Here is a 120,236-nt window from a genome sequence, read left to right as displayed (position 1 = left end):
TTGTCAATGTCCTCCCCATGAGGAGCACAGAGCTCATCCCACACAGTGCAGCTGAACCCGTCTTCAGTCTCCTTAGACCATCCTCTCACTGTGCGCCTCACAGCTGGCTCTCTGCATACAAGGGGTCTGTACACAGACTGAAGATAAACCAGATTGTGGTCTGAGCCCCCCAGGGGAGGGAGAGGTGAGGAGCTGTATGCCTGTTTAGTATTAGCATACAGTAGGTCCAGCGTTCTATTGTCTCTGGTGTGGCAGTTAACATACTGGGTGAAGGTGGGAAGAGTGGAAGACAGGGACGCGTGATTAAAGTCTCCAGAGATCAAAAACAGAGCCTGGGGGTGTTTTGTCTGGAGTCCGCTGGTCACAGTGTGAATAATGGCAGCTAAAGCATTGGCAGAGGGGGGCACGTAGACTGCTAACACAATAACCTCACGTGGTAGATAGTGAGGTCTCATGCTAACAGCTAGCAGCTCAATGTCTTCACAGCAAAGCGTCTCTTTGATAGTTAGATGCCCTGAGTTACACCATCTATCATTCACAAACACAGTCAGACCTCCTCCTCTCTTCTTACCGCTCTCTTTGCTTCTGTCAGCCCGAAGCAGATGAAACCATTCCATGTATACATGCATGTCCGGGGTTAATACTGTCAGCCATGTTTCAGTCAGAATGAGTAAACTACTCTCTATAGACGCGCTGATGCTTCGTTAGCGCCGCAAGTTCATCCGCTTTGTTTTGGAGCGATCTCACATTTCCCATGATGATGGAAGGGATGGCAGGTCTGTTCCTTTTTATCCGGTCTCAACGTCCTCTTCCAGTATTTGCATACTGAGCGGGGAAAATACCGGGGGGCACAGCGCGGCGTAGGATTAGGATCGCTATTTTAACAAAACAGGCAAGGTGGCAGCATCAGCCGGGGGTACCCCGCAAGTACAATTAATAAAATCCAGTGAAAGGTCCTCTTTAAGTAATCAATATTTTCATGATGTATCACTTTCTGTTTTAAAAGTAGAGAAATTTTAATTTGGAAAATTGCTAATTTTTCAAAATGTTTGGTAAATTTGAGATTTTTTCATAAATAAAGGTGAAATATATTGACTCAAATTTATGACTATCGTGAAGTACGATGTGTCACAAGAAAACAGTCTCAGGATGGCTTGGATAAATAAAAGTGTTCCAAAGCTATTACCAAATAAAGTGACACATTACAGATTTGCAAAAAAATGGCCTGGGCAGAGGGATGAAAACTGGCCCGGGGTAGAAGGGGTTAAAGGCTTCCGTTTTGACTTCCGTCTTATGGATTCCGTTATTTTCCGTTATAACCATGTGATAACGGAAGATAATAACGGAATCCATAACGGTGATTCGAACTTACCCTAAAGTGAACACAACTGATGCTCAAAATAAGGAATCAATTTTTAGTTTTTTTTCTATTCTAGTGGATCAGAAGAATGGAAAACTAAACAGTGATGTGACCCCAGCCTCACCATTGCCCTAGACCACCAGATATTCTGACATTAACCTCTACACTTCCCTAGAATGTCAGTGTTAATGCAAATATTTTCAATATTCTAGAGTTAGGATAACTTCATTGTCTGTAGGTGTCAAATTAAGGTTAAAATCTCCTTCAAGGAACTTGAGAGTTAGCGCCGGGAGAAGACAAAACACGCACATGAATGGTGTTCAATAGAGTCTCCTGACTCCTGTGTCTCAGGATGGTTTATTTATGCCAACAAAGCATGGGTTTACCTCTTTACAGTCTAAATTTACTATTCAACACTTTACCATATGTGTCATAAGAATGGCATGTCTTAGCAGAGTCCAAGCTGTATACAGAGAATGACCTAAAGAGGTCTATATTTAAAATAAGGTTACTCGTCCAAAAAATGACATAACACAGCTGAAAGCAGCAAAACTTGTGTTCATACATCTTCAAAATCAATCAAAATCAATTTATTTTCACATCAGAAATGGTGACATTAACTCTTTCACTGCTCTAGACCACCTAGGATGCTGACACTAACACCTTTACTGCCATAGAACATCAAGCATGCACACATTAATGAACCTCTTCACTGCCCAGGGCCACCAGGGATAGGACATTAACCCTACACTTCTCTAAACCACCAGGGATGTAGACAATAATTTCCACTTTGCTAGACCTGGCAGCTTTAGGGTGCCTTCACATGACATGGATTTTGTTGCACAAATTTCTGCAACCATAAAAGCAGTTCCATTTATTGGAATGGGGTTGTTTTAGCGAGATGAAAATCAGATAGACAGTTTGAAAGTCAGGAGATTCTTGAAACATAAGCTAGTCACCAGGAGACACCACAGTAAGTTCCTCCATACATACAGTGGCGTAGCTACAGGGGTCGCAGCGGTCGCAATTGCGACCGGGCCCCTGAGCCAGGGGGGCCCACGGCCCCCCACCGCCTCCTATTCAAAATGTACTGCCGGGGCCCGGGGCAGTGCGCACGGCGCAGCGCAGGCTCTAGTAGGCAGGCACCTGGCAGCTCAGCTCACCACGTGAGTCAGAGGGGGCGGCGCCGGCAGCGGAAGCAGTGTGAGGTCTGACCGTCTGAGTGACTGGGAGCTGGAGGCGTGGTTTCCGCGCATCTCCGGCTCCCAGTCAGATACTGTCAGGTTTCAGGAGAAGCAGCAGGCGGCAGTGGCAGTGAGTGACTGTGCGGCGCGACTCGCGAGGTGAGTTTTAGCCTCGGCTCGGCTCTACTCTCTCTGACTCGGCTCTCTACTCTCTCTAGTCTCAACTAGTCACAGTGACAGGCGGCGGCAGCGCAGTGAGAAGAGGCGCTGCCGCGCTAGCTAGCCCAGCTTGATGATGGCCTGGGATTCGGTATGATTCCCCCCGTTCCTCATGGCCACTGGCTCAATATCCCAGACCACACTGTCCAGATCTAATGCATAGTAACAGCATACTGGTTTTCCTGCTATCAGTTGACTTGGTAGCCCTGCTCCTGTGGGCATTTCACTATTACACCACCATGCAGGCCAAAAATCAGCCTTCAATAAGCTATGTGATTGAAAGGAGAATATGATTATGGGATGTTCATTCTCTGAATGAAGCGCTGTCATATGAGTCAGCGAAATCAGCTGTTTCTGTCGAGGGAGTTTTTAAAAGAGATGGCAAAATAGTTCTGAAAATGATTACAAATTCATTTCTAAAGATGTCCATGCACATTAAATAGAAGTTGGTTGATGGTTGAAGAAAATATCATCTGGAGAACAATTGCACCTACACATTTCAGTCCATACTGGCCATTACAGCTGTTCATACATGTTGTTCCGGGTGAAGGACATAAAATCTTTCTCTCTCTCTCTCTCTTCTTTTTTATAGAAATATCTTTGGAGACTAACAACTATTGGGTGAAAACACAATTTCTTTCCAGAAGATGAAGGCTTGTCATTGGTGTGCTAAAACAATGATTCATTAAAATTCACCCAATGAACAACCATTTTGTCTGGAATTGCTTGTTTGATTAACTTTAGACTATAGTAAAAGGGTTGTACCAAGATGTAAACTTGTCCCCTAACCACAAAATACGGGGTAAGTGTCTGATTGGTAGGGGTCTGACTGATGGGACCTTCATCGATCATGAGAATGGAAGGAGAGAGTACCTGACCCCGGTTCTCCTGATGAGTGGGCATTGGACACTCACTGACGTTTATCCCCTATCCACATGTTTAAAGCCCCTTTAAAGGGGTTATCCGAGACTAAAAAATGCCCCCCATATGCCAGGGCCCCTCACACTGAATATACTTTCCCCGCTCCCTGCTGCTTTTCCCCGCGCTTGGATGAAAACATCAGGTGTAGGGGGGGAGTCTCCCTAGCGCATCAGACTCCCACTAATTACAGCACACACCCTGCACCCTGGCCTGTAGTGTCCACCATCAGACAGGGGACGGAAGAAACCCCAGAACTAGAGTGTGGTCCCCAACACATTGGGGGGCACACTGACACTCTATTTCTGGGGTTTCTTTTCTTCCCTCCCCTGTCTGATGGTGGACACTACAGGGGTGTGTGCTGTAATTAATAAGTGAGAGTCTGATGTTAAAAAGAGATGCCAGCTGTGATAAGGAGGGCACCCCTTCCTTCTTTTGGGGGGCACACTCTTATATGACAGACATAAAGGTACTTTTACACTTGCGGCAGGACGGATCCGGCAGGCTGTTCAGCCTGTCGGATCCGTCCGGCTGCTATTTCGCTGGAACGCTGCTCCGTCCCCATTGACTCTAATAGGGATGGGGCGGAGCTCTGGCGCAGCACGGCACTGCGCGGTGAGAGGCCACCGGACGAAAAAGTCGGACTTGCAGTACTTTTCGGCCGCCAGCCTTTCACCGCACACTGACACGCTGCACCGGAGCTCCGTCCCCGTTTCCATTATAGTCAATGGGGATGGAGTGGCAGCAAGGCGAAATAGCGGCAGGACGGATCCAACAAGCTGAACAGCCTGTCGGATCCGTCCTGCCGCAAGTGTGAAACTGCTCATGGCGGTGGGAGATCTAGGATGGGTGTTTGGGTGGGAGCTCTGGAAGGGGTGGTGGGAGGCCCGATAGATATGTGGGGGCTGCGGGGGGGCCCATACATTTTGTTTGCTATGGGGCCCATGCATTTCTAGCTACGCCCCTGCATACATATAACATCTCTTGATATTGTTCCAATGTAAGTGGGACATGTGTACTGCACCAATGTCTTGGTATTACTGACCTTGCCATTGTTATGCAAAAACATAGTATGCTTTTCTTTTGGACAGAGATTGAGCCTGGGAGAACAGAGAAGAGCACTACCTAAGAAGATTTGCTCATAGATCTCTGAGAAATGGTGCGATAAGCTGCAAAATCCATGGCAAAGAATGCATGTAGCTCGATGGGATACCTGTACCAATGAGACACTTTTGTTTCTTGGTCAAAACGTCATAGAAAGGAAAAAACTGAAATGCCTTTTGCCAATCCTAAGACTCTGCAGTTATGTCCAACTCACAAAATACTGTTCCCTTGAGTTGCCTATATTCCAACCTTGGGGGTCGCAATGAGGCATTCTTGGTAACAGGGTCTCCAATTGAAGGCAATGGGGATCCCGGCAGGAGGTGGTATAAGTGGAGGTCATAAGAGGCCTTAAAGCCAAAGAAGTTGTCCCATCGTAGACTAGGGGTGAACACTGGGTTTTGAAAAATGAGTGTGAGGGAACTGTCCCTCCATGAACCAATACACTTATGTGATAAAGAGTCCAAGGGCCTAAGGGTTCCTTCACATGCAGTAGATTTTGATGCAGAAAATTATACAACTGAGAATCAGTTCCATTTATTTGAATGGGGCAGGAAGCACCTGGATTTTGGCAAGCCCCATTAAGGTGAACGAAGCTTAGTCTCAGTCGCAAAATTTTCTGCATCAAAATCTTCCGCGTGTGAAGGCACCCTAAGGCCTCTTTTTACACGGGTGTCATGTTTTTGGCCCGAATAAGATGCGTTGCTGGAAAATGCGCAATTTTTCTGCACAAGTGCAAAACATTGTAATGCGTTTTGCACGCGCGTGCGTGAGAATAATCGGCATGTTTGTTACCCAGACCCGAACCCGGACTTCTTCACAGAAGTTCGGGTTTGGGTTAGGTGTTGTGTAGATTTTATTATTTTCCCTTATAACATGGTTATAAGGAAAAATAATAGCATTCTTAATACAGAGTGCATAGTACAATAGGGCTGGAGGGGTTAATTTTTTTTTAACTCACCTTAATCCACTTGTTCGCGCAGCCCGGCTTCTCTTCTGTCTTCGTCTCACATTTACAGTGAGGTTTTAAAGGCCGTCCCTACATCTGCTTCCAAGAAATCCACCTTCTGGTCCTTCCTAGCATGTGTGGGTATAGTAGGTAAAACCTACTAATATATATAATATACTAGCTTCACATGGGTATATTTTGACTATTTAATTTAATGTTTGTGGTTAAAAGATATCCACAGTGTACCCCCATAACACTGACCTCCACAGCAGCCTGATCCCTTAACAGTAACCTCCACAGCACACCGCCCCCTTAACAGTGACCTGCACAGCACCCAACCCCCTTAACAGTGACCTGCACAGCACCCCACCCCCTTAACAGTGACATCCACAGCACCTGCCCCCTTAACTGTGACCACAGCGCCCACCCCCTTAACAGTGAACTCCACAATGTCCCACCCCCTTACATGTGACCTCCACAGTGCCTCGCCTCCTTAACAGTGACCTCCACAGCACCCGCCCCGTCAACAGTGACCTCCAAGGCAGCTTTCCCCCTGAGCAGTGACCTCTACAGTGGCCCATCTGCTTAACAGTGACCTCCACAGCACCCTGTCCCCTTAACAGTGACCTCCACAGCACTACACCCCCTTAACAGTAACCTGTAACTAATAAGTGAAGAAAAATGGCTGAGTTGTTATGGAAACCTGGTGTAAAACTGTGTGTATGTCAAGACAGAAGGACCTGGGAGCTTCTATTGGCTAATAAGGGTCATGTGACCATTGTATGGCAGTTATGATATGAGTGAAGCACCTGCAAGCTTCTATTGGCAAATAAGGGTCATGTGACTGTGTGTATGGCAGTTAGGATATGAGTAAAGCCTGCCAGCTCCTATTGGTTAATACATTATTTGGAAATATGTCATGAATGGTGCTTCCTAGAGAGTTAAGACCTTTACGAAAACCTTCCCGGACATCTGCTGTATCTATGTGCCAAATTTGGTGCAAATCGGTCCAGTTATTTAGCCGTGCATAAAGAACAGAAAGAAAGATATATATATATAACAGACTAGCAGGATGACCCGGCTTTGCATGGTTATATTTAGACTATTTCATTTAATGTTTGTGTATGTGGTTCAAAGATATCCACAGTGTCCCCCATAACAGTGACATCCACAGTGCCCTGCTCCCTTTCAAGTGACCACTACAGAGGCCCCCCCCTTAACAGTAACATTGACAGTGACCTGCCCCCTTACCAATGATTGCTACAGTGCTACGCCCCTTTTACTGTGACCTCCACAGCACCCTGCCCCCTTAAGTGTGACATGCACAGCGCCCATCCCCTTTACAGTGACCTCTGCAGCAGCCCACCCCCTTAACAGTGACCTCCACAGCAACCCACCCCCTTAACAGTGACCTCCACAGTGCTCTGCCCCCTTAAAAGTGAGCACTGCAGTGCCCCTCATCCTTAACTGTGACCTTCACATCAGCTCGTCCCCTTAACAGTGATATCTACAGAGGTGCACCTCCTTATTAACAGTGACAGTCACAGCACCATCGCCTGGAGATCTAGTTATTGTCGTCTCATATCGGGATGGCTTTAACATGTGCATGGAGACCCCATAATTCTAAAAGGGCAGGGGTTTCTTAGATAGGGCATGGAGGAGCACGCTCTTCAGGAGAAGGGGTACCTGGTAGTGAAGTCAAGAGTAGCATGGGGGAGAACTGAGTACTGGTGCACAGAGTTACACAAAGAGGAACCCCCCAGGCCCCTTCACCCTACTCACTTGTCTCCAGTGGTGTTTCCATGTTTAACATGGTCTGGGCCATGTGCGGCACACAAAAGCCGAGACTCTCGCATCTGCCACTCCGCCACTCCCGTTGAGTGCCAGTGAGCCCAAGCGGAGAGAAGTCTCTGATTTAGCCCAGTCACTGTGGGGATGAATCACAATGTGTGCTAAAACAGTATTTTCAGTCACGGTAACTTATGTACAAGGTATGGCTGCCATTGGAGATAAAACCCATGGCGAACACTGAGTGAGGAAGCACCCAATGCCTTGTGAGTTTGAGATCTCCATCTGGCTGACAGGTATCTGGACACTCCTTTTCCTTTGCCACTTATGTTCTTTTTCAGTTGTGATGTGGTAAAGGGCCTCTGTTTGGGTCCAGGGACAGGAGCGGAGTTGAAGTGCATCTCTACTCCTCCATAACCAGGCTACACCCCCATTAGATTGATTGATTTATATAGGGTTTGTGAGGTTTCAGTTTTTGTACCAGATGAAATAATGCACCTGAATGATCTGTCCAAGGGAAGCTTCCAGAATCTGTGCCAAAACCCATGTGAAATCCTCAATATGTGAACATACCATTATATTACTTCACTGTATAGTTTCCCAACAATACATAATTCACACTTCTACCACTTCATGATACTCCAGATCCCCCTTCATTATAACAGATGGGTGGAGGGGGAGTCAGAGTGGGAGTAATTTAAAAGAAGTGCTATAAGGAGCAGAACATTAGTGCCAAAGGGAGAGCCAGGGTCAGACAGACCGCAGAAGATAAGTGAAAGGAGGTAGATAAAAGTGAAAAGAGGGGATGGTAAGCAGTATGCAGTGTTAAGAACAGAGGCTCACATACGAGGGAGAAGACGAAAGAGAGCGGAGTTCAATATATACTCATATGATCAGCAAATGGGATCTATGGAAAAGTACATGCTCTTCATCTGGTTAATGCCTCTTGGAATCCTGTGGTCTCCAGTTTACTCAGACAATACAGCTAAAACCAAGCGTTTTCATGAGACCCAAGCGGACACTGTAATGGGCACTCTGCAACGAAGAATCTCCTCTGGCACACGTCCATACAGCCTCTCCCGGTCACCACTGGATTACCACTATTCTCCAAAACCCAAGCACTTGAAGATCCCCCGTCTTCTGCGAATACTGGGATCCTCCTTTGATCCATTCTGGATGTCTGTTGAGAAACCTGTAGAAAATGACACCACCAGCCACTCATCTGCATTCAGCCAGGATCTTTTTGATGGTGCCAGTCGCTACCGCAAGAAACTTACCCAGGAGGCCCAAAACATTGACTTTGCTTCACTGAAACTGCCTGCAGAACTGCCAGCTAACAGTAGCCATGTCGTGCTTCGTGAACTTCGTCAGTGGTTGGTGCAGCGTGCTAGCTGTAAGCTAACGTCCACATGGGTGGATCTGGGTCCTGTCTTTTGGCCACGATGGGTGAGGCACACTGACTGTGATGAGCGTAATACTGCATGCTCCTGGCCACCAGGGATGGAGTGCCGCCAGGCGCAGCTTACTCAGATTAAGTTATTGGCATGGCACTGCTGGATGCAGGATGCTGGCAAAGGCTGGGCATCACAGAACTGCATGTGGAGACTGGTACCTTACCCAGTGGTGGCTGCTTGTAAGTGTGCCTGTAGGTAGTAAAGTATTAATGTACTGGTTGTAATGCTGACCTCCATGTGAGATCACCAGACAATAAAGCTGCTTTCCACTAAGGACGTTTTGGTGACTTCATTTAATCAGATTTTTTTATATGGGCAGTGCATTGCAGTGAAAGGGTTAAACGGACGCCGTGTGCCCGTTGGTGTTGATTATTAGAAGTTTGCTGAGACAGCTTGTCTGGGATAAGAGTGAAGGTCACAGGGTAGCCTAAACACAGCTGGCAGTACACAGGGTGCAAGCAACCAGTGCATGTAAGCATGGGTGTCATACATCCCTGCAACAAGTCCATTAAACAGGTGTATTGTGCTGATGGCAGCAGTCTGCACTCTGCACTACAGTATCCCTGGAAACCTGGGGGGGACAAAACTCTGTAGGGCCTCCCAGGCACATTGGGGGTCCTTTCTCAACACTTTTACACCAGTTTTTAAGTGTCAGTTTTTCCGCAGTGTAATACAGTACCAGCAAAGTGTAGATTAGACAAATCTCATGTACACTTTGCTTTTTTCGTCTGTGAAGATTTTGAAATCCGCAGCATGTGAATAGTTTGCGTGGTTCTTCATCCTTTGCAATAAAAAGGTAAGATCTGCGGCAAAATCGCATCAAATCTGCAAGGACTTTGATGTGGATGTTGAGTGGAAAGGTACAGAAATCCCCATGGAATTTCTGCAAGTCTACCTGCACCCATGTGGCGGTGTCCTAACGGTCCTCACATCTGTGAATATTCTCAACTTTTTTCACTTTTTTGGAGCTTTTTTATTGTCACTTGTGTCCTTACCACTAGTGTTTTCTTCACTGCAGTTTTTCCACCATTAGAGAAGAAGATGTGAAAATGCCAGAAAAAAACGGTAAGAGCTCCAACATGCTGCGCATTTGAAAAACCAAAGAAACACAAAGAAAAAAAACACAATGTAACAGCACACTGCAAACCAATAATGCAATAATGCCATAGTAATAGAAAATATTCTGGTGCTAAGGCTACGCTTATTTAGTATATTTGAGATTCTTCGCAAATACATTTTGTACAAAAATATTTGGGCCCGTCTGCCAAACATTAAGGCGATCTCTGCAAGACGGAAACCTAACACTAAATACTACCTGTTATGTGCCATACTGGCAGTGGCGTAGCATGGGGGGACCGGGAGGGCCATTGCCCTGGGCACCAGACTGCAGGGGGCTGGTGGCCACCGGCACCAATGTGAACTAACTTTTAATGCTGATAACCGCAGACTGCACTGCACAGCCAGTCAGCTGGAGTGAGGAGCGGTTTCAGCCAAAGGGTTGTGCGCGCCCCGATGAATCACCCACTTATGCCTAATCAGCTACTAACCACTCTTGTCCCAGTCTGGTGTTTGTTATAGTAAAAACCCTTCCCAGACAGGGTCCTCTGCAGGAATTATTGATGAATCACCAGGGCACACACGGCAGTGCCGGCACTCCAGTCCTAACTAGTCACTGGCTCCGGCACCACCCACCTTCTAGGCAGGAAAGACACTGCGGAGCAAGAAGAAGATGGCTGCCAATTGGCAAAGACTCCCATTTTCCCCATAAAAATTATCCCTCTGGGCAGCAAGCCCGGGTCGTAACTGAAGAAATACCTCTCTGAGCAGTACTAGCAGTGCACGCCACTCCCTAACTGGTCTGAGCGGTGCAGGTACTGTTTACTTCACTTCAGGCCTCATGCACACGGCCGTGCCGTGGATCCGCAAAAAACGGAAGCCGCCCGTGTTGCCTTCTGCAATTTGCGGAACGGGCGCCGGCAATATAAATGCCTATTCTTGATTGCAAAGCGCAGACAAGAATAGGACATGTTATATTTTTTTGAACGGGGCCGCGGAACGGAGCCACGGATGCGGACAGCACACGGAGTGCTGTCCGCATCTTTTGCGGCCCCATTGAAGTGAACGGGTCCGCATCCGAGCCGCTAAAACGGTGGCTCGGATGAGGACCCAAACAACGGCCGTGTGCATGAGGCCTAAAGTGAAGTAAACAGTGCCTGCAGCGCTCAGACCAGTTAGGGAGTGGAGTGCTCTGCTAGTACTGCTCAGAGAGGTATTTCTTCAGTAAGACCCGGGCTTGCTGCCCTGAGGGGTAATTTTTGTGGGGAAAATGGGAGTCTTTGCCAATTGCCTCCAGGTTAGGCTACTTTCACACTTGTGGCAGAGTGATCCGGCAAGCAGTTCCGTCGCCGGAACTGCCTGCAGGATCTGGCAAAATGTATGCCAACTGATGGCATTAGTGAGACTGATCAGGGTCCTGATCAGTCTTAAAAATGCCTGATCAGTCAGAAAAATGCATTGAAATGCTGGATCCGTCTTTCCGGTGTCATCCGGCAAAACGGATCCAGCATTTATTTTATTCGCCTTTTTTTCGGTCTGCGCATTCTGGTATTTTGAATGCCGGATCCGGCACTAATACATTCCTTTGGAAAAAAAATGCTGACTCCGGCATTCAGGCAAGTCTTCATTTTTTTTCGCCAGAGATAAAACTCTAGCATGCTATGGTTTCATCTTTTGACTGATCAGTCAAAATGACTGAAGACATCCTGATGCATCCTGAACGGATTACTCTCCATTCAGAATGCATGGGGATATACCTGATCAGTTATTTTCCGGTATAGAGCCCTTTTGACGGAACTCAGTGCCGGAAAAGAAAAACGCTAGTGTGAAAGTTCCCTTAGGCCCCTTTCACACGGGCGAGTTTTCCGTGCGGGTGCGATGCGTGCGGTGAACGCATCGCACCCGCACTGAATCCTGACCCATTCATTTCTATGGGGCTGTGCACACGAGCGGTGATTTTCACGCATCACTTATGCGTTGCGTGAAAATCGCAGCATGCTCCTCTTTGTGCGTTTTTCACGTAATGCAGGCCCTATAGAAATGAATGGGGTTGCGTGAAAATCGCATGCATCCGCAAGCAAGTGCGGATGCGGTGCGATTTTCACGCATGGGTTCTAGGTGACAGTCTATTCACTGTATTATTTTCCCTTATAACATGGTTATAAGGGAAAATAATAGCATTCTGAATACAGAATGCTTAGTATAATAGTGCTGGAAGGGTTAAAAATAATAAAAAAGTTAACTCACCTTCTCCTCCTGTTCGCGTAGAGGCCGGTCTGTTCTTTAGCTGTGGCTGAAGGACCTTTGATGACGTCAGATCACATGCTCCATCACCATGGTGATGGACCATGTGATTGGAGCATGTGATCTGACGTCACCTCAGGTCATTCAGTCCACAGCTAAAGAACAGACCGGGATCTACGCTAACAAGAGGAGAAGGTGAGTTAACTTTTTTATTATTTTTAACCCTTCCAGCACTATTATACTAAGCATTCTGTAGTCAGAATGCTATTATTTTCCCTTATAACCATGTTATAAGGGAAAATAATACAATCTTCAGAACATCAATCCCAAGAAGTTCGGGTCTGGGTACCAAACATGCGTGATTTTTCTCACGCGAGTGCAAAACGCATGACAATGTTTTGCACTCGCGCGGAAAAATCGCGCATTTTCCCGCAACGCACCCGCCTCTTATCCGGGCAAAAAACATGACGCCCGTGTGAAAGAGGCCTTAGAGAGTAACGGGGAGCCCAAATAGGTGGTGGACTAGGACAAACAGGTCAACTTAGCCTCAGGTGTCATGACTGAACCAGGATTAATAATGGAGGATCATTGCGGGTGCCTAGGTGGAATATGCACAGTGAGCAGTACTAGTAATATTCTTTCCCATAGGCCTATTGTGCAGCAGATTCCACTTAGGCCCCCACAGTAATAATCCTTTGTATTAATCCATTGCCAGTCCTCATTTAGGCCCCATGCCCCAGCCAGGCCTCACTGAGAATCTCAGAGGGCAATTTGATTGTATTACTTTCCATAGTGCTGGTTAGGTTGAGGCATGCATGGAGCCAAAATGGGAATTAGCAATAGATTAATTAACCCCCTTGCACCCGTGACAGGGCCTGACGTAATAGTGAAATATAGCCACGCCAGCAACCCGACGGTAATTTAACCCCTCAGATGCTTTGGCCAATAGCGACTACGGCATCTGAGCAGTTACACAGGTTTTTGTTTTGCCACATGTGAAAATGTCCGAACAATTAAAGTTTTAAATAAAAAATGTCTTTCCTGCTTGCTGAATGCTATAACAAAAAAATAATAATCTAGAAAAATGTGGGCCAATATACTACTAATACAGAGGGGAGCATTATAATAACAATACAGAGGGGGCTATTATATATAATAATAACAGAGGGGGCCAATATACTAATACTACACAGGGGGATATTATATATAATAATAATAGAGGGGGCTATTATATATAATAATAATAATAATAATACAGAGGGGGACATTATATATTTTAATAATACAGAGGGGACACTGAGACGGGTCTTCATAAATACTGGGGGTTACTACAGGGGTCTTTTTAAATACTTGGACCACTGTATGAGGTATTATAACTACTGCAGACACTATAAGGGACTTTATTACTATTGCGGGCTCTTATAAGGATACCTTATAGAGGGGCCTTGTTACTGCTGGGGGCACTATAGGAGGCCTTATCTCTACTAGGAGCCGTATGGGGGCATTATTAATACTGGGGTGCTGAGTTTTTTTTATAATTCAGCACAATATGGAGGACATTACTACTAATGGGATTGCTATTAGGGGTGCTGCAGGAAACACTATTACCATTGAGGACAGTTTGGGATTGTATTATTATAGGGGACTGTCTGTATGGTACTAGCACAGTATTGGGAGTAGCAGCAGGATGACAGTGTTGAGGCACCAGGAGAGAGAGGATGATAGTAAAGTGAGGAATCAAAAAAAAAAATATATTCTGTAATAAACTATGCAGAGACGAGACGCAACTGAAATCTCCGAATGAAGACGTTGAGGAAAGAGTCTACCTCAGACGAGACGTGACTTGATGTAAGAGGTATGTGCTGCTGTATTTTGGGTGTGTACTCCTGCTCTGTACAGTATTAGAACAACGTTTTATGCAAATCGACTTCGGATGTTTCATCAGAAGTCGATTCGCTCATCCCTAGTGATAGGGTTGGGGGGAGGACTTCAGGCCACACTGTGCGTGTTCTGAATTCTAGGGCCTCCCATCCATCTAAATCTCAGAGAAAGTTAGATACATCACAGTCAGGTGTCCGTAGAGTGAGTATTATGTTTAGAGTATTGGACCCTTTTAAAATATAGCTTTCATTAATTCTTATTAAAAGGAGAGTAAATCACCCTGCGATATCTGGGTGACCTCAAATATATAAAAGACAGGATGTCGCCCAGCTACCACCGTGAAATGGTGACTTTTATGCTGTATAGACAGTACAGATTCCAAAAGGGCACTTATGACATTGGCGATAAGTATAAGTTAGGGGAAGGCCAGGGTACTTGAATAGGTGCTGGAGATAACTCTCTCCCTGCACCAGCCCTAGGTTAGCCTTTGCCCAGGGATAATCCTTATGGTGGAATCTCCCTGTCCCTGTACCTGCCCTGTAAAACCCTATATATTGGGAATGATGTCAATAGTATTTTTACCCCGACGCGTTTCCCCACTAGGGTACATCAGGGGGTCGGTTAAAAATAGATAGTTCATATAAATAACATCTTAAATCAAAAGGATAAAAGACTGTACTATGTCCTGGATGAGACAATGAGGCAGACCATGCTTAGGGCTGGATGTATCACACAGGCTCTCCTGTTGTGAGAGAGAAATGTCACTGGTGATGTGACCCATCGATGTCTGGACTGCCCCCTGCCAAGTTGTGTAAGGCAATCCATCCATCTACTAGATTAGGGGTGCACAACGTTTCCTGGTTGGGGGCCACATTGCCAGACTGAACCAATTACGAGGGCCGAAATTAAAATTTCAAGGTGTGTTAACAACTGAAATATTGTACTTATGGCATATTGAACACACATTATATACCATTAATGTCTAGTTACATTTCCAGGACTCCCATCTAATGGGAGAAATACATAAGAAATACATGTGAGCAGCCACAAGACATAGGCATACATGTCTGTTACCAGATGGTTGGGGGCCTCACAGAATGGTATCAAGGGCCACATGTGGCCCCCGGGCCGCAGGTTGTGCACCCCTGTACTAGATTATCTGATATACTAAGAGAGTTATCACTGTGTTACGTGTGGTGTTACATAGGACTGCAGGCGACATCTACTACATTATCTGTAAAAAAATAAAATAAAATAAAAAGGCACAATAACTGCCTTGCACCGGGTGCTGGCTATCCACAGTACGCCACTGCATACTGGCCTCCATAAAATTTAAGGAGTGAAGGTTCCACATGCATGTTGGGTCCACACTTCCTTTCACAATTTTTTGTGCCATAATGACCTCCATTAAAGACTCCATTTAGTCTTGCACTCCTGACTAGCCTGTCTGCCCTATAGGCCGATTTTGATTAGTGTAAGTATAAAGCTGTAGTCTGCTCTCATTATATTCATTGGAAGCCGTTTGGCACCAGGAGGAGAAGTATAGAGTGGGCTCAGCATGCATTTTGGTACTTGCATTCCCTGGATCTAATGGAGGCAATTATGGCACAAAAAAATGGTTAAAGGCAGAGTGGACCCACCATGCATGTGGAATCTGCATTCCCTGTATTTTATGGTACATAACAGGTAGTATTTAGTGTTAGGTTCCCGTCTTATAGAGATCGCCTTGACGCAGGCAGACGGGCCCAAATAATTTTGTACAAAATGTATTTGCCAAGAATCTCAAATTTACAAAATAGGTGCAGCATTAGCACCAGAATATTTTCTATAACTATGGCATTATTGTACTATATTTGGTTTCCAGAGTGCTGTTGCATTGCGATTGTTTTTTCTTTGAAAAAACAAAAAGACAAAAAAAACTATAGCTAATGAACAAAAAACACGTGTGTCCTGCGTTTCACATTTCCCATAGGCCTTCAGCTAACATCCGGAGCTGGCTTTTTTTTTTAACCAAAAACACGCAAAAGTGCAAAACATGCCACTAAAAAATCTGCTTGTAAAAGAAGCCTCAGATAATGATTGCATCTCAAATACATCTGTTACAGGGCGCAGCAATCATTTGCAGTAACATCAAGGGGCACAACTCTTCCATGGCAACTCATTGTTAAGGGATGCCAACTGTGCTCCTAGAGGAGTAAACAGAAGTAATTGCAGTTCTGTAGGATTGGCTGACTGTACAGTGATATGAACTTGGTGGAAGAAATTATATACGGTACCTTTATGTAGGACAATAGCACTGAAAACTGGACAATATGGCGTTTGCACGGACTATATTAGGTGTATTTCTGGAGCAGATTGGTCCTTTGTGCTGCAGTCTGTGACTTTTTCCTGCTTACGGCAGGTCTATAAAAGCAGGCGTGGCATGAGCGAGGAAGGAGACGGGCTATGAGGCCCATCTCATTTTCCATTCTCTATGCCGGTTTAAGGCGTAGAAAATTGTCTAAATGTAAGACGGCAAGAAAGCGGTCTTACATTTACAATTGGAGGTGGATGCGGCGAAGTTTTAAAGGTCGGCGCCTCTCCACTTTGGCGGATCGACAGCCAGCGCAGGGCCTTATTTAGACACCAGTCTTAAAAAGTGTGCCCCATTATGTTTAATAGCTGCTGTGTTGTCCAGTTGATGGAACCTGGTCATATTTCGGATTGCAATCTACTGTGTGTAAAGCAGTGTATTGACTTGTCTGCAGAATACCTGAGTGGGGTACCTGCTGCAGTTGCTGCCCAGTGGGTGGAAATATTGCTAGGAGTCCCAGCTGGCAAGGGTGGCGTCCCATTAAATGGAGTACAGAGGTGTAATGTGCAATGACACATCTTGTCCCCCAAGGCCTCATTCACACATACATGGACCACGGTCCGTGGAAACCCGTCCTGCTGAGTGCATGGCGTCATTGGTTGCTATGACGCGGTGCGCTTCATGCCGCCGCCGCTGTACAGTAATACACTCATATGATCTATACAAGTGTATTACTGTACAGCGGCATGAAGCACACAGCGTCATAGCAACCAATGACTTTGGCTTTTCACAGACCGTGGTCCACGTATGTGTGAATGAGGCCTAAAACTAACATTTTCTTCTGAATTCATCTTGAGAGACAAGATGGACTGCTAGTTCATTGAAGGATCAGACTACATGCCACCTACAGAAGTCTATGGAGGGAAGGAGAAAGAGGAGGCAAGTGCAGAGAGGCACATACAGACATGCTGCCCATAGAAGTCTATGGAGTAAGTAGGAGTGAGCTGCTAGAGGAAGAATGGTGTATTTCTCTCTGAGATGCGTGATTACAATGTAGTGAATTACTAGATCCAAACCCTCCTGACATAATATACTTATCAGGTATCATAATTCTTTTCTGAAAACATTACTTTCTTTCCAAATATACCATTCCTAACTGAAAAACCCTGAAAAATTCACTGTGCCAACGCAGACTAGACAAGCAGTCTGTGTACCACGAGTAAGAGGACACACCCTAATAAATAGAAAAAGGTAAAGAAATTACTGTACAAGCGACTAGCGAGAACATAACAATACACATATAACCCTGCACATCATAGAACTGATCAGCTTTTATTGAGGACAGAATGATAGGAGTCGTAGTTCAAGTCATCTCCAGTTCAAATTGCTAGAAATAGCTGTGGATGCAGGAAAACAAACAATATTCACATGTAATCCACATTCTTGGTTGTTCTAGTAATATAATAAATGTAACAATTTGCTGTAGAGAGATTTAGTCGTCCATACAATGTTTGCGTTGCATATCGTCCCCAAATGGCCTTTCAAGCTCTTCCTTCAGATCTAGTTCTTGCGTTGCAGTGACTATGCTCCAGAGAGAAAGGTTACAGCTGCCATAGCTAGGCATCTCCTTTGGAATTTCTGGTATCTTAGGGCACCACACCATGCTTACGGCCCACCTCTGTAAATGCCCGCACACAGTTGTCAATGTCCTCATCACTGTGAGCTGCGGAAATCTGCACCCGGATACGAGCTTTGCCCTTTGGGACCACTGGGAAGCTAAATCCAATGACGTAAATGCCTGAAAGGAAAAAGACAATCACTGCAGTAGATATACAGAGTATAATGGAGGTGAGGTATGCCAGGGTGGTGACACAAGGTGCCCTAGCAGGCCAGTTTACAGACTGAACACCAGCACTTACGGCTGGACCTTTGGCACAATTGGTATTAAAACTGCATATAGCAGGCAATGTCTGAGGAAGGAGCCTTTCCTCCATCATTTTTGATTCAGTCAGTGTTTCAATTATTTTCTACCTTTTTTCCCTGCCCGCTTTCCAAGAGCTGTAAGGCTTGTTTCACATTTGCATTGGACAGAGCCGGTAGGCTGTTCTGGCCGGGAACAGCCTGCCAGATCCGATACCCGCCGGCCTGATTAACTACATGGGGACTGGCGGAGATCCGGCTGTAACCCGACAAACGCGCTGAGAATCTGTGCCAGTGGGCATCAAGTAGCACTCGACAACGCCTGATCCAGACATCTCCATCAGGCTGCTCCCTGTCGGAATAGCCTGCCAAGAATGCCTAACACATGTAAAACAAGCCTAACTTTTTTACTTTTCTGATCACATAGGCAGATGAGGGCTGTTTGTTTTTTTGGGGGGGGGACAACTTATCTATTTGATTTACCTTATCTTGTATTGACAACTTATTAGTGATGTGAAACTTGGAAAACAAAAACGCAATTCTGCCATTCATTTTTGGGTTTTGTTTTTCACGGCATTCACTAAAAATGACATGACGACATTATGGTGTGCCTCAGTACAATTACAGCAATAAAAAAAATGTACAGGTATATAGTTTATTATGTGAGGGGACCGCGCACAATAAATAATTCTCTCATAGTTTGGACATGTTTCAGACGCAACAATACCAATAATGTTTATATGGGAAAGAGGGCGATTTGAACTTTTCTCTCATTTTTTTACTGTACTTTTTATTCCTCTTAGGGAACTGATCACATAATTCATAGACTGCAAAAAGTATACTATTGCAGTCTATGGGATTTTCACTGGTTGCCGCACGCGGGGTGTAACAGCCAGCTTACAATGGCAGGCCTGGGAGCCTTGGAGGCCACCGTGGGGCTCTGATCGCTTGAGCGCAGCCTTCCCTTCATTGTTTACCTGCTCGTCAGCGACATTGCAGAGAAGAGCAGGTGTAATTACATCTAAGCCGTCCCATTCACTTCTATGGGACAGCTCGTTCCTATGCACTTTAATAGGAAGGAGCCATCCCATTGAAATGAATGCGATGGCTTCTTGTAATTACACCTGCTCTTCTCTGCAATGAAGGGAAGGCGGCTCTCTTCAAACAACTAATTGGCGGAGGTGTCGGGTGTTGGACCCCGCTCATCTGATATTGATGAACTATCCTGAGAATAGGTCATCAATATTAAAATCCTGAAAACCCCCTTTAACCCCTTAAGGACTCAGCCCTATTTCACCTTAAGGACTTGGCCATTTTTTGCAAATCTGACCAGTGTCCCTTTAAGTGCTCATAACTTTAAAACGCTTTGACTTACCCAGGCCGTTCTGAGATTGTTTTTTCGTCACATATTGTACTTCATGACACTGCTAAAATTGGGTCAAAAAAGTAATTTTTTTTGCACAAAAAAATACAATTTTTACCAATTTTTTTGAAAAATTAGCAAATTTCAAAGTTTCAGTTTCTCTACTTCTGTAATACATAGTAATACCCCCCAAAATTGTGATGGCTTTACATTCCCCATATGTCTACTTCATGTGTGTAGCATTTTGGGAATGATATTTTATTTTTTGGGGATGTTACAAGGCTTAGAAGTTTAGAAGCAAATTTTGAAATTTTTCAGAAATCTTCAAAATCCCACTTTTTATGGACCAGTTCAGGTTTGCAGTCATATTGTGAGGCTTAGATAATAGAAACCTCCCAAAAATGACCCCATTCTAGAAACTACACCCCTCAAGGTATTCAAAACTGTTTTTTCAAACTTTATTAACCCTTTAGGTCTTCCACAAGAGTTAATGGCAGATGGAGAAACAATTTAGAAATTTCTATTTTTTGGAAATTTTTTCAATATAATCAATTTTTTCCAGGAGTAAAACAAGGGTTAACTGCCAAACAAAACTCAAAATGGGTTGCCCTGATTCTGTAGTTTGCAGAAACACCCCATATGTGGTCGTAAACTACTGTTTGGCCAAACGGCAGGACATAGAAGGAGGGGAACACCATATGGGTTTTGGAAGGCAGATTTTGCAGGACTGGTTTTGTTTATACCATGTCCCATTTGAAGCCCCCTGTTGCACCCCTAGAATAGAAATTTCAAAAAAGTGACTCCATCTAAGAAAGTACACCCCTCAAGGTATTCAAAACTGGGTTTACAAACTTTGTTAACCCTTTAGGTGTTCCACAAGAGTTAATGGCAGATGGAGAAACAATTTAGAAATTTCTATTTTTTGGAAATTTTTTCAATATAATCAATTTTTTCCAGGAGTAAAACAAGGGTTAACTGCCAAACAAAACTCAAAATGGGTTGCCCTGATTCTGTAGTTTGCAGAAACACCCCATATGTGGTCGTAAACTACTGTTTGGCCAAACGGCAGGACATAGAAGGAGGGGAACACCATATGGGTTTTGGAAGGCAGATTTTGCAGGACTGGTTTTGTTTATACCATGTCCCATTTGAAGCCCCCTGTTGCACCCCTAGAATAGAAATTTCAAAAAAGTGACTCCATCTAAGAAAGTACACCCCTCAAGGTATTCAAAACTGGGTTTACAAACTTTGTTAACCCTTTAGGTGTTCCACAAGAGTTAATGGCAGATGGAGAAACAATTTAGAAATTTCTATTTCTTGGAAAATTTTCCAATATAATCAATTTTTTCCAGGAGTAAAACAAGGGTTAACTGCCAAACAAAACTCAAAATGGGTTGCCCTGATTCTGTAGTTTGCAGAAACACCCCATATGTGGTCGTAAACTACTGTTTGGCCAAACGGCAGGACATAGAAGGAGGGGAACGTCATATGGTTTTTGGAAGGCAGATTTTGCTGGACTGGTTTATTTACACCATGTACCCTTTCAAGCCCCCTGATGCCCCCCTAGAGTAGAAACTCCATAAAAGTGACCCCATCTAGGAAACTACAGGATAAGGTGGTTGTTGTTTTGGGACTATTTTAGGGGTAAATATGATTTTTGGTTGCTCTATATTACTCTTTTTTGAGGCAATGTAACAAAAAAATTAAATTCTAAAAATGTTTCTACATTCGCTATTTAGTTTTGTGCAACACCTAAAGGGTTAACATAGTTTGTAAAGTAACTTTTGAATACCTTGAGGGGTGTAGTTTCTTAGATGGGGTCACTTTTTTGGAGTTTCTAGTCTAGGCTACATCAGGGGGGCTTCTAATGGGACATGGTGTAAAAAAAAAAAAAACTGTCCATCAAAATCTGCCTTCCAGAAACCGTATGGAGTTCCCTTCGTTCTATGCCCTGCCGTGCGGCTATATAGCCATTTACGACCACATATGGGGTGTTTCTGCAAACTACAGAATCAGGGCCATAAATATTGAGTTTTGTTTGGCTGTTAACCCTTGCTTTATTACCGGCAAAAGGGATTCAAATTGAAATTTTGCCCAAAAATGGGTGTTTTGGCACCGTTTTTGTTTTATATTTTTAACACCGTTCATTCGAGGCGTTTGGTCAAATGTTATTTTTATAGCGACGACTTTTACGCACGCGACGATGCCCAATATGTATGGCTCTCAGACTTTGGAGACACTAAGCAGGCATCCTAAAAAACTGCGGCCCTCCAGATGTTGTAAAACTACAATTCCCACCATGCCCTGCTGATGGCTGTAGGTTGTCTGGGCATGCTGGGAGTTATAGTTTTACAACATCTGGAGGGCCGCAGTTTGAGGATGCCTGCTCTAAAACTAATATTTTTTTGGGGAAAAAAAATTGTTTCTGTGTCTCCAAAGTCTAAGAGCCATAGTGTTTTATGTTCTCTAGTGGACTGTTGGGGATTATAAAAATTTAGTACTCCATGGAAGTGTGATACTCCCTGAAGCAATCGATAACGCAGAGGCCCGGATGATCGGGGCACGTGTCACATTGAGTGGTGGTGTCCTTCCGTATCCCCCTCTTGTGACACACTCTGCATCTTTTTTGGGTTCGTCCCTTCTTTCCAGTATGGGGGACCACACCTGGAAAGTGTTGGCCAGGGACGATCCGGGCGCCTCCAGTTCCCGAGGTACTCCGGCCTGCTCTTTCCCGGTCCGAAAAGATCAGGTCTTTGAGGACTGCCTCATAGAATTGGAGGAATGTCCCTGTGCTGCCAGCGCTTCGGGATAGTACAAAAGAGTTGTACATGGCAACCTGCACCATGTAGACCGCAACTTTTTTGTACCATGCCCGGGTTTTGCGCATGGCATTATATGGCGTGAGGACTTGATCAGAGAGATCAACTCCTCCCATATACCGATTGTAGTCGACGATACAATCGGGCTTGAGGACCGTTGCCGTGGTACCTCGCACAGGGACTGGGGTGGTGCTGTTACCGTGGATTGTGGACAGCATAAGGACATCCCTCTTGTCCTTATACCTGACCAGCAACAGGTTTCCACTGGTAAGTGCACGGGTCTCACCCCTGGGGATAGGTACCTGGAGGGGGTGGGCAGGGAGGCCGCGCTGATTTTTCCGCACGGTCCCACAAGCGAACGTGGATCTGGCAGCAAGGGACCTGAACAAGGGAATGCTGGTATAAAAGTTATCCACGTACAAGTGGTAACCCTTATCCAGCAGTGGGTGCATAAGGTCCCACACGAGTTTCCCGCTAACACCCAGAGTGGGGGGACATTCTGGGGGTTGAATACGGGAATCTCGCCCCTCGTACACATGAAATTTGTAAGTGTACCCTGAGGTACTCTCACAAATTTTGTATAGCTTCACGCCATACCTCGCCCGCTTTGTGGGAATGTATTGGCGGAAACTGAGTCTCCCCTTGAACGCAACGAGAGACTCATCAACCGCGTCCTCCCTTCCAGGTACGTAGGCCTGCTGAAATGTGGCCCCAAAGTGATCGATGACCGGCCGTATCTTATACAGCCGGTCATAGGCAGGATCACCTCGGGGTGGACATGCTGCATTATCGGAATAATGCAGACATTTCCGGATGGCCTCAAACCGGGGACGTGTCATGGCCATACTGTACAGTGGGGTCTGGTATAGGACGTCCCCACTCCAGTATTGCCTGACACTGGGTTTTTGGACTAGACCCATATGCAGCACGAGGCCCCAAAATGTCCTCATTTCGGCTGCACTGACCGGCGTCCAGCCACCGGGTCTAGCCAAAAATGAGCCTGGGTTTTGAGCGACGAACTGTTGGGCGTACAGATTCGTCTGCTCCACCATCAAATTCACCAGTGGGTTACTGAAAAAAAAACTAAAAAAGTATATTTCAGTAAACCCCACTGTGGGAATCTGGATTCCAGGATTGCCAGCGAAATCCGGAATCTCAGGCTCAAAGTCCACTGGGGGACACCAGCTAAGTTCATCGGCAGGGGGCTCCGGTGAACTTATTTGGTGGGCCGGGAAACCAGTACGAACCCCAGGGCGGCTCGTACTAGGGTGGGCCACAGGATCCCTAGCATGTGTGGCCCCTGGCTCCGCCTGGCGGCGTCTCCGCCGCCTTGGTGGCTCATCGTCATCCGATGATTATGAGGAGGATGCAGATGACAAAAGGAACGTGGGGTCATCCTCATCCTCACTGGGGCTCTCGGAGTCGGAGGCAATCTGGGCGTATGCCTCCTCGGCCGAGAACACCCGGCGGGCCATGGGTGTGTGTGCGTGTAGGTGTGCGTGTGTGGAAACCTTTATTATATGTGCGTGTGTGTGGGGGCAACGGGTGTTCGCGTACTAAAAAAAGGAAAATAAAGGGGCAAGTGTTAGAAAAAAAAAAAAAAAAAGTTCAAAGTTGCTGATCAGCGGTACAACGCTGATCAGCGGTGGGGCGGGCGGGCGATGCGCTAACAGTGGACGGACGCCAAAGTGCCGACCAGTCAGCGAACGCAGAAAAATAAAAAAAAAGTGGTGGTAAGGGGGCTAGTGGTGAGGGGGGGGGGGGGGCTGGGGGAGGGCTGGTGGTGGTGGGGGGCTGGTAGGGGGGGCAAGTGGCAGGAGGGGCTCTGGGGTCTGATAGATGGATCAAAAAAGTTTTGTGTAAAAGTTCTTTTTTTTTTTTTCCCCTAACTAACTTTTCCCTTCTTTCCCTTCCTAATGGTGCCTCTCCCTCACTGACCCTAACCTACCTGGGTGGCGATGGGTGCAGGAGGGTGATGGATGCCGATTAGGGGGACACAGGAGCTGGTGCTGGACGATGCTGCACGGTCAGGGTGCTGGACAGGAAGAGGAGGGGAGAGAGGAGCGCAGGAAGTTTGAATCTCGCGCCTCTCTCCCCTGCACCAATCAGCACCCTGGACAGCAGTGTTCAGCACCAGGGCCAGCACCGCCTCCTCAAATCCTCGGACTGCGATTGGTGGTGTAAAATTACGCCACCGATCGCAGTCTTTTTCCGGTTCATCGGGTCACAGGACACCCGAATGGACCGGAAACGCAGAAAACCGCAGGTCTGAATGGACCTGCGGTTTTCTGCGATCGTCTATACGGGGGGGTCAAATGACCCCCCCCCCTGCATTGTTACGGGATGCCGGCTGAATGATTTCAGCCGGCATCCTGTTCCGATTAACCCCCGCGGCGCCGGAATCGCGAATTAAAGCCATGACGTACCGGTACGTCATGGGTCCTTAAGGATTCGGGAAACCTGCCGTACCGATACGTCATGGGTCCCTAAGGGGTTAATGACTTTGGTGTATCTCACACTACTACAAACTAAATCAAGATGACAGATTCTGAAACTGAATATAACCAAGGCAATATTGACATATGCAGCACATTCTTCCTTTATTACTTTTCTTTCCTTTTGGGTACACTCCTCACTATGGCTAAAGAATGCAAACTGCCCTGTGTAAACCTGACGTAAAGCTTATGGCAAATGAACCTCACCCGCTTACGTGGCCATATTTCTCCCTAGGCACTGGAGGTCCTATTTTCTGTTTGTTTCTGGCTATTTAGTGCAGTCCAATGAAAAACCCAGAAACAAATGGAAAACAGGTCAAATGGAGTCAAAACATGACCCTATCGACTCTGTCTGCCTCATTAAAGTCAATATACCCATCGTGGTATATGTTAGAATACTGCTTTAAGGTATTCAAACATATACCCCTGATGAAAAGCCCAGCAGTAGGCATAAAGCAGTGTGAACCCAGCCTTAAATAAGGAAAAACGTTACCCATTTTATCATTGATCTCCATTTTTAACACTGACTAATTATTACGATTGCTCACAAATAAGCAAACCATGGTGATAATTGGCTGGTGTAAATGGTCTGTTAATTTGGGTGAATTAGGGCAGCATGAGATGTACATACAGCCCTGCCCGTCTACACACCTGGTCGGTTTATGCCGCTGAAATCACAGATACTCACCTCTTTCTAACATATCATCCGCCATTGTTGATGCCAGTCTGGCATCTCCAAGCATCACTGGGCAGATTGGATGATCCATCCCGCCAATAGTGAAGCCTGCAGCGGTCATCTTGTTCCGGAATCTGAAAAGTAGGATTAGTTACTGACAGTTTCATATTGTAATAAAAGTAAATACTGTAATGTTAGATGTATATCAAAGCCAAAACCAGACCGGGGACACCCCCACCTCCTCATGTGTCCAGGTAGAAGAAATTTTGGAAACTGGGATTGAGCAGCTGTACAAGATTTAGCTTCTGGGAGCTTTTAGGCGAGTAGACCAAGCACTTTAGGTCAGATTCAGACGGCCATTCCTATTACTGTCCGCAAAACATGGATGAATGTGGACATTCATATCACTGGGTGCTTATTCCCAGAACCCATAGACTTGAATCAATCTCAGACAGAAAACAGACAAGAATGGTGCATGCTACCAGTTTTTCAGTACAGACAGACGGTCCAGTTATAAAAACTGACGTGTCACTTGCACCATTTGTTTGAATGGGTCTGTGTGCAATTTGGGTCCAGCCTGAATAGCACAAGGATAGAAAATAATGTCATCTGAATCAGACCTTACAGGGATTTTAAACCTACATTTATTCATAAGCCTATTACTAATAAAGACAAGGGTTCACTCCACACAATGAAATCAAACAACTGCATTTACTCATGAGAAGAAAGGAGTCCTATGATGTTGCAACTGGATCAATAAGAGACTGCTGTACTGTGCATTTGGATAAGTTATGGTCCATGGTAGCAGAATCCATAACAGAATTCTTAGATAACCCGAACCTTGTACGCCAAACTTGAGACACAAGTTCGCTCATGCCTATTCATAATCCGTGGTCCAGTCTGGGCCCTCAGCTGTGCAAGGGGTTGTCTACTATAGGCAGCTCTTCCCCATATATCTCATTAGGCTGTTGTGAGATAATGGACAGCCTTCAGTCAGAATGTCCCTCTACTGACCAGAGCAGAGACAGACTTCAGATAGCATCTTTCACTCTGGGGGACCACATTTGCCCAATTAAATCAAACAACACCCACGATTTTAATAGGCACCATGTGCTACTGGTTGTCAACGAAATAATGGCTAGTCCTTTGTCTGCCATTTCCCGTTCTTGAAAACCTAGTGCCATTGTTCCCAGTTCCTGAGGATTCACTTCCTATCCGATAACATGGCTAATTGCTCAGACATCGCACGATTCCTACAGTGACAGCTATGTTTTGGCGATGCGAAAAAGATCTGGGTTCCATGTTGCATACATGGTGGGGATGCCTAACTCGCACATTTTGGGATCAAATCCTTCACATCTACGCCAAATCCTCTGGGAAATGGATGACTAATACTGCTCAAATAGCCTTGTTATCCCTTCTTCTATGTTTTTCATGTATATTTTGCTGGTATTGTTGGTGTTATTTGGCACTATATTTTATTTGTAGGGTGTATGGATTTCTTTGGATGTATAGTTCTATATGATTAGCGATATGGAGGTAAATTTTTTAGTTGGTTCTTATTTATAATTTGAGAATATCCCACAGAATGAATACCTGTGGTAAATTATGATGCATGGACACTAATTATATCACTAGCTCAATACCACCTGCTGAAAACACCGGCGGGTGGGCCCTGAGGACTGGAGCTGAAGAACACTGATTTAGTCCACCTCTAGCAATAGATAATCTGGCACTCCACTCTCACCGTGCTGTCTTTGCAGACATAGATTGTGCAATTTCATTGCTTTCCATCAAGAGGTCCAATGCTTTGGAGGCGCTGCCAACCACAGCTGGAGGAAGGGTATTTGAGAACAGGTATGGTCGTGAGCGTTGCCGTAGCAGATCAATTAGAGGTTTTGGGCCTGTTGTATAACCACCTAGAAAAATACAGCAGTATATTAGAGAAGACTAGGCAAACATCATAGCCACAAACCCATGACTAACTACTTCTGTATATGAAATGAAAGGAACCTCTTTCCTTGAAGTTCTTGATGATCCTATAAATTGTTGATTGAGGTGCAATCTTAGTAGCCACAATATCCTTGGCTGTGAAGCCATTTTTATTCAACGCAATGATAGCTGCACACATTTCTTTGCAGGTCAGCATGGTTAAGGCCTCATGCACACGACAGTTTTTTTTCACGGTCCGAAAAAACGGGGTCCGTGATCCGTGACCGTTTTTTCGTCCGTGGGTCTTCCTTGATTTTTGGAGGATCCACGGACATGAAAAAAAAGTCGTTTTGGCGTCCGCCTGGCCGTGCGGAGCCAAACGGATCCGTCCTGAATTACAATGCAAGTCAATGGGGACGGATCCGTTTGAAAATTGAGCCACAGTGTGTCATCTTCAAACGGATCCGTCCCCATTGACTTACATTATAAGTCTGGACGGATCCGCTTGCCTCCGCACGGCCAGGCGGACACCCGAACATAACTTGAAGCGTCCCCATCACCATGGGAACGCCTCTACGTTAGAATATACTGTCGGATATGAGCTACTTCGTGAAACTCATTTCCGACAGTATATTCTAACACAGAGGCGTTCCCATGGTGATGGGGACGCTTCAGGTTAGAATACACTGCAAACTTGGTACAAGACTGCCCCCTGCTGCCTGGCACCACCCGATCTCTTACAGGGGGATATGATAGCACAATTAACCTCTTCAGGTGCGGCACCTAAAGGGGTTAATTGTACTATCATATTCTCCTGTAAGAGATCAGGGCTGCCAGGCAGCAGGGGGCAGACCCCCCCCTCCCCAGTTTGAATATCGTTGGTGGCACAGTGTGTGCCCATCGCCCCCCCCTTCCTCCCTCTATAGTTAAAAATCGTTGGTGGCACAGTGTGTGCCCATCGCCCCCCCCCCCCCTTCCTCCCTCTATAGTTAAAAATCATACTTACCTGCCTGCTGCTGCGATGTCTGTGACCGGCCGGGAGCTCCACCTACTGGTAAGTGAAAGGTCTGTGCGGTGCATTGCTAAAGAACTGTCACTTACCAGTAGGAGGAGCTCCCGGCCGGTCACAGACATCGCAGCAGCAAGCAGGTAAGTATGATTTTTAACTATAGAGGGAGGAAGGGGGGGGCGATGGGCACACACTGTGCCACCAACGAATATTAACTATAGAGGGAGGAAGGGGGGGGCGATGGGCACACACTGTGCCACCAACGATTTTTAACTATAGAGGGAGGAAGGGGGGGGGCGATGGGCACACACTGTGCCACCAACGATATTCAAACTAGGGAGGGGGGGGGGTCTGCCCCCAGCTGCCTGGCAGCCCTGATCTCTTACAGGAGAATATGATAGTACAATTAACCCCTTTAGGTGCCGCACCTGAAGAGGTTAATTGTGCTATCATATCCCCCTGTAAGAGATCGGGTGGTGCCAGGCAGCAGGGGGCAGTCTTGTACCAAGTTTGCAGTGTATTCTAACTAGAAGCGTCCCCATCACCATGGGAACGCTTCTGTGTTAGAATATACTGTCGGAAATGAGTTTTCACGAAGTGAAAACTTAGATCAGAAAAAGCTTTTATGCAGACGGATCTTCGGATCCGTCTGTATGAAAGCAACCTACGGCCACGGATCACGGACACGGATGCCAATCTAGTGTGCATCCGTGTTCTTTCACGGACCCATTGACTTGAATGGGTCCGTGAACCGTTGTCCGTCAAAAAAATAGGACAGGTCATATTTTTTTGACGGACAGGATACACGGATCACGGCCTCGGCTGCAAAACGGTGCATTTTCCGATTTTTCCACGGACCCATTGAAAGTCAATGGGTCCGCGAAAAAAAACTGAAAACGGCACAACGGCCACGGATGCACACAACGGTCGTGTGCATGAGGCCTAACAATGAAAGAACAATGATTTCAAGCATTACCCTCCTTTTAACAGGTCAAGTCTGCCATTTTGACCCAATCAGCCTGACCTAATGATCTCCAGCCTTGTGCTCGTCAACATTCTCACCTGAGTTAACAAGACTATTACTGAAATGATCTCAGCAGGTCCTTTAATGACAGCAATGAAATGCAGTGGAAAGTTTTTTGGGGGATTAAGTTAATTTTCATGGCAAAGAAGGACTATGCAATTCATCTGATCACTCTTCATAACATTCTGGAGTAAATGCAAATTGCTATTATAAAAACTTAAGCAGCAACTTTTCCAATTTCCAATATTTATGTAATTCTCAAAATTTTTGGACACAACTGTACACTAGGATGATATCTGACACTGGAAAAGCTGGGTAATTACTTGCAATCTACACTATTACACAGCTTTTCCAATGTCAGATATTATCACTGACTTACTACATAATTATTACATAATATTCGCTATATACAGTCATGATCAAAAGTTTAGGACCACTTGAAAAATGGCAAAAAAAATATCATATTTAGCATGGCTGGATCTTAACAAGGTACCAAGTAGAGCTTCAACATGCAACAAGAAGAAATGGGAGTGAGACAAAACATTTTTTGAGCATTCAATTAAATTTAATGAAAACAACGAATAAACTGAAACAGGCTGTTTTTCAGCTGATCAAAAGTTTAGGACCACATGCCTTTAATAGGCCAAATCTGTGAAAAGATGTGGATTCATTGTCATTTTCTGTCAGGTAGTCACACGTTGTGATGGCAAAGGCAAAAAAACTCTCCCTTTTTGAACATGGTCGGGTTTTTGAACTGCATAAGCAGGGTCTCTCACAGCGCGCCATCGCTGCTGCGGTGGGACGCAGTGAGACAGTCATTTGATATTTCTTAAAGGATCCTGAGGGTTATGGAACAAAAAAGTGGAAAAAATAAATGTCATCAGCACTGAGCCGGAGGATCCAATTGGCTGTCCGTCAAGACACTGGACGTTCCTCGACCCAAATTAAGGCCCTTACTGGTGCTGACTGCAGCCCCATAACCATCAGACTACATCCGAGACTGAAGGGCTTCAAAAACAAAAAATGTGTTCAAAGACCTCGTCTCCTTGAACGCCACAGAACTGCTTGTTTGGACTTTGCAAGAGAGCACCAAACGTGGGACATGCAAAGGTGGAAGAAAGTTTTATTCTCTGATGAGAAAAAAATGTAACCTTGATGGTCCTGATGGTTTCCAATGTTACTGGCATGACAAGCAGATCCCACCTGAGATGTTTTTTACGCGCTACAGTGGAGGGGGCACCATAATGGTCTGGGGTGCTTTTTCCTTCAGTGGAACAATGGAGCTTCAGGAAGTGCAGGGGCGTCTAACGGCCGCTGGCTATGTCCAGATATTGCAGAGAGCATTCCTCATGACTGAGGGCCCTCGCCTGTGTGGTAACGACTGGGTTTTTCAACAGGACAATGCTACAGTACACAATGCCCGCAGGACAAGGGACTTCTTCCAGGAGAATAACATCACTCTTTTGGCCCATCCTGCGTGTTCCCCTGATCTAAATCCAATTGAGAACTATTGGGCATGGATGGCAAGGGAAGTTTACAAAAATGGACAACAGTTCCAGACAGTAGATGGCCTTCGTGCGGCCGTATTCACCACTTGGAGAAATGTTCCCACTCACCTCATGGAAATGCTTGCATCAAGCATGCCGAAACGAATTTTGGAAGTGATAAATAATAACGGCGGAGCTACTCATTACTGAGTTCATGTTTGGAAGTTGGATTTCATTTTTTTTTTTTGGGGGGGGGGGGTGTTATTTTTTTTTGGGAGTTGTGGTCCTAAACTTTTGATCAGCTGAAAAACAGCCTGTTTCAGTTTATTTGTTGTTTTCATTAAATTGAATGCTCAAAAAATGTTTTGTCTCACTCCCATTTCTTCTTGTTGCATTTTGAAGCTCTACTTGGAACCTTGTTACGATCCAGCCATGCTAAATATGATTTTTTGACATTTTTCAAGTGGTCTTAAACTTTTGATCAGGACTGTATTTGTTTTTTAGAATATTTTAGAATATTATGAATATTAAAAAAACGAATATAGAGCAATATAGCGAATATCATCTCAGCGAATAGTCTTGTCATAACACTATTCAACTAATAGAGGGCGCTGTAATCATGACTCATGAACAGCGCCTTCTATTAGTTGCATAGTGTTATAACAAGACTATTCGCTGTTGTGAGTGAATAGTCTTGTCATAACACTATGCAACTAATAGAGGGCGCTATTCATGAGAGATTCTGCTCATTTGCATGTGTTTCCCAGTTTTTACATGACAAAACTGTATAGAAAGGTTATTAAATATTATGTTAGGACAATCGGAAAACTCTTTGTCGCCCTAATGATATTGATCTAGGTGTGCAGGTCCACCCAAGTTATCCAGCAGATGCAAAATAACTGAAGTTTACTTGTTCTTAGTCAGATAAGAGCTGGTTTGGAATATATCATGGTGCACAAGGCTGCCATTGTAATGTATGCTGGCGGCAGGGCCGTTTCTAGGGGCGGGCGGGACGGGCGGCCGCCCGGGGCGCTGTCAGCAGCAGGGGGCGCCCGTTGAGGTAAAAAAAAAAAAAAAAAAAAAAAAAGAAAATCGTTATGATGGTAAATGATCGGGCGGCCGGCCGGCGGCGCCCCTCATGCTGAGCCTCCTCAGCGGCCGGCTCAGTGCTGCGCAGCCTGCCTGCGCTGCAGACTGCTGAGTTATTAGTGTAGCGTGGCCGAGCTCTGTTCGGTCCGGGGTACAGGAGCATTTGTTTCTTGTACCCGGCCGGACTGAAAGGAAGTGCACACTAAGTGAGCACTTCCTGTCAGCCGGGTACAGGAAACAAAAGCTCCTGTACCCCGGACCGAACAGAGCTCGGCCACGCTACATTAGAGGTGACAAGGGGGAGGAAATGAGAGGAGGGGGGGGGGGGAGTAGAATGATACTAGTGACAAGGGAGGGGGGGAGTAGAATGATACTAGTGACAAGGGAGGGGGGGGGGGAGTAGAATGAGACTAGTGACAAGGGAGGGGGGGGGGGGTGAGTAGTAGAATGAGAGTGACAAGAGGGGGGGGGGGGTGAGTAGTAGAATGAGAGTGACAAGAGGGGGGGGAGTAGTAGAATGAGAGTGACAAGGGAGGGGGGGGGAGTAGTAGAATGAGAGTGACAAGGAGGGGGGGGGGAGAAGAGAGTGACAAGGGAGGGGGGGGAGAAGAGAGTGACAAGGGAGGGGGGGGGGAGAAGAGAGTGACAAGGGAGGGGGGGAGAAGAGAGTGACAAGGGAGGGGGGGGGGAGAAGAGAGTGACAAGGGAGGGGGGGGGGGGAAGAGAGTGACAAGGGAGGGGGGGGAGAAGAGAGTGACAAGGGAGGGGGGGGGAGAAGAGAGTGACAAGGGAGGGGGGGGGGGGAGAAGAGAGTGACAAGGGAGGGGGGGGGAGAAGAGAGTGACAAGGGAGGGGGGGGGGGAGTAGTAGAATGAGAGTGACAAGGAGGGGGAGAGAAGAGAGTGACAAGGGAGGGGGGGAGAAGAGAGTGACAAGGGAGGGGGGGGAGAAGAGAGTGACAAGGGAGGGGGGGGAGAAGAGAGTGACAAGGGAGGGGGGGGGAGAAGAGAGTGACAAGGGAGGGGGGGGAGAAGAGAGTGACAAGGGAGGGGGGGGAGAAGAGAGTGACAAGGGAGGGGGGGAGAAGAGAGTGACAAGGGAGTCCGCAGAGCCAGACTGCAGCCAGAGACCAGATCATCTAATTGTCCTGGTGGTAAGTAGACAATGCAATATGTGTATTATTTAATTGTTTAGTTATTAATACTACATTTTGCGGACCGCACATTGCCGGCACTAAGAGAATATGCCTATTCTTGTCCGTTATTGGGGACAAGAATAGGACATGTACTATTTTTTTTCAGGTTCGGAATTGCGGATCCGGGTCCGCAATTCCGGATCTGATAAAGGGGGGGGCGGGGGTGCCAATTTTTATCTTGCCTAGGGCGGCAAAAATCCTTGCACCGGCCCTGGTCAGACTTACTGACGTCACGCGCCTGCTCCTCCCACTAGGCGGCGCAGGCGCGTGACATACAGTGACTGAGTGAGCGCCGCACTGCCTGCCTGTTACCGCCCGCCCTGAGCCCCTGAGCAGTGCTGATGCCTGCTGTGAGGCGAGTGATGGTCTGGGGGGGCATTAATTACAATGGGGGGGGGGCATTAATTACAATGGGGGTAATTAATTACAATGGGGGGATGGGGGTTATTACAATGGGGGGGAATTAATTACAATGGGGGGAATTAATTACAATGGGGGGGCCACTGTGGGAGACATGAAAATGGGGGCCACTGTCACTGTGGGGGACATTAAGTTTAATAAGGATCACTATGGACATTATTTAGAATGGAGGCTGCTGTTGGTGTCATTACTCATTATAACTGTATAATGTCTGATAGGCCTAGTCCTGAGCTGAGTTATATTACCCTGCCCATGCCCTGTATAATAATGTACCCATCCCTGATACCCCTAAGGCTACTTTCACACTAGCGTTCGGGCGGATCCGTTCTGAACGGATCCGCTCATATTAATGCAGACGGAGGCTCCGTTCAGTACGGATCCGTCTGCATTAATAACTTTAAAAAAATTCGCAAGTGCGCAAGTAGCCTGCGCGGATCCGTTCAGACTTTCAATGTAAAGTCAATGGGGGACGGATCCGCTTGAAGATTGAGTCAATTGGTGACATCTTCAAGCGGATCCGTTCCCATTGACTTACATTGTAAGTCTGAACGGATCCGCACGGCCAGGCGGACACCCGAACGCTGCAAGCAGCGTTCAGCTGTCCGCCTGTCCGTGCGGAGGCGAGCGGAGCGGAGGCTGAACGCCGCCAGACTGATGCAGTCTGAGCGGATCCGCTCCATTCAGACTGCATCAGGGCTGGACGGCTGCGTTCGGGTCCGCTCGTGAGCTCCTTCAAACGGAGCTCACGAGCGGACCGACGAACGCTAGTGTGAAAGGAGCCTTAAGTTATATTACCCCGCTGGAGTAATATAACTAAGGGGTATCGGGGTACATTATTATACAGGGCAGGGTAATATAACTCAGGACTAGGCCTATCAGACATTATACAGTTATAATGACATCCACAGCAGCCTCCATTCTAAATAATGTCCATAGTGATCCTTATTAAAAATAATGTCCCCCCACAGGCAGGCAGTGCGGGCGGCGGCGCTCACTCACTGTACCTCACGCACTGCGTGACGTACAGTGAGTGAGGTCAGCACTGCCTGCCTGTCTGTTACCGGGGGGGGGGGGGGGGAGTTTTTTTGACACTCGCCCTGAGAGAAATTTTACCTAGAAACTGCACTGGCTGGCGGTTATCTGTCTCATAGATGGATGGCTTGTAAAGACCTGGCTTTTGGCATATAGCTTTTGTTTGGTTGTCTATTGTATGTCGTACATAATAGGAGTCTAAGATGCATCCAGCCATCCTCTGAATGCTGTTTCCAAACCATTCCTGGGGCTCTCCCTTTGACTTTCATTGTATTAAATTGTATTCGAGCACCCAAATTTTGAGCATGCTCGCTCATCACTAGTGTCTGCGTTTCGCTCATTGATCAGGTAATTGGCTGCACCTTTACAACAATAGATTATTGCTAGTGAGCGTTCATACCAGCTCTCACTAGCGATAATCTGCCGGAACATTGTGCTGTTTAAAGTGCACTTTAATGTAGCACTAGTAAAATTGGCATGAGCCTGTTGTGCAGACTCTATTTAGGCCCCCACATTAACAATCCTCCTTATTGACTCCATAACAACCAAGCATCCTACATGTACGGCACTTGGTGCTGGGTTTTAATTTGGAGCACTGTACATGTATGGAGCTAAAATTAAAGCTTCTGCAATCTCACCGAGATGAATACTGACCTGCAGCTCAATGCTTGTTTGTCTGCAGTTACGGATGATTGAGTGCTATGAGGAGCAGACAGAAGCGGTTTATTACTGCTTCTCCTTTGCTCAGTGCATAGTGCTTAACCCTCAATAAGCGCTGTGCAGGGAATACAGGAAGTGGCTATGCATGTCCACAGGTTAGTGGGTGCAATACTTGGCTTGCCCTGGGCACTGGCAACCTACACTACACCACTGCGCTTGGCTCAAGCATAAAAGCATGTTAATTTCAAGTTAATAAGCTACAGCTCGATGATCCTGCTAAATCCGCAGGCCCGCAGTGACTTTTGTGTATATGCCAGCCATAGGAAGAGTTCAGACGTCCAGTTAGTAAACTAAATATTGGTTTTGCTTTATGCAGGACTTACTCTAAACCTATATATGCCACCACCTTGGCGCTGCTAGGTTGGCACAGATGTGTTTTGATCAAAATATATTGGCTGAAAGCCTCAGATTTTAGAATATAAGAACAAGGGCTTAGTCCATATATAATGTTTTCATCTATTGTGTTAGTGCAATATTTTCTGTGATATTTATTTCAAAGAAACACTACCATAAAACATTTTATTCTCTGACATGTTAGAAAGTTGCATGATGTAATCTGTAGTGAAGGTAATCTTTTTACCAGTGACTGAATTTATGAGTTGTAACCTCCCTTCTGATCCTCAGCTGAATCATGTGACCAAAACTCATCTCCAACTGACACACAGGAAGTCAGTTACTTCTCTATTCATTCCTATGAGACCGACATTGAGGCTTCCATAGGAATGCATAGAGAAACTGTCTTCCTGTCTATACATAAGATGCTGTGTTATTTGGAGAGCCAGACTGTTGCTCACATGACGCATCTGAGAATCAGAAGTGAGGTTATAACTCACAAATACAAATCACTGGTAAGAACCTTAACTACAGTTTACATCATGTACCTTTCTAACAGGTCAGAGAATAAAATAAAATAAATTGTGGGAGAAGGCGTGGTCTGCCGTCCGAGAATGATGGCTGTGTGAAGCCTGTGCGCCTGCGCTTGTTTAGCAACTAAGGGAAAGCACGCAGTCCAACTGCACCTTGTACACTTCTACCTGCCTCCAACGCATTCTGGATGATGACCAGAGGCAAGCAGTCTATTCACAAGCAGGGGAAACTAGACTTCTTCTTAGAGAGAGGCAAAGATCATGATGACGCCGCTTCCCCAGCTTCCACGCGCTCCTCAAGCTCCGGCCCTCAAAATTCTCCACAGGGGACGGTGAGTCACATAGACTTCTCTTAGAACCTTCACCCCCCTCCTAAACTTACCTCTAATGAGCAAACCCCTCCCAAGAGGATCTCTGCTCTTCAGTTTTCGCAGAGCAGGTCTCCACCAGCGGCAAACCACCATGATTTTTCTCTGCGAGGCTCACCATCTGCAAGCCCCACGAAACAAAGGCTTAAGATACTGCCACAGAGGTGAGAGAACAGCACATTCCCTCCCTTGGGGATTTTGTTACTTCAGACCAACCTGCGTCTGGCAACCTCAAAGAAATGCTGGTTCTTTTCAGCAACTCTATGCGTAGAGAAATCAGAGCCTTATTATCTCCCTTACAATCCTCCATTACAGAGGTTGATAGGAGAGTGACGAATGTGGAGACAAAAATGGGAGACTTTGCGGAATCCCATAACCAGCTCATAGAGGCCCATAATAATCTAGCCTCAGAAATTGAGCACCTAAAATCCAAGGTTGTGGACCTAGAGGACCAGTCCCGGAGAAATAATGTGAAGTTTAGGGGAATCTCAGAGGACACGCATCGAAAAATATCTCCGCTCTTACATCCAAGACCTCATGAAAACCCTCTTACCGAGTATATCAGAGCAAGATCTCACTATTGATAGAATCCACAGGGTGGCTCGCCCAAAACATCTCCCTCATTCTACTCCTCGGGATGTCCTGGCCAGGGTGCACTTTTTACACACTAAAGAATCTTTGATGCTGGCAGCTAGGAAGAGAGGCGCCCTTCTGTCCCCCTTTGAAGGGGTGAAAATATTTGCTGACCTATCTGCACCTACCTTACACCAACGTCGTCTAATGGCCCCCTTTACCTCCACGCTGAGGGACCACAACATACCCTACAAGTGGGGATTCCCAATGAAAGTGCTAATATACCATCAAGGCACTCTACATGCCATCTGCTCCTTGGAAGAGGGAAAACGCCTTCTTCAATCCTGGAATATCTCCTTCCAGCACCTCAACACCCGGATGTGTCTCCTCAGACTGGCAGGTGGTGACAGCGAAACGCAAGCCTAACCGCTGATGGATTGTGTCCAGTTCAACAACAGCTGTACTTATTTGCGCAGGGCGGCCTTCTCTTAGGCCATAAACTGATAATTATGCCCACACTGAGTGACCAGCCAGCTGGTCAAGGTTTTCTCTCTTCTTGTTTTCTTTATCACTTGTTCCTTTTTTGGGGTTTCTAATGTTGTGGTTTTGCTCAGGGATGCAATATGGTTCTACCACTGGGGTCTCTTATACGATGCCACATGATCGGAGGCAGGGATGTGAGAGCAGACTCCCTCCTTTTAGTTACTTAGAGTATGATTCTCTAAACCTCTTTAATATTTTACAATGGTTTTCACATTGGCCTCCTTAAACATCAAGGGCTTGAACAGCCCCTTCAAGAGATCGATGATGTGCAGAGAGGCTAAGGCTTAAAAATGTGATCTTTTCTATGCCACTGAAACTCATCTCTTGAAGGCGGATGGTCGCAGAATCCATCACCCTAACTTCCCACTGATTCTACAGTCCCATCACCAAAAGAAACAGAGGGGTGTGCTGGTGGCTGTTAAAAATACAGTAGCTTTCGCTTTAAAAACCTTTATTATAGACCCTGGTATTCATGGTCATGGTTTCTACAGTAAACAATGTGGTTTATACCTTGGTGTTTGTTTATGTTCCAAACAGACACCAGGTCTCTTTTCTGCGCAAACTCATATCCATGGTAAATGGGGTGAAGTCGGGCAACGTTGTCTGGGGAGGGGACTTTAACTCCATCCTAGACCCCTCAACTGATACTACCGCTTGCTCAAGAGAGTGTGAACCAGACCTTACGTCCCTACTCCTACGGGAAGACCTTTATGATATATGGAGATTGCAGTACCGAGGGGAAAGAGATTACTCCTTCTCTGCAGCACACAAATCCTGCTCTAGAATAGATTTATTTTTAGTTAGCAGATCTGTAATAAACAATGCTCTATCCTCCACTATAGGGACCATTGCGTGATCCGACCACGCTCAAAGTCACTACTACAGGCACACATGAGCCAGCCATTCACCCCATGGCGTAATAATACTTTCCTGATAGAACACCCAGAGTTCTCCTCAGAATTGTCTGCCGCCTTAAAGGAGTATTTTCAGAGCAAGTGTCTGATCCTTTCTCACTTTTGGTGTGCACATAAAGCCTATATAAGAGGTATATTTATCAAATCAGGTAGTAGAAGTAAGAAAGAAAGAAAGAAACAAACAAACAAAAAAGAAGACTGTATTCTACAAAAAATAAAGGCCTTAGAAACATTAAATAAAAAAGGACATCTCTCAGTCACTTGCAGCCAGACTGAAAACCCTGCATTTTCAACTGCGGGAATGTCTGATGTATAACCACGAACGCCATTTGAAAGCCAATTACTACTCCCAAGATAATAAAGCGGGAAGATTACTAGCACAAAACAACGGGTAGTTAAGGCAAAAATTGCTCACTTGACAGATCCGGTCATTGGCTATAAAGTTTTCTCTTCACAAGATATAGCAAATACCTTTGGCGATTTCTATGCTTCCTTGTATATTTTAGCTCCCCAGCACAAAGTAACCCCCCCCTCCCTTCCTTCTCAAGAGGACATCACTAGTTTTCTGAGCAACCTTGGTCTAGCCAAAACCTCTGAATCCCATCTTCAGACTCTTAATGTTCCCTTCACAGTCAGAGAGATAGAATCTGTCATTAAATCACTTCCATGTCATAAAGCCCCTGGCCCGGATGGCCTTTCAAATATGTATTAAAAAACCTTTTCCCACCATCTCTCATAGCACATAGTACAGACCTTCCAATCTGCAAGGTCAACAGGAGCTTTCCCGAAGGAGATGCTGGAAGCAACTATTGTAACAATTCCCAAACCAAATAAATCCACAGACGGCCCAAAAAACTACCGCCCAATCTCCCTTCTAAACACAGATATTAAAATATTTACAAAGGTCCTAGCTAACAGAATGGCCCCATTGATCCCCCTTTTAATAGATAAAGATCAGGTATGCTTTGTAAAGTGTCGACAGATTCAAGAGAACCCGAGAAGAGCCCTAAGCATTCTGGCTCACCTGCAAAAGGTTAGGGTCCTGGCGGTGTTTGTAACCTTGGACGCAGAGAAGGCCTTCGATCACATCAACTTTTCGTTTGCCTTCTGAGTGCTCTCCTCTATCAAGGCACTATAAAGAGCCCGTCCACAAGGATGTGGGTGGATGGGGCCTTGTCCCAGCCCTTTCAGATAACAAACGGCACCTGACAGGGCCGCCCTTAATGTTTATCCTGTCAATAGAGCCCTTAGCCCAAGCGATTAGATTTAACGAAAAAATAACACGTGTTAGGATTGGAGACCAAACTCACTCTTTGAGCCTCTATGCTGATGATGTGTCCTCACACCAAACCCGAAAGACTCCTTAAGCACAGCGTTAAAAATAATCTCAAACTTTGCCTATTATCCTATTACAAACTAAATACTACCAAATCGCAAGCCCTACCTATTAATCTAGACTCCCAAAGAGTAATCATACTAAAGGAGTTGTTTAACCTGGATTGGCAAACTGAGGAGGTTAAATATTTAGGTGTGAATTTTACACCGTCAGTGACTCACCTGTAAAAGGCAAACTACCTTCCGCATCTGAAATCTCTTGAGGGGGAACTGGATAACTTAGCCAAGTTTGAGATTTTTTTGGCTGGGACGCTTAGCTTCCTTTCAAATGTTCACACTTCCCAAGCTCCTTTATCTGTTCAGAATCCTGCCTATTAAATGTCCCAAATCCTATATTGATAAGTGCACCAAACTGTTAAATTCCTTCATCTGGAAGAAAGGAAAACCTAGAATAGCGACAAAACTGCTTCAAACTAGAAGACAGGCGGGAGGGATTAGTCTTCCAAATATCTTTAATTATTATTTGGCGACTCAGGTAGCCCAATTAGAAAGCTGGTGGAAAAGTGATCTTTCCAAACATTGTGTGCATATTGATTCTAGGGGGGTTACCTGCCAATGACCTCAAGCCCTATTGATCGCTTCTCTGGTTTCTTCATTTAAGAGCCCCGATCTTCCTTACTTCATTAAAAAGGCCATTAATAATTGGATACATTTTCATGGGTCCTGCAGCCCGACTGTTTACCCAGTGGGGGTTATTGCTCCTCTGACCATACTGAAATACCTAGTCCCTGATCTTGGGGTGGGGGGTGGAGAGAGAGGGAGTTAGATATGGTACATAAATTGTTCCATGGGAAAGAGCTACTCTCCTTTGAACATCTCCATATAACATAACATCCCCAACTCAGATTTCTACAAATATCTGAGGATTTGACATCTCATGTCCACTGGCCCCATACAGGTTAAAGCCAATATTCAACTTTTTGAGCTATGGTCCAGGCTGACCGCTACCCCGACCCCCTTTATACATTATGCTCAACAATAAGGACACCTTTGTCAAGACTGCCCCTTTCCTCTTTTGGGAGAGTGAACTTAAAACGTTTACTCCAATACAGTGGCAAGTTTCATGGCAAAACACATTACTTGTGTGACCCATTACGAGTCTTTCATAAAGAACACTTTAAGATGGTATTTCACTCCAGAGAGGCTGTCACATGTTCCCGGGGGTCTCTTATCTATGCTGGAGGGCCTGCGGTCAAAGGGGAAGTCTCTTCCACATCTTATGGAACGGTCTAGTAATTCAACCTTTGTGGACAGAGATTTTTTTCTCTGATCTCGGAAATCTTAGGGAATCCTATACATCCTTCTCCTGCATTAGCCATCTTGTTTATTGGTATTGATGACATTCCCCTTGGACTCCAGGTAGCTGTCGCCCACATTCTCCTCTCTGCGAAAATTGCAATTACTTCCAAATGGAAGAGTTTTGATGTGCCCTCAAAGGCGGATGTGGTATGCAGGGTGAATCTAACATGTCTCTTTGAACGTACAATAGCCTTAACTAATCACTCTTATCCTAAGTATGAGAAGCTCTGGAACATTTGGAGTACCTCCAAATATATGATCCCTTCTGTCTGACTCATATAGGGATTACGCCTACACCCTAAGAGAAAAACTCTTTATACTTCTTTGTTCTGCATTACTTGTCATAACTTATGAGTATTACTGGAAATTGTCAATGTTTCTGTCTGAAAATAAAAACCATTGATTGAAAAAAAAAAATTGTGGGAGTGCTTCTTTAACATTTAGACTGTATTGTACAGACTGATTCTTGACAACATGGAAGATTTATTTATTGGGGGGTGAATACTGACCTGCAGCTCCGCCTAGCGCTTTCCCAAGAGTGGAATTTACAATGGTCACCTGGTCCATGACTCCGAGAAGCTCATCTGTGCCTCTGCAAAAGAAAAAGAATGGCTGAATTAAGCTGCATTCACACAGATATTCTGGAATCTGTCTTTGGACGGGTGTCCCAGCCCAACCGTGGGTTTATTGACCGGAACTCACAGTCCTAGAGAACTAAAGATTAAACCCCCACTCAGGTTGGGAAACAAGTCTGGAATATGGGCTCTGGAATCTGGCCTGAGGCCTCATGTACACAACAATATTTTTCATCTGTGTGCTATCCACATTTTTTGCAGATATCACACTGACCCATTAATTTCTATGGCGCATGCATACATCTATTTTTGCAGATCAATGTGCTCATCCTGTAAGTTATAGAACATGTCCTATTGTAGTCTGTATTGCAGACAAGAATGTTTCCATTTACTGATGGAGTGAGAAAAATGGGGAATGCACATGGAAGGGATCTGTATTTTGTGAATCCGTATTTTGCAGGACCAAAATACGGACACGGCCATGTGCATAAAGCTGAAGACTTATTTAAAGCTCTTAAGTGGAACTGTAATAGAAAAAAAAAAAAAAGTTGCAAATCTTTGAAAAACAACAATTTTTGATCCAAGACTTTGGAAGTTTAGCTAGTGAAGGCAAAGCCAATCTGATGCAAAAGGCATGCCGCATAAATGGGTTGTCAGAGGTTATTTTTCATAGTGCGGAGATCTTGGGTGGTGTGTGGTTTGTCTGGGTGAAGTTTGAAGGTCAGACATTGGGAACCATGACTGCAAAAATGCTGCATTGTAGGCCGCTATGAGATCAAGATATCTAAATACAGACTAAACTGCAACATTTTGAGCATATCTTGTGCCATGTCAAATTAGCCAAGGACTGAGCTTTGGATATGATATGATGAGAGCTCTACTTGGCATGGCCACCAGTGTTTGTTCTTGATCTGTGGCTGCTTTTTATAGACTATTTATAGACTACTGCTGGATAACGCACTCCCTTTAGCTTACCCTCGTTCTATAGGCGGAGTAGTTATACTACCACTGAATTCTGTGAGTCCTGTCACATTCCCTTCCTTCCTTAGGCGGAATATGTGCACTCACCACTGGACCCTGTACATTCTGTAGCATATCTTCCTTCCATAGGTGGAGTAATTGCCCTTGCATTGGATACCGTACAGCCTGTAGCATTACCCTCCTTCCATAGGCCAAGTAATTGTCCTTGCACTGGATGCCCTACAGCCTGTAGCGCTACCCTCCTTCCTAGGCGGTCTACTTGGTCTACCACGGGATACTGTACAGCCCATAGCATTACCCTCCTTCCGTAGTGGGAGTATTTGCACTTACTCTGGGTACTGTACAATCTGTAGCATTACCCTCCTTCTATAGAGTAATTGCACTACCACTGGATCCTGTACAGACTATCGCATTACTCTCCTTCCTTAGACGGAGTAATTGCACATCCACCGGATACTATACATCCTGTTGTATTGCTCCCTACGCAAGCGGAGTGATTGCACTAATGCTGGATATCATCTGTCCTGTCCGTTTTCCCCCTTATATAGTTGGTTTAGTTGCACCGCAGTCGCATACTGTAGATCCTGTAGCATTATCCTCCTTCTATAGAGTAATTGCACTATCACTGGATCTTGTACAGACTGTCGCATTACCCTCCTTCCTTAGGCAGAGTATTGCACTTCCACCGGATACCATACGTCCTGTTGCATTAACCTCTCCGTAGGCGGAGTAATTACTCATACTGGATATCATCTGTCCTGTTAGCTTTCCAACTTCTATTGGGGGATTCTTTGTACCACAATTGCATGCTATAGATTCTGTAGCATTACCCTCCCACTTTGACAGAGTAGTTGCACAACCAGTAGTGCTTGCACTACCAGTGGACCCTGTACATCTTTTCAGTTCCCCTCTTTCCGTCAGCAGAGTAATTCCACTACCACTGGAAACTGTTCCTCCTATTACATTATCAGTCTTTCTTGGGTGGAGTAATTGCTTCAACATTGTCTACCGCGACTATTCTCATTTGTTTCTTGTCGCATGGCATCCCGTTCCATGGGTGGCCTATTGGCTAGACACGGTACCTAAAAATCGCCTTATCCCCAGTCATAGGTGATATTTTGGCACTACTGCCGGATACTGTGACTACTTCACACTACCCCCTTCCTCAGGTAGTCTTAGTTTTGATTGGTGTCTGGCACCTACGTGGAAGCCTCTGTCTTCCAGGTCGGCCTGTAGCTATAACAGGCCGTTGGCATACCTCATACCTTTGCCCCTCACAGGGACTCAAAGCACGAGGAATCTTATTTGGTTCATTGTCATGGGCACGCTCGGTGTCCACACACTCCTTCCGTAGGTAAAAAGTCTGCTCTAATTTGCCAGTTTTCTTCCTTCTCAGGTGGAATGTTACGCTAGCACCAATTCTTGGTGGCTATTGCTGTTGTCCTCATTTTCAGGTGGAGTCTCTCCTCTGACCCTAGACGCCATAGTTGTTGCTATCGCCTCCCCCCTGTGAGGCAGTCTTTGCGCTGCCCACAGATATTGGCTACTCCGGTTCCGTGGCTACTTGAACCCTTCCCAGGGGGAATTTTAGCGTTCATCCTTCAACTGCAGCTTACATGATGCATGGGCGGGGGACTACATTTATGGTTTTCTCCTCATCCCCTTCCTCCATGTGAAGTATCGGCCCTGGCATTCCAGCGGTATCTACACAGCATTCCTCCTTCCAGGCATGGTGCCTTCTCGCTAGTTGTAACTGTGATCGTGTCTACATTTCCTTCTTCCACTGGGAGCACTTTGCTTATGTTCTGCCATGACACTCTGCGGCTTGCTCACTTCTGCTGGGCATTAGTATGTTTTCTGTACCTGGTATAACCTACCGATTTCTATGGCGCTGGCTTAGCGTCTTGTTCCCTTTATATGTACCGCATTGCCTCTACAATCTACTATGGTGACAGCATCAGCATTCCCTTCTTGTGGAGTTAGGGTATGCACTTATTCAGTTTGCATATGCGAGTTGTCTGCATGGCTCCCCTCACCGGGTCGAGCGGTCGTACTGCCCTTGTTGTCACCCCTAAGTGCTGGTTATCTACCAAGCCACATCGGCTGATTCTACTTCTCCCCTTCCACTGGGCGAGTAGTTGCGCTCCCCCACATACTGTTACTGCCTGCTCGGCCAGTTTTCATAGCTATTGGGTTCTCGTATGCCCCCTTTCTGCTGTGGGGTGCCTGCGCAGGTGGTGTTGGTTCCGTTACCAGTTTTTTTCTGGGGCTTTTTGGCATTCAGGGTCCACACTCCCTTCCTGGCGCAGTATTATTTTCTATCTCTGATTCCTGTCTGCAGCTTCTGATTAGGTCTGCCAGTTCAGGCAGCCTTCCATGGAGTATCAGACAGCTTCTCTCCTCTCTTGTTCTGGAATTTAAGGTCCTGCTCTACATGCCTCCGCTTACCACATTGGAGTCTTCCTGGGGGAACATTCTTATGAAGAAACCCTTTGATGGTAGGTCTGAAGGGGACATTTTTTGATCCCGGAGGACACTTTCCCGGTCAGGTTACTCCCCAAAGGGAGTTACACTGCCTTGTTTCCCTTTTGGGTTTCTTCCCTCCCTCATTTTTTTCTTGTGGGCCATTCTAATGCCTGTCTTCCAGGTTCTCTAGCCCTGACTTGTTCATTATGGTCCCGCTGGAGTGTTCGTCTCTTCTGGCAGTCTGGTATGGTGTGTGGGGCCTTTGCCGTCGGGCATCCCTACTTCTTCCCCCATGGGGGGCAAGTTTTGTCACATCTGCAGTTCTTGGTCCTTGATATCCAGTTCATCTTCTTCCAATCAGTATTCCCCTGAGAGTTTTTTTTCACCCTGGGTCTTGATCCATGGGCATCACTCCTTAGCAGCCTTCTGGATCCAGGCTACGTATTTCTTTCCTGTATCTTTTGCAATCGCTCCGTTGCTTCTGGTGACCGACTTGTCTTCATTCTTGTCCATCTTGTGGATATTCTGTGTGCTCTCCACTTCTTCTGTAGTCTCCCAAGCGACTTATATTCCCTGGGCTGTTCTTTCTTCTGCCGAGCCAGACCCTCTGCGTATTCAGCCGCTCTCTGGCTGGCCTTCCGGGGAATGAGTCTTCCTGTCCCTTTTCAGGGTTCCTGGTGTGTCTTTCCCCCGCATTTCTGTGCAGGGTCTTATGATCGGCCTTGGATTTGTTCTGTTCTTGTTACCTCCCCATGGTACTGCTCTTTAACGTCCCATGGTCTTCTGTGTCCCCCAATGAGACGAGTGAGAAAATAGGATTTTTTGGTGCTTACCTGTAAAATGCTTTTCTCGCTGAATTCTTTGGGGGACACAGTTCCCACCTTGTATGTACATTGCTGGTCCTTCTGGTTCTTGAATATGACCCATCTCCGGTTTTATTCCTTTTTATTGTTTTCTGTTGGCTTCTCCTACTGCTCCTACCCCTTTTGTACAAACTGATTAGCTCAGTGTTTCCAGGAGGGGTATAGCTGAGAGGAGGAGCTAACACTTTTTTTTGCTTAGTGTCGCCTCCTAGTGGCAGCAGCTATACCCTTGGTCTTCTGTGTCCCCCAATGAACTCAGCGAGAAAAGTATTTTACAGGCAAGCACAAAAAATCCTATTGTTGATCCGTGGTTCCGTTACCAAATTAGGATGCTTTTCCTTAATATGCAAATTAGGTCTTTGGTGCAAAGAGGGTGTCACCACTGCTCTTGGTGCAGTCAAGCTCCACTCATTTCTGTGACAAGCTCCTCCCTCTCTGCTTTGATTGACGGGCCAGGCTGTGGCAAAGCAGTAAGGGAGGAGATTGCCACAGACCACCAATATCTATGCCAGGTGTAAATTATAGTAAATCTGTTGGACAGGCCATGCCTCTCTCATGAAGCGCCACCCTTTTTTTCGGAAGAGAGGCACAAAATGGTCAAAAGTCGCAATTGTTTGCACAAATGAGGCTTGCACCAGTTGTCTGCCCATAACTGATACATTCTCCTGGTGTTTTAAGTAATTTTATGCTCTGAAGAATAGAAAAGTTGCACATTTCTTGATTAATTAAGTTGTAATGACAGCCATATTTTAGCATTCAAACCAAGTTCAAATCAGTCCATCTGCTCATTTACAATCATAATTCTTGTCTATATCTATAGTCAAATATTTTTTTTATATATAAAACAATATAATAATAAGAAATCTGAACATTAATTATACTTGTGTACATGAGTCGTTGCTCAGATGATTTTTAATTAGCCCCATCGGTACGTCTAACAGACCCTAGAAAATGCAGTTTGCTACTCATTATCAGTGCCTTACCGTCCATTTGGTCCCATAAAACCAGTGGCATGACATTCATCTATGAACACCAAGGAATTGTATCGCTTTGCAAGGTCACAAATCTCACGAAGTGGGGCAATATCCCCATCCATAGAGAACACTCCATCTGTAACTATGAGACGCAGACGGTGTTTCTGTAAAAAAAACAAAATGAAAAAAAAATCTATAATACACATATTATAACTGACAATAGTACGGACTGAATCATGTATGGCCTCTTTACATTTTAATCTCTGCATAGATTTTATAGAATTCTACTTAAAGGGGTTCTCGGGGAATTATTTAAAATGGCCGCCGGCAACCTATCCTAGAAGGTAAGAAGGACTGGTTGTCACCACTTGCAGAGCTGCCTAGGAGGGTGAGGGCACAGGGCCTCACTACAGTGCTCTACAATAGATGTTAATGATGTGATCCTTACTATAATATACCATTATGGCTGAGCAGCCTGACAGGAGCGCTAACCGATATGTAGTATGTGCAACAGTAATGTGCAGTGAAGCCCTGCCACCTCACCACCCTAGGCAGCTCTGCAAGTGGAGAAAACCAGCCCTGCTTGCGTTCTAGGACAAGATATAATTCTCAGAGAACCCCTTTAAATTCAATATATAAATGAAGTATGGTGAGGCTAATAAGCAACGTAGCTGTAGTACACAGCATGCCCAGTACATAAGAAAGGGATGCAACATGGTCAGCAAGGTGATCCTATTGACCTTGAATAGCTGTCTTCTGCTGCAGTAAATAAGTGCTTCAGTGCAGAAGAGTGACTCCATAACTCTTTATTGATTATATGTCTGCAAATTAATAAACTGCTCAAGATGCATTATCCAGTTCTGGTTTGAGAAACACAGAAAGGCAGCGCGTTCTTTTCTAACCTATACATGTAGTAGTTATTCAGAACACGCCTGTCTGATGTCGCACCTCGCTCTGTGACGGTCAACCATTTGTGTCCCGTTTTATTACATCATTTTAGGTTGTAAAGCTACTGAACGTAGCTCACCACAGAACGCCGAAGACAGGCAGAGGCAGATTCCTGGCAATACACTGAAGTCAAGGGAAAATGAATGGGACGTTCACACAATAAGTTTTACAGTGGAATTTTAGCACAGACAGGCACACCAAAATTCCGCCGTTAAACCCATCGGTGGCCGTGTCCTTTCTGCATCCCATACATCTAATGGAAGGCAGCATTGAGGAGCACGGAGTGGCAGCTTAAAGCTGCGGCTGTACCACAAAGAGACATGTCCCTGCCCACCACGATTTTAAGCAACCATTCCACAATCCTCAGCACTGCCTAGTGGAATGAATGGGATGTCGCCAATGATAGGTTTTAAGTGAAATTTCAGCATGGCTGTCCGCGCCAAAATTCTGCTCCAAAATCTGTCTTGTGAACATCCACTAATAATTAGCTTTGGGGCAAAGAGAAAAATAATGAATAAATAGTTGCATGTGTATTGTGTGGAAGACTTCACAGTAGATCCTGCAAATGTCAGGTGTCCCGCTGTGGGGTCCCTCAGCAACAATCTGCTTCTAAATCATAAGCACATGTGCTGCCCATATAGCAGTGCTCTCCCAAAGCTCAGTACTGGTACCAGGGGTGTCGTTAGGTCGGGCTTGAGCCCCGAATGTTTTGTCCAGTGCCCCGAGTGTTATGCTGGCCTGGTAGCATTTTTTTATTTGGCTATTCCAGAGCCCTTTAATATTGATTGGACCTGGGCAACCCACCACAGATCATCCCCCCCCCACTTGTTCCGCTGATCCGCTACTTGCAGGCTGCGTGGGCATGAGTTCAGTCACTCTGGTGCGCAATCCTGTCCTGCAGCGCATGATCCCACGAGACCCACCGCGGGAGTTCACAGGATCACCCACCGCAGGTCGGGATTGCGCACCGAAGTGACTGAACTCATGCCCGCGCAGCCCGCAAGTAGCGGATGTTACCAAATGTTGCATTATATAAATTACTGCAGTCTGCAGTACTGCACTTCATTTACGTAAACCAGAACACCCCTTTAAGCATGCTTTTAATGTGCAATTTCAACACAGTGGGCTTGTGCCCCAGATGTTTTCAGACCCTAGCAACACCCCTGACTGGTACCATACTGCTAGAGAAGAAAAGGACCAGGAATCACACTAGGCTCGTCCTACTCTACCTGCGCTTCTTTCAGTTTGGTTTCCAAGTCCTCCAAGTCCATGTGTTTGTAACGATACTTGTTGGCCTTGCAAAGGCGGATGCCATCGATGATGGAGGCATGGTTCAGCTCATCCGACAGCACTGCATCTTCAGGGGTCAGCATGGCCTAAAATGTCATGAGAGAAAGGCATCAATCTGGAAAAAACAGCAAAGCCTGAAACTGCTCCTAATATCATGACCAGGAGGGAGAAAAATCTTAAAAGGATTTTCCAGTTTTCATGAATGTGTTTAAAAATAATCATTTATGAAGGGCGCTGTCATTTTGTAATATATCTCTTTAACCTTTATTGCTCCTATATTCTGTTCTGGGCTGTGGTCACACGACCATGTCCATGTAGCTCCTTCTTATTTCCTATGAGGTTATGTCCATGGGCGTGTCAAAGCAGCAACAGGGGCAGTGATAGGGGAGTGTCTATGTAACTAGTCGGGTGGGAGGAGCTATGAACTAGCTGGGCCTTGTTATAGGTGCTGTGCTGGAGATTTGGCCGAGAAAGTAGAAGAGCATCATGGTTTTGGTTGGATACAGCAACAGTAAGTCCTACATACAGGATGGAACCAGAGTGATTTGTTTACATGGTGAAAATGGGTCAGGAGTGTCCAAATTGTAAAAATTAAATAAAAAGGTTGGGGTGGGAGACTTACATGAAGTATGGTAAGCAACTAAAACCCATAATAATCCTGGAAATCTCCTTTATAGGGGTTGTCTCACCACACATATTGGTGGCATATTTCTAGGATGTGCCACCAATGTCAGATAGGTGTGCACTGTACATGTGCTGCCACCTTTACATTCACCTCTATGGGAGTTCTGAAAATTTCTGAACTCTCTGAAATGAAAAAAATAATTAAATATATAACCTACCTCAAAAAGGCCAGCATTGGCATCAAAACAACTTATATACAAGATGGCATCTTCTCTTTGGTGGAACCGTGCAATCTTCTCCTCCAGATTCTTGTGTATGTTCTGGGGAATGAACATGGCACATACAATTACATTTTCTGTACTGGGCTGTATGTAAGCTCCCTCTTCTGGCGGTGCTTCTTTCCCAGGGTTGAATTAACTGAATGTACAGTAGATCCATCAATGGCATAATATTTAAAAATTGATGAATATTGTAATGGGGAGGAGAATGGTGGCATCTACTGCTATGACCACCCGAAGGCAAAAATATTCATCACTTTATTTCTTAATAAAATTCCAAGAAAAAATAAAATAATAATTAAAGGTAAATCCTTAGGAGCACATTTATTAAGACCAGCATTATAGACGCCGGTCTTAATAGCCCCTATACATTGCGGTGAATCCGCCAGAGTTATGAAGAAGCACCAGCCTCTACATAACTTCAGCAGATCCCTTGCCACTTCTAACTGCAAAACAGCTTCCAAGAAAATGGTAAATAAGACGGCAATCTGCACCAGAAATACATTTTAATTTAGGCATATTTTTGTTTGATAAATGACCCCCTTAATTTTTTGTATGAAATGTCACCAGGCCAGAGGCAGAAATGCTGGAACTGCTTATCGATTCCACCACCAGTCCTTACTCCATGAATTCTACTGAGAACTTGGCCAACACATTGAACACAAGCAAGAATGGGATATTATTCGCTCTATGCCGGAGGGTCTTAAGCAGGAAAGCCTCCCAGCAGAAGTTTTCCTGAGATCTCTCTCATTAAATCCAATTCTTTATGTGAAACAGTAAAATATATTCAGTCAGAGCTTCACTTTTGAGAACCTTTTAGGCAAGTGTAATGCAGATGCACAGGATATAATATGCCATTCGTTCAGGTCATCAGACCGGACGGAACTTGCAAAAATTTATTATGTGAATACAGAATACCATTTCAACATAATACATCATGAAAGCCTTGTATCTGTTAAATATATCCCATAACCCATAGTCTATGGCAAACAGATGCATTAAACGGACACCCAAAAGTGGCCACAGTTACCTATAGACTAAAATAGATCCAAACTATTGCAAAGCTCACAACAGATCCATAAGGGGGGCTGATGCAGGGGGCAGTCATGTACACAGTTCTTTTAGTATATTCTAACCTGAAGCGTCCCCATCACCATGGGAACGCCTCTGTGTTAGAATATACTGTCGGATTTGAGTTTCACGATCTAACTCATATCCGACAGTATATTCTAACATAGAGGCGTTCCCATGGTGATGGGGACGCTTCAAGTTAAAATATACCATCGGATTGGAGAAAACTCAGATCCGATGGTATAAAAGGGACTCCTGACTTTACATTGAAAGTCAATGGGGACGGATCCGTTCGCAATTGCACCATATTGTGTCAACGTCAAACGGATCCGTCCCCATTGACTTGCATTGTAATTCAGGACGGATCCATTTGGCTCCGCACGGCCTGGCGGATACCAAAACGACTTTTTTTTTCATGTCCGTGGATCCTCCAAAAATCAAGGAAGACCCACGGACGAAAAAACGGTCACGGATCACGGACCTATGGACCCCGTTTTTGCGGACCGTAAAAAAAAACGGTTGTGTGCATGAGGCCTTAAGGTTGTAGCGATAACCCGATGAATGAGCAAATGATCATTCACCAAGTGATCTCGTCTTTTGGTCGGCATCAAGAATCATTGTTTCTGTCCTTCAGATCTGCCACTTAAAAACAAAAGAATCTTTATGGGGGCCAGTGATCACTGTAGTGACCGCTCATCTCCAAATAAAGGCGATGATTGCTGCATGTAAATTCAGCTCTCACCTTCTCTGATATTCCCGATAATTACCTGTAACATCAGTCCATCTAAAGACCATTAGTCATTCGACCTTTGTGATAATAATGCACTGTGAAGGTGGATTTACACGGGACGATTCTGCAGCCGATTGTCGGGAAAAAGAGCGTTCCTTTCCAGCAGGCAGCTGCTCGTTCAGTGAAAGACACCTCTGCATTTACATGAAGCGACCTCCTTCACTGTATGAGGAATCTCTATTGCGAACCCTTGTCCCCATGCAGAATCATTGTTTCTGAGCAGGAGATCGCTGTTCAGACACCACGATCTGCTGCCCAGAAACTATGATCAGTGGTGCCTGCATGAACGACAGGACCACATGATGAACGAGCGCTTCGCTCATTCATCGGTGGCACACTTACACGGGCACTGGACGATTATTGGCTCGTGTGAATGCAGCTTAAAAGTTTTGATGAAGCCCATCCATCTCTAGCAACCAGACAGACCAATGAACTGGTTTGTTCTATACTCTCACCTGAGTACCACAGATAAACCGTACTGAGCTCAACCCAGCCCCATATTCTTCCAGCGCCTCCCGCGCAGAACGGATGACCCCTGGATGGCTGGATAGACCAAGATAGTTGTTGGCACAGAAATTTAAGATGCCTGAAAAAAAAAAAAAAAAAAATACAAATATTATAATAATAATAATAATAATAATAATAAATGCTGCGGATTTGATGCGGTTTTGCAGCAGATCTCACCCTTCCATTGAAGAGGGTGAAATCTGCAGAAAAAAAAAAAACGCACAAACAATTGACATGCTGTAGATTTCAAAAATCCACAGTGTGTCATTTCTTTGTGCAGTTCTTTGGTGCGGATTTCACCCTTTTCAATGGAAGGGTGAGATCTGCGGCAAAACCGCATCAAATCCGCACTAAAAACCACAAGTAACACACATGAAATTTGATGCTGACTTGGTGCGGAAACAAACTGAAATCCACACAGAAATCTGTGCGGAATTTCTGCAGGTCTACCCAATGCAAATAGCTGGAGTGGGAAAGCAAAATGTCATTTACTTGAATGGGACGAGCATTAATTACACTGCACAGCCGCTGCAAGCGCGATGGCGAGAAGTGTAATCTTGAAGAGAAAGCACTCCTCATAAGAGAGCCACCTCCTCTTCAAACAGCTGATCCTGGGGTTGCTGGGAGATGGACCCCACCAATCTGATACCGATGACCCATCTGGAGGATAGGTCATCAATATGTACTGGCTGCACAACTCCCCCCCCCCCCCCCCCCCCAAAAAAAAAAAAAAAAAAAAAAAAAAAAAAAGTGTGATGGAGCTATAACTGTTCTGTAGGTTTTCTTTGCTTTTTCTGCCTAGCAACAGTGATGTATTGAGGAGGAGCCCAACTAGCCATGTAGAAAAGCATGGAATAGAGTGCTCTCTTAGGCCTCATGTGGTTTAGGTCCTCATCTGAGCTGCATTTTCTGCGGATCGTATGCAGATCCATTCCCTTCCACGAGCCACAAAAGATGTGGACAGCACTCCGCGTGATGTCAGCATCAATATGTCCGTTCTGCAGCCTTCAGTCCCAGCAAATTTACTAACAGTTACGTGAAAATGTTGGCAGAAGACTCTCCAGGTACATACATGGACTGTCACCTAAGTTATGACGAGGCGCACAGATAGATGATCATAAATTACTACGGCACCGCGAGAAGGGGGAGATATAAGACTGGCGCAAAAAGCAAGTCTTAGTAAATGACCCCCATTGTATACAAAATAAATAAGTCTCCTAAAACTGCACAATGCAAACTAAATTTTGTCAGTTTTTAAACTAGTCATTAGTAGAAATAAGAGCAGGTCGTCACATGCATTTAATAGAACGGCACAGGACCTCAAATACAGGGGAGGCAGAGAGGCAATATGTGCCCGACAACTGTGTGCAAAGCTGGGGCGGAGGCGGCATGTGCCAGTCTAGTCAAGAGAAGTGTTCTGCAGAATCATGGGTTATTGTGTAATGCAGGGCTGGGGTAGGATTCATAGCAAGGAAGGGCTCATGCACACGACCGCTGTTTTGCGGTCCGTTTTTCACCGATTCGTTGTTCCGTATCTGAGGTGTTTTTTTCTACGATTTAAGTCCTCTTCTGTTCCGTTATTCCACAAAACATATCCGTATGGTTTCCATATGTGATCCGTTTTTTGTGGAATGGAAACTGAAACAGTAACTTATTAATCACCAAACACATGAGCAATTTGGGCTGGGCATAGCATTTCTACAGTATAGACCCGCAAAATACGGATGTGTTCCGTGTGTGTTCTGTATTTTTTGAGGACTCATTGACTGTGATTTGCGGACAATAGGACATTCAGAACTTTTTAGCGGAACGGAAATACAAAGATGGAATGCACACAGAGTACCTTTTGTTGTTTTTGCGGACCCATTGAAGTGAATGGTTCCGTATACGGTTCGCAAAAAAACAAACAAAAAAACAGAATGGAAGCAGAAAGAAACTACGTTTGTGCCCATGAGCCTTAAGGCTGGGTTCACACCTGAGCGTTTTACAGCGCGTTCCTACGCGCTGTAAAACGCACAACAGGCAAGAACCAATGATTCCCTATGGGAATGGTTCTCACCTGGGCGTTTTACAGCACGTACGATCGCGCTGTAAAACGCCCGACGCTCAAACAAGTGCTTGAGCTTTTTTTTGGGCGTTTGTCGCGCGTTCCCGTACATAGAAATTCGGGAACGCGCGACAATGTGTGAACGCCAGTCTCTGTATGCGCGATTGTAAACGCCCGTACAATCGCGCATACAGAGCGCTCGTTTCAGAACGCTCAGGTCTGAACCCAGCGTAAGTGAGGACATGGCCTGTACTCCTACTGCTTCAGTATAGGAATAACCCTAGCACGGGGTCAGCAGGAGACTGATGCATCTGCATTTTCAGGAGAAGGTCTTGCTTTGGCGGCACATTTGCTCCATATATCTAAATGGAGCCTGCAGCGTGTGCATCGATTTCTGCAAAACCCCTTTCAGACAGTTGCAGACATTTCTGCAGCAAAACCGACATATGTGAACATCCCCTCACAACAATGCATGAAAAAAAATGCAGGCTGTGCCTGTACAGCCATTGTGCTGTGAAACTCTCCAGATGACAGCGAGGAACAGGTGAGAATAAGCAGCAGTGGATGCCACCAAGTTTGTATTGCAGAACACGACCAGCTGTGCTCAGGGTCTATTCACATGCAGCTTATTCATGGCCATGGAAATGTCTACTCGTTGTATGGAACTGCGTGAAATCTGCGTGTGAATAGAGCCTATGCTGGCAGCACCCAGAGGTCGCTGCATTTTGAAGCAGAAATGCATGCTGTGGATGTAAATCTAAAGCATTTATGCCACTTGTGAACGTAGCCTAAGGGCTCATACACACAGCCATAGCAGTTTTTTGCTGTCCGCAAATTGCAGATTTGCAAAACGCGGATACCGGCCTTATACGTTCTGCATTATGCGGTCCGGCCCATAATAGAACAGTCCAATCCTTGTCTGTAATGCGGAGAAGAATGGGAGATGTTCTATATTTTTTGCAGGCGCCACAGAACGGACAAACTGCTGTCCGCATCTTTTGTGGCCCTACTGAAGTGAATGGATCCACATTCGACCTGCAACAAATGCGGATCGGAGGTAGATAAAAAAAAAATGTGTTTGTGTGCATGAGCCCTAAGGATGAATTCACATGTAGTAGGTTTGCTGCCAGTGTCGGACTGGGGTACTTAGTGCCCACCAGTTTAACCGATTCTTTTTTCCACCATGTCCGTACGGTTCCCTTTACTTCAATGGGGCCGCAAAAAAATAATAATTACTGCGTGTGCATTCTGTGTCTGTATGTCCGCATGGTCATTCTGCAAAATGATAGCACATCGTATTATTGTCCACATTACAGACAAGGATAGGACTGTTCTATTAGAGGCCAGCTGTTCTGTTCCGCATAATGTGGAATGCACACACCCAGTATCCATGTTTTACAGATCCGCAAAACATCTAACGGTCGTGTTCATGCAACTTACCACCCAAATGAATTTTACCTCCTTTTCTTCTCACTAATAGAGCTTTCATTTGGTGGTATTTCATTGCTGCTGGCATTTTTACTTTATTTGTTATTAATCTAAATTTTACGATTTTTTTTGCAAGAAAATGAAATTTTGTACTTTAAGTTGTAAAATTTTGCAAAAAAACTACATCCACATATACATTTTTAGCTAAATTTATTGTTCTACATGTCTTTGATAAAAAAAATGTTTGGGTAAAAAAAAAATGGTTTGGGTAAAAGTTATAGCGTTTACAAACTATGGTACAAAAATGTGAATTTCCGCTTTTTGAAGCAGCTCTGATATTCTGAGCACCTGTCATGTTTCCTGAGGTTCTACAATGCCCAGACAGTAGAAAACCCCCACAAATGACCCAATTTCGGAAAGTAGACACCCTAAGGTATTCACTGATGGGCATAGTGAGTTCATAGAACTTTTTATTTTCTGTCACAAGTTAGCGGAAAATGATGATTTATTTTTTATTTTATTTTTTTCTTACAAAGTCTCATATTCCACTAACTTGTGACAAAAAATAAAAAAATTCTAGGAACTCGCCATGCCCCTCACGGAATACCCTGAGGTGTCTTCTTTCCAAAATGGGGTCACTTGTGGGGTAGTTTTACTGCCCTGGAATTCTAGGGGCCCTAATATGTGGTAAGTAGTTTGAAATCAAAATGTGTAAAAAATGACCGGTGAAATCCGAAAGGTGCTCTTTGGAATGTGTGCCCCTTTGCCCACCTAGGCGGCAAAAAAAGTGTCACACATTTGGTATCGACGTACTCAGGAGAAGTTGGGGAATGTGTTTTGGGGTGTCATTTTACATATACCCATGCTGGGTGAGAGAAATATCTTGGCAAAACACAACTTTTCCCATTTTTTTATACAAAGTTGGCATTTGACCAAGATATTTATCTCACCCAGCATGGGTGTATGTAAAATGACACCCCAAAACACATTCCCCAAGTACGGCGATACCACATGTGTGACAATTTTTTGCAGCCTAGATGCGCAAAGCGGCCCAAATTCCTTTTAGGAGGGCATTTTTAGACATTTGGATCCCAGACTTCTTCTCACGCTTTCGGGCCCCTAAAAATCCAGGGCAGTATAAATACCCCACATGTGACCCCATTTTGGAAAGAAGACACCCCAAGGTATTCAATTAGGGGCATGGCGAGTTCATAGAAAAAATTTTTTTGGGCACAAGTTAGCGGAAATTGTTTTTTTTTTTTTTTTTTTTTTCTCACAAAGTCTCCCTTTCCGCTAACTTGGGCCAAAAAAAATGTCTGAATGGAGCCTTACAGGGGGGTGATCAATGACAGGGGGGTGATCAGGGAGTCTATATGGGGTGATCACCCCCCTGTCATCGATCACCCCCCTGTAAGGCTCCATTCAGACGTCTGTATGATTTTTACGGATCCACGGATACTTGGATCGGATCCGCAAAACGCATACGGACGTCTGAATGGAGCGTTACAGGGGGGTGATCAATGACAGGGGGGTGATCAGGGAGTCTATATGGATGATCACCCCCCTGTAAGGCTCCATTCAGACATCCGTATGTGTTTTGCGGATCCGATCCATGTATCTGTGGATCCGTAAAAATCATACGGACGTCTGAATGGAGCCTTACAGGGGGGTGATCAATGACAGGGGGGTGATCAGGGAGTCTATATGAAGTGATCAGGGGTTCATAAGGGGTTAATAAGTGACAGGGGGGGGTGTAGTGTAGTGTAGTGGTGTTTGGTGCTACTTTACACAGCTACCTGTGTCCTCTGGTGGTCGATCCAAACAAAAGGGACCACCAGAGGACCAGGTAGCAGGTATATTAGACGCTGTTATCAAAACAGCATCTAATATACCTGTTAGGGGTTAAAAAAAAATCACATCTCCAGCCTGCCAGCAAACGATCGCCGCTGGCAGGCTGGAGATCCACTCGCTTACCTTCAGTTCCTGTGAACGCGCGCGCGAGATGACGCGCCGTTGAGCGCCCAGCTGCCGCCTCCGGACCGCAGATCTGCGTTAGGCGGTTAAAGATGTTGCACAAACATACATGTGGCAGAATTTACACACTAATATTATATATATATACACATACACACACACACACACATATACAGTCGTGGCCAAAAGTTTTGAGAATTACATAAATATTGGAAAAGTTGCTGCTTAAGTTTTTATAATAGCAATTTGCATATACTTCAGAATGTTATGAAAAGTGATCAGATGAATTGCATAGTCCTTCTTTGCCATGAAAATTAACTCAAATCCTAAAAAAAACTTTCCACTGCATTTCATTGCTGTCATTAAAGGACCTGCTGAGATCATTTCAGTAATCGTCTTGTTAACTCAGGTGAGAATGTTGACGAGCACAAGGCTGGAGATCATTATGTCAGGCTGATTGGGTTAAAATGGCAGACTTGACCTGTTAAAAGGAGGGTGATGCTTGAAATCATTGTTCTTCCATTGTTAACCATGGTGACCTGCAAAGAAACGCATGCAGCCATCATTACGTTGCATAAAAATGGCTTCACAGGCAAGGATATTGTGGCTACTAAGATTGCACCTCAATCAACAATTTATAGGATCATCAAGAACTTCAAGGAAAGAGGTTCAATTCTTGTTAAGAAGGCTTCAGGGCATCCAAGAAAGTCCAGCAAGCGCCAGGATAGTCTCCTAAAGAGGATTCAGCTGCGGGATCGGAGTGCCACCAGTGCAGAGCTTGCTCAGGAATGGCAGCAGGCAGGTGTGAGCGCATTTGCACTCAAAGTGAGGCAAAGACTTTTGGAAGATGGCCTGGTGTCAAGAAGGGCATCAAAGAAGCCACTTCTCTCAAATAAAAATATCAGGGACAGATTGATCTTCTGCAGAAAATATGGTGAATGAACTGCTGAGGACTGGGGCAAAGTCATATTCTCCGATGAAGCCTCTTTCCGATTGTTTGGGGCATCAGGAAAAAGGCTTGTCCGGAGAAGAAAAGGTGAGCGCTACCATCAGTCCTGTGTCATGCCAACAGTAAAGCATCCTGAGACCATTCATGTGTGGGGTTGCTTCTCATCCAAGGGAGTGGGCTCACTCAAAACACAGCCATGAATAAAGAATTGTACCAAAACACCCTCCAACAGCAACTTCTTCCAACAATCCAACAACAGTTTGGTGAAGAACAATGCATTTTCCAGCACAATGGAGCACCGTGCCATAAGGCAAAAGTGATACCCAAGTGTCTCGGGGACCAAAACGTTGACATTTTGGGTCCATGGCCTGGAAACTCCACAGATCTTAATCCCATTGAGAACTTGTGGTCAATCCTCAAGAGGCGGGTGGACAAACAAAAACCCACTAATTCTGATAAACTCCAAGAAGTGATTATGAAAGAATGGGTTGCTATCAGTCAGGAATTGGCCCAGAAGTTGATTGAGAGCATGCCCAGTCGAATTGCAGAGGTCCTGAAAAAGAAGGGCCAACACAGCAAATACTGACTCTTTGCATAAATGTCATGTAATTGTCGATAAAAGCCTTTGAAACGTATGAAGTGCGTGTAATTATATTTCACTACATCACAGAAACAACTGACACAAAGATCTAAAAGCAGTTTAGCAGCAAACTTTCTGAAAACTAATATTTGTGTTATTCTCAAAACTTTTGGCCACGACTGTACACAGTAATAAATATATATATATATATATATATATATATATATATATATATATATATATACATACACACACACCACACACATATATACACACACACACACACACACACACATATATTGCCGTCTGTCCCATAGAAATGAATGGGAGCATGGGCCGCGCATGGGCGGCACGCTCCCATTCACTTCTATGGGAGAGGCAAGGATTAGTGCTTGGTGGTGGACGGACCCCGGGAAATCTGGGGTCCTACAGCCACAGCGTTCCCGAGTCCGTTCTCGATATAGGTGCGGGTCCCAGTGGTGGGACCCGCACCTATCAGACAATGGGGGCATATCCTAGCGATATGCCCCCATTGTCTAAGATAGTAATACCCCTTTAAGTCAGTCAGTCAGTCAGAAACAAGACACATGCAGCGCACACCAATCACTCATTGGAAACAAGACACTTTTACATGGCTCACATGCCACTGATGCATATGGCACAGATACGTGCTGTGTATAATATGATGGAAAACAGGCAATATGGACAATCACAATACATTAGTAAGTGCCTTGTATTAACTGCATGATAAATGACATTTACTGGAGTGAGATAAACCCTTTAACCATAAATGTCTGGCATGAAATTGACCAAATCTTAACCTCCTCAGATTGCACATAATCTACAGTATATTTAAAAGGCTTGTCCTACCATAATGACCTATTGCCCATCTACAGGATAGGTTATACATATCAGATTGCTGGGGTCAGACTGCTGGACCACCCACTGATCATGAAAAAGGGGTCCTGAGACATTCAATTACATTACCACCAATCTATGTACACAAGGGTCTTAAGACCACATTCCCTCGATCATGGGGGTCCCAGCAGTCAGACCCCCACCAATCAGACACTTTCACTTTCCCTATCTTCAAAAGGTTTTCTTTGGGTGTAAAAAATAAAATGAAAATAAAAAATCTGGCACAAAATATGTGTCAAACTAAAATAGAAATGCTCGCCTGTTAAAGGGCCTGTGTCCACTTTTCTAGTTATTCTCTATCCACAGGATCGGGGATAACTAAGTGATCCGTGGGGTCTGAACACTGGAGCCCCCACTGATCCCCCTTCTTGATTGAGTGGCAGGTCGAGGATATGCCTTGCCTCTCCATCCATTCTTTATGGGGTTGCCGGAGATGGCAGAGTACAGCGCTGGCTAGTACCAGTGGTGCCAAAGAGAATGAATGGAGCAGCAGGGCATGTATGGCCTACCACACCATCAAAAAGGGGAACAGGACCCGTTCCTGGGATCAGTAGTCATCATATAGTTATGCCCTATGGTGGGGAGAGGATAACTGAAAAACCTGGACAACCCCTTTAAATCCTCCACCACCCACCAGTATCTCTTTACATGGCAGCAGTGATGCCTATAAATACGGATTATCATCACTACCGCCATGTAAACCATACGTGTCAGTACTGGAGAATGTGACGCACTGTGCAGAATTTTTCGGGCATAAGTCCAACCCCCTTTGCAGGTCACAACCTTTAACAAAGCCCAAGCAAAGGTGCTAGAGGAGCAATGTGAGCAAAGGGCACATATGGAGGGTCATAACTGAAACAGAGGCATTAGGGTCACCTGAGGCAGGGTAAGGCCTCATGCACACGACCATGGTGCGTTTGGCGGTCCGCAAATCACGCATCCGCAAAACACAATTTGCGGAACGGCACGGACAGCCTTTAATATAAATGCCTATTCTTGTCCGCAAAGTGAGGAAAAGAATAGGACATGTTATATTTTTTTAGCGGGGCCACGGAACGGAGCAACGGATGCTGACAGCACACGGAGTGCTGTCCACATCTTTTGCGGCCCCATTGAAGTGAATGGGTCCACATCTGAGCCGCCAAAACGGTGGTTCAGATGTGGACCAAAACAACGATCGTGTGCATGAGGCCTAATCGTGTGGATCCTGGAGCAGGGGTAACTGGAGAAGAGGCAATATTAGCGGTGCATTTAGAGTGGGGGCATCTATCTCTCCTTAGAAACAAGAGAAAAGACAGATGAGTAATTCTATCTCCGGGCGCAGGAGACTGGGGGCCCACTGAGGAATCCCCCGCCTCCCTGGTGGGCCAGTCCGAGCCCGTTTCCTGCAGCAACTTGTGATGAGAACTCGGTTCTACACATCTGCATGGGGATGATTCGGCAGCAAGCACATGGATTTCTGCAACAAACCTGCACCTGCATCTGCAGTGGCACAATGTGCACCAAATCATAGAGTAAACCCTTTGCACTGCAAAGGATGAAATCTGCAGTGGTTATCTGCAAACATGAATGCAAATTTAAAATCCACACCAGATGTCAAGTGACGTGGATTTCACTCTCCGCAGCATGTGCATAAGATCTTCTAAGTCTCATCTACTTCACTGCTACTGACAACGCCTTGGACTTTACCTTTGTAATTCCGCTGCAGAAAATCCTCAGCATTTAGGGCGCCTTCACACGCGGCAGATTATGTTGCAGAAATTTCTGCAGCTGAAAACCGGTTCATTAATGTGAATGGGGTTGGTTGTAATAGCAAGCACGTGGATTTATGCCACCAGCAGGACTCATGCACACGACAGTATTTTTTCACGGCCCGCAAAATGGGGTTCCGTAGTTCTGTGTCCGTTTTTTCCTTCCGTGATTTTTGGAGGGTCACCAGACATGAAGGAAAGTTAAAAATAAATTGGGGTGTCCGCCTGGCCGTGCAGAGCCAAACAGATCCGTCCTGACTTACAATGCAAATCAATGGACACGGATCCGTTTGACGTTGACACAATATGGTGCAATTGCAAACGGATCCGTCCCCCATTGACTTTCAATGTAAAGTCAGGAGTCCCTATCGGAGTTTTCTCCAATCCGATGGTATATGTTAACTTGAAGTGTCCCCATCACCATAGGAACGCCTCTATGTTAGAATATACCATCGGATTTGAGTTACAGCATGAAAACTCAGATCCGACAGTATATTCTAACACAGAGGCGTTCCCATGGTGATGGGGACGCTTCAAGTTAGAATACACTAAGAACTGTGTACATGACTGCCCCCTGCTGCCTGGCAGCATCCGATCTCTTACAGGGGGCTGTGATCCACACAATTAGGTGCGGCACCTGAGGGGTTAATTGAGCGTATCATAGCCCCCTGTAAGAGATCAGGGGCTGCCAGGCAGCAGGGGGCAGACCCCCTCCCTCCCCAGTTTTAAATTCATTGGTGGCCAGTGCGGCCTCCCCTCTTCCCCCTGTAAGAGATTGGATGCTGCCAGGCAGCAGGGGGCAGTCATGTACACAGTTCGTAGTATGGGAACGCCTCTGTATTAGAATATACTGTCGGGTCTGAGTTTTCGGATCCGTCTGTATGAAAGTAGCCTGCGGACACGGATGACAATCTTGTGTGCATCCGTGTTTTTTCACGGACCCATTGACTTAAATGGGTCCGTGAACCGTTGTCCGTCAAAAAAATAGGACAGGTCATTTTTATTTATTTTTTACGGACAGGAAACACGGATCACGGATGAACAACGGTGCATTTCCCGAGTTTTCAACGGACCCATTGAAAGTCAATGGGTCCGCAGAAAATCACAGAAAACGGAACAACGGTCGTCTGCATGAGGCCTTAACTTACATTGTGCGCCAGGACGGATCCATTGGCAAACTGATGCATTATGAGCGGAACCTTTTCCATTCAGAATGCATTAGGGCAAAACTGATCCGTTTTGGACCGCTTGTGAGAGTCTTGAACGGATCACACAAACGCCACTGTGAAAGTAGCCTTAGATACGCATGAATTTCCATGCGGATTTTGTGCATTTATGCACCATATCCGAACAAAAATCCACAATGTCTAACCATTAAAAAGGGTGAAATCCACAGTTAAAAACCACAAACATAATGGACACGCTAAGGATTAGGAAATCCACAATTTAAGTCAATTTCCACACAGAAAAAAAAAAAAATAATGTGTACACGAGAACTGTATAATCTCATACACTTTTCTGGTACTGTAATACGCTGCAGTTTTTCCGCAACGTGTACAGGTGGCCTTAGGGCGCCTTCACATGTTGCTGATTTTGTTGCAGAATTTTTTGCGACTGAAAATCAGTTCCATTCATTTGAATGAGGCAGGAAAATAATAGCATTCTTAATACAGAATGCATAGTACAATAGGGCTGGAGGGGTTAATTTTTTTTATATATAAATAAATAACTCACCTTAATCCACTTGTTCGTGCAGCCCGGCTTCTCTTCTGTCTTCTTCTTTGCTGTGCACAGGAAAAGGACCTTTGATGACGTCACTGCGCTTATAACATGGCAACATGGTAAAAGATCATGTGATGGACCATGTGATGAGCACAGTGACGTCATCAAAAGGTCCTATTCCTCAAAGATGAAGACAGAAGAGAAGCCGGGCTGCGCGAGCAAGTGGATTAAGGTGAGTTAAATTATTTTTATTTATTTTTTAACCCCTCCAGCCCTGTTGTACTATGCATTCTGTATTAAGAATGCTATTATCTCCCCTTATAACCATGCTATAAGGGAAAATAATAAAATCTACACAACACCAAACCCAAACCTGAACTTCTGTGAAGAAGTCCGGGTTCGGGTCTGGGTACCAAACATGCCGATTTTTCTCACGTGCGTGCAAAAAGCATTACAATGTTTTGCACCCGTGTGGAAAAAACGCAAACATGGAACGCAATCGCAGTGAAAACTGACTTGTTTTAGTGTCAAAAATCGCACCATTTTCCCTGAACGAATCCGGCCCCAATCTGCAACTCCCGTGTGAAAGAGGCCTTACACTACATGTGTCTGTGCCCTTAGGGTACCGCTACATGGAGACACTGGTCACGGTCAGGATCACAGGGGCATCTCGGTGTAGTGGTGATCCCATAGAAATGAATGGAGTCGCAACAAGAGTCGCATGTGTGCCACGATTGCAACCCCTGAATCGCAAAAAAATCAAACTGCTGAAAGTTTAGTAATTCAGAGGTAGTAGTCACGGCACATGTGACTCGTGCTGCAACCCCATTTATTTCTGTGGGATCACCGCTACACTGTGATGTCAGTCACGCTACCAGTGTCGCCGTGACGCCATACCCTATTCCGCATTTTATGTTTTATGAAAGCACAAATACTGCAGCAGCCGGATCTTTCCTGAACAGTATGTGACAGAGTATTCAGATTTTGTTTTATAGACATTGGGGGTCATTTCAAAACAGCGCTATGGCGGCTTTTGAAGTAAAAAATGCCACATGAGCCTTTGTTTTGCAACTTTTCAAATGCCAGTTTGACAATATTTTGTCATAAGGGGATTTTTGCGCCTCAATAGAAATGTGACCGGGCTGTCGCTCCCAACAAATGTAACAACATTTATGCTTGGAAACAGACATAAATGTTGGCAAATAACTACCCCAAGGCTACTTTCACATCTACGTTTTCCTTTTCCGCTATTGAGATCAGTCATAGGATCTCAAGAGGAGAACGCTTCAGTTTTCTCCCCATTCAGTGTTTGCAGACCCATTGAAATGAATGTTTCCGTATATGGACTGTATGCGGAACGCAGAAAACGGACCGTATACGGAACACAAAATGCGTTTGTGTGAACGAGCCCCAAGTCTATGGTTCTGGATCCGTTTTTTATGCCTGTCACACGGACTGCCTGAGGTGCGTCTAATTTATGATGAGATGCACAGCTCACCATAACTTATGCGCATCTGCCGTAAAAAGCCGTTTTTTGTAAGTGACCGCCATTCTCTCTTTTAGTGTGCAGGCAGGATTAGGCTGCATTCACATTTCCATTTAGGAGATCCGGCAGGCTGTTCTGTGCCGGAATCCTCTACTTCACAGACTACAATGAGGCTCGGCGATGATCTGACCGCTTCCCAGCATAAATGCCAGGTTTCGGCATTTAACGTTTTTTAGTTGACAGCGCTGGAGCAGACAGCCAGACCTCCTTAACGGAGATGTGAACGTAGCCTTACGTGGCCAGAATCACATTAGGTTACGTTCACATATACATGGCAGCCTCCAAGGCACATCCTGTCAAATTTTTATGGGAAAAATAGCAATATGGTTCCAGTCAAAGCAATGATCTACTCGGCAGAACCCAACAGACCCCTCTAAGTCAATGGGATCTGTTGTGCGTCGGTGGTATCTGCCGCAATGGATCCACCGCCGAGGCCTTAATCTGTTTCTATAACAGAAGCCATGACATAATGATGTGAGCAGAGCCTCAGGTATACATTGTAGCTTCATTCTTCAGGACACTTCTACAGCCGCAGCTGCGGTTACAATGTGACAAGTGTTCTTCAGATTTTCGAGAAATAGCCATAACTTTGTAAGGAAATGGACTGCAGATGTTGACTACCCACAGTCACATACATAGTATACACTGTGTTTGCCTCTCCTCATAGATTGTAAGTAGGGAAGAGCAAATTGATTTGGGATGAGCAGGAGCTCCGTACAGTATTAGAATGTATTGGCTCCGATGAGCCGAAGTTATTGTTTTGCGAAGTCTCGCGAGACTTTGCACAATAACTTCATAAATTAATTTCTACTGTAAAAAAAACATCTCCCAAACTTGGGTTCAGTTCCAAGTGGGAAATGTTTTTTTACAGTACAAATTCATTTCTGAAGAAGTTATTACCCAAAGTCCCACGAGACTTCGCAAAGTAATAACTTCAGCTCATTGGAGCCAATACATTCTAATACTGTACGGAGCTCCTGCTCCGTACAGTATTAGAACTAAGTTTTATGCAAATCGACTTTGAATGTTTTATCCGAAGTCGATTCGCTCATCCCTAATTGTAAGCTCTTGCGCTCATTCCTCTTGTTTTAATTGTTGACCTGTTTGCTGCTAGGACTCTGTTCACGAACCCTCTGATTGTAAAGCGCTGCAGTATATGTCAGCACTATATAAATAAAGATTAATATTATTATTTGCTTTGGCAAGGGGTGAAAGTCAGTACCTGTGTTCTTCCCGTCTACAGTGATGTGCGGTCCTTGCTTCGAGGTGATGATCCTCTCATTCTTCCACGTCCCTGCTTCCTTTATATTTTCAATCTCCTTCTTCAAAATACCCCTGAGGTGGGCGACGGTGGACTGTGCCCGTCCTGACCTGAGGGGCAACTTGGAAAGCCATGTACTCCACATCATAGCAGCTGCACCACTGCCTGCATGTACAGACGTCACACCATGTGGACAGACGGGTGGGTGCAGCTGCAGCCAATCAGCAGCTAGAACCCTCCCACTGCTGCCTTCCTCCCACAGAGCCTCCTATTTAACCCCTAAAGAGCTGAGTGCTTGGACAGGAATCAGCAACCTTCGGCAATCCAGCCACTGTGAAACTACAACTCCCAGCATGCAAACATGCTCAATTGTTCTAGCAACTCCAATAAAAGTGAATGGAGCATTCTGGGAGTTGTAGTTTTAGAACATCTGGAGAGCTGAAGGCTGTTGATCCCTGTCCTAAGGTATTACTCTAGTAAAATCCTGCACCTAACCCTGCGAGACAATCAGCTTCAATGATCTTATTCCGTCAGCCACTACAGGAACCTGCTTGACCTTACATAACTGGCCCAATCCACAATGTGCCATAGCACGCGCGGCAGATTTAATATAGCTTCCAAACATCTGAATGAGACTTGCAGAAAATCCATGTGCTTGCTGCCAAAACAACCCCATTCAGATGAATAGAAGTGCTATTCATTTGCAGAAACCTTCTGCAACAAAATCTGCAGCGTGGGAAGGCAGCCCTAGGTAGCCTTGTCGTGGCAGGCGGGCTCGCACAACTGGATCAAACGTGCGCTCGTTATAGTCACAATATGGCTGTAATGCAATTTAAAATGATTCAGATATTGAATATTTGCATATATCTTTGTAGACAAGCCTTTAGCACTTGTGTTTAACTATTTGTATTCTGGATACAACAGGACTTAAGGTACTTTCACACTAGCAGCAGGACGGATCCTTGTGCGGTGAGAGGCAGCCGGACTTAAAAGTCGGACATGCAGTACTTTAAGTCCTTTGGCCTCTCGCCGTACTGCATCAGAGCTCCGCCCCCGTCCCCATTATAGTCAATGGGGACGGGGCGGCACGGCGAAATAGCAGCAGGACGGATCCGACAGGGTGAACAGCCTGTCAGATCCGTGCTGCCGCTAGTGTAAAAGAAGGCTTATGGGGTAATTTATCAAACTGGTGTAAAGTAGAACTGGCTTAGTTGCCCATAACAACCAATCAGATTCCTCCTTTTATTTTCCAAAGGAGCTGTGAAAAATGAAAGGTGGAATCCGATTGGTTGCTATGGGCAACTAAGCCAGTTCTACTTTACACCAGTTTGATAAATGACCCCATTAGTCCCTAGACATTCCGCAGTTCTTCTAAACTGAACATAAATTTCCATTAGGGCTCATTCACACTACCACGCCGTATTTTGCAGTCTGCAAATTGCGGATCCGCAAAACATGGAGCAGCCCTTGTGCAATCCATAATTTGCGGAACGGAACATGCGGCCGATTATAGAAATGCCTATTCTTGTCCAAGAATAGGACATGCTCTATATTTTTTGCGCAGCTGCAGAACGGAACAATGGATGCGGACAGGACACGGTGTGCTGTCGACATCTTTCGTAGCCCCCTTGAAATGAATGTGTCCGCACCAACAGCAACCATTTTTATAACCAAACTAAGGGCTCATTCACACAACTGTGCGGAATGGGTGCGGACACATTCATTTCAAATGTGTGAATGAGCCCTTAGTTTGGTTATAAAAATGGATGCTGTTGGAGAGTAGGAGAACATGACGTTCTCAATGCCACTTTGCTGTTTTTGTTAGCAACGTACTATATAGAAGTCAAATATTCTTTAAGTACTTTTTAATATTTCCTCAATAAAAAAATATCATTTTATTTCTGCTGATCCCTGAGGATTGGGCGGAAAGGTGTTGTCATCTCTACCATCATATTTCTATTCTGCAAAAATTAACAATTCCAGCATAATGAAAATGTTTAAGGTTATTGGATTATTGCTTTTTTTTTTTCCGTAAAAGAAAGGGTTAACAGCTGACTGAAAACCTCCTCATTGATTCAGAGAACCATCCGTCCCAGAGACCTATGCCATAAGGGCGCCCCCTGCTGTTTCTGGTGCAGACATGAACCTAATCTGAGTAAGGCCTCCTGCACACAAACTTTTTTTTTCTCCTTTTACGTTCAGTATTTTGAGTTCCGTATATGGACCGTATATGGAACCATTCATTTCAATGGATCCGCAAAAAAAAACGGAAGGTACTCTGTATGCCTTCCGTTTCAGAATTTCCGTTCAAACATAGAACATGTCCTATTATTGCCCGCAAATAACGATCTGTGGCTCCATTCAAGTCAATGGGTCTGCAAAAAAAAAAACTGAATGCATATGGAATGCATCCATATGTCTTCAGTATCTGTTCCGTTTTTGCGGAACTATCTATTGAAAATTTTATGCCCAGACCAATTTTTTATGTACTTACTGTTTAAACATTATTGTATGCTTCCGTTTACGTTTGCGATCCGCAAAAAATGGATCGCAAATGGAAACCAAGCAGCAAAACGGAACGGAAGCGGAAACACTACTAAAACAAAAAGCACTTCTGTGGGCTTTCTGGTCCATGCCTCTGCACCGCAAAAGATAAGACACGTCCTATCTTATACCGTACTTTGCGGATCACGGACCCATTAAAGTCATTGGGTTCGCATCCGCAGCACAACTTTCCCGCAGGGCACACTACCACAACGTGTATGAGCACCCTGGTTCATTAGAAGACTGCAAATCTATAGATTTTTTATTTATTTCAAAATGAGATGCAGGGCTGTTGATTAGATGCATTTCCCACCCCAGAGACTACACCTCGACCCGATCTCACAGAATCAGAGTGAGTGCCTGTCTGACTGCAGGTCTACTGTACTGTAGTGGCGGTATTATGTGAGTACAGTACAGAAGACCATCGGTCAGTCATAATGCTGTGAGAGCGGGTCAGAGGAGTAGTGTTTGGTCAGGGGAATGTGGCCATCACACGGCGCGTGTTTCCTGGACCGAGCACACTCGTATTAAATTAGCCAAGTCTAGGAGCAGTTCCAGCCTATGGCTCCCTGCACAAAATGCAGATTGTACGTGTTTTTCCACGTGGATTTTCATGCAGAAGAACCGCAGCGTAGTAAAGAACCAGCAAATCTCATCTATACTTTGCTTTTTTTCAGTGTAGAAATTGATCTGCCGTGCGGATCTGCAGCATGTCAATTATTTGAGCAGTTTTTTGTTCAGATTTAACCCTTTGTAATGCAAAAGCTACACTCTGGGCAAATATGGAAATAGGCATCTAGATAAGCAATTTTTTTAAAGCTGCACACATGTGTAGGTACCATAAAGCAGCTTTGAGGTGTTTTTTTGCATGTGGTTTTCATGTCGTCTTTTTTCAAAGCAAATGTATGGCTGGCATTTCCTCTATAGAGAAGGGGATGAAAAGAATGGCAAAAGCTTTAACATGCTGCATTAAAAAAAAACTGCTAAGGCCGAATGCACACGGACGTGAGCGGTTCGTGGTATCCCGGCCTGGCATCCTGCTGAGAGCAGGAGCGCACGGCGTCATTGTTTGCGATGACGCCGTGCGCTTCGTGCAGTACAGTAATACACGTATAGATTATACGAGTGTATTACTGTATAGCAACGGCGGCACCAAGAGCACAGCGTCATCGCAAACAATGACGCCGTGCGCTCCTGCGCTCCTGCTCTCATGGAACTTCCGTGTTCCATGGCCATGTGCATTCGGCCTAAGAGACAAAAAAGCCATCAATTAGAAATAGGCAAAAAAAAGCTGCCGTTTTTACTGCAAAAAAAACACTACTAAAACTGCAAAAGTGGAGAAAACAGCCCAAATTACTTGAGTGTTTTCAGCCTTAGGGCTCATACACACAACCATTGTTGTTTTGCGGTCCACAAATTGTGGATATGCAAAACACTGATACCAGCCGTGTACATTCCGTATTTTGTGGAACGGAACAACAGGCCCATAATAGAACAGTCCTATGCTTGTCCATAATGTGGACAAAAATAGGACATGTTCTATTCTTTTGCGGAATGGAAATACGAAAACAGAATGCACCGTTTTTATTGCGGACCCATTGAAATGAATGGTTCTGTATATGGTCCGCAAAAAAACGGAACGGACGCAGAATGAAAATACGTTCATGTGCATGAGGCCTTAGCAGTATTACGGCCTGCATACTCACTTGAATGGGTCCGCAATCACGAAGATGCGGAACTGAATCACGGATCGGAACCCCACGGAAGCACTACGGAGTTCCGTTGTGTTTCTGTCCTTGCCTCCGCATTGCAAAAACATAGGATTTGTTTTATTTCTTGACGGATCACGGACCCATTCAAGTTGCATTCCGTATTTTGTGGAACGGAACAACCGGCCCATAATAGAACAGTCCTATCCTTTTCCATAATGCGGACAATAATAGGACATATGGACACAGAATGCACAAGGAGTCATCTTAAAAATATGTTCATGTACATGAACCTTAGTCCCCTTTCACATGAACTCGCAGCGTGTGTCTGCAGCAGCTCCCCTCCTGACCTCCCAGCACTGATGGGGTTGGGTGCTTTCACACGACCGTAAGTGTTTTGCGGTCCACAAATTGCCGGCGCTATAAAGAGAATGCCCATTCTTGCGGAAAAGAATAGGACATGCTCCATATTGCTCCAACGGATGCGGACAGCCCCATATTGCTGGCCCGAATCCATTTATATGGTCGTGTGAATGCACTCTTATATAATACTTTCCAGAACTCTAAGGCTTAGTTCATCTGTGGCCGTATTGCGGCCTGCAAATCGCAGGCCGCAATACACGGTCACAGTTCCGTGTGCATTCCGCATCACGGATGCGGACCCATTCACTTCAATGGGTCCGCAAATCCAGAATCGCGGAACGGCCGCACGGGACGGGACCCCTTTGGAAGCACTACGGAGTGCTTCCGTGGGGTTACGTCCCGTACCTCCCTTCCGCAAAAAGATAGAACATGTCCTATCTTTTAGCGGAACGGGCGGATCCGCGATCTGATGCGGCTGACCTACGGCCGGCGATCAAGCATTGCGGCCTGCTATTTGCGGGCCGCAGCACGAGTCAGACACGTTCGTGTGAACTCGGCCTAAGGGTTACAATGTTATACGACCCCAGCAGTGCTGGGAGGTCAGGAAGGGAGCTGCTGCAGACACACGCTGCGAGTTCATGTGAAGCCACGGAAAGACCAAAGCCAAGATCGGGGATTACTGGTAATGCTATTTTAGCAAACCCTTTGTAGTTTAGGTGTAAGTTTGTGACCATGTTACAGATCCGTAAATGCTCCATGCGGTAAACATTTAGTAATACAGTACTAATGTTACTCTTAGCAGGTTTTCGTAGTGTCATGGCCATCTCTTAGCACAGAGGATTGGGTTTCTTTTTTTAAATGCAGACTATGTGCTACTGTATCAAGATATATTATAGGGCATGCACCATCTGCAGCCATGTAAATGCTAATTCGGCCCCCACAGAAGTCATTGAAATGTTGGATCAGTGTATATAGATCTGTGTGATACTTCCTCAGGCTGTTCCTTAGGGCTCATGCACATGAAAGTGTGATGGCCGGGCTGTATCATGACCGGCAAACAGCGGGTCCGCAATATATGGGCACTGGCCTTAGTGCACCGTATCACGGAACGAACGGAGGCATGGAACCCAATGGAAGCACTACGAAGTGCATATATGGTTTTCCGTGCATCCGTAACGCAAAAAGATACAACATGTTTTTTGCGGTGCGGATGGATCACGGATCCATTCAAGTTGAATGGTGCAGTTTGGAATTATGTACAGTACTGATAAAGAACCCCTAGAGATCAGACTCTTGCCCACAACCGTTGTCGCTTTCTGCGGGTTGTGACATAGAAAAGAGGTTTTGTTTGGGAAGGCAGGTATTTTCCTCCCAACATGGGCGGCTGGGCTGATTTCCAGCCAGGTGAGATCAAATACCGGACCGGAGTTTAAGTGCCAGTCCGGGTTTTGGCAGCACCTGGCTGTCCTTTAAATAGGCAGCTGAGCTCAGATCAATCTCTCTGTCTCGGGATCTGAGGCATGGTGAGGGCTGAGAGCCGCATGCGGGGAAACAGGCCCCTAAAGCCTGCTAACAAGGTGACTGGTTTGTGCTTTGCACTTTCCTTTGTGTGAACTAACACTAAGACTGTCAATGTTGCTTTGTTTTTTTCTTCTGTGTGAATAAACACTGAAGTTTTGTTTTAAAAACTGTTTCTTTTGCCTCTGTTCTGCGTCCGCTTACCCTGCCTACGAGAGCGAATCCTCACAGGGTCCACAAAACACGTACAGTATACTGGGCCATGTGTGTTCTGCATTTTGTGGAATGGAACGTCCTGCCCTCCTATACAGTACAACTGCTCATAAAATGGATAAGATTAGGACATGTTCTATTTTTTTTTTTGAGGGGCTGTGGAATGGACATATGGATGTGGATAGAACATAGGTGTGCTGTTTGCATCTTTTGTGGCCCCATTGTAGTAAATGGGTCATCTGGCCTGCAAAGAAATGTGGATCGGATGCAGACCAAGGGAGAGTTCACATCTCCATATAATTTTCTGTTCTTCTGATCCATTAGAACAGGTATGGCCGACCTGCGGCTCTCCAGCTGTTGCAAAACTACAACTCCCACCATGCCCTGCTGTAGGCTGCTAGCTGTAGTCAGTCTGGGCATGCTGGGAGTTGTAGTTTTGCAACAGCTTGAGAGCCTCAGGTTGGCCATCCCTGCATTAGAAGAACAGAAAAAAACCACAAACAGGATCCTGTAAAAAAACAAAAAACGAACTGGTCTCATGTTTAATGAACACTCCTCAAATAACACTCTTGGGCCTCTTTCACACGGGTGAGATTTCCGCGCGGGTGCAATGCGTGAGGGAAACGCATTGCACCCGCACTGAATCCGGACCCATTCATTTCTATGGGGCTGTGCACATGAGCAGTGATTTTCACGCATCACTCCTCTTTGTGCGATTTTTTTTTTTTTTTTTTTTTTTTTTTTTTTTTTTTTTCCCACGCACGGTTGCTAGGAGACGATTGGGATGGGGACCCGATCATTATTATTTTCCATTATAACATGGTTATAAGGGAAAATAATAGCATTCTTAATACAGAATGCATAGTACAACAGGGCTGGAGGGGTTAAAAAAAAAATGATAATATAACTTACCTTAATTCACTTGATCGTGCAGCCTGGCTTCTCTTCTGTCAACTTTGCTGAGCACAGGAAAAGGACCTGTGGTGACGTCACTGCGCTCATCACATGGTCAGTCACATGATCTTTTTTTTACCATGGTGATGGGTCATGTGATGAGCGCAGTGACGTCACCACAGGTCCTTTTCCTGTGCTCAGCAAAGATGAAGACAGAAGAGAAGCCGAGCTGCGCGATCAAGTGGATTAAGGTGAGTTATATATTTTTTTAACCCCTCCAGCCCTGTTGTACTATGCATTCTGTATTAAGAATGCTATTATTTTCCCTTTATAACCATGTTATAAAGGGAAAATAATAGCAATCTACACACCTAACCCGAACTTCTGTGAAGAAGTCCGGGTTCGGGTTTGGGTACCAAACATGCCGATTTTTCTCATGCGCATGCAAAATGCATTACAATGTTTTGCATTCGCGCTGAAAAATCGTGCATGTTCCCGCAACGAACCCGCATCTTTTCCCGCAACGCCCGTGTTAAACTAGCCTAAGGCCTTGTTCACACATCAGTTATCTTATTAGTTATTTCCATCAGTTATTGTGAGCCAAAGCCAGATGCTGGACAAGAAATAGAACTAAGCAGGTGACGCTATACAGATACATTATATTGACTAATTCAGTGGCTATTCTAAATATTTAATTACATGCAATTACCAAAGTATTCAGATCGAGGAGCTGGTTTTAAAACTAGAATATTTTTTCATGTTCTGGCTTATGTGGGTGGAGCCTGCGCCCAAAATCTGCCTGTGCTCCTCCCACAAAGTGCTGCAGAGCGATCTGTGCCTGCAGCTTCAGGAATGGAATGGGACAAGGTGAGTAGTTACTGTGTTTTTGTTTTATTTATTTTTTTTAACCCAGAGAGGGCATTTCTACTACAAAGGGGCAAGGATATTACTACTATTATGTTTAATCATATTTTATTATTTTGAAAAATATATGAAGTACGTTACAGCAAAAGAAACGCCTACACACTAGGCGCCCTTTTATAGCATCAAAACAATTCTGAGACATGAAGGTACAATATGGCTTCACAGGAAAAGCATATGACAAGTCAGTTTTCATGTATCCAAAAAAACAATCCATAGACCCATAGTTTATAAAGTTAAAGGCGGAGAAGGAAAGAAAAGAAAAGGAAGGAGAAAGGCAAGAGTGAAAGGGGAGGGGGCAAAAAACGGCCGGAAAAGGGTGGAGGATGGTGAGTTGAGTACATTATGGGTCTCTAGCACTTGAAGAGAGCCATACCGTGAAGTTCACCATATACTTAATTAAGTTTTATACAGCCAGCAAAGCAAGAAAATCAGGAGATTCTAAAGCATTTATCCGGCACGCCCAAACCTTACAGTATTTAGTAGATGAGTCATTTGCGTCGGCCGAAATTTCTTCCATCCTAGCAATCTGTTGCATTTCTTGGAACCATTCCCTCATAGTGGGGGCATGTGTCGAACGCCAATATCTAGGAATCACTGTTCTAGCGGCCGTAATAAAAAATCGAAGGAGGGACCCCTTTTGAGATGATATTGAGCCCGGCAAGATGGAGAGGAGCGCTATTTGAGGAGACTTATCCACCTGTCTTGGTGAGATCTTATTAAAGGCCTCAAATACTGAGTCCCAAAAGGGTTGGATTAAGTCGCATCCCCACCAAATATGAAGCATCGTGCCTCTATCCTTACAACAGCGCCAGCAGAGCTCCGTCACTGAAGGGAAAATTCTATGGAGTCTCACTGGGTATCTATACCACCGAGATAAAATCTTAATTCTTTTCTTGAGCGGCACATGCCATGGAGAGCTTGTGAGAATATAAGAATGCTTTTTGCCAGTCAGCTTCTCCTAAGACAGTACCTAACTCTGATTCCCAACCTCTAATGAAATTAGGATGGCCCTCGTGAGAGCATGAAAGAAGAATCTGGTAAAGAAGTGAAAGGAGATGAGTCGGTGGAGAAGTCAATGTGAACAATTTTTCGAACTCTGTTAGTGTGGCTCCAAAAGAACGCTGAGCACCCCTGGACAAAACGAAGGATTTGATTTGTTCATATTCTAGCCAAGAGTTCCGTGTATTTGGGAATTTAGATGAGATGGAAGCAAGGGAAGGGAATGTATTCCCTGCCATCAAGTGGTAAAAGCGAGGATCATCTGCAATTTTCAAGCCTAAGAGTGAGTCTTTCCCCATTCCGGCAGGAAATGCTGGATTTTGGAGAATGGGGGTAAGCGGACTAAGTCTTCTGGTGCCCACCCCCCTGCGGGTCAAAGAGTCACAAATTTTGAATGTATGTTGGAATAATAAGTGATGGCTAAGCATCTGAGGGCGGTCCACAGGTGATAGCCACGGAATATGTTTGAGTGGGAGAGGGCATAAGGTCTGTTCTAACCCCACCCACTGTTTTGTGCTTTCATTGTGCTTCCAATCTAGTACTCCGGTGAGTATTGCGGCCGTATGATATAATTTTAGGTCAGGAAGACCCACCCCCCCAAGGAGTTTTGATCTAACCAGAATGGAATGACCTATTCTCGGACTACCCCGTCCCCATATGAAGCGCGAAAAAGAAGTTTTAGCTTTCCTAAAAAAGGAGGGTGGTGAAACAAGTGGGACTGTCTGAAATATGTATAATAATTTGGGCAGAGTGTCCATTTTTATTGCGTTGATTCGCCCAAACCACGATAACTCTTTTTTATTAAAAGCCTCAAGATCCTTCAGTATCCTATCTAGTAAAGGAAAATAATTAAGTTTCAGTAAATGTTTACTATCAGCCGGTATATAGATACCTAGGTATCTGATGGCAGATGGTTGATGTTTGAATTTGAAGGAGGACAATAACCTAGCGAATTCGCCGTGTGGAACCGTTACATTGAGAATTTCAGATTTGGTGTAATTGACTTTAAAATTACTTAAGTGACCAAACTGCTCAAATTCCTTTAGGATCGAAGAGATGGAAATATGTGGCTGAGTGGATATTACTACTATTAAGGGGGCACAGAGGGCATTACTACTGTGAAGGGGGGGACAATGGGCATGACTACTATGAAGGGAGCACAATGGGCATGACTACTATGAAGGGAGCACAATGGGCATGACTACTATGAATGGAGCACAATGGGCATTACTACTATGAAGGGAGCACAATGGGCATTACTACTATGAAGGGAGCACAATGGGCATTACTACTATGAAGGGAGCACAATGGGCATTACTACTTTGAAGGGGCACAGAGGGCATTACTACTGTGAAGGGGGCACAAATAAGGCATTACAACTGTAAAGAGGGCACATATAGGGCATTACTACTGTGAAAGGGGCACAGAGGGGGCATAACTACTGTGAGGGGGTACAATGAAGGGATAAGTACTTTAGGAGGGCACAATGTGGGCATAACTACCGTGAGGGGGCATATATCTGGACAAAACTACTGTGAAGGTTGTACAACGAGGGCAATACTACTGTGAGGAGGTACAATTTTTTAAAGGGAACCTGTGACCTCTACTATGCTCCCCTCACTGAGCGTTTCTAAATGTTCATTGTGTTACCCTAAATATATAAATTACACTTTTAATTTCATTTGCAGACGGATTCAATAAGTATTATGCATTTTTGTACGTCCTGCCGTTTATGCAAATTAACATAAACGAGTCATATCTTACTTGTGTGACCAGAAAAGAGTCATATCTTCAAGCTCTGACTCATCTCAGGTTAATTTGCATATGTATCAAATCGTTTTTTTTACACAATAAAAGCACACAGAGCTATGGGGATTGGGTATTGCGGATGTGGTAGCGGCCATCTAGCAACCCATGTCCTCAGCTCTATACCCAAAATCCAGGTGACAGGTTCCCTTTAACCACCTCCGGACCGCCTAACGCAGATGTGCGGTCCGGAGGTGGCAGCGCTGCGCACAGTCACGCATATACGCGTCATCTCGCGAGACGCGAGATATTTCGTCAGCAACCTGCCAGCCAATGATCGTGGCTGGCAGGTTGCTGATTTTAAAAAAATCCAATCAAAGTGCCAGATATCAGATCATATTAGTAAATATGATCTGATATATGGCTGCCTGCTCCTCTGCTGGTTCTTTTCGTCGGTTGGATCCAGCAGAGGAGCAGGCTTCACAGTGAGTACACCAAACACCACACTTTAGCCCCTGATCACCCCCCTGAACCTCAATTAACCCTTTGATCACCCCTGTCAATCACAAGTGAAAAGAAAAAAGTGATCAGTGCAAACTGTCACTTTTTTTTTTCACTGTTATTGACCGTTAGGTTTTAGGTATAGTTTAGGTCCCTTGGTTAGGTAGTTAGCGATCAGTTAGCGCCCAGCCCACCGCACCGCAGTCCGTTATTCGCTGATTAGCGTATCGCTAATCAGCATTTGTACTTTTATAGTATCTGGAAGTGATCAAAACTGATCACGGTCAGATCTATAATAGTACTAGTGTCACTTTAGTTCGCCCTCCACCCAAAACGCAGTGTTTGCCCGATCAGGCCTGATCGGTCGCCCACACGTGCGTTCGCCCACACCCGCCCCACCGCAGTGACAAAAAAAAATTTTTTTTGATCACTGCACATTCACTTTACACGCACTGCGGCGATAAAAAAATCAGTTTTGATATTTTTTATCAACCGCAGCGGCCTCCGGTACTTCGCTAGCCTCCCCTTTGTAAGACAGGCTTGCTTTTTTTTTCTTGGGTAGTCTCAGGGAATACCCCTAAATTTAGTTGCCCACATGTCTAACAGGGGGTATTCTTCTGAAGAGGCCTACAGGCTTCTGACCCAGTCGGATGAGGAGTGGGAACCCTCATCTGATGAATCCAGCGGGTCAGAATACGAACCTGTAGAAAGCAGTGGCTCTCTGACCCAAAGTTCGGACGAGGAGGCTGAGGTCCCTGATACCACCAGGTGTACCCGGCCCCGTGTCGCTAGACCGCAGGTTGCGCAGGATCCGCTTCAAGAGCAGCAGAGTGGGGCTGGTGCTGTCGGATTACGTGGTGAGGCATACACCAGCAGCCCAGCCCTCCCTGGACCTAGTACCAGCACTGCCGTACAACCTGGTGAAGTAGCGAGCACCAGAAGGGCAGTTGAAGCTGGTACGGTGGCACGTGCAGTAGTGACCCCGTCGCAGCCACCGCAAAGACGTGCCCGTAGAGCCCCTAGAATCCCAGAGGTGCTGGCAAACCCTGATTGGCAGTCCCCAACTTCAGCCGCACCTGTAGTTTTCCCTTTCACCGCCCAGTCTGGAGTTCGGGTTGAGACAGCTCAGATCGGTTCGGCCCTGGGATTTTTTGAGCTGTTCTTGACTGCGGAGCTTTTAGACATAGTTGTGGCCGAAACAAACAGGTATGCCACACAATTTATAACCGCTAACCCGGGAAGCTTTTATGCCCAGCCTTTCCGGTGGAAACCAGTCCAAGTTTCCGAACTTAAAACTTTTCTGGGCCTCCTCCTCAACATGGGCCTGACAAAAAAGCATGAATTGCGGTCATATTGGTCCATGAACCCGATTCATCACATGCCCATGTTCTCTGCTGTCATGTCCAGGGCACGTTTTGAGGCCATCCTGCGGTTCCTGCACTTTAGTGACAACACCGCCTCCCGTCCCAGGGGCCACCCTGCTTTTGACCGGCTCCACAAAATTCGGCCCCTCATAGACCATTTCAACCAGAAATTTGCAGATATTTATACCCCAGAGCAAAACATCTGCATAGACGAGTCCCTGATACATTTTACCGGGCGCCTTGGCTTCAAACAATACATCCCAAGCAAGCGCGCCCGGTATGGGGTCAAATTGTATAAGCTCTGTGAAAGGGCCACAGGCTATACCCACAAATTTCGTGTCTATGAGGGAAAAGATCAGACCCTGGAGCCGGTCGGTTGCCCTGACTACCTGGGGAGCAGTGGGAAGACAGTTTGGGACCCCTTATTCGGCAAGGGGTACCATCTTTACGTGGACAATTTTTACACAAGTGTGGCCCTCTTTAGGCATTTGTTTCTAGAACGGATTGGCGCCTGTGGTACCGCGCAAACTAGTCGCGCGGGCTTCCCCCAACGGCTCGTTACCACCCGTCTTGCAAGGGGGCAGAGGGCCGCACTGTGTAACGAAGAACTGCTCGCGGTGAAATGGAGAGACAAGCGTGACATTTACATGCTCTCCTCCATTCATGCAGACACGACAATACAAATTGAGCGAGCAACCCGTGTCATTGAAAAGCCCCTCTCAGTCCACGACTATAACCTCCACATGGGAGGGGTGGACTTCAATGACCAGATGTTGTCTCCGTATTTAGTTTCCCGACGCACCAGACGCTGGTATAAGAAGGTGTCTGTATATTTAATTCAATTGGCTCTGTACAATAGTTTTGTTCTCTACAGTAAGGCTGGGAGAACTGGATCCTTCCTCAAATTTCAGGAAGAGATCATCGAGAACCTCCTGTATCCAGGAGGTTCCGTGGCCCCAACCACTGGTGTAGTTAGCCGTCTACACGAGCGACATTTCCCCAATGTCGTTCCTGGTACCTCAACCCAACAGTCACCCCGAAAAAGATGTTGTGTCTGTAGCAGGAGTGGAATAAGGCGTGACACCCGCTATTTCTGTCCTGACTGTCCGGACCACCCTGCCCTATGCTTTGGAGAGTGTTTCCGGAAGTACCACTCACAGGTACACTATTAGCATAGGGATCATCTCACCAGGACAGGCACACAGGGCTATTAGGGCCCATTCACTCACTGCTGCTGCAAACGTCTCCTTTCACATGGGACAAAGTGCATAACGCACTTCGCCACATCTTTGGGCGATTTGCGCTTTGCACATTGACCCATGGGGAAGGAGAGGTTTGTTCTATAAAGGTAAAAAAAAAACAAAAAAACACACCAGTAAGCAAACACGTTAATGTTCAGTTAAAAAAGTTAAAGTTTATATGTTCTGTTGCAAAGTTAATAAAATTATTGCGTTGCGGCCTGGTTTTTTCTTTTTTTTTTCTTTTTTTACCTTCCAGGTGGACCAACCGATCGACCAGCTGCAGCACCGATGTGCATTCTGACAGAAGCATTGCGCTGCTGTCAGATTACACACAAGTCGGTGTATGCGGCGCTGCAAGACGGGATTTTCTCCTCTGCAGTGACAGATACGTTTGCCGAGGCATACGAGCTGAGGAGGAGGCGGCGTTCCTATGCTTTGGCAAACACTTTGTATATATATATTAAAAAAAAAAAAATCCCGGCAATGATTTATTCATCCACATCGATTGATGTGAATGGAGAAATCTGGTTTGCCAGGGCATACGAGCTAAGTGGGTATGGATGTAGGGCGGAGCTCCTATGTCCTGGCAGACGCCTTTCCCTTTTTTTTTTTTGGCAGAGATTTTTTCATCCACATTGATCGATGCGAATGAAGAAATCTGTGCCGTTCATTTTTTTTCTTTCAGCCCAGAGGCTGAACGGAAAAAAAAATCTCATTACCTGTATGCTCAATATAAGGAGAATAGCAGAAACTCCTAATGCTGGCCATACATGTAATGATTGCAGAGACCCTCAAATGCCAGGGCAGTACAAACACCCCACAACTGACCCCATTTTGGAAAGAAGACACCCCAAGGTATTTGCTGAGGGGCATATTGAGTCCATGAAAGATTTAAATTTTTGTCCTAAGTTAGCGGAAAGTGAGACTTTGTGAGAAAAAAATAAATAAATCTATTTCCGCTAACTTATGCAAAAAAAAAAAAAATTCTATGAACTTGCCAGGCCCCTCATTGGATACCTTGGGGTGTCTTCTTTCCAAAGTGGGGTCACATGTGGGGTATTTATACTGCCCTGGCTTTTTAGGGGCCCTAAAGCATGAGAAGAAGTCTGGGATCCAAATGTCTAAAAATGCCCTCCTAAAAGGAATTTGGGCCCCTTTGCGCATCTAGGCTGCAAAAAAGTGTCACACATCTGGTATCGCCGTACTCAGGAGAAGTTGGGCAATGTGTTTTGGGGTGTCATTTTACATATACCCATGCTGGGTGAGATAAACATCTTGATCAAATGCCAACTTTGTATAAAAAATTTGGAAAAGTTGTCTTTTGCCAGGATATTTCTCTCACCCAGCATGGGTATATGTAAAATGACACCCCAAAACACATTCCCCAACTTCTCCTGAGTACGGCGATACCAGATGTGTGACACTTTTTTGCAGACAAGGTGGGCAAAGGGGCACATATTCCAAAGTGCACCTTTCGGATTTCGCAGGCCATTTTTTACACATTTTGATTGCAAAGTACTTCTCACACATTTGGGCCCCTAAATTGCCAGGGCAGTATAACTACGCCACAAGTGACCCCATTTTGGAAAGAAGACACCCCAAGGTATTCTGTGAGGGGCATGGCGAGTTCCTATAATTTTTTATTTTTTGTCGCAAGTTAGTGGAATATGAGACTTTGTAAGGAAAAAAGAGAAAAAAAAATCATCATCATTTTCCGCTAACTTGTGACAAAAAAAAAAAACAATTCTAGGAACTCGCAGTGCCCCTCACGGAATACCTTGGGGTGTCTTCTTTCCAAAATGGGGTCACTTGTGGCGTAGTTATACTGCCCTGGCAATTTAGGGGCCCATATGTGTGAGAAGTACCTTGCAATCAAAATGTGTAAAAAATGGCCTGCAAAATCCGAAAGGTGCACTTTGGAATATGTGCCCCTTTGCCCACCTTGGCAGCAAAAAAGTGCGACACATCTGGTATCGCCGTACTCAGGAGAAGTTGGGGAATGTGTTTCGGGGTGTCATTTTACATATACCCATGCTGGGTGAGAAAAATATCTTGGTCAAATGCCAACTTTGTATAAAAAAATGGGAAAAGTTGTCTTTTGCCAAGATATTTCTCTCACGCAGCATGGGTATATGTAAAATGACACCCCAAAACACATTCCCCAACTTCTCCTGAGTACGGCGATACCAGATGTGTGATGCCAAGGTGGGCAAAGGGGCACATATTCCAAAGTGCACCTTTCGGATTTCACCGGTCATTTTTTACAGATTTTGAGGGAGGGGAGGCTGTGGCAGGCTGGGGGGCGGTTAGACAGTGCAAGGAAGGCGGGCTGGGCACTGTAAGAGGGGCGGTACTGGGCTCTCTAAGAAGAACAAAACGCCCCTCTTGGCACATTCAGGACACATTTACATATCAATAAAAGTCGTTTTTTGCAGAAACTGCTGGACGGATTACAAGATAAAAGAGCACAGCCTAATCCAGGTAAGCTGTGCTTCATGGCTGCTTTAAAATCGTTTTTTGGGTTAGGGGAGGTGACAGAATCCCTTTAAGTATTGGGGCAGGGGGTGCCAGACACCTTAGGCACACCACTAATATACCCAGTAAATATGTGGCTGGAATATAACTAATTTATATTAAAACTTGTTACAGTATTGAAGCCTGGGATGGGTACATGTATACAGTACATATCAGAAGTATTACTTTACTGAGAGAGTAGTGGATGCGTGGAATAGCCTTCCTGCAGAAGTGGTAGCTGCAAATACAGTGAAGGAGTTTAAGCATGCATGGGATAGGCATAAGGCCATCCTTCATATAAGATAGGGCCAGGGGCTATCCATAGCATTCAGTATATTGGGCAGACTAGATGGGCCAAATGGTTCTTATCTGCCGACACATTCTATGTTTCTAGTACAACTGAGGACAGACAAGTAATGATAATGGAATGCTAAGTACATATCACACACTGCAGAAAACACTTCATTAAAAGCTTATAAGAACACTGCCAAACCCATTCAAATTATTAAACCGTACTATTCATCTTAACCCTTCTCAGTCCAGAACAGTGTCAGTCAAAAAATCTGGGAAGAAAGTGATGGAAATGAGCTCTTAACAAGCTCTACCTTTAAAGCCACCAGATGTAAGGCGGCTATCCTATAAGTCAATGTCCAACCCTTTATATAGGCCTTGAGACATGACTCTGATATTAAATAAGCCAGCACCTCGTCTTCAGACAGCTGTTTCGGAGTGGTTGCCCCTCATCAGTGCAGAGCAGAGAGTATTGGCTTAACTGGATGAGAGGCCAAAGTCAGGATTTTTGGGGTACTATCTCTCCTTGGGGCGAGTGCCTAAATCAGCATGAGGAGACTTATAAGCCATACATGCTCCGAAATTCCAGAGGAGCATGTATGGCCTTTAAGTGTCCTCAAGCTGCACGCCATGCGATCCGCAGCACGGGCACTGCCGGAACACATGAGGCCTAACTTTGAGGGTGAGACAGTAAGAGATTCATACTGGAGGGTCCCTTTAAATGTTTCTACCTGGAGGTCACTTTACATCTTATCAAGGTCCTAGATGTATCACAAGAAGTATATAGAACAGAACTACCCCCTGAAGCTGCCCCGGATTTTGGCCATATAGTTTGTACTTTGCATCAACAGGTTAATCGTTTCAGCAAGCGACACATTAATCTAGTTCTTCTGGCTATTTAGTACGTATTTAACGTAAAGATTCAGACTAGCGTGCACCATTGGATGCCTCATATCACACAGTATTCTCTCCTAGAAGCATTGCTTCAGTGTTTTTAGGGGAAAATATGGCACGTTTTTTACAGTACAATGCCTATAAGTAACATGATTCTATAATTCTGTGGTCCGTAGTGCACACAAGGCCTTTAGGTAACGTGGTGCAATGCTGATGAGAAAAAACGGCTGCAAAACCAGCCACAAGGCCTAGAACCACCATGGTTCTGTAGACCTGACTTTACAGATGAGGGCTCAGTTCAGCTAAACAATAGGCTTGCCACTATGATACAGATTACATGTGTTTTTTCCATGCGGATTTCGTGTGGAAAAACCACGGCGTAATACAGTACCAGCAAAGTGAATGAGATTTGACAAATGTCATGCACACTGCTTTTTTCCTTAGGTGCAGAAATTGAGCATGTCAATGGTTCGAGCAATTCCGCACCTTCTGTACACTGTAAATTTCAATCCCAGGTGTCGGACCACCACGATCAGATACTGATGACCTATCTGCACCAAAAATCACATAACAACTGCAAATAAACTAGCCAAAACCTCAATAAATAGTGTAGATTTATGTGAAAGGGGCCCCTAAGGCCTCTTTCAGACAGGCGAGTTTTCCGCGCGGGTGTAATGCGTGAGTTGAACGCATTGCACCCGCCCTGAATCCCGACCCATTCATTTCTATGGGGCTGTGAACACGAGCAGTGATTTTCACGCATCACTTGTGCGTTGCGTGAAAATCGCAGCATCTTCTATAGTCTACATTTTTCAGGCAACGCAGGCCCCATAGAAGTGAACGGGGCAGCGTGAAAGCAGAGGGATCCGTCTTGAAGCAAGCACTTGAAGCAAGTGCGGATCCGATGCGATTTTCAAGCACGGTTGCTAGGTGACGATCGGGCTGGGGACCCGATCTGTGTTATTTTCCCTTATAACATGGTTATAAGGGAAAATAATAGCATTCTGAATACAGAATGCAAAGTAAAAAAGTGAGGGGTTAAAAATAAAAAAAATTAACTCACCGAGTCCACTTGATCGCGTAGTTGCGGATCTCTGTCTTCTTCTGTAATGTTGAGCTGCTGGCTAAGGACCTGTGGTGACGTCACATCACATGATCCAATCACATGGTCCCTCACCATGGTGATGAACCATGTGGTTGGACCATGTGATGAGCACAGTGACATCATCAAAGGTCCTATTCCTGTGCACAGCAAAGAAGAAGACAGAAGAGAAGCCGGGCTGCGCGATCAAGTGGATTAAGGTGAGTTAAATTATTTTTTTCAACCCCTCCAGCTCTATTGTACTATGCATTCTGTATTAACCATGTTATAAGGGAAAATAATACAATCTACAGAACACCTAACTAAACCCAAACTTCTGTGAAGAAGTTCGGTTTTGGGTACCAAACATGCAGATTTTTCTCATGCACGTGCAAAACGCATTACAATGTTTTGCACTCGCGCAGAAAAATCGCGCATTTTCCCGCAACGCGCCCGCATCTTATCCGGGCAAAAAACAGGACGCCCGTGTGAAAGAGGCCTAAGGGGTCTTTCACACATGCCATTTTCCCATCCAGGTGTGATGCGTGTAGTGAAAGCATAGCATCCAGACTGAATCCTGACCCTTTCATTTCAATTGGTCTGCATATATGATCTTCGTTTTTCACACATCATCTCTGCGTTCAGGAAATAGCACCATGTCCTATATTGAGCATTTTTCATGCAGCATTAGATCCATAGAAGTAAATGGGACTTGCGTGAAAAACTGAAGATATCCGGGTGTACAGTGTTCATTTTAGGACTTATCCCGGTGTACAGTGTTCATTTTAGGACTTGTCAAATAAACATTTAGAAGAATAGGTGCAATCAACAAAATCTGACTAAACCCTCACACTGATGTTAAAATGAGACTTTAGCCAATATATCCTTATATGAAGGACATACCGGAGGCCATGCACCACGTCAAGGTACCTCAGGTGGCACAGGACCTAACGCTAACCTACCTGTGCCATATGGGCAGTACCAGGGGCTAGTGGGCGAATAACAGAAGCGTAAGGTCCGACTCACAGCAAACAGCTCCCAGTTGCCTCCAGCGTGAAACCACACATGCAATGGGAGGAGGCTGTGAGACCCACCCAGATCTTACTGATATAATGCAGGCCTCACAGGTGCACCAAATGCTGCATATGGGGTTGAGTATTTCCTGCTTTTTGAGACCACGTTATATTATGTAATTTGTAATTTTAGGACATGGTCAGATATCATAGTCAAGTATCAGAATAATGCCAGTGTGACACCTGACCCCGACTCCGCCCCCTGACTGACTCTGACACCTGACCCTGATATTTGACTCTGACATCTGAGTTTGTATGTATTTGTATGCTAAATCACACAACCAAAGAAAGTCTATAGCTCTGTATCTGAAATGCTATAAGCTGACATATCACAGTATTATATGAGCGCATAGCTCAGTGGTTAGGTTGCTGGCTTGTACTCTGGAGTTTTGGGGTTCAGGACCCAATAGAAACCTTAAAACGAGAAGTTATTATTTTTAAACATTAGATAAGAGATAAATTCATGTGAAGTGTGACCCTGATTTCTGACTCTCCTGACAAGTCAGCGTCACGTCGCAATGACTTTTAGGTTTATTGTACTTTTAATATACTGAATCACATAGATGAAGAAAATCCTTCAGGGTGCTGTCTACACCTATAGCTCAATGGTTTAGATGGTTGATGAAACATCCGAAGTCGATTTGCATAAAACTTTGTTCTAATACTGTACGCAGCAGGAGCTCCGTACTGTATTAGAATGCATTGGCTCCGATGAGCCAAAGTTATTGCTTTGTGAGACTTCGCGCAATAACTTCATAAATTAATTTCTACTGTAAAAAAACATTTCCCGAACTCGGGTTCAGTTCTAAGGTACTCTTCCTATTCAGGAGAGTCTAGGTCGGGTGTCAGATGTTAGGTATCAGAGTCAGGTGTCAGGTGTCAGGTGTCACACTGGCATTTTTCTGATACGTGATTATGATATCTGACCATGTCCTAGAGTGAACACTGTACAGGTGCAATGTGTTCACTGATGGCTGATAGGAGATATTCTTCAGTCTTTCTTCACACCTGTGAAAAACGGATCAAAATTGATTGCATCTGCGTGGAAAAAAATTCCAACACTGAACCCAATTGCATAAAAAACTGATTGAACTTCAAAACCATCATTTTTTTCCTGAGCAGATCCTGACACAATCCACATCGTTCGTGTGAAGGAGGCCTGAGGGTATGAAGCAGAGCTGGGATTGAGTACCGCACGGCTTTACAAGCTGTAGCGGGTGCTAATTGAACTAATTAGGACCGGGCAATTCAGTCACGCGGCCATAACAATGCAGATCGAACAGTGTGGTCCTCATTTGTTTAAAAGGGTTTTGCGAGATTTTTATACTGGTGACCTATCCTCAGGATAGGTCCTCAGTATCTGATCAGTGGGGGTCCGACACCCGGGATCCCCACCAATCAGCTGTTTGAGAAGGCAGTGATGCTCCTGTGAGCGCTGCAGCCTTCTGGCAGCTCACCAATTGATATATTGGCTGTGATTTAGGGAAAGCTAGGGAAAGCTAAGAGAAGGCTGCGGCTCCAAGCGCTGCTGCCTTCTCAAACAGCTGATCGGCGGGGTCCTGGGTGTCGGACCCCCACTGTTCAGATACTGATGACGTATCCTGAGGAAAATCCCTTTAATCAGGGCTCGCTGTGGCCCGTACTACGGTGCAGTACCTGATTGCAGCACAGCCATGTTGCGACGACAATACAACTGTACAATGTGACCGTACCCTAATGTACCCATATTATACCCTTCCTAAACTGGCCTTAGGCTGGGTTTAGACTTTGCGTTTGCTGTGGTTTTGAAGCTGCCGTTTTGCAGCCATGTTACATGTAAAAATCTCATTCACGTTACATCTGAAATCTGTGGCTTGTCCTCTTCTGTTTATTTCTCCACTGACTTCATCTAAAGCAGGGGTGAACAACCTGCGGCCCTCGATACCATTCTGTGTGGCCCCCAACCATCTGGTAACAGACATTTTGTCACATGTATTCTCCCAGTAGATGGGAGTACTAGAAGTGTGACTAGACATTTATGATATATACTGTATGTTCAATATGCCAAAAATATAGTATTTCAGTTGGTAGCACCTCTTTAAAGGGGTTCTGCCGTTTTTTTTAAGCTGATGACCTTTCCTCTGGATAGATCATCAGTATCTGATCGGCGGGGATCCAACACCCAGGACCCCCGCCGATCAGCTGTTTGAGAAGGCAGCAGCACTCCAGGAGCGCCGCGGCCTTCTCACTGCTTACTGCAGGCCCAGTGACATCACGATTTGTATCAACTGGCCTGGGCGCGGCTAAGCTCTGTAAGCAAACTGCAGAACCCCTTTAAGTTATATTTTCGGCCCTTGGAATTGGTTTAGGCTGACAATGTGGCCCCCAACCAGAAAAGGTTGTGCACCCCTGATCTAAAGTCAATCAGGTGTAAAAATATTTCAGTACCGCATTTCCTAGAACTATTCCTTTAACAAAAATTGCAATAAAGTTTGCACCAAAAAACTAAATTTTGCTGCAGTAACAGCAGGGGTGCACCTAGCTTTTCTGCTGCCTGAGGAGAAAACTGAAACGGCGCCCCCCAATGCCAATTTATTAAGCTAACTCCTTCACCACAATAAAAGCACTCATTGCCCATGGCTCCTCCGCTGCCCCCCTTTTGCCCCTACCTGGTGCTGCCTGAGGCGATCGCCTCACCTGGCCTCATTGGTGGTGCACCCCTGGGTAACAGTGACTTTAAAGAAACTATCAGCAGGATCAACCCTATCAAATCAGGTATAGTATCTGGTAGGGTGGGTCCTGCTGATTACAGTGACACCCGTGTGGTCAAAATCTGTTGACTATTAATTCCCTATAAAAAAAAATATGTTTATTCTTTATGCAAATGAGGGCTTCAGTGTTGGGTGGGGCCTAGCCCATCTGTGCACCTGAGATTTTCAGTGCTGGCCACACCCCTTAGTGCACTGAACCACTAATTTGCATAAATAAGTCATTTTTTCCCGAGGAACATCGCATCCACTTTTTCACATATGTCATCACTTCCGTCTGACCCCAGCTGATCGCCAGGGGTCTTGGACCCCAATCCATCAGATACTGATGACCTATCAAGAAGATAGTCCATCAATGAAAAACTCCTAGAAAACCCTTTTAAAGTGTACATAAACTATTCTAAATTGCATATTATTAATTTTGTAATATACTTTTTTTTTCTTTTTTCCCTTACAAAATAGGCAGCTCAAGTTCAGGGTATCTGTAGCGCTTTAGAACCCATACCCCCGTACACCGCTACGGATTCCTCTGTGAGCGATGTACAGGCAGGAGCACACATCCCTGCCCCTGCTAGCAGAGCGGGCACAGGCAGGAGCAGCGATGTGCAGAGCTCCTGCCTGTGCCCGATCGCTCTGCTAAAAGCCTTGCACACCACATCGATACAAGGAAGGCTTTAGCACGGGGGAGCGGGCACAGCCAGGAGCAGCGATGTGCAGAGCAGAGCTCCTGCCTGTAAATCGTCACTGCGACCCCCGGTGGAGTCCGGGGTACAAATTGTGCTATAGACAACTGGACTTCCGGTGCCTACAAAGGAGAAAAAAGCATATTACAAAAATAAAATAAAAAAATTATATGCAATTTAGAAGTTTTAAATAATTTGTCTTAAAGTTTAAGTACACTGGGTACTGTACGACGCTGCGGATTTGCACACCGGTATGTGAACCCACAGTTTATGTCCATTACATGATGAATATTGTCAGGGTAGATGAACGTGCTGTAAAATTCCTTTAATACAATATAATGGCCTTTGATATCCAGCACAAACAATGTGCCTGTAAGAATGGCAATATCCAATAGGATTATAAACATCTGTCCCTTAGCCTTGTCCCCACGGGCTACCAATGGTTATGCCCCTGGGAGATTCCAGATTATCCTGCAGCTTCAGATTAAAGGAATTTTACTGTAATATCTTCAGACCCCCCCCCCCCCCCCCGACAGTCAGATGGACCCACACAAGAGGCGAGAATCAGTTCACAATTGGTGTTTTTTTTTATTTTGAAATTTATCAATACAAAGTTTAGGATTTTGCTAAACTACAAAGAAAACACACGTCATCGGAAATCAAGAGATTTGAACGCTAAGGACAAAATAATCCTCCCGTTAAGTCCACAATTACTAAATCATATATTGAAGACAAGACCAGGTATAAGTCGCCTGCCTATTAAAAAATAAAATAAAATCAATATAAAAAACAAGACGTGCCCTCGAAGTGTTCACTGATGGAACGAGATCTGTTTTAGAGTCCATTGAACTTGTAAAAGTGCATTTCATCTGAAAAGGCAGAGTTATGTAAATGATAGGAAAGAGCAGACCTCCTTCTCCTCTGATAACATAGTACAGGACGGCGCAGAGGATCAGTCTTCAGTAACGGACAATACCGACACATGGTGTAGATTACATACCCCTAGCAGCTCCCACATTGACTGCTCATCATCCCTAAAAACTTATTGTAAAAAAAAAAAAAAAAAAAAAATCTATATATGATTCTTGAAGGGTTTGGTGGCTCCGCAGAACTGCACTGTATTACACGATATGGCTATTATTCCAGCAATGTCACCAAAACAGATCTAACATCTAAAAGAAAGCAGACAAATCATATGCAGACAGCCTACACGTCACCATAAGAGGTGGGAGATAAGGACTACAGCCTATAAATTAAATGTATAAAATTAGTGCAGAAAAAAAACAAAAGGTAATACCGTCAAACTCTTAATCCCCCCTCCCCCCACACACAATTATTTTTTTAAAATCAAATAAAAAATATTACATAAATAAAAGGTATTGTCCTTAGGAATTACAGGGAAGCGGATCATCTTTAAGAAAGTTGCACTGGAGGAGAAAAAGTTAGAGGTTATAAAACTATGTACAGGATTTCTTAGGAGCTGTCCAGCCTCGTTTACTTCTTCCGTGTAGACTTCTTTGGGCTGGACTTAGCCTTGGGTTTGGCCGGCTTGGCTTTCTTCACCTTAGGTGCCTTGACAGGTTTGGCTTTCACAGTCTTTGTCTTCTTGACTTTCTTGGGTGAGGGAGCTGCTTTCTTCTTGGCCACCTTCTTTGTCTTCTTCTCGGCGGCTTTGGGCTTCCTGGCTTTGGCTGGAGACTTGGCTGCTTTCTTAGGTTTGGCTGCTGCCTTCTTTGGAGTAGCCACTTTTTTGACTTCCTTCTTGGGTTTCTTTACAGTTTTTTTAGGCTCATCTCCCTTGGCCAACCTGAAGGAGCCGGAGGCACCCACACCCTTGGTTTGCTTGAGGGTGCCGATGTTGACCAGCCTTTTGATGGACAGTTTGATCTGGGAGTCGGCGTTCTCGCCCACTTTGTAGTGGTTCTTGATGTACTTCTGGATGGACTGACGCGAGGAGCCCGATCGGCTCTTCTCCGCCTGGACGGCTGCCAGGATCATGTCCGAGTACTTGGGGTGGTCAGTGGATTTCTTGCCCGACTTGGATTTCTTGGGCTTGGCCGCTGGGGTGGAGGATGAGTTTTCAGTCATTTTCTCCTATTACCACAGGTGTCTGACCACACAAACTTTCTGTCTCCTTTTGTAGGCGCAGGGCAAGATGTCTGCACAGGATCCTCAAGACTGCAGGGAGCACAGCAGAAAGTGGAGCCCTCAGCCCTTCCTCCAAAAAGTTCTGCCAAAAATGAAGAAAGAAATCGCCGTATGTTGGCGGGAGTAGACGGACGTCGGAGGATCAGGCAGTTCTTTGTCCTCGGACCTGTTCTTTCGGGTTCGTCAGTCCGATATTTCCCCCTCCTGGCAGTGTCTCAGGGTGAGAGCTGTCTCCCCTCAGCTGGGTTTGTTTGCTGGTGTCTCGGTGACAGTCACAGGCGCTCTCTCTCCTCAGCACCTTCCCTCCCTCTGCTGGCCCCTCCCGCCGGTACCCGCCTTTTATTTGCTGGGGTCGGACCGAGTTGAAGACTGGCGGCTGCGGGCGGGAAGAGGCAGACATGGCGCCGCTCTGCTCCTATCTGTGTTTCTTCCCGAGCACAAACCGTCCATTCCCTGAGCCCCCGGAGGCTCTGCCATTCTCCCAGCCGGAACTCCCGTGAGGCCAGTCTTCGGTCTCTCGGTCCCCCATGTCTCCCGGTCCCGGGACATTGTGCAGCCCGCGGGAGAACCCCGAAAACTGCCATGGTGTTGTAGGAATCACACTCATTTCGTGGCTTGTGGCCCCTGGGTAGCGGACCCTGAGGGCCCGTCCGGCGTGAGACTCTGGCAGGGTGCAGGTGCAACCCTGAGCTATGAGGGAGGTTCACCAAGTGACTGCTGGCTTCACCCCTTTCCTCACTGAGGGGGGCAGAAGCGACCCCAACTAACACACAGACCTGAGAGCACAGTGTGTCCATCAGGGAGCGGGGGGAGGGTCTGGAGCCCTCCTGGGGGACACAGCAACAGCATGGGGTGCACCCCAAGATAGGTCGGGCCAGCACCCCAAAAACCCCGACCCTGCACCCTTCCTGTCAATGTTTACCAGCTTCTTGGCAAAACTTTCCAGCTGACTTTTGTAGTGTGAGGAGGCTGCCATTACTGTGGAGCAGACAGGAATCCTGAGGAAAAGGGGGGACAGGCCAGCGGGGCTTATCCCTCAGCCCCCCAAATCCTGCCCGTGCCCCCCACAGACCCCAGCTCTCTGGGCACATAGGTGGCAGCTGCTGTCCCTACACTTCAGGATGTCACAACCTGACCACACAAGGTCCTCTTATTTCGGGGCTCTGTCCATTCCACCTCATCTAGAACACAACCCATGCGTGGTATCAGGTGCCCCCCATTAGAGACATGAACCCCTAAAGTCCCTTCGTCTGAAAGGAAAAGTTCTCCCACGTTTTGCAGGTATGGATGATGTAAGGGAGACATTTTGGGGACGTTTCCCCAAATATCAGTAATGTTGACATAAACATAGTGGGTGCAGGGCTCTTGTATTACACGGGGGCAGCCAGTGCCAGGCGGCAGCCCTGAGTGTGGCACATGTATATGGGGCACGATTATGGCGGGGGATTAGGACTGTAGCAGTGACGTCCAGGACGGCTGCCGCTTCATCTCAGCCTCCAGGAGACTTCAGGACATGTCAGACCTGTGAAGGTATCTGTCTTCCCAGGGAATGGCAGCTCGGATCGCCATCTTGCTGGAGGGAGTTGCTACTATGTGTTCATCTCCACTGAAAACAAACAAGTTTAACGCAGTGCAATCTCCTGAGCTGTTCACACACAGGAGCCTGCGTCTGCAGCTTGTGTGTACGGGGGCGATAAAGAGCACTACTTCTTGTGTGGGCACAACTTGCAGAAATGTCACCTGTCTGCAGCAGGGATCAGTGACACCTCCATCGGATCCAGTGCTGTATCAGCACCTAGGTGACATTTATATTAAATCAACTTTGCCCAAAAATGTAAGTGTTTCCAGCCTCAGGGTCCCTGCCACATGATTTTTTTTTATTTTTTTTTCTACCTGTAATAAAGTAAACCCAACCATTTTTTTGCCACCTGGTGTTTTTTGCACACAGTGGAGATTTTTTTTACGCCGTCTTCATTTGCCCTGCGCTTCCGTGAGATGCATCACAATTTTTAAGAGGAGCACGGCCGTAGTTTTGGTCAACATCCAATACGTATTTTTTGCAGATCAGATGTGGACTTGTGTGCTGTCCACATCCGTAAGCCCGCTCCGCAAAAAAACAAAACGTCCTATTGTACGTTTTGAGGACAAGGATAGGACATTTCTGCAGGAGGGGAAAAAAATGGCAGCAGGCTTCCAGCTGTTATCCGTGTTTTGCGGATCCACGATTTGCGTACAGCAAAAACTGATACAGTCGTGTGCGGGATCCCTAATTGTGTCGCGTGTCTGGCAGAACTGAAATGTACTCCAGATTTCTGATAAAATGTGCTCTGGTTTTCAGGCGGACATGAGTCGGGCTGCGGATATCCCGTCTGCTGCCCGCCTCCTCCCACTCACTTTTTTGGAAAAGTGGGAACGATATCGGAAAAAGCTAAAAAGTTGCAAAACTTTTTCACAAACCGGCATTTGCGACAATGGTTGCGCATTTTCTACGGAGCCATAATAAATCTCCCCACAGTGTGTCCTGCCACCAGTGTTTTCTTCATGGCAGTTTCTCCTACAGAGAAGGTTTCAAAACACCTAAAATGGGAAAAGTTTCAGCATGTTGTGTTAAAAAAAAAACTGAAATAAAAACCGCCACTATATTCATGTGACAGATTATTTCCACGGATTTTAGCGCAAATTCTGTACTGAAAATCTGTGCGGCATTCATATTGAAACTGCCTCCCATTGTTTTCAGTAGGAGTCCATTTAGCTGCTCATTATGCGTTGGATTATTTCCGCGCGGTATTCGAGACCGTGACAAAAATGTACGTTTCCATTCTTGGAGTGAATTCCACGTGGACACCATGGCAAAGCGCAACAGGCATCTCATGGTATAGCTCCATACAATGGGGCTGAACCACCAGCAGGTCCATGGCACTGAAATTGAAAAACGGATACAGAAACCGTGGCGGTTTTTTCCATGACATACGGTGCAGATTTTGACAGTGAACTCCAACAAGTGAACACTACCTTATTAACAGAAACTTCAGTAGGAAAAGATACATGCTTGTGTGTCCTGCGCTTCCTAATTCACATAGACTTTCAGCTCACATCTGGAGCTGGTGTTTTTACTGCAAAAAAGGGCAATAAAAAAACTACGTGTGAAAGCACCCTAAGGCCTCATGCACACGAACGTATTTTGTTTCCGTGTTCGTTCCGTTCTTTTTGCGGATAGGATGCAGACCCATTCATTTCAATGGGTCAGCAAAAAAGCGGACAGCACCCGTGTGCTATCCGTATGTCTGTTCTGTAGCCCCGCTTGTCCATTTTAGGCATTGTTACAATAGATCCGCCAAAAAAAAAAAAAAAGGATGGCATATGGATGTCCTGTTTTTTTTTATGCGGACCGCAAAACACATACGGTCGTGTACTTGTAGCCTAATACTGCTGACCACAGTCACACAATGCAAACATTTCTGAAGATCTGTGAGATTCATATTTTTTTTTCCAAATCGTTTGAATAACTAATTACACAAAAAGCTGCAGCAGATACAATGGGATTTGCATCGTTCGGCAAAAACACGGAGGCAGATTTACTAATGAAAATGCCCAGGCTTCTGGAGCAATTTGCACCAAATCACTGCCATGCCTACTCTACATCACATTTACTAACCATTTCACACACTTTTCTAAGATTTTTATGCCTCATCTGTCAGGGGGGAGTGGCTTAATGGTAAAGAGGCGTGGCTTAAATGTGGCTCCGTGTGCTAAAAATGTGACACATTTTTGGGGTGAAACTACACCAACTTATAAGTGGTGTAAACAAACTAGACCATTTTTGGGTGCACAGACACATTTTTTTGGCACACTGAGAAAATTCTAGCATAAGGCCTCATGCACACGACAGTATTTTTTCACGGTCCGCAAAAACGGGGTCCGTGATCTGTGACCGTTTTTTCGTCCGTGGGTCTTCCTTGATTTTTGGAGGATCCACGGACATGAAAAAAAAGTATTTTTGGAGGATCCACGGACATGAAAAAAAAAGCCAGTGGGCCCCCCCTCCCCTGTAGTTAACTCATTGGTAGCCAGTGGGCCCCTCCCTCCCCTGTAGTTAAGTCGTTGGTGGCCAGTGGGCCCTCTCCCCTCCCTCTCCTAATTAAAATCTCCCCCCCTATCATTGGTGACAGTTGAGAGTACCGATCGGAGTCCCAGTTTAATTGTTGGGGCTCCGATCGGTAACCATGGCAACCGAGACGCTACTGCAGTCCCGGTTGCCATGGTTACTTAGCAATTTGTAGAAGCATCATACTTAGCTGCGATGTCTGTGACCGGCCGGGAGCTCCTCCTACTGGTAAGTGACAGATCATTAGGCAATGTGCCGCACAGACCTGTCACTTACCAGTAGGAGGAGCTCCCGGCCGGACACAGACATCGCAGCTCGCAGGTAAGTATAATGCTTCTACAAATTGCTAAGTAACCATGGCAACCGGGACTGCAGTAGCGTCCTGGTTGCCATGGTTACCGATCGGAGCCCCAGCGATTAAACTGGGACTCCGATCGGTACTCTCCACTGCCACCAATGATGGGGGGGAGATTTTAATTAGGAGGGGAAGGGAGGGGAGAGGGCCCACTGGCCACCAACGAGTTAACTACAGGGGAGGGGGGGGCCCACTGGCCACCAATGAGTTAACTACAGGGGAGGGAGGGGGGGATGGCCACCAACGAGTTAACTACAGGGGAGGGGGGGGGCCCACTGGCTACCAATGAGTTAACTACAGGGGAGGGAGATGTGTGCATCCGTGTTCTTTCACGGACCCATTGACTTGAATGGGTCCGTGAACCGTTGCTCGTCAAAAAAATAGGACAGGTCCTATTTTTTTGACGGACAGGATACACGGTCTCGGCTGCAAAACGGTGCATTTTCCGATTTTTCCATGGACCCATTGAAAGTCAATGGGTCCGCGAAAAAAAACGGCACAACGGCCACGGATGCACACAACGGTCATGTGCATGAGGCCTAAATCTGGTGCAGGATTTAGTATACTTCAAAGTTACAAAAGTCAATGTGCCCGAATAGTAAATTTATCTAACATTAAGGCCTCATGCACACGAACATATTTTCTTTCCATGTCCATTCTGTTGTTTTTTTTTTTTTTTTGGCAGACCGTATACGGAACCATTCATTTCAATGGGTCTGCAAACAAAACGGAAGTTACTCTGTGTGCATTCCATTTCCGTATTTCCTTTCCACAAAAAAATAGAACATGCACACGGACGTCATATGGTCGTGTGCATGAGGCCTAAGATTGGTATTCTTAGTGTAAAGTATGACAGCATGTTGGTTCAGTGGTTAGCCCTGGTGCCTTCCAGCGCTGTGGTCCTACCAAGGACAACATCTGCACGGAGTTTGTATGTTCTCCCCGTGTTTGTGGGGGTTTCCTCGGGGTACTGCGGTTTCCTCCCACACTCCAAAGACATACTGATAAGAACCTTAGATTGTGAGCCTCATTGGGGACAGTTGGATGCTAATGTCTGTAAAGCGCTGCGGAATATAGTAGCTCTATAGAAGTGAGTATAATAAATAAATATTAGTAAAATGTGCACAAATAGTTTTTTAATTTTATAAACTTTTTGGGGGTTATTTATCAAACTGGTATAAAGTAGAAATGGCTCAGTTGCCCATAGCAATCAATCAGATTCCACCTTTCATTTGTGGAGCTGTGAAAAATGAAAGGTGGAATCTGATTGGTTGCTATGGGCAACTAAGCGAGTTCTACTTTACACCAGTTTGATAAATCTCCCTCTTTATGTCTACTTTAACGCTTGAAATGTATCTAGAAAAAGGGATGTGGTTAAGAGGAGTTATAAAATGCACCAAAACATGTTCTTCTCATTATAAAATATTATTAAAAATGTACGCCAGACATGAGGTAGCGAGGCTGCCTTGTGAGTTACACCGGATCTCCATAAAAAGCCCTTGCCCTGCTCCGATGCTCATGTCAGAGGGGCTGAGCAAGTTAGAAAATCCTTTTGAATGAGTCGTGTCGTGTCTCATCTTTATTAAAAGGGTTATACCCCCAAAAAATATTGGGGTAGATGTACTGTTGCAAATTCACTAGAATTCTGGATCAGACACTTGTTTGACACGGTGTGGCTTGTGAGGAAAGGGGTGCGACTTAAAGGGAACCTGTCACCTCTACTATGCTACCCTCACTGAGCGTTTCTAAATGTTCATTGTGTTACCCTAAAGATATAAATTACACTTTTAATTTCATTTGCAGACGGAGTCAATAAGTATTATGCATTTTTGTACTTCCTGCCTTTTATGCAAATTAACATAAAAGAGTCATATCTTACTTGTGTGACCGGAGAAGAGTCATATTTTCAAGCTTTGACTCATCTCAGGTTAATTTGCATATGTGTCAAATTGTTTTTTTACACAATAAAAGCACACAGAGCTATGGGGACTGGGTATTGCGGATGTGCTAACCGCCATCTAGCAGCCCATGTGCTCAGCTGTATAAAGAAAATCTACGTGACAGGTTCCCGTTAAGATGGAACATTGTGCACCAAAGGTGTACCAGAATTCTGGTACAAAGTAAGGGTCCATTCACACATCCGTAGTTCTGGGTCCGCATCCGTAGTTCCCTTCCACATCCCTGCATAAAAGATAGAGCATGTCCTATTCTTGTCCGCACATGTGGGAGGTATATTGAGACTTTCTTTATCAGATTCATGCACAGTTTTTGCTACAATGCATTTTGCACTATGCACTTTAAATTTATGAATTATAGCTGTGTCTGTTATCTGAATAGACTATGGTGTTTACATTGACCCCTCACAGTTTACATACTTGATATATTGGTATTGTGTCCCTCAGTAGTACCACACTATAGTGGTTGTGTTTTTCATCTTTTTAATGTAATTTATTAAATAAAGATTATTGTTATTTTTTATGTACTCTTGGCCATTTAAAGACTCAGTTTTTTTTTTGTAAGTTTATCTGATTTTTATGAGTTACTTTTGAGGGGCTATTGTACAGTGCCCAACATTTAGATTGAGCTTATGTTTGTTTTGTTTGTTGCTAAACTATATGTTCTAATTGTATCAAAGTGTCCTATCATGTTGTCCATGAAAAGATATAATAAAACATTTACAAAAATGTGAGGGGTGTACTTACTTTTGTGAGATACTGTAGGTTTTAGCTGGAACTTTTTTGCATATTTTATGTTTCTGGTGACATTTTTTGCACCTGCATATTTGGTACATTTTATTATGGTAAAAACGTTAACTCCAGATATTAGCTGTAGGTCTATGGGAAACACGGGACACACAAGTTTTTTAATGGTACTGGTGTTTTTGTAAAGGAGGTGACGTTCTTGTCTTTCTGGCATCTTTTAAAAAAATGCAGCATGCTGGAGCTCTTGGTGATTTTTCAGGCATTTTGACAGTAGGGGAAAAAAACGGCATAAAGGAAACGCTAGTGATAAGACTCACACAGGCCCAGATTTACTAATGTGTTGGCGTCTAACATCTGTCTAAAAAGTGGCACAATTATAGTGCAACCAGGGTTTCTCTCTTTTTTTCAACATTCTTGTAAAGGGGCGAGACTTGGAAAGGGACAGGCCCAAGATGCAACATTTGTGTAAAAATCTGCAGGTGGCTAAAAAAACAAACAATTAAACATCATGTGACCTAAAACTCTGCCATATTTATCATCCAGCCTCAGCTATTATGATAAATTGGTGCATGGACAGTCTATGGGGGTAATGTTTTATGTGTGCTGCTTTAGAAAAGTGTGAATTTGCCTGTTTTGTCAGTGTAGTAGACATTGGCGTGAAATTTATTACATATTTTGCCATTTTTAGGGTGGTTTGCGCCATACCTGGCAATTTGCATTTACTAAGTTGTGGCCAGATGTTTTGTGGGTGGAGCTACAATTTTAGGTTGGTTTATCATTGCAAATTTAGGGTGGCATACAAACTGACTGAGCCGTTGTAATAATGATCGGGCTCTAGACTGAGAAATCCATAGGTATTTTGTGTGACAAATTATTAAAAGGTATATGCAACATTTTTTAAATTTGTCAAAATAAACTGACTTCAAAACAAGCACCCCCCCACCCCAAAAAAGGAGCAAAGTAACATTATACCTTTAGTTTGCATTAAATCTTTAGCATTAGTAAATCTGCTCCATTAAGCATTTTTGAGATATGTCTGTATAATAAACAATGTTTCAGTGGTAGCTCCTCTAATTTATTCAACGAGGTTCATATCCAATTATTTGACCATCCTCTTCATCAGGCAGAGGAGGACATGCAGACGGCATCTTCATTGCCCTGGCTCTGTACTGGCACCAAACACAAATACCTCCTTGTGATGAGACCCATGTTTGTTTGTTTTTGGCCGCATCACAAGTAAATATTTGGGGGTGTTAATGCAGAGCAGGGAAATGAAGACGCATGGTGCCAACGTATTCCTCTCTGCCCGCTGGTGAAGGTGAAGCGGGGATTCACGATCCATTAAAAACTAGAGAGCACTACCACTGACAGACCACTGAGCTTTATCAGGGTGACATCAAGTGTATCATTTCATGAGACAGAATAAATAGTGGCAATTACACCTAATTTATCAAAATACGTGGAGACACGTTAGGCTCCTTTCACATCACAGTTTCTCCTTTCCGTTCTCCGGCTCCGTTGAGGAGCAGGAGAACGGAAAGGACGGATTCTGCAGATAACTGAGACCTAACTGAGCGCAACGGAGCCTAAAGACCCCATAGACTATAATGGGGTCCGCTCAAATCATATTCTGAGCGGACACCAACAGGACCCCATTATAGTCTATGGGGTCTTTAGGCTCCGTTGCGCTCAGTTAGGTCTCAGTTATCTGCAGAATCTGTCCTTTCCGTTCTCCTGCTCCTCAACGGAGCCGGAGAACGGAAAGGAGAAACGGTGATGTGAAAGGAGCTTTAGACTCCTTTCCTTTTGTCATTTCATGGCTGCCGTATCTTACACCATTACTTTGCAATGAAAAATGGTGCACACCATTGATACATTTTTACGACTCCTCTTGCCACACCACATTTTCAAGACACTCTTCCAAACTGTTGGGGGAGGTGCAAAAAGTGTCTAAAACTATTTGAAAAATATTACATTTGGGGAAAATTTGTGGTGCACATTTCACCAGATTTTGATGCATTCTCCTAAGTAAATCTCTCCCAACTATCGGAAATAGTGACGGACGAACATCGGCCAGGACGGTTCACGATTGCACGAACGAGATCAAATGTTCGCGAACTGCAAGTTCACTGCGGGCCCCATTCACTTTAATGGCAGGCGAACCTGAAAAACATTCAACTCATATTTGCAGCCAGCAAATATTTACTAGAACTACAGAAATAGCCCCACAACATGGACAGTGATATACCAGAGGGGGATCATTGGCAAAAATTCCCACAAAAAAAAAAATATATATATATATATTTCATCAGGGGCCATTTTTATGCGTCTTAAAGGGAAACTCAAAAATGTAATGCATACCAAAAACGTAAATTTTATTTCTACCATGGAACGGACGCCACTGTACGGCATCAGTCTGAGGCATCTGTTAACGCATACATTTTTGGTATGCATTCAATGGATGGCAATAATAGGATGTGAACCCAGCCCTAGTGTCAGAATAAGCACCAGTACACAGCGGAGCAGCGTGGAGGAGAGGGGAGGCCACCATGTACTGACAGAGCGCCACCTGGTCCTGGTGGTCAGGGATGAGGACTGTGTTTCCCAAGGATCATTTTCTACTGGGAAATATAGGGCACAGTATAATACACTAGAATCTATATAATATAAAGATATTAGCCCTACCCCCGAATGATAATATAATTATCTATGTTAGGCGTATTTCTGACACAGATTGTGGCGCAAAGGTCCTTAGCACCGCAATCTGCATATTTTTCCCGCTCATGTCAGGTCTAAAAAAGGATGGCATGGGCAGGGAAAGGGATACAGTTATGGCCATCCAGATATTGGAAACCACCGCCATACATTGACTGGATAACACCTCTGTACAGTGACCGGATAACACCACCATACCGTGACCGGAAAAAAGAGTATAAGAGGGCACAGTACAGGGAATGACTAGGGGCACTGCACAGGGTGTGGTAAGAGGGCACAATGCAGTGTATAAGGGGGCACAGTATGGGGTGGGGGGCACAGTCACATGACCCTGTGATATTAGAAGGTCCTTATGGTGAATGCGATTCATACGCCACCATAATGAGAGGCAGAGGAGTGAGACAAGGGTGTGATTATGTGGCTAGAGATAAAAAATGTAACTGTCGGCCTGTACAGGCCCCAAAAATTAGCCAATAGGCATTCACCTGACAGCAAAGAATTTTGGATTCTGTGGCTGGAGGTACTTTACAAGAAGGTATATCACACCCCTGCCTCAATCAGTTTTTTGTGGGGCAACTGGTAAATCACACCAGTAGAAATTATTGGTTCCAATAGTGTTTGTCACTCTGTGTAGATGCGGTAACGCAGTAAAACTGCAGACAAATGCTGCACTACCTAAAATGCATTATATAGAAAGTATATTATTGGTATATAGCACCCCTGCTTCAATCAGTTTTTTTAGGGGGCAACTGGGAAATCACACCAGTAGAAATTATTTTTTTCCAATAGCGTTTGGCACTCGTGTGCGGTTTTGCTGTTATACTGCAGCCACACAAACTGCTACACAATACAATTGCACTATTGGGACATGGACGCAATTCTAACATTTTTGGCTCTATACACCACCACAATGGATTTGAAATGAAACATACAAGATGTGCTGTAACTGCAGACTGTCAGCTTTAATTTGAGGGGATTTACATCCAAATCAGGTAAACGGTGTAGAAATTACAACAGTTTGCATATGTGCCTCCCATTTGTTAAGGAACCAAACTTTCACGTTTTAATACTTGGTTGCAAATCTTTTGCAGTCAATTACAACCTAAAGTCTGGAACGCATAGACATCACCAGACGCTGGGTTTCATCCCTGGTGATGCTCTGCCAGGCCTCTACTGCAACTGTCTTCAGTTCCTGCTTGTTCTTGGGGCATTTTCCCTTCAGTTTTGTCTTCAGCAAGTGAAATGCATGCTCAATCGGATTCAGGTCAGGTGATTGACTTGGCCATTGCATAACATTCCACTTCTTTACGTTAAAAAACTCTTTGGTTGCTTTTGCAGTATGCTTTGGGTCATTGTCCATCTGCACTGTGAAGCGCCGTCCAATGAGTTCTGAAGCATTTGGCTGAATATAAGCAGATAATATTGCCCAAAACACTTCAGAATTCATCCTGCTGCTTTTGTCAGCAGTCGCATCATCAATAAATACAAGAGAACCGGTTCCATTGGCAGCCATATGTGCCCACGCCATGGCACTACCACCACCATGCTTCACTGATGAGGTGGTATGCTTAGGATCATGAGCAGTTCCTTTCCTTCTCCATACTCTTCTCTTCCCATCACTCTGGTACAAGTTGATCTTGGTCTCATCTGTCCATAGGATGTTGTTCCAGAACTGTAAAGGCTTTTTTAGATGTCATTTGGCAAACTCTAATCTGGCCTTCCTGTTTTTGAGGCTCACCAATGGTTTACATCTTGTGGTGAACCCTCTGTGTTCACATCGGTGAAGTCTTCTCTTGATTGTTGACTTTGACACACATACACCTACCTCCTGGAGAGTGTTCTTTATCTGGTCAACTGTTGTGAAGGGTGTTTTCCTCACCAGGGAAAGAATTCTTCAGTCATCCACCACAGTTGTTTTCTGTGGTCTTCGGGGTCTTTTGGTGTTGCTGAGCTCACCGATGCGTTCCTTCTTTTTAAGAATGGTCCAAACTGTTGATTTGGCCACAAATAATGTTTTTGCTATCCCTCTGATGGGTTTGTTTAGTTTTTTCAGCCTAATGATGGCTTGCTTCACTGACAGTGACAGCTCTTTGGATCTCATCTTGAGAGTTGACAGCAACAGATTCTAAATACAAATAGCACAGTGGAAATGAACTCTGGACCTTTTATCTGCTCATTGTAATTGGAATAATGAGGGAATAACACACAGCTGGCCATGGAAGAGCTGAGAAGCCAATTGTCCCATTACTTTTGGTCCCTTAACAAGTGGGAGGCACATATGCAAAATGTTGTAATTCCTACACCATTCACCTGATTTGGATGTAAATACCCTCAAATTAAAGCTGACAGTCTGCAGTTACAGCACATCTTGTTTGTTTTCATTTCAAATCCATTGTGGTGGTGTATAGAGCCAAAAATGTTAGAATTGTGTCCATGTCCCAATATTTATGGACCTGGCTAAGTATATTACACCCCTCAGTAAGTCACACCTATCGATAGCACACCTATACTAACAGTCTGTCCCTGGTCCACACAGCAACCTCTCCCTACACGGGCAAAAGACTGAATGTAAAATGGCGGCCAGATTGGGTTTATTTATAAGGTAGGGGGTATGTCTATGTGCTGAAACGTCTCAATTGGCTCATACAAAGGTAGCAGCGCTCACCTAAAAAAGTCAGCTGCCAACTTGTATTATGAAGAAAAAACGGAAGGTCCAGCTTCTAAAAATTAAATTTCTTTATTCCAGCGGTTTAAAAGTTTTCCATATACAGGACAGTAGTATACAATCTACGCGTTTCGGAGTCACAAATTACAGTCCTTACTCATAACCAAATTAGCTGTCCTGTACCACCTGATGGACGTGTCATGGGTCAAAGTTCTTCACAATGTAAAAGAATATGGCGGGCGCGAATATCTCAATATGTTCGCCCATTCGGCTAACAACGAACGAGCAAAGTTTGCCACAAAACGACCGCCAGGCGAAAGGCAAGGCCATCTCTAATTGGAAAGTACGGCAGGCATGAGGTAAGGACAGAAATGTGCATTGCGTGCCAGTCGCACCATTTTGATAACATTTTGGCACAATTTGAGCCATAAAAAAACCTGTAAATTCAGGTACGTCTTGACACTATAAATAATAATGGCAGCAATATTTTTTATGGTGTGTGGCTGGGCAGTTGTAATATTGTGACATTAATTAATGGGGTTATGTGTCACAAAATGTTATGGTTTGAGATCGCTTATGCAGTTATGAGCATTTATAAACTGTGTGACCTTGGAATACAGAGGCCTCTGAACTGCAAAGAAGCAGAAATGATCGCAACATACTGTCACCACAATAGCTATTCCCTCCAGATTACATACAGTACAGACCAACTCATTCAAAGAGTTTTCTTTATTTTCATTACTATGAAAATTGTAGATTCACACTGAAGGCATCAAAACTATGAATTAACACATGTGGAATTATATACATAACAAAAAAGTGTGAAACAACTGAAAATATGTCATATTCTAGGTTCTTCAAAGTAGCCACCTTTTGCTTTGATTACTGCTTTGCACACTCTTGGCATTCTCTTGATGAGCTTCATGAGGTAGTCACCTGAAATGGTCTTCCAACAGTCTTGAAGGAGTTCCCAGAGATGCTTAGCACTTGTTGGCCCTTTTGCCTTCACTCTGCGGTCCAGCTCACCCCAAACCATCTCGATTGGGTTCAGGTCCGGTGACTGTGGAGGCCAGGTCATCTGGCGCAGCACCCCATCACTCTCCTTCATGGTCAAATAGTCCTTACACAGCCTGGAGGTGTGTTTGGGGTCATTGTCCTGTTGAAAAATAAATGATGGTCCAACTAAACACAAACCGGATGGAATAGCATGCCGCTGCAAGGTGCTGTGGTAGCCATGCTGGTTCAGTATGCCTTCAAATTTTGAATAAATCCCCAACAGTGTCACCAGCAAAGTACCCCCACACCATCACACCTCCTCCTCCATTCTTCACGGTGGGAACCAGGCATGTAGAGTCCATCCCTTCACCTTTTCTGCGTCGCACAAAGACACGGTGGTTGGAACCAAAGATCTCAAATTTGGACTCATCAGACCAAAGCACAGATTTCCACTGGTCTAATGTCCATTCCTTGTGTTCTTTAGCCCAAACAAGTCTCTTCTGCTTGTTGCCTGTCCTTAGCAGTGGTTTCCTAGCAGATATTCTACCATGAAGGCCTGATTCACACAGTCTCCTCTTAACAGTTGTTCTAGAGATGTGTCTGCTGCTAGAACTCTGTGTGGCATTGACCTGGTCTCTAATCAGAGCTGCTGTTAACCTGTGATTTCTGAGGTTGTTGATTCAGATGAAATTATTCTCCGCAGCAGAGGTGACTCTTGGTCTTCCTTTCCTGGGGCGGTCCGCATGTGAGCCAGTTTCTTTGTAGCGCTTGATGGTTTTTGTTTCGTTTTTCTTTACTTAGAATTTGTATTATGGCAAGAAAAAAGCAGCTAACAGTCTATTCAGTAGGACTATCAGCTGTGTATCCACCTGACTTCTCCACAACGCAACTGATGGTCCCGACCCCATTTATAAGGCAAGAAATCCCACTTATTAAACCTGACAGGGCACACCTGTGAAGTGAAAACCATTTCAGGTGACTACCTCTTGAAGCTCAACAAGAGAATGCCAAAAGCGTGCAAAGCAGTAATCAAAGCAAAAGGTGGCTACTTTGAAGAACCTAGAATATGACATATTCTCAGTTGTTTCACACTTTTTTGTTATGTATATAATTCCACATTTGTTAATTCATAGTTTTGATGCCTTCAGTGTCAATCTACAATTTTTATAGTCATGAAAATAAAGAAAACTCTTTGAATGAGAACTTTTGGTCTGTACTGTACATGAGAAAAAGGGATCCCGTTTTAAAGACAGTGAACTTACCACAGCGATCAACCTACTGTAGCCGCTCAGTGTAAAGTACCATTCATTAACTATAAATAGAAGGCACGTGATCTAAATTGTTAGGGAAAAGCTCATCAAAGAAATTACATGTTGGGGAACACAATGACAGCGCTGGATAGACTGCACTGTATGCTGTGTAGGAATTTAGACCTATATTCAGCAAAGCTGAGAAACGACACATGGCTGCAGACAATGCAGTGGTGAATAGACTACATGCTGCTCCATTATAGGGGTTGTCCGGGTTCAGAGCTGAACCCGGACATACCTACATTTTCACCCCGGCAGCCCCCCTGACTTGAGCATCGGAGCAGTTCATGTGTGCATGGAGCCTTAATATGTAAATCGGCCCTTTGGTGCAAGGAGGGCGTCACCTTTGCTCTTGTTGCACCCAAGCTCCACTGTTTTCTGTGGCCAGCTCCTCCCTCGCTACTTTGCTTCTGCCTGGTCCTGTTAATCAATGCTGTGAGGGAGGATGCTGGGTACAGAAATGAGTGGAAGTTGGGTGCAACAAGAGCAATGGTGACACCCTTATTGCACAAAAGGCCTAATTTGCATATTATGAAAAAGTATCATAGGAATGGAGGAGAGGACTCCCCTATATAACGGAAATGGGACGGATCCGCTATGCTGGCCATAGACTTCTATTATGACGGAATGCCTTCCGTCATAGAAGTGCTTTTTGGTCCGTGGTAACGGAATCCATAAGGCAATTCACCTTTTACCACCAAAGAAGTGTTAACTAATTTCAAAATATGAAATTCGCTCATCTTGAATTGTGATGTTCCTCTCTTATTCCTCCCAGAAACATAAATAAATTCAGTTACCAGTTGGGGGGGGGGGGGGGGGGGTGTTAATGCACACTCTGGTGCTGTCCAATCAGTGCTGACAGTGCCTGACTGACTGTGGGAGAAACACCCCTAGGGCAAGGAGAAAGGTGACACCCAGTTGTCAATTTATTCAGAAATTGAAGGCAGGAATAAGGCTAGGTCTACACGACGACATTTTTTGCGCAACAGTTTGTCGCACCAATGTCGCGTGACAATTTTTATAGTGATAGTCTATGTTGTCGCACTGTGACATGCTGCACCGCGAAGCGACAGTCGCAAAAATCCATTCGAGATGGATTTTTCTGCGACTGTCGCGTCGCAGCATGTCGCATTGCGACACCATAGACTATCATTATAAAAATTGTTGCAGTGTAGTTGCACCCTATCTGTCTCGCGACTTATTGTCGTGCGACACATGTCGTCGTGTGAACCTTGCCTAAGAGAGGAACAACACAAAGCTGTAGGTGCCCTAGATTTGTTATTTCCTCGGAGATACAAGTATTTACTAAAATAGACGTCAGGAGAGCTGAAAGGTTAAAAGGAACTTGTCAGCCTCTTTATGCCGCCCTCTGAGCACACAGTAGTAAAGTCAGAAGACACACACTAGTTTCAGGGGCCGGTCACCTATGTGTTAGGGTGCTGTAGTTTGGGAGAACTTACATCTTATTCCATGCAGCATGTGGGCAGCACTGCCAGCGAGGAGTCTGTTGCCAGCACCAATGCCCCCTACACATAGGAGGAGTGATGTGCTCTGAGCATCAGTAAGCTGAACCCAAGGCCTCATGCACACGACCATATGTATTTTGCGGTCCGCAAAAAATACGGATGACGTCCGTGTGCATTCCGTATTTTGCAGAACAGTACTATCCTTGTCCGTAATGCGGACAATAATAGGACATGTTCTATTATTTTGCGGAACGGATATATGGAAACGGAATGCACACAGAGTAACTTCCTTATTTTTTGCGGACCCACGTTTGTGTGCATGAGGCCTAAGGCTGACCCTGATAAGGCCTCAAGCACATGGCAGTATTGTGGCTCTATTATATAACTAGTTTCATATTATATCATGCAGGTTTATGAAAAATGAAACCACACAGAACAATAACATTTAAAGGGAATCTGTCACCAGTGACCTCCCCATCCAACTGTTTGCATGGAAACATAACTGTGGTTCACCCAAAAAAAAAAAAAAAAAAAGCAGTTTTTCTTTTCTATTCCTAAGTTATTATACCTTTTCTTAATATAAAAATGAGGTGTTTGGTGCAATAAGGGTGTCACCGTTGCACCCAAGCTCCACTCCTTTGCATGACCAGCCCCTCCCTGGCTGCCTTGAATGACATGGCCAGGCAGTGGCAAAGCAGCCAGGGAGGGGCTGGGTACAGAAAGGAGTGGAGCTTGGGAGCAACAAGAGCAACCGTGACGCCCTTATTGCACCAAACAACACATTTTTATAGTCAGAAAAAGTATCATAACCCAGGAATAGCGCCTCACAATAGCGTGGTCAACACAAGAAAACCAGCATTTAATCAGGTGAACCACAGCTATGTCTATGCAAACAGTCGGACAGGGAGGTCACTGCTGACAGGTTCCCTTTAAGCAAATATCCTGGAGGACTGAGCACATTTATTAGTAACAGCCGGAAGCTGCAGGACTAGACTAACTAGACACACAACCCCCTAGATACTTTTCCTTATGGATTCATACATCTTATAGATTGCATACTTTAATACAATATTTTGAGTTAAAAAAAAAACTTGTAAAAAGTGTTGAAGATGGTAGACTTGACAGTGAGTTTACTTACACGCAGCAGTCAGTCTGATGAAGCAGAGCTATGGAAGAGCACAGGGCAAAAAGCAACAGTGTGAGGCCTCTTGCACACGAACGTTGTTCGGCTGTTCCGTGCATTGGGGAACCCAATTTGCAGTCCCCAATGCACGGGCAACGTTCGTGCAGCGGCCGGGATGGATCGAGACCCATTCAACTTGAATGGGTTTGTGATCCATCCGCACCGCAAAAAAATAGAATATGTATTTTTTTTTTTGCGGTGCAGAGGCACGGACAGAAACACCACAGAAGTACTCCATAGTGGGGGCCGACGGAGATCCAGCCGCAACCCAGCAAATATGCCGAGGAGTGGCAGGACAAATACTGCTGCGCGCAGTTGCGCCCAGCAGGGAGGGATCCGACAGGCTGTTTCTGGCTGGAACAGCCTGCCCGGATCTGTTTCACACATATGTGAAACAAGCTTTATCTAGAACACAATAGAACTGTTATAATGTTGCCCCACTTCTACACCTACAATTATACTGGAAGATAACCTTTTTCCTTGGCAGCAGCAGTAAACTGACAATGGATTAACCATTTATATAGGAGTTTTAGCTCTCTGTGTGGCTGCTGCAGAAGGACAACATTTTGTGTTACATTTTTAATGGTGTAGTACTGCCGAAATTAAAAATAAAAATTAATTTTCAATGAATGTTGAGTAAAAAAAATAAAAATATCCCCTTTGGATGGTAGTGCCCCTTTAATAAATGTGGCACATCTTACTACTGTGGACATTTATAAAGATTGGCATATGAAATGTCAGATTTTAGTAAATGTGTCCCACTAACTATAACTGCCTAAGGCCGCATTCACAAATACGTAGATTTTCACGGACCACGGTCCGTGAAAGTCGGGTCTGCCGTCCTGCTGGGTGCACGAGCGCACAGCGTCATTAGTTGCTATGACGTCGTGCGATTCGTGCCACCGCCGCTGTACAGTTATACACTCGTATGATCTATACTCATACGAGTGTTTTACTGTACAGCGGCGGCGGCACAAAGCACACGGTGTCATAGCAACCAATGACACCGTTCGCTCGTACACTCAGCAGGACGACAGAACGGGTTTTTACGGACCGTGGTCTGTGAAAATCTACGTATGTGTGAATGCGGCCTTAGGGCTCATGCACACGAACATATTTCCGTTCCATTTTTTTTGTGGACCGTATGCTTAACCATTCACTTCAATGGGTCCGCAAAAACAACCGAAGATACTCCGTGTGCATTTAGTTTCTGTATTTCTGTTCCGCAAAAAAGTAGTGCATGTCCTGTTATTGTACGCAAATCATGGTCCGAGGCCCCATTCAAGTCAATACGAAACGCACACGGAACACATCCGTATTTTGTGGATCCATACTGTAGAAATGCTATGCCCAGCCCATATTGCTCATGTGTTTGGTGATTAATAAGTTACTGTTCCCGTTTCTGATCCGCAAAAAACGGATCACAAATGGAAACCATACGGATATGTTTTGTGGAATAACGGAATGGAAGAGGGCTTAAATCAGAGAAAAAAAAACTCAGATAAAGAACAACGGATCTGGGAAAAATGGACCGCAAAACAATAACGGTCGTGTGCATGAGCCCTCACGCTGGTGATACACATTAGATAAATGCAGGTTCACTAATCCAGTCAACCCACTGGGAGTTTCAATCAGAGAGAAGTATATACCAGTCTGCTCAGCTCAGGCTGTGTAAGTTGATGCAGTTCGGAACCATTTTCATGGTGACAGGTTCAGTATATGGGAAACTTTATCCAGTCGCTTTCTCCTTCCATGGACCCAGCACTGATCATCTTCTGTTCTCAACATAAAAAACCTGTATTTTTATGCAGTCAGCACTGGGAGGAGGTCAGTGCAGAGATTATTACAGCTTCCATTTCAGACAATGGTATCTGTATAAATTTCTATGCACCCCCCACCTTCAAGTGGTGGCAGATAGTAGGCAGTTTTTTAACATGCTATATGAAGGTAATGAAAAAATGTATCAATGTATTTATGCCAGTTACCTAGTATGAATACTTTGAAAACCCTTAAGGCCTCTTTCACACGAGCGTGTCCGGATGCGTTGCGGCAAACCCGCGTGAGTAGGTATGCCATTGCAGTCAGTTTTGACTGCGATTGCGTTCCGTTTTTATCGCGCGGGTGCAATGCGTTCACGTCACGCATTGCACCCGCGCGGAATACTTGCTCGTGTGAAAGATGCCTAAGAAATCTGGGAGTGTTTGATGCACACTTAGGCTGGGTTCACACAGGCGTCACATTTTGGCTCAGGATGCGTCCCTGGTGCATTGCGGCAAACACAGCGCGATTACGTACGCAATTTCAGTCAGTTTTGACTGTGATTGGGTTGCGTTGTTCAGTTTTTATTGCGCGGGTGCAATGTGTTTTGCACGCATGTGTTTAAAAACTGACCGTGGTACCCAGACCTGAACGTCTTCACTGAAGTTCAGGTTTGGGTTCGGTGTTGTGTAGATGTAATTATTTTCCCTTATAACATGGTTATAAAGGAAAATAATAGCATTCTTTAATACAGAATGCTTAGTAGAAGGTCAATTGAGGGTTAAAAATTTAACTCTCCTCCCCCAATTGATCACGTAGCTGCCGGTCTCCTGTTCTTTCTTCAGGACCTGTGGTGCATCACTGAGCTCATCACATGGTCCAATCACACGGTCCATCACCACGGTGATGGACCATGTGATGTGACGTCACCACAGGTCCTTTAGCCGGCAGCTCATGATTAAAGTAGTAAGAAGAGATCGGCAACTACGCGATCAAGAGGAGGAGGTGAGTTAATATTTTTTTTTTAACCCTCAATTGAACATCTACTAAGCATTCTGTATTAAAGAATGCTATTATTTTCCCTTATAACCATGTTATAAGGGAAAATAATAGTGACTAGACTTTCATCTTAGCAACCATGCGTGAAAATCGCACTGCATCCGCACTTGCGGATGCTTGCGATTTTCACGCAGCCCCATTCACTTCTATGAAAAACACACAATATACAGGGAGTGCAGAATTATTAGGCAAATGAGTATTTTGACCACATCATCCTCTTTATGCATGTTGTCTTACTCCAAGCTGTATAGGCTCGAAAGCCTACTACCAATTAAGCATATTAGGTGATGTGCATCTCTGTAATGAGAAGGGGTGTGGTCTAATGACATCAACACCCTATATCAGGTGTGCATAATTATTAGGCAACTTCCTTTCCTTTGGCAAAATGGGTTAAAAGAAGGACTTGACAGGCTCAGAAAAGTCAAAAATAGTGAGATATCTTGCAGAGGGATGCAGCACTCTTAAAATTGCAAAGCTTCTGAAGCGTGATCATCGAACAATCAAGCGTTTCATTCAAAATAGTCAACAGGGTCGCAAGAAGCGTGTGGAAAAACCAAGGCGCAAAATAACTGCCCATGAACTGAGAAAAGTCAAGCGTGCAGCTGCCAAGATGTCACTTGCCACCAGTTTGGCCATATTTCAGAGCTGCAACATCACTGGAGTGCCCAAAAGCACAAGGTGTGCAATACTCAGAGACATGGCCAAGGTAAGAAAGGCTGAAAGACGACCACCACTGAACAAGACACACAAGCTGAAACGTCAAGACTGGGCCAAGAAATATCTCAAGACTGATTTTTCAAAGGTTTTATGGACTGATGAAATGAGAGTGAGTCTTGATGGGCCCATGGCTGGATTGGTAAAGGGCAGAGAGCTCCAGTCCGACTCAGACGCCAGCAAGGTGGAGGTGGAGTACTGGTTTGGGCTGGTATCATGAAAGAGGAGCTTGTGGGGCCTTTTCGGGTTGAGGATGGAGTCAAGCTCAACTCCCAGTCCTACTGCCAGTTTCTGGAAGACACCTTCTTCAAGCAGTGGTACAGGAAGAAGTCTGCATCCTTCAAGAAAAACATGATTTTCATGCAGGACAATGCTCCATCACACGCGTCCAAGTACTCCACAACGTGGCTGGCAAGAAAGGGTATAAAAGAAGAAAATCTAATGACATGGCCTCCTTGTTCACCTGATCTGAACCCCATTGAGAACCTTTGGTCCATCATCAAATGTGAGATTTACAAGGAGGGAAACCAGTACACCTCTCTGAACAGTGTCTGGGAGGCTGTGGTTGCTGCTGCACGCAATGTTGATGGTGAACAGATCAAAACACTGACAGAATCCATGGATGGCAGGCTTTTGAGTGTCCTTGCAAAGAAAGGTGGCTATATTGGTCACTGATTTGTTTTTGTTTTGTTTTTGAATGTCAGAAATGTATATTTGTGAATGTTGAGATGTTATATTGGTTTCACTGGTAAAAATAAATAATTGAAATGGGTATATATTTGTTTTTTGTTAAGTTGCCTAATAATTATGCACAGTAATAGTCACCTGCACACACAGATATCCCCCTAAAATAGCTAAAACTAAAAACAAACTAAAAACTACTTCCAAAAATATTCAGCTTTGATATTAATGAGTTTTTTGGGATCATTGAGAACATGGTTGTTCAATAATAAAATTAATCCTCAAAAATACAACTTGCCTAATAATTCTGCACTCCCTGTAGAGCATGCTGCGATTTTCACGCAATGCACAAGTGATGTGTGAAAATCACCGCTCATCTGCATAACCCCATAGAAATAAATGTGTCCGGATTCAGTGCGGGTGCAATGCGTTCACCTCACGCATTGCACCCGCGCGGAAATCTCGCCTGCGTGAACCCAGCCTAAGACCTCATGCACACGACCGTATTTTGTTTTGGTGTCCGTTCAGTTTTTTTTGCGGATAGGATACGGACCTATTCATTTCAATGGGTCCGCAAAAAACGCAGACAGCACACCGCGTGCTGTCCGCATCAGTATGTCCGTTCCGTTGATCCGCAAAAAAAATAGTGCATGTCCTATTTTTTTTCTAGTTTGCGGACAAGGATAGGCATTATTACAATGGATTACATCTGTTTTTTTTTTGCGGATCCGCAATTTGCGGAACGCAAAAAACACACACGGTTGTGTGCATGTAGCCTTACTGGGAAACCTGGTGGTGTAAGGGGACTTGTACTGTATTGCCCTATGAGATTTGTGTACACCCCTGCCTTTAGCCTTGTCTGCGTGCAGGCTTTCCCCAAATGTAAATCACTATAAGCTCTTGTAAAGATGCTGTTTGACAGGCATGGTTTCCCTCCCACTATACCACCAAGTGAACAGTGGCCAGTTTAACACAGTGAACAGCCTGCTGGAATTCACTGTGTCTAGCACAGCCCGATTAAATATAATGGGGTCCAGTGGAGATCCGGACAAATTCTGGCAGACAGTGTGGAGAATCGGCCGGGCACAAAACACTGCGTGCTGCGGTATGTGTCCGGCCAATTCCCGCCATTGTCTGCCAGAGCAGCCTGACCCCCTCAGGTTAAGGCCTCATGCACACGACCGTATTTTATTTCCGTGTCCGATCTGTTTTTTTTGCGGATAGGATGCGGACCCATTAATTTCAATGGGTCCGCAAAAAACGTGGACAGGACACAGTGTGCTGTCCACATCAGTATGTCCGCTCCGTTGCTTCACAAAAAAAATAGTGCATGTCTTATTTTTTTCTAGTTTGCGGACAAGGATAGGCATTATTACAATGGAGCCACACAAAAAAACGGATCCGCAAAAAAAAAAAAAAAAAAACGGATGCCATACGGAACATCAGTTTTTTTTTTTTGCGGATCTGCAATTTGCGGACCGCAAAACACATAGTCGTGTGCATGTAGCCTAAATCCACATACGACTGGATTCTCTGCATTGCAAAAGTCTATTTCCACTGCAGACTTTTTTTGCATTGTGTGGATGAGAACCACTAAAAATGTATTCACTTTGCTTGTACTCCAACGCTGCAGTTTTGCCATGCACACTGTCACACGTCGACATACCTGCAGCCTATTTCCACACTTAAAGGGGTTCTGCACTTTCATTTAACTGATGATCTATCCTCTTGATAGATCATCAGCTTCTGATCGGCAGGGGTCCGACACTCGGGACCCCCGCCGATCAGCTGTTTGAGAAGACAGCGGCGCTCCAGCAGCGCCGCAGCCTTCTCACTGTTTACCGCCGGGCCGCCCGCCCACTGACGTCACGACTTGTATCAACTAGAGTGGGCGCGGCTAAGCTCCATTCAAGTGAACAGAGCTTAGCCGCGCCCACTCTAGTTGATACAAGTCATGACGTCAGTGGGCGGGCGGCCCGGCGGTAAACAGTGAGAAGGCCGCTGCGCTGCTGGAGCGCCGCTGCCTTCTCAAACAGCTGATCGGCGGGGGTCCCGGGTGTCGGACCCCTGCCGATCAGAAGCTGATGATCTATCCAGGGGATAGATCATCAGTTAAATGAAAGTGCAGAACCCCTTTAAGTGATGAAATGCTGCAGATTGTGTTTGTGAAAGCTCCTGTACCGACCTCCCTAGCACTGACAGGGTCACACAGTAATATACTGATTTATGATGATATGTAACCCATAGTTCTGGAATGTATTGTGTAACATTGACATAATGCTGTCCGTGTTATGCAAAACATGAGGGTTACATGGCATGATAAATCAATATAATGCTATGTGACCCCCGCCAGTGCTAGAGAGGTTAGTACGGTAGCTTCCACAGACACACGCTGCTAGTTCAATGCATTGAGCTGGTGTGAAACCAGCCTAACTCCATTTGCTGAACTGCAGCCCCAAACTTCCAAGGAACCTCCACCATACACTGCAGGCAATCGTACTGCTCTCCCGCCCCGCCACAAACTACCTTCTGTTACCTCCAAATATTTCACATTTTGACTTATCCGTCCACAGCAACTGCTGCCATTTTTCTGCACCCCGGCTCCGGTTTTCATGCATAGTTGAGCTATTCGGCCCATTTCCACATGGCTTTTAGCAGCAATTCACAGTACAAGATAAAATAGATACATTATATATTATTACAAATTTACATATACAAGAATAAAGACTGAAAATGCCTAATAAATTCATTTTATTTTCCTGACTGCAAATAGTTGTTGCAAGCCTCTGCCCTTATCACTGACTCCTAGAAAGGATTATACAGTTAAGAAGGTCACCTACCATTTAAGATCTTTATCAATCAGGTGACTATAATATGTGCGCGTTTCGCAAAGGCATTGTGGGCTCTGTACTTCTCGAACACCATAAGAAACAATGATAAAGATGGTTGTAGAGAAAACACACACCAACTCTAAATGAATACAACAGATAAAACCTTTATTAAAACTGAATGACACGTGTTAAACATTCGGGGATGTAAGAGCTGTGGCCGAAGTGATGCCTTTCATGGCTATCAATCCTGAGATATCACAAGCCACACAGGCAAACCCCAACCGGGTATTAATTAAGGCACAAGAGCAATGCAGTTGTTTAGTCTTACAAGACAAAAGCAATTCAGACATCTCATTCTATCTTAATCCAGTGCAATCATGGAAGGTGAGGACAAGAACCAAGATGAGAAAGGAACAATACCAAGGGACCACATTAAAGGGAACCTGTTACCTCCCAAAACCATCCCAAGCCGCGCGTTTCTAGTGATGCCCTTCTTCCTGTAGGCAGATGCAGCAAAAGTACTGAAAACGTTGTTTTATCCCCTGCCGGTGCGCTTCTGCATGAATGCTTGAAATCAAGGGGACAGCGGCCTCCTTGCTTCAAGTCACGGTAACAATACCCCCTTCCCTGCCCCTTCGCTGTGACAGACAGCACTTATGCAGAGAGATCGGCAAAGCCAGTCAAACTGTCGGCTGTCAGTCACAGGGAAGGGGGTATTGTTACCGCGACTTGAAGCATGTGTGGAGAAGCGCGCCGGCAGGGGATAAAACGTTTTCAGTACTTTTGCTGCATCTGCCTTCAGGAAGAAAGGCATCATCAGAAACACACTGCGGGCTACACGCAAGTACTGCTGGCGGCTTAGGATGATTTTGGGAGGTGACAGGTTCCCTTTAAAAAAAAAAAAAAAAAAAAAGATGTAGGAGGTATATGAACCATCATTACCCGGTCTGTAGACCAATACAAAAAGAAAAACTCCGGATGTACACTGCATGGCTAAGAACAGTTGTATGAATTGTGCATGTTTGGTGCAGCACGTACATACCCATACATACACACACACACCTTCAGCTACAGTATCACACCTGTTCTTACAAGAAACAACAGAAAGTGTCAGCCATTCTCTGGTGACCTGTCCTTGCATTCTGTTCAGTGCAGTTTCTCATTACAATGGTTTGTGAAATCAAAAATGTGATCCACATGAGAACATCATCTGTAATGGAAAAAATAGCTAATCTGCGAAGGCTAACCTCTAGAAGCAAAAATATAAAAAGCTAACTGTAATATTGAAGTGTACAACAAAAGATCTTTATTTAATCCAACTTCATTGAACGCCAGATATCCTGGATGGTTATGTAATTAGAGCACGTATTCTTGCCTTTCTGCGATTCAGACCGGAGTTGGATTACTGGATGCCGGACTGAAGGGATTTACCAGTCTATCTGTATTAATAAGAACGTAGCGGAGGCAACTAGCTTTCAAATGCATTATTCCTATCCATACGGCCCCTGCCCCTCAAACATTTGCTGTGTATTTTACAGAGTTAGGGTACGACCACGCAGATGGTAAAATCCATGGCAAATTTCCAACTAAATCCAGATTTTGCAGCCGATTTGCCACTGAACCTGCAATGGATTTGCATACTGTGACAATCCACACAAAGAATTGACAGCGCTGTAGAATTAATCCGCATTGAATCTCAATTTCCTTACAGACATGTTTACACAGTGTGTCTGTTTCTTTAAATCTCATTCTCTGTGCCGACACTGCAAATACAATGCGGTTTTATTTGCCCACAAATCCAGACAGAAAATCTGCAGCATTTTTGCCATGTATGAACACGGCCTGCCAATTTTCAGTTAGGCCAGTACAGTGCAGATCCTAAATTAAAAATATATAGTCACTCACCTGCTCCCTTCCACTACATCCAATCCACGGATAGGGTGACATGCACTGCTGTAGCATCACCGCTGTGTCACGTGCCACTTGGGGACACGGCGCCGCTGACACCAGTGATTGACCACAGCGGCACACATGACCCATTCAGACTGTAAAAAGCCAAACCGAGGGGCGGGAGCAGGTGAGTGACTTTACTTTAGGATCAGTACTTTGCTGGTCAAATTGAAATCCAACATAACAACTGGAATTAACCTCTACAATCCAGTGTTAGACAAAGTAACTACAGGTGTGTATTCCACTTTGATTTACAACTGTATTTAAAGGGGTATTCCAATCTGGACATTTCTAGTTTACCCATAGGATATTCCATAGATGTCTGACAAATGCAGGTCCAATTCTGGGAAATGCATCTATCTTCAGAACAGGGCCCTATGTGGTGGCCCCACATGAGCAGCACTCTATACATTTTCACAGAAGTCCTGAAAATATCTGAAGCAAGTGCATTTGGCCGTTTTTGCAACTTGCATGGAAGTGAATGGAGAAAGAAGCCCATGCATGGCCACAGATCCCAGAGGTGGGACCCCCATTTGTCAGACATCTATGGCAAATCTTACAGATAAATGTCCGGATGGAAATAACCCTAGAACTACTAATATATATATATATATATGTATAGCTATATTTAGTTCTAGGGTTATTTACAGTTTTAAAGATTAGGATTAAAGGACTAAAGATGTGCAAAGATCTCATTTTATAGTCAGGACAATTGTTGTTGAATAGCATACATGCACATACTCTTAGGGTACATGCACATGGTAAGGCCTCATGCACACGACCGTTGTGTGTTTTGCGATCCGCAAATTGCGGCTCCACAAAACACGGATGGCGTCCGTGTGCTGTATGCAATTTGCGGAACGGCGCGGACTGCCATTAATATAACTGCATATTCTTGTCTGCAAAACGGACAAGAATAGGACAGGTTATATATTTTTTGCGAACCACGGAACGAAGCAACGGATGCGGACAGCACACGGACTGCTGTCCGCATCTTTTGTGGCCCCACTGAAGTGAATGGGTCCGCATCCAAGCCGCAAAAACTGTGGCTCGGATGCGGACCAAAACTTGTGCATGAGGCCTTATGCAGATTTTCCATACAGATTTTGTTGCGGTTCCACGCCAAAACCTGCCTGTGGTACTAGAGGATTTTGCCCAGATCTCACCCTT

General features: G+C 45.0%; 3 protein-coding genes across 3 annotated transcripts; 1 reads left to right on the top strand and 2 right to left on the bottom strand.

Annotated features, from left to right (window-relative positions):
• Nucleotides 1-8,428: 8,428 nt before the first annotated feature.
• On the top strand, nucleotides 8,429-9,172 carry LOC122943620 (noggin-like). Its single transcript, XM_044301503.1, has one exon. It carries the CDS (start codon nucleotides 8,429-8,431, stop codon nucleotides 9,170-9,172), a length of 744 nt encoding a protein of 247 aa, XP_044157438.1.
• Nucleotides 9,173-17,760: 8,588 nt separating this feature from the next.
• On the bottom strand, nucleotides 17,761-67,308 carry GCAT (glycine C-acetyltransferase). The gene is made up of 9 exons (XM_044301142.1): nucleotides 67,091-67,308; nucleotides 52,902-53,032; nucleotides 50,526-50,627; nucleotides 49,623-49,769; nucleotides 47,455-47,609; nucleotides 42,096-42,178; nucleotides 27,468-27,639; nucleotides 25,733-25,854; nucleotides 17,761-18,245 (listed from the first exon to the last, which is right to left on the bottom strand). Exons 1-9 carry the CDS (start codon nucleotides 67,275-67,277, stop codon nucleotides 18,094-18,096), a joined length of 1,251 nt encoding a protein of 416 aa, XP_044157077.1. The 5' UTR covers nucleotides 67,278-67,308; the 3' UTR covers nucleotides 17,761-18,093.
• Nucleotides 67,309-90,992: 23,684 nt separating this feature from the next.
• Nucleotides 90,993-92,889, bottom strand: LOC122943239 (histone H1.0-B). The gene has a single exon (XM_044300825.1). It carries the CDS (start codon nucleotides 92,514-92,516, stop codon nucleotides 91,923-91,925), a length of 594 nt encoding a protein of 197 aa, XP_044156760.1. The 5' UTR covers nucleotides 92,517-92,889; the 3' UTR covers nucleotides 90,993-91,922.
• Between the last annotated feature and the right edge of the window lie 27,347 nt (nucleotides 92,890-120,236).

Source organism: Bufo gargarizans, chromosome 7 (assembly GCF_014858855.1).
Source record: "Bufo gargarizans isolate SCDJY-AF-19 chromosome 7, ASM1485885v1, whole genome shotgun sequence".
In the NCBI taxonomy this organism is placed as follows: domain Eukaryota; kingdom Metazoa; phylum Chordata; class Amphibia; order Anura; family Bufonidae; genus Bufo; species Bufo gargarizans.
Note: the sequence above shows the minus strand (reverse complement) of the source record. Positions and strands in the feature narration are given on the sequence as shown.

Coding starts and splice junctions, on each gene's coding strand:
- LOC122943620 (XM_044301503.1), top strand. CDS start 8,429: ATGGAAAAGTACATGCTCTTCATCTGGTTAATGCCTCTTGGAATCCTG.
- GCAT (XM_044301142.1), bottom strand. CDS start 67,277: ATGATGTGGAGTACATGGCTTTCCAAGTTGCCCCTCAGGTCAGGACGG. Junction 27,640..42,095: donor AGCGCTAGGCGGAGCTGCAG/GTCAGTATTCAC, acceptor GTATTTTTCTAG/GTGGTTATACAACAGGCCCA. Junction 25,855..27,467: donor ATGTCTGCAAAGACAGCACG/GTGAGAGTGGAG, acceptor CCTACTTTTCAG/ATTCCGGAACAAGATGACCG.
- LOC122943239 (XM_044300825.1), bottom strand. CDS start 92,516: ATGACTGAAAACTCATCCTCCACCCCAGCGGCCAAGCCCAAGAAATCC.